The following is a 140,531-nucleotide window of genomic DNA, read 5'->3' as shown; positions in this document are numbered from 1 at the left end:
ACTGACCAAGCCGCTGATTAATGTTAAAAAACGCACATGATCAGAGAAATCCCAGTATATATAAATCGCTTACGATCTATGGCCCCACATGCACTACATATGATCAAATCTCCACCATCAATCTGCGACGGAGTCATACAAGCTCTCCTTTAGTACACCTCTCTTTAATAGTTAATACATGTCTTACTCTTGCTTGGGTTAGGTAAGATATCATAGTGTCTGTCATAGCATCCTTAATTTCTTAGCTAATTATAATTAATTATAGAAACCAGCACAAGTCAAGAGTGAGCGAAGTTTGATTTGTTTGGCCACCGTATATTTTTATCTCCCTTCCCCTCCCAAACAAAAACCCTCTTTTTTCCCTCCCAAAAATATTAACTAAGGTTTGAAATTTTTTTACCTCCAGTCTCCCCTTAAGACACGGTTCAGATCTTAATCATGAGAAGATCACTCTCATCTTGAACGTAAGTGTATATCCGTTTCTCTTCTTTTTCTCACAATTTGGAACTAAAGAGAGAGAGAGAGAGAGAGATAAACGAAGGTGAACCTGTCTAATAAAGTGTTTTCTCACTACTTTTGCCAAAATGTTGTCGGCTTTTTTTACTAGTCAACAAAAGCGATCTCAATAACTTTCTGCAAGATACATATACTTTGAAGTTGGACATTACATGAAGCGTATTTATCTTAAAGTTTCATTTATCTTACAATTTTAAGAAATTATTATAAACAGTTTTCTAGCAAGATGAGGGTACTGTATTGAAACTAATTAACTTCGTTTCGCATTTAAATTATAGTTTTCACAGATTTATTTAACTTTGAACACTCTTATTTTCACACTTACATTACGACATGTGTTTGTCACATGTGGGTTTGGAGAGTGACGTTCCCATGTTCATGTTAATATTTTTTTTTATTTAATGAAGGGAGATCAAAATAGACGAAATTCGTACCAATATTTGTCCATGCATATTGGACAAATATTTCTGCATTTCCTTTCTCTCCTCTCAATTATTTAACTCAAATATCCTTTCAAATAATAAAAAAAAAAATAGAAGTCGAGATATATACTAATTGAAAGCATTTATAACTTGGTATGGATATATAAAATGGAATTTCGTAATTTATTTGGGTGAAAAAAAATTGTTAAAGAATTTAATAAACAAAAAAGTACTAGAAGTGAGAATCGACGATATTAAAAATAAAAAAAAAAAGAGGAAAAAAGTCAAAAGCAAAAGAATAAAAAAGTGAGAATAGACAGTGATAAGGAGTTAATATTTTATTGGATGGACGATCTGCATGATTCACAATAGTGTATTAATTTGATTTGGTACGCACCAATAATATATTATATATATACATATGGACCACATTTTTCACGAGTCATACATAACCAATGATATCTATTGAAGGCTTTCTAAAAGTGTCCAACAAAATTGGGTACTGAAAAATTGTACTTCAATAACAACACCGCATTTGAAAAAGAAAATTAACAATAATAATTTTTTCCTCGGGGACCTTCATACCATTTCCGGGAAGAACACACAACCATTCTCGGGGGACGAAAAAAAAATCAACCACTTCAGGAAATAAGCAAAACAAAAGAAGAGAACCTATAGATTTGTACATTCATATATAAACATGTTGCCCAACATAGTACAAAAGCTCCACAGGAAAAAAATGATTATATAATAATTATACATTAATTGGCTAGCCATCAAATCTATGATTAAATAATCATAGTTATTAATAAAACAAATTCAAACACTTACAAATAACCCAGCAATATTTAAATATATATAAAAAAAAAGCAACAACAAAGTAACATCTCACACGCTCACTCAATAAATAAATAAAAGAAAACACAACAGAATAACACTGATTATTTAAATATTCTCGGAAGCCTTCATGACAAAGCCATAATACTTATTATTCATCATTAGAGAGGTGTGGCCATTAAATGTCCATATAAATACCGTTGCCTTGGTTCCTTTGAGCTATGATTTTGAAGCTCGTCCCTCGAAACTCATTGGCGTGTCGAAGCACCGTGATCTTGTCTCCGACTTGAAGGCCCGCGTAGTGAACAAATTTGGTCCACTCGCGGGCCTTAAGAGTGGGCTTGTTGTAAGGCCCAACGGCCCTTCGAGTGCAACGGAACTGCCAAAACATTCCGTGCCAATCCACCACTCTGAAATCCGCTTCGTTCATCCCATCCTCGAACTTCGGACTTATTAAACTCATCAAGTCTTTGGTGACATTAAGGCGCTCTAGGTCGCCTTTCTTAAGAACTTTTGAGTATTCCATTTTTTTCCTTCTTCTTTCTTCTTTTAGGAGAGAGTACGAATTCATATGAAATACTAGTGCATGTTGAGGATGTATATATATAGCACTAAAGCACCTTTGGAAAAAAAAACATTACTTATTGATTTGTCTCTTATTTTCGAGCTTGTTCACAAGGTAATCCTCACATTGCAAAGAAGAAAAGTCGTGATAAAAATTTAATATTAATTATAAGACAAAATTACTACACTTGCAAGTTGGTACTTTAGCTTTTGCATTTTGTCATATAGTGAGTGATCTCTCTTGCAACATTCGGCATTTGTCAAATACATTAAAATGACATGGAAAGAAAAAAAATATCATTGATATGAATTTAGAAAAATCACTTTAAATCTATAAGTGCAATGTATATACAAATTGTTATTAATTAAGATTTTTTTAAATTCAAACTATTAATTCATGATCAATTTTTTTTCTTCTAAAAAATGGTATATATGTAAATATTTTCACATGGCATGCCCTTATTGAACAGTCATTGTAGTCTAACCTTAAACTGTTACAGTTGATAGTTGGACCCACATCTACTTGGACCTCATTCATTTTTGCATTTTAAACATTTTGAATTCTGTTTTATTAAGTAATTAAATACCTCAAATATTTAGCTTGGGTGCCTGTAAAGTGACATATACATTCGTAGTGATGGTTCAATCCCTAAGAAACGCAATATTTATGTTCGAAGAGTAGATCTTGTAATTGTGCTTAAATGTTCAATGTATTGATGATATAATGTATGATGTAAAAATTGTATAATTAAAACAAAAATTAAATTAATGCTTTTAGTCATTTATTTATCACTATAACTAAAGAATCAATCAGAATTATATATGAAAATAATTTGTAATTTCTATTTAAATTTAATCTTTTGACTCCCTTTATTTTAAAATTAATTTCTATTTTCTAGTATTTTTTTTTTGACAGTTCGGCACCTCCCGTAATCTTAGTTTATGAGATTCCTGAGAATGTTAGATTACCGCGTTTGGTTTGACGAGGTAATGTAGCGTTTAATAATAAAAAAGAAGTTCTACTGATCTATTTTATAATTTTATATATTGTAACAGCAATAAGGAAATGTCTGCCTAGGGTTAATTTGACGAAACGTACTCACGACAATACATATCATATGCAGATGACTAATTGCCTCAAGATAATATATCTGCTAACAGTAAAAAAAAAATCATAAAAAGATGTGATATGTAAAGGGTGTCAATTTTAAATAACGTTATATTCTCTTTGTTTTCACGGTCGTTCAATTAGTAGCCAGCTTTTGAATTTTTATTATTATTTTACTGTAGTTGTTATAGATCCTGCATATACGTTGTTTTCTGAGGTATCATTGTCCGTTATCTCTAAATTGAAGTTATTTAGTCAAAATTGATTTTGGTACGTGAGTTTTCGTCATTTACAGTGTACATCGTACTATACAGTCTAGTGCAGAAATACAAAAGGATACAATATATATAATTTTTTTAAATTATTTTACTGACTACTTCATTTACTCCATGCTTATCTGAATCTAAATATCCTCGATTTTGATGAAAGATCTTTATTGTTAAAAAAATTAAAACCATTCGTTACTTGCAACCACTTATTCGAAGTTTTAATACAGACAGATTATTAGTCCAATAAAAGCGATCTATAGGTGAATTCTTTAACAGGTATACTTGGACAATATAATATAATTTAACAATTATATAAGATTCTATCAAATTTTTAGTTGCATCTGTCAAACACTTACTTTCGCCGACAAAAGAAAATCGTAATAGCTTCACAAAAAAAGGGGATGCAAATGGAACCCATTATATTGAGAAGAGTCCATATGTATATGACTAAAAAACCTATTACTTTTTTTTTTTTTTTTGATAAATAAAAAAAAAAAACCTATTACTTCTCTTCTAGAAACAAGCCAAAGAATATATACATATATATTTAATATATATAACAATAAAACAAAACATATTCATGTTGTTTTTTGAGGAAATGGCGGCATTAATACCTATTGTTTTCATTTTGATACACTTAAATACTCATTCTTTATTTTTGACGACGAAAATACTTAAAGTTACCTTTTTGTTGCACCGTAGGTACTTACACTGTTAGTATTGGATGGAAGGACACGTGTACGATTAAGATTAAAAACTGATTTATACATACATTTTTTATACTAACCATTAATTATATCATTTTATAATAATAAAAAATAAAAATAAAAATAAAAATTAAACAGAAAAGAGCTTTTTCTTAGCTTCGTCCTCACCGAAACTCTCACTCACTCCACCGCTCTGCAATATGACTACACAACAATCATGAAGCTTAAACAATTAGGAGAGATTTACTTTTCATTTGCAATTCTAGCTTCAATGAAATAATGACCAAACCATATCATGACTGCACAACAACTATAACCCTTAAACAATCAATCTATGTTCGGGGTGTTCTGAACCTCGAACTGCAATTCTCCGAATTTCTCTGCCGCGCTACGTGGACGTCGCCGTACCGACTGCTCATTTTCTCATTTACTCGCCTCTTCTCGTACTCTACGATGTTGCCGCCACTATAGCGAGCCTCGATATATATTCTTCTTCAGGCCCAACCCCATCATCCAAAATCTGAAAGACGTAGAGCCCGAACAAAGGACAACAGCGGCAGAGAGCTTCGACAGCGACGGAGAGTTTCGACGAAGGACCGAAATCCGAAAAGGCGTAGAGCCCAAACGAACTGTACCGAAGAAATCGGCGTCGAAGGTGGAGACGGCGGTGGAGAAAGGAATCTTAGCGATCAGTGTTGGCGAAGTCATCAACGCAACCGATCCTCTCGAGCAGGGCCGTGCGATTGCTTCCCTCTGCGGGTCCGACCGGACATCGATTTTCATCAAACTAAACCTAACCTCACTGATGAGATCCGTCATAGATATTGTCGATCGGTTCATTGCCACCATAACGTTTTCCGTCGCAAACACCATGCTCGAAGAGGATGAGAAGCTCAGAAGCTCTGTACAAATTCTGTCGCTCTGTTTTTCTTTTTACTTTTGATTTTTCATTTTTTTTTATTTTCTAATTCTCTTACTTAATTTCTTTTCTGATTATTATTTTTATTCTTTATTAAATTTTTTTGCATAAAATCACATCGTTGTATAGAATTGTGACACATGTAATTCCGTTAAAAAATAACGGCAAAGTAGTAACGGTGCAACGAAAAAGCAACATTAAGTATTTTCGCCGCAAAAAATAAAGAATAAGTATTTAAGTGTATAAAAATGAAAACAATAGGTATTTATGCCGCCATTTTCTCTTGTTTTTTTGGCGTTTTGCTACATCCGAGTTTGCGAAGACTAAGTTGGATTGCAACATATAATGTTAACATACTAATGTTCATAAATAACATAAGCCTTTGTTGCATATTATATGATTATAATATAAATGTTAATCAGAATGAACAGAAAAAAATACATAAGAGATAATTAAGTTTTTAATAGTTTAAAAGCTAAAATATACACACACAAAAACCCACCATGTACAATAGCTACTACTTCCTTCTAAAAATAAAAAAATAAAAAAAAAGCAACCATTATTTTTGTGTATTTTAACTAATTAATTTAACGTCGTTATTGTATTGTTTATTTTATCCCATATAAATGTAACCATAATTTCTTTTATCTCAAGGTCCACCAGAGACCGCCGTCACTGAACCATAACTAACTAGGGTTTGTTAAACTGTCATATGTCAAGACATTATTTTAATTATTTCAAAATGACTTGTTGATTAATTTGGTCGGCACAGATAGGGTCCCACAAAGACGAACATACGAATTATACTTTTACAATCCAAATCCTTGATCACTCGAGTCTTCAGTCTCCTCTGAATAAGCTCTTTATGCTATATATAATAATATATTAATGTCTAGCAGATATTAATGTTCACATTTAATATAAAAAAAGGAATGACAGCAATAATGCTAGCTAGTGTTGGTCACTGAAAAAAATTATATAAATCTGATAAAAACCCTAGCGACAATTTTATTGGCTAGTTAAGTATAGAACCCTTTTAATCTTTTAATGATGTATGCTTATTAACTTATCTATTTGGCATTTTTCTAGATGAAAAACAATATTGTCTTCATCAATTAAATAATCATGTAAACTAATTAATGTTTTTTTTAATAGATATAGATGTTTTTTTTTTATTATGGAGGTTGTGACGGGACTATAAGAGCAAGATCATGTTGTAAAACAAATTCAATTACTTATTTATTTCTGGCTTTGACCACAAAGAATTATTTTTTATGGATGATGTAACGAAATAGTGTATTTAAAGTTATGAATTTGTAAAATAGTCAATGTTTGTTTTAATTCAGTGAAATAGTCAAAATGTGCAGCAATCTGATTAAAAAAAAAATTTTGACCCCAAGATTAATTTTTTTAATGTGATAAATTACTTATAATAATCGTCAAAAATTTTAATTATGGCTGTCATAAAAATTTGGAAAACGTAATTTTGGTTACTTTGCTGAAAAGTTGAAACTTTAGTTATTTTACTAATCAATCAATTTCAAAGGGCCATTTTTTTGTTTATTTATTTATTTGGCTTTAATTTTGCTTGATATAATTAATATCTGTCTTTTTATGATTATGTCCTTGATCGACCTTTTTGGGATAACTGTATACTTGATATCGACCTACCAAAGCAGAAGAAGTACAAAAATAAATAATTTGGTCTGATACGAATATGCAATATTTTCTCATTTGACTTTTACCAAATGATCCCCATAGAAATAGAAATAGAAATAGAAGAGGACAAAAAAAAAGTATATAATACATTGTACTTTAGGTAATGCATGGAGTTAGACTATATAAAAGATTGATAATAAGAAACATCAAATGAGTATAAAAACCACGCTTCAGTTATCTTAGGATAATGTACACATTAAAAGAATTCGGTTGGTCGTAATATCTCTTATTTTACTAGGCATTTTGATAAATTGATGCTTTACTTTAAATCTCACGTAGTCGCTGTTGAGGCTTCTGAAAACTCCGGCTTCAATATCACTGCAGTTCGTTGGCATGTGCAAAAAAGAATTATTTTATTTTTATTTGGTTAAGAAAGCAATACACTATATTATCTAACTATAATATCCAATGTCATATTATCTCTAATTCTCTAACTTATAGTTTATTATTGAAGGTAGTAGAAGATTTGTTTTTTTGTTTTTCTTCCAGTCAAAGACGGCTTCTCAACCACCAATAGATTTTTTGTGGTCCTATTTGCGGTGAGTTGATTTTATTTAGTTGCTCCTAGCTATTATCATTCACCACCAGAATTAATTATGAAAAAATTATATAAAATAGCTAAATGATTATTCTTAATTATATAAAAAGACATTGATATTCTCTTCTAGAAGATGTTGACTAGTCTATGATCTTTGACTATTCATTATTGCTTTAGTTTTTTATTTTTACTTCATCATCAATTTATCATATACTAGCCAAATAATACTGTATATATAACACAACATTACAAATACAAATTTATAAGTTATATAAAAAATTTGACTTATTATATAAGTATATATCTAGAGAGCCCTTACAAATATATAATTTATTACCTCTTAAAGATAGTAAATTAATTTCCATCCGCAGTCTTGTTTTAGCATTACACGAGTTATTTAACCCGCAAGAAGATATGGGGGGTTAATTGAAAAATGGTAATCTTATTTCAAAATGTTTAAAAGCTTGTTTGATCATCACAATGAGTTTTATGATATTTCATATATGTAACTAAAATGGGATTATATTTGAGTTAATACAGGTTCATAGGCAGACATATAATGATATAATCTTTATTTTTACTTTATCATTAGTTACAAGACATAGAATATATATATATATATATATATATATATATATATATATATATATATATCTATTGAAATCTCTGTATTGTCGAAGACTTTTTCTTTTTCTTATAAAGAAACAAGAACCTAGCCCAGGACTATTTTCTATAGCAATTTCATAACAACTATAATGAAGTTACATCTTCATTCCTCCGAATCATCCATGAAAGTTGTAGTAGTCATATATTAGCAAAATCATGTCTATAAATATTGAATATAGTTGAATGCAATAATAAGTGCAGTTAATACAATCTATACTATTATAAGAACGATATCTATATACATATAATTATGGCATTTTCAAAGCTGCTAACGCAAGACGACGTGGAGAAAAATTTGTCAGTTCCGGTGGATTGGATGACCATATTGCCCTCTTTCAAAGAAGGCTCAAACGAGGTACAAGTGGGCGTTTTGGACGGATTGGGGATATTTTGGGAATTTTGCTGTGCTATTCAAATTGACGGCTTTCGTTGGTGTCCTATTTTTAAGGGCTGTGATGGTTGGCTTCAATTTGTGAATTACAGAGGGCTCAGAGCTGGTGACAAGATCAGTCTTTACTTGCAACACAACATATTTAGAGAGACTAAGTATGTTATTAGGGCTCAAAGATTCTCTGGTGATGGTTATTGGATCGACATTGGTTTATAATATATATATATATATATATATATATTGAATCCATTAATCGTTGGTAATCTAAAAAAAAAATATCTCAAAGATTATCTATGGTGTTTATATTGAAATTTTTTTACATATACCTGAACTATACTAGTTGTCTGCGCATGACTTTATTTTAAGTTCTCGTTGGCTTGTCATTTGAAAAATATGTAAGATATCGCATTTCTAATAAAGTTTGTATTTGCTTCTCTTTTTTTTTCTTTTTTTTTTAATGAGAATAATATGTGGACAATCATTATTTATTAAGCTGTTTTATGTGAAAAATCATTCATAATGACCCATATTCAAGTTTTAATTATAAATTATGCAATAATTCTATTTTAGCAGTACTATAATTGATTTATTAGATGTGGGAAAAAAATTATGGACCTCTTCCTCTCGAAAATCCACGGAAGGTAACTCGCAGAGTGTAATACAACATGTACGTCTACAAAATAAAATTAACAGTTTTATTAAAGGCTCACTAAGACAATTATAAGTTCTGGAAAAAGACCATAATGATAATGGCAATGGCATAAAAGACCGTAAGCTTGTCGATTCAGCCAAAGCAAGATGATCCCACATAAGACACATTCGAATAAGATTCTAATAATAATGTATTATTATTATTATAATAGAAACGGAATACTAGTGTCAAGGGAAACCCTAATGCGCGAGCTACAACATATTATTATTTCAAGAAGAAAAAAACAAAACAATAAAAAAGCTCCAGCAACACTCACTTTAATACTAGTTTCAACAAGAAAGAAAAAAAAATAGAAACGAGATGATCATTGAAGCTCCATGAAAATACAACCAAGGCTCCTCTGAGGTATGATTTTGAAGCTCGTCTCTCGGAAATCACGCTGTTCTTTAAAAGTTAAATTTTTATCCCTAAAACTAAAAAAATGGTAAATGTTTTATCCTAATTACTTGACATTTTTACCCCCAATAAAATATAAATTTTTCATACTACCCCTTCCGGATATATATTTTTTTTACATGCCCCTTATAAATTTATAACTTTATCCTCGAAATTTTACTAATTATTTTTCATATTTACCCATCATTAATATTTATTTTCGTACAGCTCCTTAGAGAATTTAGAAAAGAAAAAAAAAAATTCAAATTTACCCTTTAACTATAAATTCTAACTCCGTCACAGCTCGCTACGTCACTTATAAATGGGCATTATATTAACAAAATGGTACGTCAGTTTTTTTTTTTTTTTTTAAGAAGAGACACTATTGACCAAAATTACATAATATATTAACAGTGCAAAGCGCAAATAGTACTATTGATCAATATTAAATAATTTAGAATAAATCTTAAAAGGGCATGTAAGCAGTTTATGGGGCTAAAACTCATTACCTCTCCATCGAGATAACTAGCTATCACTAGATCAAACTAGCTATCACTGAGACGTTAGAGTGTTATTAGTTAGAGCTGTTGTAAATCACATTAGGGTTAGTGTTAATTGTTGACGTAAAAATTTAGCATCAAATAGTATCGTGGCTAATTATTTGTATATGTGTTATGATCGGCTGAGCTTAATCGTCCTGACTTTATACTGAATATTATCCTATATTAACCCTTTCGAATACATTTTTCAAGAGTAATGATTAGCTGCTGTCAGTTGTATTAAATTAGTTAATTTAGTACATGCACTATAATCATATTCATTCGTCCAATTCAATAATGAAGGAAATCTCTCTCTCTCTCTCTCTCTCTCTCTCTCTCTCTCTCTCTCCAGCCTTTTTACGTACGGAAATTACTATGATTCATGTTTTTATATATCATTTGCAGCACGAGTGATTTGGGACAGTCAATTAATTTCGTGTGCGTAGTGCGTACTATATTATTAAAAGAAAGGCAGTACGTTAATTTAATCAAAGTTTATTTTGTTCACGTACACAATATATTGATTTTGTTAAGATATTTTTAGGGTCTGTTGAAGACGCATTTAAATTTTAATCCTGCATATTACCTATAAAGGATAGATAAGGTTTTTGAATTTTTTTTAAAAGACATTTTAAGTTTTAACAAACTGGTGGCTTTAGTTAAATCTCGCATGGTGAGTTCTGGCCTTTGAAAAGTCAGGATTTGATATCACCATCATTAAAGTGAAACTAATTAAGGTTGCACATGCAATTGATTTGGTACGAATGTCATTTTCTACGTAAATTCTACTATATAGCTGTCAAAATACTTATTTTTTAATAGCTGCAAAAAAAATCAATTTAGAAGTCTTCGACTCTATGTTAAGTGCTCTACCCCACCTGAAAACAAGATAATTAGCTTTTTTTTTTTTTTTTTTTTTTTTCTCTTCCTTACTTTTTCTTCCTTTCTCCCACCAATGATATGTTTGGCTCGGTTATTTATATAGTGAGCAGTTGGTTACACAACTAAAACTATTGGTTTAAAATAACTAAATCTTTCATTGTTTTTTCACTATATTTGTTATTAATTTCTAACACTTATCAATTTGCTTTAGATAAATATTTCTCTTGATTGTCAAGATACCTATTATCGATCGACTTTGTTATTATTATATTGTAATGTGATTAGTTACAACAGCAGGGAATTGTGATCAATATGAATTATTGTAACCTTCACATTTAGAAATCAAAGTTTGTTATTATTATATGTTGGTTTCTGAGTTTCATTTTCCGTTAGTCAAGTTGACTTTAAAGTTTCATACCCACTCTCCACTTTCTTAATTTTTTTCAAATATTTTAAAAAGCTAGATTTTTTTTATTGTATTATATATAATTTCAATGGATTCCTTACTTGCAAACACGTACAACTTCAAGTCGTTTGAATTTCTACTGTACAAACCAATCAGAATCAACCATATATTACTAGTCAACAAAAGCGATCTCAATAAATTTCTGCAAGATACATATACTTGGAAGTTGGACATTACATGAAGCGTATTTATCTTTAAGTTTCATTTTTTTACAATTTTAAAAAAATTATTATAAACAGTTTTCTAGCAATATGAGGGTTCACTGTCTTGAAACTAACTTCGTTTCGCATTTAAATTATATTTTTCACAGATTTGTTTAACTTTGAACTCTTATTTTCACACTCTTACATTACGACATGTGTTTGAACACTCTTATTTTCACACTCTTACATTATTTTCATTTTCAAAATAAATTCGATAGTTGAAAATGAGGAATATAAAATGATGTTTAGAGGAAAGAAAAAGATTTCAATAAGAGATAGTACAAAAAAAGGGGAGAAAAAAAAAGTAGAGCGAAAAAATTAAAAAATACTTAAAAACAGTTTTTTGATTTTTTTTCTTTAAAAAATAATGCAGCTTGAAAATATTTGAATTGTATTACGATAGTTATCAAACAAATACTTAATTACGTTTTTTATTTATTTTACTATTCCAATTAGAAAAATCAAAAAACAATTTTTAAGTTAACAAACCGACCGGCTTTTAGTTTCCTCTTATTTTTGTTTTAATAAGAGGTTAGAGCTGGTAACATCACAGATAAGATAAAGATGTGATGAATGTAAAGACGATGACAAGTGGTGTAGAGTAAAGTAAAGGCCAGTCCACAAAAAGAGGGATAAAAAACCTTGAATGTTGAAAGGACTCAAAAGTTTAGAAGTTTTTGACCACACAATCCATACAACACACGTCTCTATCATATATATTTTGACCACACAATCCATACACAAAAACGTTTAAACTAAAAAAAGAAAAAAAAAAAAAAGAGAGGATAATGTACAGTTGGGGCATATATATTTTCTTCTCGGTGAGAGGTTCCATGAGGGCCATTTGCAATCGTCCTCGAAGACAACTCTCGATCAGCTTGCTATGGCACTCAAGCCTGCTTCGAGAATTTGATGGGATATTTTTTAAAGCTTCCGATTTGGATTTGGATTTGGATTTGGATTTGAATTTGAATTTGAATTTGAATTTGAGTGTGGAGGGATTAATAAAGCTTCGAGAAGAGGCGACGGGGAAGCAAAGCCACAAGACACTCCTCGAGCAGGTCATTCTCTTTCTCAGCCTCACACACAATTAATTCATTACTGATTAGTTTATTTAAAATAAGCATTTCATTTCCACTGAACTAATAAGGGTAATTTAAGTAATTTTATTAGAAAAAGAAAAAGAAAGTCGACGCCGGAGATTGGACTGGACAATCAATCATGGTATGCAAAGGCTATATCGTTTCCTTCACCTATTCATCACTCTCTTGGGTTGGGTGGGGCCCACTAACGGCCTATATTCAGGAGGCAGTATCAACTCAAGGTTGGTTATAGCTCTCCTCAATAATTTTTTTTCAATTTTGTAGATTATTGTTTAAGATAACCTGACTCTGGCGGCCTGTTTGACCATTTTGGATGCCCTTTTTTGTCTTTGGAAATCATGTTTGTTTATCTATACGACATATTTTAGAAGCACCCAATCTAATATTCGAAGAAAACGATGTACAGAAAACATGTTTACTACTTTTATTATATTCTGTGCGTGTGAAATAGAAACTCTATACCTTCACAGTTCACACTATATGATAGTTACCTGTCTCCTCTAGCAAGTTTGTAAATTTTATTAACCGTGTCGAAGAGTAATCTCTTTTTAAAAAAATTAGCAAAATAGTCGACTCAAACGTTGTGATTTGCTATATAGTCAATGTTTTGTAAATATTAAGTAAATAGCCACACAGATGACGTGACCCACTTACAATTTTTTGCCTTTCCGAAAATTGCCCTTATTTGACGTGACCCCTTATTTTTTTACTGATTGATTTTTCTTGATTCGTTTATCATATTTAAATTTCTCTATTTTCCACCGCTCATGTAATTTCAAACGCTGAGATATCAACCATCCACACCATTCTTGATTTTCTCTTATCGAATCAGGTGGTGTAATTTTTAAGTTTTGAAATTAATGTATTCTTCTCATTTTTTTTAAATTTAGTCTATTCTCGCACCGATTTACATAAAATTACGTTTGTATTTACGTATATTTACTGTCACTGTTATGTTGCAGTTAAGCTTTTTGAACGTCAATGGCTGGAAAACCATAATCCATTGTCAGGTGGTGTAAATACATAATGTAATCAACATGATTTACAAACTATTTTCGGTAGACGGCGTTATTGTGAGCGTCTTATTTCTTACGGCAGTTATTTTTGTTCTCGCCGTCGTGGTTGAGTCATATTAACCCTGTTTGCAGTAAATATGCGTTAATATTCTAATTTCATTAGATATAACAAATTCATAACTTGACATAATCAGCAGTAAATACATGGAAATATCTTCGTCACAACTTTTTAATTGACATTTTCGACAGTAAATACACGTTTTAACAAAGAAACAATAACATCTAAAATACCTAGACATCATATTCATTTTCAACAACATCACATCTAAGTCATTGACATCTACATGCACACATTTTTCATTTTATTTAGACCACAAGCTATATATAACTCGTCCACTAGTAAATACACACAAGTCATTGACATATTATGCAGTAAATATATGAACCTTTATCCTAAAGGAAGATGACTAACACAAAATCCATGTTTTTCAAAAATCGAACTAAAAAACCCAGATTTATATTTCTATCATGCGTAAATCTTTGTCTGATATTAGTAAAACCCCTTTATTCCATAAGCGCTACAAAAAAAATCATGTTTTCCTTGTTTTATTGTGTAAATCGATGAAGAAAAATTGTAAATACGAGTTACAATAAGAAGAAATCTATACATGCATACCAGATTGAGATTTAATGGCCGAAATTGCTCGTCGGGGAAGATTAATAGAGTTCGTCGGGGAAGAGTGAAGCGTTTTTGGAAAACTTTTGGGAGAATTATTATTATTATTTTTTTTTTATGACCGAGAGATATGCGGTTATGAAGGTGAACGGTTTCAAATAAATGTGATTAGTGTCCTCAATTCTCGGAAATCTCTATATCAATTTAATTTTTTTTTTTAGTAAGCAGGTTTGACGATTGGGCAGGAAAATATTTGGGTATTTCTGTAAATTTGGACGTGTATTAATGACAACTAGCTATTTACTTAGTATTTACAAAATCTTGGATATTTAGCAATTTTAAAAGTTTGAGTTGACTATTTTGTTAAATTACCCTTTTTTTTTTTTTACAGGAATAGTAGTTATTTCTACAAAGTGCGATTTATTATTTGTTGGTCCGCATAAATATAACCTACTAACACGAAAACGTCATATGAGCTATATCTTGAAAAATCTATTTGTAATGGAACATAAGTGGCCTCTAATAAAAATAAGCTGTTTATGATGAACAAAAAAAAAAAATAGAAACGAGATTATCATTGAAGCTCCATGAAAATACAACCAAGGCTCCTCTGAGGTATGATTTTGAAGCTCGTCCTTCGGAAATCATGAGCTTCTAGAAGCACGCTGATCTTGTTGTACGGCCCGACAGCCAATCCGCCACTTCGTTCTTCGTACGTTGTCTCTTTGTGGAGTACCAAGAGCGGAGGCAGCTTAAGCCCACAGTGGCCTAATGTGCCCCTGAACCTTTAAAAGTTAAATTTTTATCTCTAAAATTAAAAAAAAAATGGTAAATGTTTTACCCTAATTACTTTACATTTTTACCCCCAATAAAATATATAACTTTTTCATACTACCCCTTCTGGATATATATTTTTTTTACATGCCCCTTATAAATTTATAACTTTATCCTCGAAATTTTACATTTGTAGCTCAAAATTATTATTTTTCATATTTACATGCCCCTAGAGATAAGTGAAGAAGATGAATAATAGAAACCACTGATTCAATAGTTGACGAGTATAAGAGATAATCAACTGAAACATATCTAAAGCAATAACACCATAAAATTTGTTAATAATGATCAACATCATATAGCTAGATGATTCGTCATCCTCCAACACTTATTTAGTGGGAAACCCTAACGAGCATTTGAAGACGCACTTTTGAGATCTATGTTGGTTTTGTCTAAAATTGCTTTTTGGGGGGCGATGAAGGATGATAATAGCGATGATTTTGAAGCACTAATTAGGTGCTAATTTTTGGTATATTTTAGGTCAAAATTATATTCTTGAAACTTTATAAAAGCTCAATTAAAATAAATTACTTCATTAAGATGAGATATGAACATCTCTACTTGTGTTTACCCGAAAATGGTCGTTTTTTTTTCCTTTTCAAATGACTTGCTTGTTAGGGCTTCGAATAAATGGTGGCACTTCTTCGCCGTCTACATTTGTTTTTTATTTTTAAATAAACAAAAACCCATCACCCAGCTGCCAGAGATCGATCAGCCCTAGCGTAGTTTCGTTAAATCGGTATATATAAAAAGAAACTTCGAAATTTGTTGGGTAAAAACAGAAACGTACTAAAAGTGGAGTTTCTTAGTATGATTAGACTAAAAAAAAAAAAGACAAGTTACGATGACGAAAACACAGGTTACATTTCAGGATATAAAAGATCAGGTCTTATTATAGGTATAGTTTTAGTAGCTATAGAGCTTAACAAAAATGCCGTGGCCGGAGTTCCTCTGAGCTATGAGTAACCCAAAACATTCCCACAAGAACTTTCGAAAACTCATAATTCATACCCTTTTTTTTCCTTCCTTTGGGAGAGACAATGGCTGTCGAAATTTGGTTGTGATAATATATGTATGTGATATATCACTTGAAACAACCTATTTTCACAAGAATATAAAAGATAGCGATGCCTCGCTTTGACAAGCTTGTCAACGCGCTTCCTGATTTGAACGAGCAAAAGTCATTATAACGACAAAAATGAAAAAAAAAAAAAACACTTGCATAAAATTGGCTATACTAAACACTTAGACAGTAAAATTCTACTGATATATATAAATATATATATATATAAATATATATATATATATATATATATACACATATATATTTCGAAGCATAGATATTCCCTTACAAGATTATATAATAGCCATATTAAATTACACAGTGAAAGATATAAGCTTCAAATTTGAAAAAAATTTCTTAGCCTCGATATTTCCTCTTTAAAGTTTGAAGGTTTTGTTCTTCTTTGCCTACTGTTTTTCAACTCAGTTTTTGCTCCGGCCCGTTCACAGTAATAATACTCCGGCCACCACAACTTTAGAAGCACCCAACTATACGACAATTCATTTTTTGTTCCCGTTCACAGTAATTATATGACAATTTTAAAATCGCCCAACTATAAAATCGAAGAGAAATTAGTAGAGAAAAAAAAATGTTTAATAGTTTATTCTAACATGTGAATGTGAGATAGAAACTCTTGGGTTGTGTTTGGTTCTCATTTCAAAAAGAGTTTTTGAGATAAAAAAATTGGAAACAAAAAACGAAAGTTGGGTTTGGTTTAATTTTCCGGAAAATTTTTTTTAAAAATTTTGAAGTTGTTTTGTAAAAGAGTAAAGAAAACTGAAAACAAATCAAATGTGTTTATGGAAAAAAAAAATTTCTTCTCTTCTCTCCTCCTTCTCCTCACCCGCGCGCAAGACTTGAAAAAGTATAAAAAAATCCGGCCATCTTCTTCAATCACCACCGAGCCTCACCATCGCCGATAAATAGTTTTTATTTTTTTCATTTTTTCAAAAGGTGTACCAAATAGTTTTCATTTTTTCATTTTTTCAAAAACAAAAATGAAAACTGTACCAAACAATTTTTTCAGTTTTTTCAATTTATCAAAAACAAAAATGAAAACTGTACCAAACAGCTTTTTGAAAACAACTGCAAAATAATTTTTCAGTACAACTACAAAAATTAAGAAATAGAAAATAAAAACTTTTTGAGTTAACTACCGAACAAAACCTTGATTATATATTATTCTTTTTTTTTTGTTGCGGGTTGGGCAATTGCCTAAGGTTCATTTTTTTATTACAAAAAAAAAGAGAGAGAAATTTAGGAGAGATAAAAAGAGAGTGAGCTTGTGGGGGAGAGAGATAGCGCGACATCGAGAGTCATACAAAGAGTTTTTTTTTTCAAAAAACTATGTCACCTTTGCTTAGTCAATTCAAAGTCAATGGTCAAAGTATGACCAAAATAAATAATTAAAATAACAAAAAAAATTGGATTTTATAGATATATTTGTTTACTAATTAGCATAAAAGAAACTCTAAAAGCATCTTTAATGGTAAGCTAATGTCAAATTAGCTTATCATGTCACATAAGTCATACCAAGATACAAATTATTTAAGCTAAATCATCCACTATGGTTCCTCTTGCTTAAGTTTATCCCACTTGTCGATATAATGCCATTGGTAAAGTAGTATAAAAAATAAAATAATTGCTAAAATATATATCAAGTGGTGTATTGGATCCCATGTATTTTGCTTAAGCAAGTAGTTCTATAGAGCTAATTTATCTAGCCAATCACATTGCCAAATTGTCAAATAATGGTTAAGCAAATAGCTTAACACTTCTCTTAATTGCAAACAAGTCCTTAAAGTTGTTGAGCCAAACAACATTAAATGAATGATGCTCTAACGAGCTGTGAATTATATCATATGTAGATTGGCTAATTTCTTAATGAAAGACAATATCAAACAGTAGAAAGCACAACAAGCTGTGAATCTGTGATGTGCCTTGAAAATGATCAAAACTCTTTAATATTAAACAAGTATTGAGACGTAGTATTACAAACAGAACTGGAGAACAATTAATGATTACACGTGATAAGCTATCAAATACCTAACTTTATTTAGTCCCCTTATCTGATTGGCTTTCCAATCAGCAATTGAGCATACACACACACATATATAAAAAGGCATAAAGCATACATAAAATTATATAAAATTTGTATATTGCTTGTTTGATGATTATTTAAAGATGAAACTTTAAATAATCATTAAAAAAAGCTATAGGTCGTCATAGGTACCGTCTCCGCGTGGGGGTTATTCGGGACAAGGATTATGAAATCCGTGCCTCGAAATTCATGGGCTTGTCGAAGCAGCGAGATCTTGTCTCCGACTCGGAGCCGCGCGTGGCGCACAAACGCTCTCCACCCGAGGACCTGAAGAGTGGGCTTCTTGTACTTGCCGTCCCGGCGCGTGCAGCGGAACTCCCAGTACATTCCTTTCGAATCCACCGCTTTCAAAGTGGCTTTGTTTTGGCCTTTCTTGAAGAGCTGGCTCAGGAGAGCCATCCATTTTTCGGGAACCGTCAAGCGGTCCGATATGTCACCTTGAACAACAATCTTTGAGTATTGATCATTATTCTCCATTTTCTTTTCTCTACTTCGTCTTCTCACAATTGTTCCCTGATAAGCTTTCCAATCAGCAATTGAGCATACACACACACACATATATATATATATATATTACAACGTGATTCCAAAACCGGTAATTGAGCTCAAACTGTAGAATCTCACTGATAAATGGATACGATAAGGGCATAAAGCATGAAAGTATATATATTAAAGATGAAACTTCAAATAACCATTAAAAAAAGCTATAGGTAGGTACCGTCTCCACGGGGGGGTTATTCGGGACAATGATTTTGAATTCCGTGTCTCCGACTTCATTGGCTTGTTGAAGCAGCGTGATCTTGTCTCCGACTCGGAGCTTCTTGTTGTGCACAAACCGTCCCCACTCGAGTTTCTGAAGAGTGGGCTTCTTGTACTTGCCTGCCCGGCGCGTGCAGCGGAACTCCCAGTACGTTCCTCCTTGCGAATCCACCGCTTTGAAAGTCGCTTCCTTTTCGCCTTCCTTGAAGAGCGGGCTCAGGAGATCCATCCATTTTTCGGGAACCGTCAAGCGGCTTTTTATGTCACCTTGAACAACAATCTTTGAGTATTGATCATTATTCTCCATTTTCTTTTCTCTTCTTCTTCTTCTCACAATTTGGAGCTGAAGAGAGAAGAGTACGTAGCGATTATAGGTGTTTTAGGCTCAATTTATAGACAGCTCGTTAAGATACGGTGTTTTTGGCCCTCCGTTTTTTTGACTACTTTTGTCCAAGTCTAATAAAGAGTTTTCTGACTACTTTTGCCAGATATGTTGATTTTGGTTTAATCATAAATCATAATTTGGAACTGAAAAGAGAGAGGTGATCGTCTCTCTTTTTACCCTCCATAGCATCGGGTGACCATTGCGCGCCACGTGTTGAAAGCGCACATGATCAGAGATATCCCAGTATTGCTCTACTAATTATTGGAATCTCTTCCAGTCAAATTAGATTATTCTAACATGTGAATGTGAGATAGAAACTCTTGTTTATTCTCTTTTTTTTTTTTGTTGCGGGTTAGTTAGTTGCCTAAGGTTCATGTTTTTTTTTTTTATTACGAAAAAAAAGAGAGAGAAAGTTAGGAGAGAGAAAAAGAGAGTGAGCTTGTCGGAGAGAGTGAGAGAAAGAGTCATGTCACCTCTGCTTACTCAATTCAAAGTTAAACGGTCAAAGTTAAACGGTCAAAGTTATGACCAAAATAAATAATTAAAATAATAAAAAAAAATTGGATTTTGTAGATATATTTGGTTGACTCTACTCTACCCCACCTGAAAACAAGATACTTAGCTTTTTTTTTTTTTTCTCTTCCCTATTTTGTCTTCCTTTCTCCCACCAATAATGAAATGTTTGGCTCGGTTCTTTATATAGTCAGCAATTGGTTATACAACTAAAATTATTGGTTTAAAATTACTAAATCTTTCATTGTTTTCACTACATTTGTTATTAATTTCTAACACTTACCAATTTGCTTTAGATAAATATTTCTTGATTGTCAAGATACCTATTATCGATTTTGTTATTATTATATTGTAATGTGATTAGTTACAACAGCAGGGAATTGTGATCAAGATGAATTATTGTAACCTTCACATTTAGGTTACCACGGTCATTTAGTTACCAGTTACTCTTGGACAATATCCATTTTACTATACTTGCTTTTGGAACCGTCTTATGTTGTTTTCTGAGTTTCATTTTCCGTTAGTCAAGTTTAGTTTTGAATTCGGCATTTCTGTCCAGTACTGAAATACAAAAAGAAACAATTTGACGATTTTATCAATTTCTTAATTTTTTCAAATATTTTAAAATGCTAGATTTTTTTATTCTATTATATATAATTTCAATGGATTCCTTACTTGCAAACACGTACAACTTCAAGTCGTTTGAATTTCTACTGTACAAACTAATCAGAATCAACCATATATTACTAGTCAACAAAAGCTATTTCAATAAATTTCTGCAAGATACATATACTTGGAAGTTGGGCATTACATGAAGCGTATTGATCTTAAAGTTTCATTTATTTTACAATTTTAAAAAAATAATTATAAACAGTTTTCTACCAAGATGAGGGTTCACTGTCATGAAACTAACTTCGTTTTCACAGATTATATTACACTTTTCACAGACTTGTTTAATTTTGAACACTCTTATTTTCGCACTTACTGTTTCAAATGATCGAACACTACTCAGATTATATTTGAACAAACTTGAATCTCACGCAACCCACATGAAAACACCAATCAAACAGGAAATGTAAAACGAAAGAGAAAAGGAAACGAAGAACACCGGATTTTTTTTGAGGTTCGGCGTTAACGAGCTTACATCTCCGCGAACTCCTTCAGATCGAGTAAGTTCGATTTGCACTAATCTTCAAGCAACCAACAATCAAATCCGATTACAACTCTTCTCCGAGAGCAACGACAAAAACGTTACAAACGCTCAAGAACTTTGGCTTTTCAGAGAATCACACTCAGTTCGCCTTTTCTTTCTTTGTGATTTTTGATATGTTTTTCACTCCTAATTTTTTCTCTGCCTATTACCCAGAAGTGGCATTCCAATAATTTCTTCATAATTATATGTAGTTGCGGATAATCAACAGAAACATGTGATGCACTAACACCATAAATTTGTAAATAATCATCAGCATGATATAGCTAGAAGATTAATCATTAGCCATTTAAAAATTAAAATTTACCATATAATCAAGAGAAGTCTTAAGTAAATTGTCACAAGATTTTATTAACAAAGGAAAAAAAAAAACGTAATAAATACCCTATAACCTTCATGTCCAGTGTTTCACAAATTTTTAGTTAAAAATCTTAGAACTCGCGAATTAATGAAAATAACGTAAATCAAAGAAAAAATAGATACACGCAATAACCATCATCATCACTTTTCTTTTCCAACACATAAAACATAAAAAATAGGCAGAAATTTTTGTTGAAAATAAACGTTAATATGCGTTAATTATTATAAATAAACGTTAAGACCGCTCTCTATTACATAATGCATATACATGTACTGCCGACAAAAAAAATTACGATGTTTCTGACAAACAGATTACGTATGAGTTATCGTCCATAAGTAGAAGGGTACTAAAAAGGAGAAGATCTGCGGACTGTCCACTAACATATTATATATAATCAAAATAATTCCTGGCCCTCTATTATTTCATATATTTATTCTAATACACATAATATCCTTTGTTTTATATTCAATAAAATTAGTAATTGGCCCATAAACCGAAATTTCAATTTGTGAACGTCAATATCAAAGAGAAATTTCATTTTCTAGACTCAAAAGTTATGGAAATATCTCAATTAGACCCGCTAGTTAAAAAATATCCAAAATTGGACTTTTGTACCAATTTTGGACGAAAATACCCTTAATTCAAAAATAAACCATCTCTCCATCTTTTTCCATCTCTTTCATTCTCACTCTCATTTTCTCTCCACACCAAAGAACACCAAATCCGACGTGAGCCCCATTCCGACGCCCAACCACACCAAATCCGACGAGTTCCAACGCCCACCACACCAAATTCGACCGAATTGGAGGTTAATTTTTTTTTTATTTTTTTTAAGGTTGATTTGAATGAGATTTAGAGGTGATTTTTTTTTTTTTTTTAAAAACTGGGAATTTCCGATGAAGATCATCGGAATCCATCGGATTCCGACCGAATCCGATGGATTCCGATGGTCTTCATCGGAAATTTCCGATGGATTCCGACGAAGACCATCGGAATCCATCGGATTCGGTCGGAATCCGATGGATTCTGATGATCTTCATCGGAAATTCCCAGTTTTTAAAAAAAAAAAAAAATTCACCTCCAAAGATGGATTCCGACACGTTCCGACGAGTTCCGATGGATTCCGACACGTTCTGACGAGTTTCCGAAACCCTCAAAAACTATGGAATTTTTTTCAAAAACGATGCGAAACCCTCAAAATCGAAGCTAAACATATACCCAAATTCCGAAAAAAAATTCGAAAGTGACAAGAATTGTGATGAAGATGATTTGAAAATGAGAGAAGAATATGAGTTATTTTGAATTAAGGGTATTTTCGTCCAAAATTGGTACAAAAGTCCAATTTTAGATATTTTTTAACTAGCGGGTCTAATTGAGATATTTTCATAACTTTTGGGTCTAGAAAATGAAATTTATTCCTTCTCGCACAAGCACGCCAATTAATGTTCAAAAACGCACATGATACGAGAAATCCCAGTATTGCTCAACTAGTTCGAGCATCTAAACAACTAAAATTACTTTTACGCATCATAAAAAAAATAATATTGTTTATTTATTTTTATTCATATAAGCATTTTTCGTATCTTACTTAAAATTATTTCAATTGTGATAGCACCAAAAATTGCTAAAAGTGGATCTCACTATATTCAAGACATTAGTTTGTTTAGTATTTTATTATTTTTTTTAATATTAAAAAGGGCAGTATAGCAAAATAACCAAAATGAAACTATGAAATTTTTTTTTAACCTACGTTTCACAATTTTTAAGGAAATAGCCAACAGGTTTATGTGACAATAATTAAGGTCTGATTTGTCTTTATTTATTAACAAATTCGTCATTTTCTCTCCCTTATTTTTTCCTAAACTTTTTTTTACATAAAAACTTCAAAAAAAACATATATATCTCATATGAACTCGAAATTGAGTGATTCCAAATTCTACGAATTCGTGACGCCGAGATCTTCAAAAATAGATGTGTTTGATGAAAAATCATGTTTAATACCATAGATGTAGAAAAATCACGTTACTACCTTAAATATGGAAATAACTGAAATTTTTTAAAATTATCGACATAAATATAATTTTTCATCAAACACAATGATTCTATTTTTGAAGATCTCGACGCCACGAATTTGTATGATCTGAAATCACTCAATTTCGAGTTCGTATGAGAAAGATACGAATTTTTGAAGTTATGATGCCAAAAAAATTATTTGACAAAAAATAGGAGAGAGAAAGTGACGAATTTGTTAATAAATAAGGGCAAATCAGACCTTAATTATTGCCACATAAGCCATTTGACTATATCCCTAAAAATTGTCAAACATATGCTAGATCCAAAATCACATGTTTTAAGTGGCCTAGTTAGTTACAAATCTCTATTAAAAAATAGTTGACATTGGTGTCAGAATTGTTTATTTTGCCATAATCATTATAAGTCATAATATTAATATGCAAAAATAAAAATGACTTAAACAATAAAGCAACTTTAGTTGCTTGCATTGGAGATGCTCTTATCGGAATCTTCGAGTCAAATTAGATTATTAATTGGGGCTGAATAAGTGTTCTCGTAAATTTACTGTTCTTACCTTGAATTCCTTGCAATTTTTAACATATTATATATAATCAAATTATTACATGGCCCTCTATTATTTCATATATTTATTCTAATAGACATAATATCCTTTGTTTTATACTCAATAAAATTAGAAATTGGCCCCTCTTTATATATTTTTATCTTTTTTATTTATTTTTTACATTTGTCCCCCAGCTGAAAAATCGAAATAAAAGTCGAGAATGCTACTTTGTTGCGTGGCGTGGGACACATAAAATTTTAAAATTATGTGTCTTTATTTGTATTATTATTAATAATATTAATATTATTATGAAGACCAGGTTTGAGTTTAGTTGAATTTGGGTATATAAAAAGGAATTTCGGGTGCAGTTAAAAACAGTGTTATGGAGTTATGATAATAATTCTCTAATAATAATGATAAATAGGCCACGTTGTCCAGTTCTAGATATGATATTAATTCTCTAATAATAATGACAAATAGGCCACGTTTTGTATGACCAATGATATGATATTATTATTTCATATATAAAATAATAATGATAATTCTGGTATCATAATAATTAATTCTGAGTGGCAGTGGCAGTGGCAGTTGAGATTCTAGTTAGTGGCAGTTGCAGTTTGACATTTAAAATATTGATTTTTGTTCCTTGTTTGAGCTGTGGCGGCGGCCTATCATTTGACAAATATCAATATTTTATTTTTTCAAAAAAGCCTTTTTTAATTTCCAAAAATGCCTCTTCACACACAGACTCTCTCTCTCTCTCCATCTTCTTACTGAATTAATTTTTTGTTAATTTTACTCTCTCTCTCTCTCAGCAAACAAAAGTTACGAAATCAGTAAAAAAAAAAAAAAAAAAAAAAAAACCAGAACCCAGAAGCACACCTTCTCAGGCCTCCCGTCAATTCCTCGGCCCTAAAGATAGAGAAATTTCATTAATTGGGCTTAATAAGCCATTAAATATCAAGATTAGACCCTAATGTTTAAAAATATCTGAATATGTACTTTTGACCCAAAATCGGACACAAATACCCCTGATTCAAAAACCCATATTTTTCTCTCATTTTCAAATGATTTTCATCACAATTCTTTTTCATGTTCGAATTGGTTGCGCTAGGTGTTAGAATTTTCATCACAATTCTTTTTCATCGTACAGCATCGTATCGCATCGTACGACATCGTACAGCATCATACGACATCTTACAACATCGTGTGTGTTCAGTTTCGATTTTGAGGGTTTCACATTGTATTTCATCGTACAACATCGTATCGCATCGTACGACATCGTACAGCATCGTACGACATCTTACAGCATCGTATGTGTTCAGTTTCGATTTTGAGGGTTTCACATTGTATTTCATCGTACGGCATCGTATCGCATCGTACGACATCGTACAGCATCGTACGACATCGTACGATATCGTACATTATAATGTACGATAAAATTCATACACACGATGCTGTAAGATGTCGTATGATGCTGTACGATGTCGTACGATGCGATACGATGCTGTACGATGAAATATAATGTGAAACCCTCAAAATCGAAACTGAACACACACGATGCTGTAAGATGTCGTATGATGCTGTAAGATGTCGTATGATGCTGTACGAGCTCGACCACCGAAAATTCTAATCCTAGCGCAACCAATTCGAACATGAAAAAGAATTGTGATGAAAATCATTTGAAAATGAGAGAAAAATATGGGTTTTTTGAATCAAGGGTATTTGTGTCCGATTTTGGGTCAAAAGTCCATATTTATATATTTTTAAACATTAGGGTCTAATCTTGATATTTAATGGCTTATTAAGCCCAATTAATGAAATTTCTCTAAAGATATCTACCACTGTAATTTGTTTGGCTGCTGATCGGTCTCCTCTTACTGAATTAATTTTTTGTTAATTAATTGTATATATATAATAACAATTATTTAGCAAAATAGCCAACTCAAACCTTAGAAATTGCTAAATAGCCAAGGTTTTGTAAATATTAAGTAAATAGCCAGTTGTATTTAATTGCACGTCCAAGTTTACGAAAATGCCCAAATTGTTTCCCGCACAATCGTTATTCGTGCTTAATATGTATACATATATATATATATATATATATATAAATCAACGGAAATCGGGATTTCCGAGAATCGAGATCATTAAACACATTTATTTGAAAACCGCTCACCTTCATTGCATATCTCTCGGTCATAAAAATAAAATAAAATAAAAAAGCTCTCCTAAAATTTTTCCAAAACCGCTACTATCTTCCCCGACGAAAATCTTTTCATTTTCCCCGACGAGCATTTTCGGCTGCTGAATCTAAATCTGGTATGCATGTGTAGAGGGTCTTGCTATTTTAACTCGTATTTACTATTTTTCGTCAAAGATTTACACAAAAATAAAAGAGAAACATGGTTTTTTGGATCGGTTATTGAATAACATATTTTTTCTTGTTCTTCTTCCTCTCTGGGATAAATGGTCAGTAATTAATGTTCGTGAATTACTTATTCGTAATCCTAGTTTTTTGCCTTAAACCCTAGACATCTGCATACGAGATTTGGGGGTTCGATTTTAAATGGCTAGATGTGTAAATCTTGTTGTGTATGGCTATACCGAATATACATACAGATACGCATATATAGATTAGTATTTATTTTATTTTGAAAGAGATTTAACCAAAAAAACAAAAATATGGGTTTGTTGATTCGATTATTGAATACCCACAAATAATCTTTGAAGTTTTAGATATTAGGGTTATTTTAATTTTTGACGGTGGTTGTGTAAATCGGACCCATTTTTCAAGTTTTATCATTTTGGGAAGCAAACATTTTTGTACGTTGATTACATTATATTTACATGAGATTTACAATGTTATTTATAGCTATTTACTTGATTCTAGCAAAGAGTCTGGAAATGAGTTGTTTACAAATATTTACACAATCTTCATTTTCTTGTGTACACAGAATGATAATATGGCGAGGAAAATCGGTCAGAGCAAACGCCGATCAAAATTACGGGACACCTAAGTAGATGTAGAGACATATTAATTAATAAATTTTGTGCCCCTACGATTTATAGTTTTGTATACTCGTGATGCTGTTTTTAATGTGACATTGTATTTACAAGGTTTTTACTGCAAATTTATATATTTTTTACTATAGTATACGGTTATCTACTTCAAAATGATATAAGTTTAGTGTTATGTGCAAAGTATTTACTGAAAGTTGTATATATTAACACTCATTTACAGTTATTTACTTTATAATTACAAAAAAATTGGAAAAAAAAAAGTACCAATTTTACATAATTCAAATTGTGACTTACAAAAAGATTTAAATAGCTTATATGTCTAGTCCACGTAGTATACTGATATTTGATCAGATATTCTATACCATTAAAGACTAAATACAAGTAATCTCATAACTAAATACTAATTAAAAGGGAATTATTCTTTAGATTGACCGAATAATTCAAATTTAAAACTAAACTGTCTAAAATAAAAATATTTGAATGTCTTAACTGCTTAAAACACATAATATATCAATATTCAATCTAATTTTAAGTATCATTAAAGACTAAATGGCTTGAATCTCATAATTAAATACGTTAAATAGGGAAATATTATTTAGATTGACCGAATATTCCAAAATTAAAACTAATTTGCCTAAAATATTATCATCATTTATTGTTAAAAAAATTAAATTCAAAATCAAACATAATTTTCGACAAATAAATTCAAGTTAAAAAAAGCTGCCGATTATAATTTTAATTATTGTGATAACTATTTATACTATTATTTACAGTTGTTTACAACTGATTACACTATAATTTATAACTATTTACAGATGATTACACAAAGAATCGGATTTAAGAACAAAGAAATTAATAACGTCAGATATATATGGAAACAAAATAAGGAATAAATAACGCACGTAATTATTCAGTTGCTAAAAATAAGGATCCGAAATTAACCACCCAATTTTAATCACTATGAAATTCGGGATATTGGAAAAAAAATTCAAAATTCAAAAAATTTCGGATTCAAAAGATAAAAGGACACAAACTGGAATTGAAAAAAAAATTTGATTCGTTCACGTCATCCGAGTGGCTATTTACTTAATATTTACAAAACCTTGGCTATTTAGCAAATCCCAACGTTTGAGTTGGCTATTTTGCTAATTTACCCTATACCATTTTTAATTTCTACATATTGTTAATTTAAAATAAGCATTTCATTTCCACTGAACTAATCTGTCTCGAGCGAGCTGATGAAGCTTACTTTAATAAGGGTAATTTAACTAATTATATTTGAAAAAGAAAAAGAAAGTAGACGCCAGAGATTGGACTGGACAATCAATCATGGTATGAGATAAGAGTAGAGAGAATCGATCTAGGTTTTGTGTTAGAGAGAGAATCTTCTCTAACTGAATTTCATTCAATGAATTACTGAATACAGCTTAAATACATTATATATGCAATAACTGAATTCTGTTATTGCGTAAGTGGATAACTTCCTGGACACGTCATCCCGCTTCTCTTCTATTTACTTCTTTGTGTGACGTGGCTGCTGACTCATCAGTGACTCTAACAACCCCTCTCGAGCGAAAAGGAGATTCTTCTACATGTAGCTTGCTCTTCATTCTGAGGAATCTAGACACTGACAGACCTTTAGTCAGAACATCAACAGTCTGCTCATCAGTGGGAACATACCTGATTTCCAACTTTTTTTCTATCACCATATCCCTGACAAAGTGTATATCCAACTCTTTGTGTTTAGTTCTGGCATGTAACACAGGATTGGCTGCCATAGCTGCAGCTCCTAAGTTATCACACCACACCACAGGTATGTGACACAGTTGCACTTTGAGTTCACTCAGTAGAGACTTTATCCACAGAATTTCAGCAGAAGCATGTGCAAGAGCTCTGTACTCAGCTTTTGTACTTGATCTAGCCACAACTCCTTGCTTTCTTGAGCTCCATGAAACCAAACAACCAGCTAGGAATACACAATACGCACTGTTGGATCTTCTATCATCCGGACAACTTGCCCAATCTGCATCCGCAAAGCTTGTCAAAGTTAGCTGTGTTGAAGGCTTAAATGTGACTCCATGTGTGACTGTGCTCTTGAGATATCTGAGCACTCTTTTGCACGCAAGCCAGTGCACTTCTGTGGGAGCTTGTAAGAATTGGCTAAGCTTGTTCACTATATAGGAGATGTCAAGTCTTGTCACTGTCACATATTGCAGAGCTCCAATGACACTTCTGTACAAGAATGCGTCTTTCATTGGCTCCCCCTCAGAGCTCGCAAAAATGGCATCCAAGATAAGAGTAGAGAAAATCGATCTAGGTTTTGTGTTAGAGAGAGAATCTTCTCTAACTCATTCAATGAATTACTTAATTAGTTCGTTACAACATACAGCTTAAATACATTACATATGCAATAACAGAATTCTGTTATTGCGCAAGTGGATAACTTTCTGGACACGTCATTCCGCTTCTCTTCTATTTACTTATTCGTGTGACGTGACTGCTGACTCATCAGTGACTCTAACAGTATGCAAGGGCTATATCGTTTCCTTCACATATTCTTTATCACTCTCTTGGGTTGGGTGGGGCCCACTAACGGCCTATATTCAGGAGTTAGTATCAACTCAAGGTTGGCTATAGCTCTCCTCAATCATTTTTTTTTTACATTTTTTTATCTTCAAAATTTACAAATCAACTCAAGAAAAAGGAAAATGTCGTCAGCACTGTGATATAGCGAATAGGACAACATTATTGTTTAAGAAAAAGGAAAAAAGGACCACATGTTGACAGTGGGAAAAAAAAAATATTCAATTTTGTACATTATTGTTTAAGATAACCGGACTCTGGCGGACTCTCTTGGATTATATATATATATAATTGCATTCGTTCCAAACAAGGCCACGAGCTGAAGCTCGCCACGTCACTAATACCAACCTGGACATTTCACTGGCTCACTGGGGGTTTATTGCAGTAGTCTAATTAACCTTACACCTGTTAGATTGTTATTAATTGGAGATTGTTGTAAATTAATCACATTAGCTTCAATCAAACAGTATCGTGGTTGATTATTCGTGTATGCGTTATGATCCGGCTGAGCTCAATCAGCTATGACTTTATATTGAATATTATCGTAATTTAACCCCTTCTGAATACATTTTTCAAGAGTAATGTTTAGTTAATTAGACGATTTACATATCAGCAAAGAAATGCTAACGTTAAGACAAATTGTGTTATTTACGTCGAACGACTTTTGGATGCGACTTTGTCGCGTTTAAAGTTGCATCCATTAAGACGGAATGTGACTTTAGAACTTTTGAATGCGATTTTCGTCGCATCCACTCTTTTTGTACTAGTGCAAATATACCAAGAATTTCCATATCAGGAAATGAATCTCAATTAAACCATATCAGCATCAATTCCCACAATATCAGGAATTACGACAATCCCATCGCATTAGGACCATTAGTTATCTTTTATTTCTCTTTATTTTCATAATATTGTCATTTAATAATTCTTTTTATTCTCCAGTCTTGTTTCTCTTCTTTTGTACGTTTACTTTTGTACAATAAATATGTATATAAAATAAAATTTCGAAGATCCGGTTCTTGGTTTTACTTGCCGGTGAGACCATCGCCGTCGGAGACTTTGATGCGATTGGTGTTCCGTAACAGTATGCATTTTTCCCTTCGTTTGATATTTTTTTGTTATTATTAAGTTTATATTTTGAACAATTAAGATTTTGTATATGATCAGCTACTGAATTGAGATTAATCAAGTGGTGGAAATATTAGCTACTGCTCTCATTTCAAATTGTGTTTATATGAAAAGATAAGGTGTTACTTTGCACAAGGCTTTGGGTGGGGATCGATTTCAAAATGATTATATATGTCTGATTCTTATTTGTATTATTAAAACTAATTCTTAGTTATTTATATGCTTCGGAAATGGTGATTATGCTTGAGAAAATGTTTATATATATTTGTTGAGAAAATGTTTATATATTGAGAAAATTCATGAAGATCTGATGAGAAAGTGTAACAAATCATAGAATTTTTTTCGGAAGATGCTGTGAAAAGACGTAGGCACAGATGAACAGCATTGAAAAACTTTTTTTGAGTCTTGTTTTGCTGCAGAATTTCACTTGAAGAAAGCACTAATCAGAAATATGGATTTGTTTTCTTTTATCCTGAATCTGTGCTTGTTTTGTAAACTTAAAACAAGCCTCGTATTTTTATAGGCCATTCGAATTAAAAAGAAAAGCATGGTTTATCAATGGTTGATGTGTTCTTGATTATTCAATGTCAAACAAAGATTGAATAGAAAGTGTTGATTTTGTCTTATTAGTTAAAGCTTTTTTACCATGCTTGGTCCTAAATGAATATATAGAGACTTTTTTTTTTTTTAATGGGTACGCACAAGTGGCATAAGTTGATCATTCTCTTCTTTAAGCATGGAAAGTGGTTCAGATAAAAAAAAATGGAAAGTTACACGTGTCAATGAGAAAACTATAGCAGATCCTAAACTCAAGCGTACTTATTTAGCCAAAAAAAACAAACAAACAAAAAAAAAAAAACTCAAGCGTACTTGTCAATGGAAAGTGGTACAGAGGTACGCAATAACTCTTTCTTTTTCATAGTAACTTTCCTCTTCTTCTCTAACAGGTTGAGCTGTGTTCACATCATTTTTTATACTTACCCGATTCACAAAATTTGATAATCAATCCATTATTTATTACTATCTATATATAAGCTTTCAAGAGGAAGAGCAATCGTAACTTTCCTCTTCTTCTCTCTGTGTAATATTATTAACAGATTGAGTTATGTTCACATCACTTTTGATACTTACCCGATTCACAAAATTTGATAATCAATCCACTTTTTAATTTATTTCATATTAATAACTAGGCATTTTTTTTTTATTATTTAGGCAGTTTTTGATAAATTGATATACTTTTTTCTCCTTTTATAATTTGTTTTTAAATTAGATTTTAGTCGATTTTTTTTTTTAAAATTCCACCTTGTTATCTTATCGTTATATAAAAAGTTGCCTTTCCTATCTTAAAGCATTCTATTTAATTGCTCGTGAATATGTCTTCCTGATTCAAAAAAAGCAAAACGTTTTTCTTATTCCACTTACACGCTTAAGAAGAACAAATTTATTACGAAATTGGTAACTGTAATAAATTGTGATTGGGAGTCATTTATTATTCTTCTTCCTTTTTCCTTGAGCGAGCCGTGTATAGCATAAACTCTCAAAACAATTCAAATTCGTTTTTTTCCCAGTCATTTTGAAGAGTGTTGTGTTTGCAAAAAAGGACTAGAAGATCGAAGCTCCAATCGCTGGTTTGTTTTTAAAGTTTTGTATTTATTTAATTTATAAACAAACACCATTTAGTAGTTTGTGGACTAAAAACCGTCATCTTTATGCGTTCTAATTTTACAAAAAATAGTTATAGAAGATTTTTTTTTTTTTTTCAAAAAACAATAATAACAATAAACTTACGTCTTTTGAACGAAAATATTTGATTCTTGGTTTGTTTGTTTTACAAATAGCAAGCCATCTTTATGCAATATCAATTTGTGTGTTTATAAATCAAATTATTTTGCGGTTTTAAATATGGATCAGTGAGTGTAATTTCTGACGAATTTTTATTTTTGACATAGCTTTTTCGTTTTTTTTTTTTTTTTTTTTTGTTCTCAAATCTAGTTTTGACGATTTGCAAGTTTTTTTTTTTTTTTTGTTAAAAAACAGAATATAATTTAGGTTCATGAAAATTTTGTAACTGGTATAGTTTATCAAAAAACAATTTCATTTATTTGTTGTATTGGTTGCTAAACAATTTGTGATATATGGTTTGTGGCTTATTTGTTTACAAACAAAATTATTATTTACTTAATGAACAAAACCGTTACACAGGGTGTATTTAGCATTTAATTAGTAAAAGATTTCAAGAAGAAGAGAAATCGTAAACATATGTTTTATTACACAGGTATAACTAAAATTACTCCTAAACTACAGGAATAATAATAACAATAATATATATATATATATATATATATATATATGTATTTTAACAATTTATGTTGTTACGTTAATGAATTAAGATCCAACGCGAATGGCAATCTTCATCATCTTGATCTCCCTCATCACTGTTTTCTCATCACCGTCATGTAAGTACTTTCATTACCATGGTAACTTGTTCATTATGATTGTTTTAGTAATACAGTACTCAATTATACTATGTTAATTGATGTATTTATGAAAAATAATGTAGATGGGTACGATTCACTGGACCCTAATGGCAACATAACGTTGACGTGGGACGTTATTCTTCAAACTGCCGATATATATGATGTGAGTCTTGTACATTACATTCCTTGATTTTTTGGAAGACAAGTTATCTCTTAAGTGAAATGTTTATTTTTTTTTTATTATTTTTTTTTTTTTTGCCTGAATCCAGTTTGAAATAGTATGAAGAAGTAGGTCTTTAGCGGTATCAAAATAATCGTCTCGTCGAGCTTCATTGGTACCAGGTTCATTTGAATTGTTGGTCTAGTTTTTTTTATCACTAAGAGAAAAACAAGGCATTTATTTAATTTAATAAAAACTGTGACCATTAACTTAAGCAGATAATGTGATACGCCCGCACTGAAAATTCCTTGTATGTATTGACTGAAAGAGAAACAGAAATTGATATCGGACATTCGAGAGGTCCGTGCTCTCCAAATTGGAAACTAATTCCGTACAAAAAGTCTTTTCAGCTTTCTTTTTTGATACGACTAACCTCTTTTCTAAAGATTCCATATTAATCCCTACATCTCTACTAATTACCCTAATACCTTGAATTTGTATCCATGTCCACTAGGTATATAACCATATTTATAGTTTCACATTGTTATACAAACAACGTTTCGTAAATTTTAGATAAATAGCCACGTCCATGAACTTCACATGTATAAATTGACGTAAAAACCCCACTGTTTTATTTTCATGAAAGGGTTAATCATGAATGTCACGTCATCTTTATGGTTATTTACTTAAAATTTACGTAACGTTGGTTATATAGCAATCTCAAACGTTTTAGTTGGTTAGTTACCTAATTTTTTATTTTTTTGTTTTTGTCTCAGATAACGGTTTCGATTCACAACAACCAGCTGTTCCGGCACGTGGAGAAGCCGGGGTGGAAGGTGGGTTGGTCGTGGAAGGGCGATGAGGTAATTTGGAGCATATGGGGAGCCGAAGCGACGGAGCAAGGAAATTGCTCTCGAGTCAAAGGCCAGGAACAATTACCTCACACTTGCGAGAAAAAGCCGGTCATAGTTGACCTAATGCCCGGTGCCTTGTTCAACAAGCAAACCCCAAACTGCTGTAAAGACGGGGTTTTGTCTTCTCTCACTCAGGACCCCAAATCGCACGTCTCTTCTTTCAGAATGATCGTCGGCGGTTTCACGGCTAACGACTCAGTCATGAATATGCCGACTCATTTCGGCCTCGGGTTACGCGGCTATAGTTGCGGAAACCCGTTTTTGGCTCGTCCGACTAGGTTTAGCCAGGACGGTAGCCGTAGGCACACCCAAGCTCTCGGTATAATTATTTTTTTATTTTTTTTTAAATGGAGTTTTTGATGAGCTAATGGAAATGGAGTTTTTCAGAGACGTGGAAAGTGGTATGTGTATACTCTCAGTATCGAGCTTCGACGGTGCCGAATTGCTGTGTTTCGCTGTCGGCTTTCTACAGCAGAGACATTGTCCCGTGCCCGAAATGTAGTTGTAGATGTCAAGGAATGCCTGGACCAAAATGTGTCAGGTATGATATGAGAGCTTTCTTTGTGATTTGTGGATCTAGAATGCCTTTTTCGGGTAAATAATTGTGAGAAAACTCCGATTATTCGCAGGAGTAGCGAAACTCTTCATCGTCTGAGTGATGGGATAAAGTCGGAGCCGTTGGTACGGTGTTCGAAGCACTTGTGTCCGATTCGGGTCCATTGGCATGTGAAGCAGAGCTACAGAGAGTATTGGAGAGTCAAGATCACCGTCACTAATCTCAACTTGGCCGCCAATTATTCCGACTGGAATCTCGTGGTCTTACACCCAAACCTTTCAAATTTGACTCGAGTTTTCAGCTTCAACTACCATTCACTCAGTCCATACGGAAGATCGAGTAAGAAAATATTTCGTCTTTCGTTTTATAGAATGAAAAAAATAAAATTATGATTATTGACATGTGGGTTAATTAATTGTTTGAAAATTGGAAACTCAGATGACACAGGTATGTTTTGGGGGATAAAGCAGTACAATGAAATGTTGATGGAATCAGGAGAGAATGGGAATGTGCAAAGTGAGATGTTACTTCACAAAGATTTGGGAGTTTTCACATTCAAAGAAGGATGGGCTTTTCCAAGAAAAATCTCTTTCAATGGAGATCAATGTGTAATGCCTCCTCCGAATGAATTCCCAAGACTCCCTAAAAAATCACTGATATTATAACCCCACTTTCTCTGCTCTCACTCTTCTCATTCATGACCACAAGCAACAATTATGTTTATATAAATATTATATACTTGGAAAAATGTGAATGTCAATTTTTTTTTTTTCGTTTTGTTGTGTGGGAGTTTATTCATCATATAACAAATTGTTAAAAATGTGAATGATGTCATCAGAGTTTTATTTATGTTGTATGTGGATATTGATACAGAAAATGACACTAAAGTATCAATATTGATGCTCGTAAATTTATATCGAACGCCCAACCAATCTAACGGCACTAGATTTTTCTAAGTCGTTGCTTGGTGTTAAAGTAATAATTAAAAATTCGAGCAAAAACAAAAAAACAAAAACCCTTTTGCCATTTTATTGGGCCTCACAAAGTTGAGGCCCATCATCTTTTGTGTCGTAAATGGAAAACTAGTTTGTCGTATGAATTCGGGTAGGCCCAAGCCCGGGTTGAAGTGGAACCCACAAATTCAAGACATATATATTTAGTCCAACAATAGCGATCTCCAGAGACTTCATATTACGTATTTATCTGAAAGTTTATTATATTTTATGATTTAATTTTTGTATGACGACTTTTTATACCTAGATACGTCTCCCTGGAATAATATGTTGTGAAAGAGGGAACATTTTTTTTACTTGAACTTCAATTCATGTTTGTATTTTCTTATATTTTGTCAAACTTTTTGGTCACACTTAGTTAAGTCCGTTTATTATACTTTTCTAAGAGGAGGATTTTTTTTTTTTTTTTTATCAAATCTAAAAGGAGGATGTTGAGTGTTGACTCTGGATTCTCCATAATTGTTTTAATTTTTTATTTTACTTTATTCATCAAACCACTAGCCAAAAGAATACCGAATATGCAACACAATACAACAAAACATATATTTAATATTAGTAGACTTTTCCGTCTTAGGAGGATTACGGGCATGGCATTTTATGAAAATCAACGAGACCTTTTGGAGAAATCGCGTGAGCAAAAGATACATCTTGAAACCACTTTATTCATCAAGACCTTTTCTTACAAGGATAAAGAAACAAACATAACGCTCATCATTTCCATATAAACTTCAATGAAGTTGCATTATCATTATTCCGAATCAACCATGTTAGGTCGTTGGAAATTATAGCAAAATCATGTCTATAAATATTAAGCACGGTTCAATGCAGTAACATATACAAATGCAATAGCTATAGAATCTAAAATATCATATAAGAGCTATACATATATAATCATGGCATTTTCAAAGCTGCTAACGGAGGATGACGTGGAGAAAAACTTGTTAGTTCCGATGGATTGGATGACCATATTGCCCTCTTTCAAAGAAGGCTCAAACGAGGTGCAAGTGGGCGTTTTGGATGGGTTGGGGTTATATTGGGAATTTTGCTTCTCTATTCAAACGGATGGATTTCGTTTGTGTCCTATTTTTAAAGGCTGTGATGGTTGGCTTCAATTTGTGAACTACAGAGGGCTCAGAGTTGGTGACAAAATCACTCTTTACTTGAAAGACAACATATTTAGAGAGACTAAGTATGTTATTAGGGCTCAAAGGTTGCATGGTGATGGTTATTGGATTGACATTGGCATATAATTTATTAAGTTCTTCTTAATAATAAAAATAAAATTAATTATATGGTTGGAATAGAAAATTACGTAGTTATAATATAAGTAAATTGTTTACATACACGTTGGCTCTCGTCTGTTATATTGAGATATTTGTAATATATCATATTTCTAATGAAATTTGTGTTTACTTACTTTTCTAAGAATTTATGTCATTTAATGAGAAAAGTATACGGACAATCTTTATATTTGTTGTACTAATTATCATGTTTTTCATACCCTTGCCCTTGAGCTCAAACCATATTATTAATAATAATAAAAAAGTATTAATCGCAGAGCTTTAAAAAATTTGCACGTTTGACTATTTTACATAATTCCATAATTTTTTTTTAAAAAAGAATCACAACCTATATATTACCTTATTTATCAATGTAAAATGATCATTTCGTGTTTCATGTGAAAAATCATAACCAACCGCCTATATTCATTTTTTAAGGTCACATTTTGTTAGTGTACACTTGAGATTTTGCCTAAAAATTGATTTGTTTATCATTTTTGCACATGCGCGGACAATTTTGTCGGAAGAAAAAAATAAAGAAATTAACACCCTGATGTTTTGTGCTGCTTATAAAGATCACGAGTTACTCCTACAATAACCAATTAATTTTAAGATGAAACCCCATAATGCCTTAACATAAATATTTAGATTGTATTTGTAGGCTAATTCAAATAGTATTATCTTCTAATCTCAAATATTTTGTTGTGACATATATTAAACAAGGCAACAAATGTAATCTAAAAGGATTAAAATAGAATCATGTACTAATTTTTTACAGTATAACTAATTAATTTATTACATGAAGACAAAAATAATGGACCTGTTTCTGTTGGAAAAATCCACGAAGGTCGCATTGTCGTTTTCTTAGTAAGTGACCAAAATCAAACGTATTCAATGCTTACAAAATAATGATGCCTTTGAAGCCAAACACTTTAAGGAAGCCATGTCAGCTTATCATCAAAATGGTGGTATATATGTTTCCATAATTCAGGAAATATTAGAACTTCAACAAAATGAGCTGTATAAAAAAGTTTAATGAAACTTACAAATTTGATCTTAGTTTCTAGCGTCATTTTCAGAATCCACTAGACGACAAATTGAATTCCAAAGTTGGTTGGACAGAAATTAAAGGCCCCAATAGAAATTAGACAAGTGTATAAGAGACAATAATTAATGGACCAGTTGTTTCAATACAATGTGATGAGAAAATGACAATACAAATGAATAAGTCAATAAACTATCAACATATGTCCATAGCTCTTCATACATTTTTTAGATGAGAAAAATTAAAATGAATAAACTATCAATCTATAATTTGCCTTAACGATTGGAAGAGTTTGTCATATCAATTATTGTCATATCATTTTTTTTTTTTTTTTTTTTTTTGCTTGTGTGACTTACTGAATCTATATCCTTAATTCCTGATACCCGTTTGAGAAAAAAAAATAAAAAATCTTTATATCCAATATATATTGAATCAAGATTCATGATATTCATAACAATAGTGGGACTTCTACCATAAACAACCGATAATACTTGTAGGGGTGGATTATTCCCCCCCAATGATATTGTTGGGCCTCATTCGGCCCAGTTGTTCCTCCGAAACCAAAAATAAGCATCTGTCGGTTTGGGCCAGCAAGAAAGGGAAAGCCCACATGGGAGAGGATAAAAATCATGATCCAAAAGTAAAGAATAGTCAAACGAAAACCGGGTCAAGTCACAGAGACGTTGAGTGGTTCGTGAGAAGAGGAAGACGTGAATGACAAGAAGGCGAGCTATAGCCCCCCCTCAAAAAAAATTTTTTGCCCTTTTACCCATTTTTTATTTTATTTTTACATTTTTTTACCCTCAAAATTTATAAATCAGCCCCCTGAATTTTTTTGTTACAAATTAACCCCCCACTAATCTACATTCGTGGCTTCGTCCCTGCTTCTAGGGTCTTATTTTTCAAATTATTTTTTTTTCTATAAATAGCACAACACATCATAATGTATGCACGTTACTTTTCATATTTTTTTCGCACATTATTCTCAGCACCTACATTCTGTAATAAAAAAGTAATTTTATAAACACTTATCTTTTACTTTCGCTCGTGTCTTTAATTATTTCTTGTTTATCTTGAGTATGAGTATATATGAACGTGAGTTCGAAGTCCATAATAAAAATATTCAATCGATCTTTCGTGACTAGTTTGATCTCGTATTTTTCCGACCTCAACAATACTCTTACAAAGATTGAGATAATGACATATGAGAGGCTATGAAAAAAATAATTGAAACCTTCAATATATACAACATTTGTGTAATTGAAAACGACGATACTAACCCCACAAAGAAAAGACGTCAACTCCATAACACACCCGCGCACACACATATATACATGTTTATATATTCCCATATCTCTCTCTCTCTCTCTCTCTCTCTCTCTCTCTCTCTCTCTCTCTCTCTCTCTCATTATGGTCAGAAAGGCAAACACGTTGGTGCGTCTTTGAGACGCTTCCTAGCTTTCGAGTTTCGCTACAAATGAGGTATATATTTATCAGAGCTAGATACAGTTATATTAGAGTTATTTCAATACATGTTCTATATTTAAATAATACTTGTTTGTCCAATATCTATTGTTTAACTGTAGTATCTATGGCTTATTAGTTATAACTTAATAACAATTATTTTCCCATCTTTATGTCATGTACCGGTTTGATTTTAAAATGGTTTAAAATATGCATAGAAATAATTTTACTGATTTTTTTTAATTATATTATAAAGGATCATTTGTAACATATTATAAAATACATGTATGAAAATCAATTTAGAAATAAAATAGGTAATGATGTGCGTTTGGAACCAGATATTTTACATTTTGAGAATGAAAATTTAGTAGTAATCCATCACATTATTATAAAATTTGATGTAAATACCTCATCTTTTTATTTCAATGAGAATGCAAATCAAGAATATCACGTCATCTTTATGACTATTTAGCTAAAATTTACAAGGCATTGACTTTATAACAATGTCAAACGTTTTAATTGATTAGTTACTTTTTTTTATTATTTAGCATGAAAAATTAATAGCTTTTACATCGCATGCACTTGAAATATGTATATATCGACCGAGCAAGCTAAGAAGGGCTTGAAATGAAAATCATTAATATAAGGAATAGAATTATTTCCCATAACATATATCTTTTTGGTAATTTTCTATGAAAAAATTCAAATAAAATTCATAGTAAGAGATATATATCTCTTAGTGATTTGTAAAATTGAAGGGTTAATTAAATAATAAACAAGAAGCTGATGGCATAATTGCGAAAAACTTTAAAACTCAAGGGTATATACACAGCATTTGGCTAAAATCCAGGGATACAACTGATATTTTTCCCTAAATAGAAAGATGTGGGTCATAAATAGATATATTTCCAAGTTAGGGGGTATCAAAAGAAATACTTTATTAGAGACGCAAGCTCGCCTCGATCTCTGCAAAAGAAATCAACCGTGTTCCTTGCTCCACACAAGAAAAGGAAAAAAAAAAGACACGAAAAAAAATAATAAAAAGAAACAAAGAAAGAAAAAAAGAAGAGTAAAGTTCGTGGGAAGAGCTTGAAAATCAGAGCAACAATGGCGGAGTTAGGAGGATCATCGTCGTCGTTGTCGGAGGAAGAGTTGACTCTGACGGTGAAATGGAGCGGGAAAGAGTACATTGTCCGAGTTTGCGGCGACGACTCGGTGGCCGAGTTGAAGCGCCGAATCTGCCAACTCACTAACGTGATGCCCAAGCGACAGAAGCTTCTTTACCCTAAGATCGTCGGTTCGAAGCTCTCCGACGACTCTGTTCTTCTCGCTCAGCTTCCTCTCAAGTCCTCTCTCAAGATGACCATGATCGGGTTCGTCCGTTTGATTATCGCTCACCAACTGTTTGATTTTTGAAATAGCTATTTGTTGTTCTTTTGGATTAAGATCGAGACTTTTTCTTGTACCGTTAGGGCTCACTATGTGCTCGATAAAATGTCTGAATGAGTGTTGATCTCACTATGTGCTTCTGAAATGGTGATTATGCTTAAGATATGTTTTTGTATCTATTGAGTATGCGATGAATTATATGCTTCTGAAATGGTAATTTTGTTTTGTTATCTCGTGATTAAGCGATAAATTGCCTGAATCAGTATTAGTTATTTATATGCTTCTGAAATGGTGATTAATCAGTTTTAGTTATTTATATGCTTCTGAAATGGTGATTAATTTAGTTATCTATTGATTATGCGATGGGATTTCCTTGAATCAGTAGTAAATAATTATATGCTTCTGCAATGGTGATTATGCTTAAGAAAATGCTTTATATATATATATATATATATATATATATATATATATATATATATATTTCATTTGATTAAGCTATAAATGGTCTGCATCAGTATTAATTTTTATATGGTGATTATGCTTGAGACATGTTTAGTTATATGCTTCTATTCCTTTTGGGGCTGATTGGTGTTATTTTGCAGAACTTTGGAAGATGAGATAATAGTGGACCAAGTTGAGTCTCCGGAGATTGTAGACGATTTCGAGCTTGGGCAAGACGAAGCTGTTGACATTAAGGACAAAGAAGTCAACAAGCAGAAATTGAGAAGACGAATTGACCAATACAAGGTTTTCTTCTTTACTAGGACACATATGTGCATGTATATATACATATATATATATATATATATATATATATATAAATTCATAGATTGAGCTCTTTCTTGGATTGATAATGGATCGTAGATCGAGCTTCGGACTCCTTGCCGAGCGGGAAAGAAGCTTCTTGTTCTGGATATCGATTATACTCTGTTCGATCACCGTTCCACCGCCGAAAACCCTGTTCAACTTATGAGGCCTTGTAAGTGTGTTGATTTCTTGCACTTTATTATCATATTTTTCTAGAATATTGTCAAATAAACTATAAAAATTACGTATATAGTAAGGCAAACAAACAATATAAAATGGTTCAAAACTATTGCATTTAATTTATTGAATATGGACAAGAATGGACCTCTCTTGCGGAACTGATTTCTGAAACTTTCTCATCAGATCTTCATAATTAAGTAAACAACCCCTAAATTTCTAAAATGTTATGAAATAAACTATTAAAAATTATTTTCAAAATAAATAAATTAACATCCTAACTTCTTAGTTCTTACAAGTTATGTTTTATTGCTTATAAAAAAAAAATTATCTTCTAAAGTTTTAATAAATTGTTTTGACATATATTTAGTAGGACAACAAATAATATATAAAATTATATATAAAAAAAATTCAATTATGTCATTTAACTTATTAATATGGACAAGGATTTCTTACACTTTCTCATCAGATCTTCATGAATTTCTGACGGCTGCTTATTCGGAGTATGATATCATGATATGGTCTGCGACCGGGTTAGATTTTCACATCTCACTTGTTATATATTGCCCGAGACTCAATTACTGATGTGGATTTAATGATTTATTATTTTTTTGTTCACGCAGAATGAAGTGGGTTGAATTGAAAATGGGACAGCTCGGAGTACTTAACAATCCTAATTACAAGATCACAGCTCTTCTAGACCACATGGCAATGATCACGGTTCAATCGGATATTCGTGGGATTTTCGATTGCAAGCCACTTGGATTGATCTGGGCTAAATTTCCAGAGGTACAAATTTCTGTTGAGATATTCACTGATTCGGATATATTATATGCTTGCTTAAGAAATTGTTTTATTATCTCTTGATTAGGATATAAATGGCCTGTATCAGTATTAATTATTTATATGCTTCTGAAATGGTGATTATGCTTAAGATATGTTTTACCATCTATTGAGTAGGTGATGAATTTTCTTGAACCAGTATTCAATATTTATATGCTTCTGAAATGGTAATTTTGTTTTGTAATCTTGTGATTAAGCGATAAATTGCCTGTATCAGTATTAGTAATTATATGCTTCTGAAATGGTGATTAATTTAGTTATCTATTGATGTGGATTGATCGGGGCTCAATTTCCCGAGGCTCAAGGTTCAGTTTGAGATATTCTTCGATTAAAGTCTCTGAATCTTCAAATTCGACTGTGATTCCTTTGTTTTCCTTTCACAGTTCTACAGCGAGAAGAACTCGATCATGTTCGACGACCTGCGGAGAAATTTCGTGATGAACCCTCGAAACGGATTGACAATCAAGCCGTTCAAGAAAGCTCATTCGACCCGTGATAGCGATCAAGAACTAGTAAAGCTCACAGAATATCTGCTCGCCATTGCCGAGCTCGACGACTTGTCTTCGCTAGATCACAAGTACTGGCAATCATTTTCGGAAGATGCTGTGAAAAGACGTAGGCACAGATGAACAGCATTGAAAGACTTTTTTCGAGTCTTGTTTTGCTGCAGAATTTCACTTGAAGAAGGTACTAATCAGAAATATGGATTTGTTTTCTTTTATCCTGAATCTGTGCTTGTTTTGTAAACTTGAAACGAGCCTCGTATTTTTATAGGCCATTCGAATTAAAACGAAAAGCATGGTTTATCAATGGTTGATGTGTTCTTGATTATTCAATGTCAAACAAAGATTGAATAGAAAGTGTTGATTTTGTCTTATTAGTTAAAGCTTTTTACCATGCTTGGTCCTAAATGAAAATATAGCGACTTTTTTTTATTATTTTTTAATGGGTGATTTTGTTAAATAGTCAGTTTAAAGTAAGGGACTCTAGCTTATTAGTTTTTTAAAAAATTAGAATTGTGAATAGTCAACGTTTTAGTAATATTTGGTAATTAGTCAATCTTTAATGCAATAAGACAAAATTACCCTTATTTTTTCTCCTCATTCTTTCTCAAAAATAAATTAAATGAAAATAATTTATCTATACTTAAATACTCTCTCTCTCTCTCTCTCTCTCTCTCTCTCTCTCTCTCTTCATTACATTTTTAGTTATGACAGAGGTAAAAAACAACATCGCAGTTAATAGTCGGTAATAACTGATAATAGGTTTCTGGTAAAAACTTATTAACAGTTATTATCGACTATTAGTTAAAACAAAAACCTATTAACAGTTATTAATGATTATCAATTGCGCTTTTAATGTTTTTGACATTTGTCCATTACTAAAAAATGTGACGAGAGAGAGAGAGAGTAAACGTGAAAATAGAGAGAAATAACTGAGATCGTAATAATTAGGGATATTGAATAATAAATTAGATTTTATTACGAAAATAAATTATATTAAATAATTAATAAGGGTAAAAATAGTATAAACCATGTGCCACAGTAACTAACAATCTCCGACAAGAAGAAAGCAAGAACAATAAACATAAGAGAAACAAGGTGTAATGAGGAAGCCTCGACAAGAAGAAAAGAGTGGCAACTCGAGATTGAGATCATGAGCGCTCTAATAATTTGCCCGAGCTTCCTTCGAAGGTTCTTAATTAGCAATATCATATTTTGAGACTATATTGGAATATTTTAGATGATAGCTATGTTTTAAAAGCGAAACATGAAAATATAAAAAATAAACACAAATTTTAAAAATTCAATAAGTGTGTAGTTTCTTTAAAAAAAAATGAAGTTGTTTAATTATTAACCCGTCTGAGCAGTAGGTGTTCATGAAAACAAATGAAGTTGAATAATAATGGAAAAATTATACATGATAGACATTTCAAACTAATAATTTAGCAAAACAGCTAAAGTAGTCAAAATTATATTATCAATTTTTTTACATCAAAATTAAATTTTTTTGACAATCATTATAAGTAATTTATTACCTTTTCAAAATTCTGATTATGAACTTTTAACTATTAATTATTTTATCCTATGTTGTGAACATTCTATTGCAACTCAAAACTATTCGGATAAAAGGTCGAAACGACCATACCATAGTAGTTATATATTTAGAAACGACAACATAATCCTCATACCATTAAATAGATTAAAACGACAACATATTTATGTTAAACGACCATTACCATATTTAGCTATAAATACCCCTCATCTTCTATTTTTCTCTCCCGCCAAACTCAGCAACGATGAGAGAGCTCAAAAATCTTCAGATTCAGAAAGAAGCTTCTCGTCCTAAGCTCAAGAAGCCGCTAAAGGTACGGAATCTGGAAAATTTCAGCTCAGTTTCTTCTCTCCGATCCTTGCTCTTGATTCGCTTCCTCTGTTTCTCTTATCAGATCTCGGATCCGAAGAGCTTGATCAACGATTCTGATTCTGTCACCGAAGAAATGTCTCCGACGAAATCAATGGAATCGGCGATTCTTTCTTCGATTTCTCTGGACAGAGAGTCCGGTTCTGAGGTAAAACCTGAAACGAACTGTTTATTCGTTGAACAATGTTTGAAATCAGCGTCGATTTCTCAGTTTGAGCAGATTTGTGCGTGTTAGGTCTATTATAGGAAAATGTGTTGCAGTTGAAGAAGATCTGTGATCAGATAATGATATTATTGTTTTGAATTCTGTTCTGTTTCTCTGTAGAGCTTCAATCTGCTTGATCCTGAGCTTTCGGATTTATCAGGAATGTCACTTCAGTCCGATCTCACCTATTTCTCGGAAATCAAACCTGTTGAGAATTTCAAAACTGTTGAGACAGATAGTGGATTCGAAGGAATCGGTGATCTGAAAATCAGTTCCTCGGAAGTACAGATAGCCATCAGTGTTCTCAAGAAAGCTACAAATGAAATCTTAAACGCGAACAGTGTCGATTCTCAGTCAAAGAAGCTTCTCTGCGGATTGGTCCAGATGGCTGTAGAGATTATTCTTGAACCCGTGCTCGAAGAAAAGGACCGTATCTCCGAACTTCTCGCTGCGAAAACTCGTATCGTCGGTTGTTTGTTCTTGCTCTGCGTCTTTGCAACTTTCGCTGCGCATTTGTTGCTCAGCTTGGGATCGAGAAGCTCTTACAGTAAACCTCTTCCGACTTGAGGTTAATTTTCCTTTCAATAGAAGTTACGGCTTCACTTCGTTCCAATCTACTGTTTCGTTTGTATATAAACATATAGTAGTCTTTCATTTTTTATTTTTTTTGGCAGATCCATTATATTGTCATGTCATGTGGATTTTCCTTGATAGAATGTATGGCTAATAGATTCATATATATGATTCGGAGCGTGTACTTGCTCCTTTTTTTGTGTTGGATTAATGTTTGAGATGAAGTTTATTCACTTATCGTATTAACTGGTGTAACGAAGATTAAGGAAATATAACAAGTTTCAAATTCCATTTTTCAATCTTACTCGACATTAAAAAAAATCGATAAATAATCATTTTGCGATGCTCATTGTGGTTCAAGATACGCCAACACCGTAATAGAGTAGAATCTAAAATTTTACGTTGTTGAACCAGCAATGTGCCAACTCGGAACAGAATAGCTTCTCTATTGTTGTTTTGCAGTACGATAAAGTAATTCAGGTTTGAAAATAAACACAACTATGGAAATCAAGCGAGCTTTATAGTCCATAAAAACAATCTTAGCTGCGAGTTTCTTTCATCTTCATCCTTGTCGAATAACACAAAAGCTACAAGTCTTTAAACTCTGTGGATGATTGCAAAGTGGATGGTTGTTCTGAGGCTTCGCAACATGTTCAGTGAAAAAATTCCCGATCGAATTGAACTTCTCACACAATCGCTTCTCTGGAAACATCCCCGATCGAATTGACTGTTCAACTAAGAAGTACACGAAGAAGATGTCAAGTCGGAGAAGATATGGCTCTACTTTTCAATCGCTCTCGGATACGCCACTGGATTATATGCATTATTATCTGATGTCTTGTTTCTTAATTGATGAAAATGTACGTTTCATTTGTTACTAGTAAAATTTTTCCTTCAGTCAATTATTATTATATATACTTTTTTTTTTGTCTCTAAGATGGTGTTTGAATATAAAAGAACGTGTTTATTGCCTCACGACGGTCGCTTTACCAAAAACAATGGAATTTTTTTTATGACCCGGTGAGTTCATACTCGAAACATAACAGTATTTTTTGACAAATTCAGTAATAGATGAAATGTCAAAGAAAAAAAAAAGAAGTTTTTTGCAAAAAAGCATCCAAAATGGTAATATTCTCAAAAACTGGTGAAGTTCGAAACAAACTCATTCGAATCCCTCTCTCTAGGTTGATCAAATTCAATTTAGCCCGACTCACAAAGATCATTTAGCAAAAAAAAAAAAGAGTCTGGTTATCAAATGAGAACAATTTATAAGATGTTTCATCATTTATGATTCTTGTACCATAATACATTCACAAGTAAATAAGCCAGCAAGGCCAACTGAGAAGAAACCCAAACCTCTCATTAGTTATCTGACCAAATACGTACAATGTATTCCATTGAACACATTTTACACCAAGAAAAATTTACTCGGCATAATAATACATTTGAAGCTCCAAAAAAAATCCATTCTCGCACTAGTTAGAAATTTCTCAGGCGAGAGAAAAAGCAAATGAAGCATACACCAACATTTATGGATGATATATTATGATTTCACATATAACATACAGTACAACAATACAACAGATTATGAAAAGAAAAAAAAAGGGTAACAGGTGTTTCTGAGTTACCACCTCCGGCAAAGTTGCGTCCCTGAAAGTAGTGAAATTCCAGGTTGCGACTACCAGGTGCGCTTGCATGGGAAGATTTCAATTAAGGTAACCGAAAAACATGCGAAAATTTGAAATAAAGAGAGAAGCAACGAGCTAAGCCGAGCCGAGCCGGGCTGAGTTTGTGGTTAGATGTGGCAGAGCCACGTGAGATCTAAATACGAAGCTGACCATCTCGGCCTGAATTTGGATCCTTGTGTTTCAGAGAGAGGTTTGAGAATTGAGAATCGAGGTCTCTGCTGTTAGACCGTCTGTGGCTCGAAGCTTGTGGCTGAGATTGTTGCTGATACAAGCTTCTTAGCCTCCCGATTTCCCTCTCCAGTACTTCATGCTCCACTGGTTCAGAAATCAACCAGAGTCTTTTGAATATAAATTCTAATGTGGAAAGATCATCTCTAGTATACTAAAAGTTCAGTCTTTGGACTCAATATTTTCGAGTTTTGCAGATCGATAATTGGTCGGAAATGGCTTTCTAACATCGGGTAAGTTATTAGAGCTTAACAAGCTCTTAACAATATTCTTATATGGCATTCTAAAATTCTATATGAAGTTGTAGTTCCAAACCATACTCACACCAGCAACAAGGTTATTTTTCCAAATAGACACACACACACACACAAAAAACATGGATTCTAGTTTGTGAAATTGCACGTAAACCATACGACCCTAAGATTGAAAGAATAGGAGTCAACTTACAGTGTTTGATAAGATGCTCCTGAGCCAAGCTTTCTAAACGTTGTTTAAGGGCTTTGTTTTCCATGTTCAAAATAAGGTTTTGCTGGTTCAGAAACTCGAGCTCCGCAGATACTTCAGACCCTTCTGCCTGTAATTGACCATATTTAGAAGAAGAAGAAGAAAAAGAAGAAGAGGGAACATATACATAAAAGCTAGAATTGAAGTCCACTCTCTGCTCTCTGCATTGAATTTTCCTATAACACTTGCCTGAAGAGCTTGTACATTTCTCTCTAATTCAGCAATGTACTGAAGCTTACGTACACGCGACCGTTGTGCAAATTGCCTGCAAAAGAAGAAAAATACCACAATTAAACTTAAGAATATAAAACTTAATCTAAGAAAATGTGATTTGATTCAGTAACCACACGGCATATATATTAAACCATAAGAAAGTAATATCTTACAAGACGACTACTATTTGGTGAAACAGTATCTCTATCCAAAAAAGCTTTTTTTTTTTTTTTACCGCAGCGAAAAGAAACTGTTTTGTTGCGAACTATTCTCCAAAGATTTGTTCCAGTAAATCACATCATAGACATAGCCTTTCTATAGTAGATAAGTTGAACTAGTAAAAAATAACATAAAAAGGTTTCCATAGCACTTCTAAATAACAAAGTCATAAACACATACGGACATAAAAGCACATACTGTTTCGCTCGCTTGGTATCCGTGTCCGACGAAGATGGCCTCGAGCCCGAGTTTTTGTCGGCATTTCTGGGATCATGCGGGCCCGCCTCAGCACCTTCGTACTTCTCGTTTGCCGTGGAAGGAAACCCGTCAAGCTGTTCCTGAGGCACGCAAAAAGACCCCGAACCGTGACGAACAAGCCCGTCTTTCGCACCAGAAGAAGGAATCGCTGACGGGTTATTCAAAGAACCCTCCCACACTCTGTTGTTGTTGTTGTTTCCGTTCTTTTGCCGCGCAATGTTCATCTCTGCGAAGAACGAGCCATGCCTCGGATCGAAATCCTGACTAGGACCCCATAAAGGCGGCGCCGGGACCACGTTCTTGTACTTGTACTTGTAATTATAATCGTCTTGAGCCTGTGCGGAGCCGATTTCATTGTTCGAGAACGAGTCTGCATAAGCGAAAGAGTCGCTCGACGATCGGCGATGAGATCCTCTGCGAACGGGCGTCTCGGGCTCGTTGAGAAGGTCGTCGAGCCACGAGGGCTGTTCCTCCGCGATTAGGCTCTCCGAGGATCTTCTCTGGTGCTGATGTGTCGCCGCCGAAACGGGCTTTTGGACGGCCTTCGAGGGCGGTCCGATCGCCGCCGGAGCGAGGGCGTAATCGGCATACGGAGGCGAAACGCTCGGGAACGGACTCTTCGGAGGAAGCAGAGCGTGTTTTCCTCCCGAGTACATCAGATTCCTGACGTTCGTCGACCCTTTCGAATTCGACATGGTTTCGAAAAATCACTGTCCAACAATACGATTCAGTCAATTCCAAGACTTCAATAAAACCAAGCATTGGTCAAATCAATCCCAAGAGTTTTGAATCGACTTATGATCTATGGTCAATCTCATAAACGAGTTCTATGCATGAATATAAGACACACTCAAATCCCAAATGAACCAAAGGTTTGCAAGTATGAAAGAATTTCAATATATTGCAGGCTTTCTTTTCGAATTAGCCATGGTTTCGAAAAATCACTGTCCAACAATATGATTCAGTCAATTCCAAGACTTCGATGTAAAAAGCCAAGCATTGATCATAATCAAAGCTTTGCAAGTATACATGAATTTCAATATATATTGCATCTTTCGTTTCAAAATTGCAATGCTGTATATAGTATATACTTTCCTTTATATAGCAGCTACAGTAGATGATTCGTTGTCCAACGTATCGAGAATTATTCATTTTCTCTTCAATCGAAAGTTTGTTTGTGATTTGCATATGCATTGGAAGTGCGAAAGAGAAAAAATATATCTTAACGATTAAGCGCTATTTAATTAACGATGTATAGTAAGCTCGATGATTCAATGATTATTCTAGAAACAACATATACAATTCATGACATATCATCACATTTTTCTAAGAAACTTAGCTGAAGAAACAAAAAAGAATGAAGAATGGATATTTACAAAGAAACAACAAAAGGAAAAATAAGATTGCTATGGAAACTAAATGATACGATGTGCAATACATAGCCCAGCTTAACAACAATACGAGCTGAATTCAATAAGATTCGATAGAGAAAAGCGGAAAGAAGAGACACAAATCAAAATTAAAATTGTTTCTTTGCTTCATTTTTTTTTTTTTTTTGGTATTGTTGGTTCTTGAATCTTGAGCTCGTACCTTTGTGGAGCTAGGAATCCAGATCTTGAAATGCAATGCAAAAAAAGTTGGAATATTGAAATTCGAAAGTGAGAAAAATTCCTATTCTAGGGTTTTTTTTTTTTTTTTTTGCGCTTCTCTTCTTCGTGTTCTTCGTCTTTCTCTGACAAAACGCCTCTCTCTCTCTCTCTCCCCTTGTTTGTTAAAGTCTGCGTTGGATTGAAAACATAAAGAAATTAAAATATTGTCTTAAAAATATATTTTGTTTTTCGTTTTTGGTTTTCCGCTTTGTGAAAAATACACTTTCACCCCAAAATATCTTGGGATTTTTACACATGACCTTTTCTTTTACTATTCTTATAAAAATAGGAAAGGAATACTCTATACATGCATAAACATGTTATGTTAATAAAATTGGCTGATCTTATTTTTAAATATTCACTTTATTTTCCAATGCTCCTAAATTTTATTTTATTTATTATATCTACAATATAGCATTATTGATCTAGTTTGCATAAATCAATAGCACCAAACCTTGTAGGATTAGTTTTCATGGTGTAGACTCTAAAGATGTTCACTTTAATTCTAGTTTGGACCAATCTCAGCCAAAGGACTCTTTTCTCTTTTATTGTATCAAATTGCCCATCTGTAATACCTAGATTTTCAACTCTCATATTTAATTTATGAATGGTGTTCGAATGTACAACTAATCATATCAAAACACAATAATAATAGTTTGAAAGGAAAAAATGGTATGATAAGAAAATTGCTCGTATCAGCATTGATTAGATATTTTATTAAGAGTTGTTATAATTTGAGGTTGAGAGGTGTAATTTGGAAGCAAAGTGGACAAAATGTGGAGTAAGTTGCCAATAATAGTGATAGATCATTGGCATTAATAAAATACAAGTGGGAGAGATAGAGAGAGAAGAGGAGAGAGACAAGGGCACATAAAGTGCACAATGATATAAAAGTGTATAAACAAATTGTATACATAAGTAACCAAACAAGTGGACAAAAGAATTGAAATCCACATTTTGCCTCTCTTAATAGATGTTTGAGTTTTTTTTTCCCTCACTTGGAAAATAAATATGAGAATATGTTTTGTTTTGGAGGCTTAAAGGGACTTTAAATTAAAGAAGGAAAGAACCCAAGTTGGGTTTTAACTCGTAACAAACTTCGTTAGGTTTTAAACCAAATAAATAACTCATATGAATCGAAATTAATGTCTATCGTAATTAATCGAATTAAAAAATAAAAGAACTCTTGAAGGATATCAATGCTATGCTTCCCACATAACGTATCCAAGTTTTGGCTCTCAACATGTGTTTGTAATTGTGATCTTGGATATTTAAAACATATCAAAATAGGACCTACATGAACTCTAATATTGGTCACAATATAATATTTAGCTTACCCTATGCATATATTATCATTTATTATACGAACGTGTAAAGAGTAATGCGCTCAAATTGGAAAAAATAAATAGTTCAAACGAAGGTGTATTGAATCGTTTTGTTCTCATGATTGTCCTCCATAAATTATCTAGAGCTTCTAAGAAAAGAAAACAAAAGAAATTCATGGGTACCTTTATTATTATCCAAAAAAAAGTGTCTATTGTTAATTTTTTTTCCCTCTTGTCAATTAGGAAATTATTGCATGGAAAAATGCAAAAGTAAATTAGTCTTTTATCAGCTCCCGTGCCATGTGGATATTTTTCTTTTGTGACATTAATCAAATAACAATATTGCCATGAGTTTTTATATCCTTTTAAATATATGGTTCTCGCAAGTTGAAAATAGGCTACTATTTATGGCGACCTTGAGAGAACGCCCTCTACCAACTCTCCAACAAATTCTAATGTTGGTCAATTATATAAGAATTAGGGTCAATTATTAATTTATTTGCATATAAATGTATAGCAAAAAATAAACATATATACTAATGCTATAGTGGAAGACACACAACTGGACAGCCGAGGTATAATAATCACGCAACATTCAAACATTGCACGAGATATATAAAAGTTACGAAACAAATTATATTATATAAATATAAATTTGAGTGCATTTATTGTATATGCCAGAAATTAGCTGGAAAGTTTTGTTTTTAGGGATGATGTACCAACTTGCACCCTGGAGAACAACACATTGTTGCTAGTTGCATGAAATAATGGTTTATTTTTATCATTTATTTTTATTTCTGGTTCTATTTTTCACTTAAATTTCTAAATAAAGATTGTGATACCTAATTCATACCTTTTGTTTGATCATTATTGATATAAATTATTCGTCAATTAATTTGATTTTTGGTTTGTAATCTGAAACGCAAAAGTGAACGAATTTTCCTTTCTCGGCGGTTAAAATGAAGAACGAAAGAAAGAAATAAATAAAAACACAATAATGAATTCTAATTGCAATTGCAAATAGAGTCCAGTCAGTGTTAGCTGTCAAAGTTTACATTTAACCTTTTTTTTTGGGCATATGCATTGAGTGAGAATATCAACACAGTGGTTGAATGCCAATCGAAAACATCCACAGATTAATGATTGTGAATCTAAAAAAGCAACGCTCAAAAAAAAAAAAAAGGACAATGAAACACCAAGTAAAATCAAATCAGGAACAGGCAATTCACCAATCCTGTCAAATGAGTTTTTCTATTTATGATTTTCCTATATTCTCAAAAACAAGTTAAATATATTGGCAATACATACGTATATATATGCCAGCCCAGACAGCAAATCTCCAGCTTGTGGGGATTTTCACAAATGATCTGTGATTTTCTTTTTTATTTTTTATTTTATGTTTTTACAAATCATGATGTGTATTAGAACGACAGAGCGTAAATTGATTTTACGAGCCGAGCAGTTTCTTCCATCTAGCGTAGCCCAAGACAAGCAAGAAAAGCAGTAGAGAAGCTGCTGTGAGGACTCCGACAAAGAGCTCGAAAATACCTTCTGTTTCGTACAAAGTACACGGGATGTTCATGCCAAACATACTGGCAATCAAAGTCTCGACCGCTATGGCAAACGAGGCGATCGTCAATGTCAATTGGAGCTGAATGAGCTCGTTTCGTTGGTTGTCGAGTTGGATGTTGACATAGTCTTCCGTGTCATCGATGTACTCTCGCACCTGCAAAACCAACTCTCCGTTAATTACGACACACATTTCAGCCATGTAAACGTAACGACATGTCTCTATAGATCGCAGTTTTTCAGGTGCACGTAAATAAGTGAAAGCCTTGGTTTAGTCTAAGGTGTGGCCTATTATCGAAATCTGAGAGACATTCGGTTCACATCTCGATTATAGCATTTTTTTTTTTTGGTTTAAATATTTACTCGGGCTCGGACTGTTAACGGGGTTACATTTTACCTGTTTATGGATTACCCATCCCATTTAAACCGGTTAACGGGGAGGTAATTTCGGTAAACATTGCATCCCTACATGTTACATCCTTCTCTTGTGGGACTATCTTACACTACTTTCATCCAAATTATAAAGGCACTTTAGACAAACACGGAGGGAAAATAAAAAGTGCTCGTTTTGAAGAGCAACCCTTTGCACAAACAATTCCATACAAACAAGCTTGAAGTCCGGTATTGAATTTCAACATTCTGAGTTTGTTTGTCAACAGTGATTAATCAGTTTTGTATCAACTACGACTAACAAATATACTATAAGCCTAAGCAGGAGATCATAAAGCCTTCCAAAAAGTGCCAACTTAATTTCAAACCTATCAACATAAGTGAAATCAGCACGAAAAAAGTTATTGTAGAGCGAGGAGAATCAGAGGACTCATCTATGCCATATATTTGTTTTGACTTCAAAGTTATAGGAAACGGTAACGTGACACTTACAGATAATATCTTGTTACGGGTCCCATCAAGTTGCATAAAATACGCCTCGAGTAACATCTCTAGATCTTCAACATCATTATCATCCAAATGGTTACTCAACATACTCCCACTCCTTTTAGAACTGGCCCGAGAAAGATGAGATAAAATGGCGGGGAAGCTATTAGAACCAGAAGCTCCTAGCAAAGCTTCGGATTGCTGATTCTGAATCCACTTCCTAGTCAAGTACAAATGAGCCATATCTTCATTGTCGTCCAATAGATGTTCAATTTCATCCCTCACCTAATAATTACAAAATTGACAATTTTCATTACAAGAAATACGACATATTGGGATTTGTGAGGTTCAGTGGAGCATCAAAATACCATGTTTTTTTTTAATTCAGTAGACAACAGGCAACCGTTATCTTCATATTCTACTACCTTTTCTTTCATTACGTTTGATTCCTAGGTTCACAAAATATATTTAAATGTTTTTTTTTTTCCTTTCTCAGCATTTCCAGTAGATAACTATGGTTTTTCTCCTCTCTAACATCTAATCCTTTGCTTTTGAAACTCAAACCAAATCGCGGTCTTATACACTATAAACTTGGCCAAGCATATCAGATAGGACTTTGGACAATGAAATAATTAGTTAACTATTAGGGTCAGAATTAGTTATTTTAGTGTTGTAATTCTATAAATAGAGGCTGGGTATATGCTTAGCCTTTTAGGGAGAGTTTCAGGTATCTCGAATACCCAGGTTTATCTGGTGTCTCTATCATTTATGAAAGGAATTCGAAGGTTCTTATCACTATCATACAAGAGCATGAGCAGCTATAATTCAGGAGAAAAACAAAGTATTCGAAGAAATACAAGATTATACCTTTTGTACTCGCGCGAGCAAACGCGTAAGATTGCTTTTCAAGCTCCGCACGAGCTCGAGATTCTTAGTGCTGACGTTCCTCGCAAGCTCGTCCAGAACAGGGTAAGCCTCTCTCTCGAGATCTGCAACATTCAAGTCCAAATACGTACAGACAGTTTCTAAAGCGATCTCGAGAACCCGAAACTCGAACGGAAGCTCGCTCTGAAGACCCTCTGTGGTCAAGTCTTGCATTTCGTTCTCTTGCTCGTCTAAAGGGCTCGGTCCATTGGCCGAGCTTCTGTGAGGAAGTTGAAGCCTTAGCTGATCCACAAACGGAAGAACCTCGTGACGAGTCGGATCAAGAACCAACACTTCCTCGGCCGTTACTATCGCCTTGATGAATTCTAGGTTAACCACCATAGCCTTCTCTCTGGCTGAAAAAAAAAAATAGAGATGTAAAGAAATAAACTTTACTCATACAATTGCTACGATAAGCTGAGATTGGTATTTAATCAGTTCATACTATGACGTTCATACATATTTTACATTAGCATTTCTTCTACGATAACCTGATTTCTTATCTTGTGAACACAATTCCGAGATAATTAGAAAGCAAGAAGAAGCAAGTACCGAATATATGTAGAGAAATACACTTAACTCATACAATTAATACGATAAGCTGAGACAAGTATCCAATCAATTCATACCATGACGATCATATATACTTTAATTAGCATTTCTTCTACGATAACCAAATTTCTTATCCTATGAACTCAATTCAGGGATTATTAGAGAGCAAGAAGAAGCAAGTACCGAGGATATTAGAGGAGTGAGAGAATATAGGACCGAGAATTCGAAGGTCTCGAGCGGGAATGGAAGCTCGGCGAATGATTGTGGTCTTATCGCACTCGACGACCTCCGAATCGCCGGAGCGATCGAACCTCATCCATAGCCGAGCTCCGGCGGCCTTCTTCTTACCCTTCCCGGCGGCAGCAGCGGCTGCGGCAGCGGATACCAGGCTGTTCCCGGCCGGAGGAGACGGAGGAGGAAGAGGAGGAGAATCGGCGGATGACTTCTTGATCCGGCGGCGAGCGGTGGTTCGCCGGAAGGATAATGGATTCTTTCCCATGGCTCTCTGCGAGGATTGTGATTGGAATTAGGGTTTTCGAGTCAGATAAGCCATGGATGTGAGTGGAATTACTCGTCGTCTTCTTCTGATGATTCTGGTTCTGCCATAAACGCAAAACACTCCCCAGGTTGGGGATTCCAAATATAAAAATAAAAAGGAAATTATTAGTTGATGATATTTTACTTTTAAGTAAATAAATCAAAAAACGACAGTAAAAGGAATTGCACCAAAAACGACAATAAAGTAATTAAACAAAAACGACAAAATTAATTAAACCTAAAAACGACAACAAAAATAATCAAACCAAAACACGACCACAGTGGGAGTCGAACCCACGACCTTCTGATCCGAAGTCAGACGCGCTAATCCACTGCGCTATGCGGTCAATTTGATATTCAACCTAGAGAAAATATATAAATTAAACATTATTACATACCTTATCCAAAGAATATAGAATTAAAATGTGTGATTGTTGAGCTGATTGAGATTGTGTAATCTTGGCATAGCGTATTTTAAATACCGACTTTTTTCTTTTCATGACTTTTACCAAGATGAACGTCTACGATTCATATGGAGTGTAATCTTTGCATAGAGAATTTTAATTTGTACTTTAAAATAACTGCGTGCGATTGAAAACATTGGATGTAAACTTACGAGTTGGAAAACAAGACTTGCCATCATCCAGTGCAAGATTAGTTTGATATTATTTCAATCTGTGATCAATTTTTGTGCTTTACGAAAAATAAAAAATAAAAGAATTGTTTAGTGATCTACGTATCAACATTTTGAATTATAGAACATTGTTACTAAATATTAATATATGCATTTATATTTCCCATAATCTTGTGTATTTTCTTTAGTTATGTGGTCAAAGCATCGGGCAGAGTGGTGGGTGTGCCGAGAACTTTGCCTCCAACATCTGGGAATAATTCGAAGCCTTTCAAGGAAGTAAGTTTCCCATCTCGACTTACACGAATCGGATATTGCATCAAATTCCCGATCATCGTCGCATTCTCAGTGTCAGACTCAGCCACGTAAGCTCGCCAGTTGTTTCTGGCGAGCTTTGTGACATGTCTTATACATTTCAAAGTTTGTGGCTCGCGATAAGTTTCATCGACCCCACCAAGGTGCTCTGCCCATAGAGACATTCGGTATCCGTACACCTATCAAATAAGTCCATAAAAAAAAACTAAGAAATCAGGTAATGTCCATAAATATTAATTAGTTTATGATCAATGACATGATAGCTTGAAAAGATAAATTGTGTGAAACCTTTCCACAAGGATGAGAATTTTCTCGTGCCCAAGTGTGGTACGGTTGGTACGAACCCATGGCGATTTCGGTGTCCCTCGAACCATCCAATGATCTCTGATTAATGTTCGCGGATCCCATGATCACGTACTCGTCATCAACTATCATCCCTTTCGCGTGAACATAAATCATAAATCGACGCGACTTTTGAACCGATGCCTTCGAATTCAATACATAAATTAATCTAGTCACACACTAAAATTTACGCTTAAGTACAAAATTAATAAGATTTTTTTATATACCAAAACTCGATTATCGGTTGGTTGATTTGGAAGAGGTGAAGTTTGTGAAGATTGAGGCTCTTTTTTGCCAAGGCAAAAAAAATTGAGAAAATCTTGGGGATGGTACACTTCGGATAGGCCTTCATTTTGAATGGCATGTGCAATTACATGGTACATCATAGACATTGTTTGTCCCTGTTTATGGTCATACATCACTATATATACATATATATATATATATGTATATATATTTTGGTGTAAATTCATAAAAATTCAATAGTCAATACCTGCCAGAAGAGAATCTCTTGAACGGCGGCGCTAGTTGGGACACCCTCGGGCCACATTGGAATCACCACGTACGCCGAGAAGCGTTCATTTGCTCGTATTTTGTTTGCGATTTTTAAAGCCAATTCCATAGGCACCAAATTATCAGCACCTGAAATTAATGTCACACAAAAAAAAAAAATTAATTCAAAAAATAATAACACGAGTAAGCCCATGCTTCCTTATTCACCTGCATTTTTGTATGAAGGCCAAAAAAATGAAGATCCAACAAAATATTGGTTCTCTATGTATATGAAATGTTGCGCCGATCGAATTGCCTTGACATAAGCTGTGTGAATGCTTTTATCCACGATCAAATTCTTTCCACCCATAAGGTTCTACAGGAAGAGTATTGAAAAGAAAAAAAAAAAATCATCCTAGGCTAATAACTAAAAAAAATCAAAACTTTAGCAGTCGTATATAATCTTCTCTCGATCCAAACACGTTAAATACCTTGGCCTCGGATTCGACAATTCCCTTTGGAAATCCCTTCACCGATCCAGAATCGATTGACCGAAATATCTATTTGCAACAAAAAAAAAGGAAGAAAAAAATAAATTCATGAGTGGTGAAAAAAAAATGAAAGTTACAAAGCGTAACATGCTCTCTTCTGTTTACCTGAACGTGCCAATTTTCGGGATCATCTTCGGAGCGAACGAAAACGTTTTGATCGCCAACAGGGCCCGAAGTAGGGGTGAGGATCCACGAAATCCGATCAACCTTCAACAACGCATCATCGTTCCAATACCGGATTTTCTTGAGCCTTAAGTCACGCCACTTGGCTTTTCTCCATCGTTGCTCGAAATTCGTCAACAAGTCGTAAGCCGCGGGGCCATCAATCTTGCAGTGCAAGTCATGCCACGGTTGCCTTGGCCCACAAGCATTGCTCTACAACAATCAAGTTTTTTTTTTAGTATTAAAACGCAATTGCAATTTTAGTTATAATGATTCAAAATTAATTATAAGAGATTAATGCTTATACCGGTAATGTAGGGTTGTGGAAATCGTTCTCGAAAACGGTGTCAAGGTCGCGAAATAGCCTATGCTCGGGCGTGTCGTATCTTCCATCGCATAAATCTAAACCCCCGATGAAAGCGGTTATTTTTCGGTTGTTTCCACTGGCTTGAGAGTCGACGAGTACACACTTTTGGTGATGGGTAAAAAGCGTTCCAACGACCTGGGCTAGAGTAATTTTTTTTTTCCCACACCGGTGAAAGAATTTAGAAAATGACTTGTAATATTTAGTTTTGAAAGAAAAAGAAAAAAAAAAAATGGAATAATAATTCACACAATTGTCTCATACTTGTTGCTTGAATATGCTAAGCTTATTGCTAGCATAACGAGGGCAAAGCACACAATGGACACTAGAATGCTTAAAAAATCTCTTGGTTTCTTCATCATGGGTTTGCATAACACCTTCCTGGATAATGAACAAGAAGATTAAGAGACTTAACAGATAAATCAATCAATACGTACTTTTGTTTCATTTTACATGGATAATATAAAAAGAAAATAAAATTAATCTTACCCCCCTAATATCAATATTTTTCTACTAGTCTCATTTGTTAGCTTGGGAGCTAAGTTAGATTTTAAAAATGCAATTGAAAAATGTACTCTCATAAATACCGTCTTGAACATAAATTTGTCGTGCGAAGTCTTGTCGTCCCAAATTTGCATAACTACTCGAACCCCTTCTTGGGACTTGTACTTGAGCAATTCTCCGAGGGTGAGTTCTCCCCCGGGAGGGAGCGGCTTCGTCGGCTCTCTCACGATCTTCACTCGGTGATAAATCGACCATCCGATTATGTAGACCAAATGGTGAGCCTCCAAAATCGCGTGGCAAATATCTTCCCAACACTTGCTTTGAGGGAAAAACGTCCCGTCTCCGAGCCGAATTTGGGGCAACATTCCATCTGGGACGTGAGCGTCTTGGTATAGCGTCACGTCCCCGCCTTTTCGTAGCGGAAAATAGGTATTAGGGACGCCTAAGAAGTCCGGCCCAATCCCGACCCCATTTTTATACAAAGGGTTGTCCAAAACCGGCCTAAATTGGATGGAAAGACGCAATTCCGGGTAGGGTTTCAAAGGGTTCCCGTGATGACCGATGATCGGGAACCAATCATTGATTTTCTTTCCCGAGACGAGCTTGTCCACCGAGATCTCGACCACCCCTATGTGCTCGGCCCCGAGGATATCGTTGTCTTTTACATGAAACTCCACTTCCCTAACGGGGTGAGCGACCGGGACCCTAAAATGCTCGTCCCATAAGGGGTTTTCGCAATTCGGGATCACCCGGGTTTGAGCCACCGTGGCTCCGGCCAAGCACACCGACACGTAAGGGTCGCTAGTGATGATCGAGGATTTCCCCGACCGCGTTTTGGGCCACTTTACAAAAGGTGGCCCGGGAAAAGACGCGGGCCCGAATATGGTGAAGCATCGCCGAACACGCTCGGAAGCCAAGTCCATGTTCGGGAGCGACTTGGCTTCCAAGATCCACAAATCAAGCTCTCCATGCAAGAATGTGAAGCCTTTCGAAGCCTCGATCGATCTACGCGGAGACTTGTTGACGTCGCTTCGCATCATTTTTGGACCAATTACGTAATTAGACAAATTTGTGGTTTAAAAGTACATCTCTATGAGCATCTTAAACCGTGCACATGGATTGACCATTGACGTTTGGCTTTCCTGCTAATTTAGCACACGTAGTTGAGCTTTAGGAGATTAATATTTCAAAGGAGATAATCTATGCAAGAATGGTAAATTAATCCAAAATAATGATGTAAGGACGACGAAAAGAAAACTATATTGATATACAAAAAAAAAATTACCCGGATCGATCGGTTTCCATCAAGGATTCTTGATAAATCTCAAGACAAATCCAAGGAAAGGTTATGAAAATTATATATAACAATAATGAGGTGAGGTCTTCAAATTAATCGAAGAAGACGGATTTAATATTAATTATTAAATGATAATAAGGAGAGAGAGAAAAACGTTGAGAGAGTATTGTTAGAGAAGGGAATTAAAGTGGCGGGAAATAAGGAAATGAGTGGAAGCCATTGGTCCTTGTTATGGTTTGTGCCACATAAAACGGTTCTTCTTCTAAAAAGAAAATTTCCATATTCTCTGGTTTTGAACTTCGATCAAATGGTCTTGATGTGCTCACCAATTTACTCTAGGAGTTTTTTTCTTGCTTAATTACTGCTAAAACTTACTTTTATGCCGTTAAAATTCATGCTTGATAGGTTTTGGTTTAGTCTATGCTTGTTTTAGATTTTAAGTTGTGTGAAGTTGTGTTCTGGTTTGATTCGAGAATAAAGGTTTAAAACATGTGTTTTTATTTATTTGTATATACTCATTAATATAAAAAAAAATGAAAGATTAATGAGGAACTTATTTTGAAACATGTTTTAATCTAGATTTGTATAAGAGAATGGTTAGCCATGATTTTAAATATAAAGAACAGATCTGAGAATAATTTTATATGATTGTTTATATGTTATTTAAAAGTAGATCAGGAGCGAGTAAAAAAATTATTTGGGGGTGGAGTTGCTAGTTATGGATTAAGAAAAAGAGAAATAATAAATTGGAAAGAAAATTGAAAGAAATTCAAAAGATAGTGCAGTATAGGTTTGAAACATTGACTAAAATAAAATTAAATTGACGTATTTCAAGTGGTTTAGTTAATTATTTTTTATTTTTAATATTCGTTTGATGTTTATATTTACGAGTTGAAGGTCACAAAAATCATGACCTTACATTCACGGCTAGACTTAATAATCTAAACTGTAGTAGTTGCCGCTAGCTTGAGTTAAAGAGTTGGGAGTTTGTTTGGGTAATTAAGGTGATGAAATATTATGGTAATAACCTAAACGATATATTAAGATTAAATATATAGAGAATTAAGAGAAAATAATAAAAAATGTGTGAAAAAATGAAAGTAATAAAATATTACACCTCGTTGAACCGAATATGGGGTCGTTAATTTTACCCAGATGATATTAATAATTACAAAAATAAAAAATAAAAAAATGTATAACTTGTCTTTCTAATTGTAACTGTACTCTCTCACGTGAAATGCACGTGTGTGTATATATATGAGACGATCATCATCATCAATGCTCAATCAACGACATCATGATTAACCCATTATTGGGTGTGGACCCCACAACCCGAACCCGAGCCCGAGCCCACGTGATTCTGTCTCTCTCCTCTTCCACGTGGGACCCACAACAACAGGTTGTAGTAAATGCGGTTTCTTGACCCTCCAATCTTTGGCAGCTTAGATTTTTTTTCGTGTGGGTTCCACCGTTGTTACGGTGGGTCAGCACACACACAGAGACAGGACTCTCTGAACCAAAACTGAACTCTCTCTCTCTCTCCTTCCCCTCGATACACGGGCTTTATTTACTTTATTATTATAATCTTTGCAAATGAAATTCCCGATCCGACGGTCACGCTGACACCGACATTTCCGATCGAGCGATTGCATCATCTGGACCGTCCGATTCGTTCCTCGGACGGCTCTGATTGGATTTTTCCCGAATCGCCGTTTTTCCCATGACGTGTTTTACGGAAGATCAACATTTTGGGATGCCCTAGTCAGTGTACTCACTATGCACTTGACTATTATAATAGTATTATATAAAAAATATTATAATTTTATTATTTCAAGTATTACAATTACTACAAGAATCCTCACTAATATGATTTCCTATTTTTTTTTCTTCTCAAAACCCTAATAGAGAGGCGTGCATTTAGGTGCTGATTGATATGAAGTCAAACCTTTTTATGTTCTTAAATTGAAAAAATTAGTAGAGAATTAATAAACTCACTACCCTGTTATTCTCATTCCCAATGAACAAATAAATAAACAATCAATAGCTATAATTAGTAAATATACTAGTTTTAATTTTAACAGTTATTTGTCGTAGTAGCTTGAGAGTTGAGACCGATGTATTACATCTTTTTGAAATAATGGTCATTAGGAATGTAATTAAATTTTGTATGCTGTTTATTTTATTTATCTATTTTTTAGAAGGCAACTGTTGTTGATTTAAAAGTACATACATGAATGAAGTTCAAATATATTATACGCCTAAAAGCTTTCTTATTCTTTTTTAAACTTTTTTTTTTCTGTTATTACTACTTATTAGACAAGACACTCTTTTCTTTTATAGTCAGGTGTTTTGACTTGATTAGGTCAAGTATATATCGGGATTATAATTGAAAGAGTCAAATAAATAAAATACTTAAAAATAAAAGTGGTTAATTTTTTTGAAATAAACATTGCGCAGTGGTTCTAGGATACAAAAATTCTCTCAAGTCTTAATAACAAGCTTCTTTAAGTTTGACCAGTATATCAACTATTTATATCTAGTTGGCTCTACTAACGATAAGACATGACTTGGTATCATATAGCCATGACTGAGATCTACTTTCAAAGTGGTACTGTTGGTGTGAAGCTTTGGAAATTACAATATACAACTGGTTTTTTTTTTTTTTTATAAATATTTGAAAATATATAGATGTATGTGCAGATATAACGTACACAATAATAGTACATATAACAGCAAAAACATGAAAATGAGCACACTAGTTTTAAGTAAGTATATATATATATACGTATATGTTATAAAAAAAAAAGTATATATATACATTATATTATATAAAAAAAGTATATATATATACATTATATATATATATATATATATATTTCTACAAGGCTGAGCCAGAATTTACAGTCTCGGGTAAGTTTGATTAAAATAAGTTATTCTAAATTTTAGCTGTAAGAAAAAATTATTCAGTTGAAGAATATATGAAAAGAAATCATATAGTTTTGAGCTAAATATATATACATATGTATGTTTATAAATGAGATAAAGTTTGAGTAAAAATTTGAATTTTCAGAACTTCAGAGCTCCACATCTATATGCAACACACACACACACACACACACACACACATATATATATATATATATATATATATATATATATATATATATATATAAGTAATCATGTAAGCACATATAAATAACTTTAATAGCTTCATGCATTTGCACATATAAATATATGAATAATTTTATTTAAATATATATTACGTAAAACTAGTACGTAATAATAGCAAAAACATAATCATGTATAATCAGCACACTAACATTATGTATATAATTATATAAAAGTACATATTAATGAAACTTAACGTTAATAACTTTATGGATGCATATATACACGTACATATGTATATTATATACATATCACCGCAAAGGACGATATAGTAATGATATTTTGAAAGGTCGTGAATGATACCGTGGATATGTATGTTTGATAAAAAGGAGTTGTTGGACCATATACATGGATGACTTAATGAATTGGTCCAAATCAGGAAAAACTTAATTTGATGGGTCGATTCTGTCTATCGAAGTTGGTCATCTTAACGCATACCTACTTTCATCGCATGTACTTGTCTCTCTTTGGTCGGGATTTTATATAAATTTTCTTTTCTTTTTGTTTCATTTGTGTTTGATCTCTCCGTAATTTAAGACATTAGTTATGAATCTATCTTGTGTTTGTCAGATATACGTGATCAACTTGAACGCCGGTAATTTAGGAAATATTTGGCATATATAGATACATGGTCCCTGATCGTATATAAACAAACATCTGTGCATCCCAAATGATTATTGAGTATTTTTATTAATTTTAATTGAATACTTCAAAAAAAATATTCAGGCAATTGTGAGTGAAACTAAATGTTGATTAATTAAATTTCGAAAATACGTCGTTAGAAATTGAGCAGGTAATCTTTGTGTGGTGGAGGAATAAAAAAGACATCCTTTTTATCTGCCGAGTTTATGGTTGAATATCGGGCCCTTATAAATCGCCTTTGCTTTTTTCAAATCCACAAACTCTACTGATTATAAATATGCCCCATATAATTAAAATTTGTAAGCCACGCCAAACAACTGTTTAAACTAATGTTGACATTAACACAAAAAACGTCAAAGTGGTTCTTCGCCAAGTTAGTTGTGAGATATGAGCTCAACACCGTCAAGGTTCGGAAGATGGTGGAATATTCGTAGTTTCACAACAAACAGAAATTTTTTCCACATATCTTAAAAAAATATGACATTAATTAATTGTAATTTGAATACCGTTAGGTGGTCGGATTTCTTAATGGTACGCTTTGTTGAGCTTATGCGTCTCAATGTATTTCAAAGGCACTACTTCCTGATCTCTCCATTCTTTAGCGAGGCCTCTTTATACGTGTGTGTGTGTATATATATATATATATTAAAAAAATTACCTTGATATGATTACACGCATACGTATAAAAGTTTAAATTACAATAAAAGTAGGAGTATCTGGGCTTGGGCTAGTGGAAAATATTTATTTAACTTTTATCCTTGCAATTACGGTAAGAAAAGTGCACAGCTCTTTCTTACGTTATATTAAGATATATGAATACATATATATATATATATATATATATATATATATATTTATCAGAGCTTGATCAGTAAATGAAAAGGAAAATAAATTAAATAATATATGTTTAGTCGTTGTCAACATAAATGGACACGAAATATTGACTACATGGAAATGTCGCGATAGATAAATTGGAATATGGGAGATTTTGAAAGGTATATATAACTGAACGAAAGATTAAAAAAAGAAAAAGAAACAAGAAAAATATGAATTGCAGATATTCACTGGTCCGGTATATAAAAAGTCAACTTTAATTGTTATTATTATTAGAATACAGAGAATTGTTAAAAAGGCACATATAGTCGATTTGACTTGAGCTATCCTTTCACTTAAGTTATATTATTTATATATTGATTTATGCATTGCATAATTTAGCTAATTTAATGTCACATGCAACTACCGGAATCCTTATGGTAAAAATAATATAATATATAGGTTTTTAAAATGATATAAAAATATGGAACCACTCTGCTTATCTATTAAATGACTAAAATATCGTCACAGTCAAAATGACGTATTTTTTTAGCTAAATATAAAAATATTATGACAGCTGAAAAGTAGGTTGATTACTTGAGTGTCTCTCATAAATTAATTAATAAACAAACTATATGGTATTATATAAATTTAAAAAGTTGTCAAGTACGTAGACATAAACTATAGGAAAATACGTTGATAATAAAAATAATGGGAAAAATCACCCTGGACGTGCGGGTTTATGATACGGTACAGAAGGCAGTTCTAAAGTAAGAATAGAGAAAGTCTAAAAATAATAAGGTAATGATGAAAGAATCGCATTTATAACAAAGACACAGACCTTTCTGTGTGTTTCTAATCTGTAACACCCAAGCTATTTAATTCGCAAGTAAATAAATATAATTAAATATAGTCGACGAGTCACCAGTTATGACTTTCTTTGTCTTGTTATGCGTTTTGACCGTTTGGCAAACACAACTTATGGTAGCAGGTAACGGGTCGGTTGGATCACCGGAAACAACAGGTCAAACTACTTGCTCCACTAAAAATTGTAAAAAAATGATGAAGCTTTTGTTTTTTTAAGTCCATATTGACATAAAAAAAAAACCTTGCTGTAAATAAAAACTTATGGAGATCTTCATTACAGTTTGAACAATGATACGATGCAGCCAATTATTTTTGTAATATATAATCCGAGAAATCGTATTAGGAATAGCGTACAAAATATTGATGTATCCTCTTATACATTTAGGAAAAACAATAAAATTATTTAATAAAAAATACAAATTTGAAAAGAAGCTCTTGTGGTTCCTAACATAGATTAATTGATAATTTGAAGTAGCTTAGATCGACTAATTTTTCTTGATGGGTAAACTGGGAACGTAACCATGTTGAAACGGGTTTTTTTATTTCTAACCCACGTTTGGTAAATTTTGCAATTTAGCTATTTACCGAAATTTACCGGTAAAAAATACCATATTTACCCTTATGCTTAATTGCATAAAACAATAGCCCAGTTTTGCCCGAATTGATATTAACAAAAATTTACACTGAGACGGTGACTAAATAGGAAAGTCAACTAAACATTTTAATAATGTGCATTAATAAAAAAACGCAAAAAGAAAGAATTACCGAAAATAACGTGAAAAAATTATGTGGTTACTTCTGCCTATCGTTAGTCAAAACGTGGGCTACAGTTTTTCCATTATTCAAGCCAAGGTTAAATTCGTAACTAACGTCTTACATAATTCTGGCACGTCATCAATTTGGACTAGAGTTGAAAATTGTGCGAAACGTGAGCTAGATTACAATTGCTACGTTTGAAGTGATTTAGATCGACTAATTTTTCTTGATAATTTCACATCACCTCAAAGTGAAGGTCGTGGGTTCAATACCCATTCGCAACAAAAATGCCTTAAAATAATGCTCTAGAGTTAAATAGTTTTTTTTTTAACTTAAACTGAAATAACCAATGTTTTAATAATATTTACTAATTACTTAATTTCTGATGCAATAATATAAAATTATCATTTTTTCCTCTTTATTTTGAAAAATAGATTAAATAAAAATAATTTATCTATATCTAAATACTCACTATCTCCCTCTATCTCTAATTATATTAAAATTTGATCAGTTTTATCCTTAATAAGTTTTCAACCCATAAAATATATATAAACGAATTGACAAGAGCCCTGCAGGCAAGTTCTAAGTGCAGATGAAAACGAATGAAATTTAAAACAAAGACATCAATTAAAGTTTAAAATAAACAAAAGATTCAACTCACAAATGTGAAAAGATAAATTGTAATAAATATTTTAAAAACGATATTCTTAACATTAAAATTTATTAAGACAGCCTCTAGTAAAGTTCAATGCATATATATATGAACTAACCCATAGATGAGTTTGACTAACATTTAATCACATATCTAATGCATATAAAAATTGCGGAATAGTTTTATGGATAAATAACTATTTTCACTTAAAATAAAAAAAAAAACAAAACATATTTGAATAATTATGCGTAATAATAGCTTTTTTTTTATTATTATAAAGGACACCCAACTTTTTCTTTCTTTTCAGAAACCAGAAAAGAGAAAACCTCTAAACAAGTTCTCTCTCTCTCTCTCTCTCTCTCTCTCTCTCTCTCTCTCTCTCTATAAAATGAAGAGAAGAGCATAGGTGCAACACAGTATAGTAGGGTTTCAGTTATTTGTGAGAAAACAATAGTCAATGTTGAGAGGAATGTTGGCTGGCTCGAGGCGGCTTTGCAATACATTTTATTCCATCCATAATCTTTTATTTATTCATCTTCTTCTTCTTCTTCTTCTTTCTTCTTCTTCTCTATTTCAAATGAAAGAAAGAAAAAGAAAAATAAACTCAGCAAGAGAGGCTTCGGACCAGGCTTCATTCCTCTCACAATAATTGATTATCACCATATTATTATATGTAATCACAACATTTATAATTATTATTACTATTTTTATGCATATTATGTGGGCTTTTTGAAGATGAGGATGAGAGGTATGTTGTCTGGCTCGAGGTCATATATAGAAGTGTGCTTCAATTTTGATCATCTATATATGTGTATATATATATATTATATATATATATATGTATATGTATGTGGTTTCAATTAGAAGTTACCCTAAATGATTCTCGGACCAGGCTTCATTCCTCTCAACCAATATTTTCTCTGAATTCCTTTTCGCTTCCAAGGTAAGTTTTTTCAATTCCCTCAGTGATAATTGTTTGATCGAGATTTTCTTTGGAAATAAAATATTTAGCTATTACAAATCTAATCATAATAATTGGTTGGTCATCTATGCTGATCATTTCAGGTTCACAAACGGTGTGACTTCTTCTTCTTTAGATCTCGCAAATATATATTTATATTATATATATATATGGTAATTTGGGTAGTGGTGGGTTGAGTATAATTGTCATGAACTTTCCATATCGAATGAATTTTCGTCATTATCTGGTTCTTCCATTGGCTTCTTCTCTCATACCCTTTTCTATACAAGCACGGTCCGTGATTGAAAAAGTGACCCAAAGAAATTACCATATATAATAATAATGCTGTCATAATTAATTACTGCTTTGACAATGTTCTCAACATTTTTTTTGCTGTTGCGTAATAGTATCTAGCAATATCTATGTATATATATATCGTTTGGACAAGAAAGAAAATCATCATTGTTCCATTTAGCCTATCGATGTTACGTTCTCTGCCTGAGAACTCAATCTATATATAGAAAGTTCTTCTAGCTGAAACCCTATTCTAGATTCAGACTGTATTTTAGCTTCTCATTTTTTTTTTCAAGTTCAATATATATCTTGCTCTTAAATTATGCTTTTGTTAAATAATATCAAAATTTTAGTACACATAATTAAAAATAATAAACTAAGGATTATTGTAAAGAAGGAATATGTATGAGTTAAATTTACAAGTTTCGTTAATCTATGTCGGATATATAATAATAATTGAGTGATGATATATATGTGGCTAGGGTTTTTTTTTGTTTTAAATAAATACTGGAGTTGAAATGAAACCTAACCGTAGAAGTTATTATGGTTTTGTTTTATAGCGTGTACTACTGAGAGTTGAAGATGCCATGCAGGCATTAATTGATACTGAGACAATATTGCAAATTAGTACACTATACATAGAAATTGATTGAATTGAATGAGTGAATTGACACAACCATGAAAAGATATTGATGCATAAATAAATAGATATATATATCAGATAAACTACTCAACAATTTACGAGAAAATAAAATATTAAAAAACCCTAGAATTTCTTTTCTATCTGAGGCAAAAAGACAATGATATCAGTGTATATATAGTCATAGATACACATATCATATCTATTTATTAGGTTTTCCATAGCTGTTGAATTCTCAGTTGCTATCCTTGGAAAATTTTTGCAGCTCTTATAACCATGATCTTTCATGTAGGAGTTATACTAGTACAGATTTTGCTATTGGTTTTGAAAAGGAAACATCACAAAAGTATGGAGAGAGAGAGAGAGAGTAAATAACGACGACCATCTGACAATTTCTAGGGAAATGAAACACATTGAGAGAGAGAGAGAGAGAGAGAGAGAGAGAGAGAGAGGAGTCTTGACTCTTGATTCATGCCAAACTAATTAATGGTTTTCTGTTGGCAGCTTTGTATTTTGTGTATGTCTATTTAATGGAACGCTTTAATTACTATATATCTATCCCATTGTACCCTCATATGCATCACTGTATACGTTTCGCAAAATGAACATATAATATATGCATATACTAGGGTTTCATTTTTCTTTTTTGAATATTAGCTATTTTTTAGATAATGGTAAATAACCAGTCAATCTCATGAATATATGGTGTTATTCAACTATAGATTTACAGCTTTAGTACTTTCTCACCCTTTCCCAAAATTGATTTCACCAAAAACTTTAAAACTTTTGAATTTCAAATTGTATGACGTCTATAATTAAATAAATAAATAATGGTAATAATAAAAAAGCACAAAACGAAATTAAAAAAATATAATATGATTGCTAATATGTTATTCCTGAGTCCTGACAAAACAATAATGGGTTTTCATGATCATGATGGATTATTGGAATTTCAGTACTATAAATCCTAACCTAAACTTTCAAACAAAATATCATTACTCAATCCTCTGGATATGTATAATGAGATAGATCAATTTACTGATTACGTGAGTAAAAAGTAGAGACGTGTAATTTGCTTTCAATCGCATTTGTCTTATCAGTTGTTGTGACGTTGTTTGAAATGGTTAGACGTTTGCCATGAAATATTTTCATCATAAATATTTATAAAATAATTATTAACTATCGTCTGTCCAAAAGTACTACTTAATGTACGTAATTCTCTTTCAATAATCTTAATGTCCTTTCATTACTTTCTTCTTCCCATTACCAGTCTTTGGCCAACGTTTACGACTCTTTCACGAAAATGTGTTTAAATTCATAAGATAGTGAATACATCAATGTTTTTGGATTCTTAACCTGATCCTATTATATATCCCACTTTGAGATTTTGAATACAGTTGTTGAATTTTCCTCAAAAGTACGTTGCATTTTTATTGTGTTTTCTTAATTAATCTACACAGGTTATTTTTCAAAACAAAAGTAATCTACACAGGGATCTCTTAGCTTTTTTATTGCTCCAAACGAATGACTCTTTAACTTATAATTCGGAGAGAGAGAGAGAGAGAGAGAGAGAGTTGAATGTTCAACTTAATTTTCCATGGCTTCGTCGTTGGTGTGAAAGCAGAAGAACACACACACACACATATATATATATATATATATACATTGATATTACAGTTCCGAGGAAACCATCCAATCGAATCAAAACTGCCTATGGATGAGAGAGACTCATTCACTCAACGATCAAGAGAGGCCGATAGCTCTGCCAGTGTGTCGATCGATGTCAAATGATAGATTGTTATTGAGGTTGAAGATCATCTTCAGTGAATACTCGGGTTCAGTCGTTTACCCAAGTCAAACGACTTGGTTTTGATCTAATAAGTCTTTTCGTTGTTAATACTTAAACGTTGTCGTTTGGTTTATTAAATGCAGTTAGTTAAAGTTAGTTATTATTGTTCTATTGTAAAAATGCATTTGTATTCGATCAAGTCTTTAATGAGAATACACACAGAGAATTCAATTTGAATTCTCAGATTCATCTTTCTCTGTCACTCTCTCTTTTCCTTTTGTTACCTTCGTCTTCTCTGATCGTCCGATCGTAACATGGTATCAGAGCTCATCCGTGAAATTCATGAAGATCGAGCTTGATTCATCTCCTCTCAGAATCCATGGCGTACGACTCGTACTCGAAGGTCAAAAGGAGCCGTTCTACCGTCACGGAACACGTGACCAAGCTAGCAGAAATAATCCTGATTGTTCTCGGATCGATCAATGCTTTTGACAGGTTGGGAATCGAAGACAGAAGCTCGGCGCCATTCAGCATTGAGGTCCATGATCCTATGCCACAACAAACGAACATGTAATCCTCTCCTTTAGTTCTTCAGTATTACAATGTCTACAATTGTTATAATTGTCGACAATTAGCACAACTGTAGACGTGTGATGTCTACTATTCTAACATATATATTTGCAGCGGTGATTGTGGAATGTTCATGATCAAGACTGTTGAGTTCGTGACACATGGCTTGGACTTGGCTGCGTTAAATCCTGCGCAGATGCAAGTATATAGGCAGAAGCTGACAATAGATTTCTATCATCACGGGGCAGTGAAACTTGCCACCAAATAAGACTCTGACGACGAATTCCCAACATCATTGGTTTAGATGACTTCTAATATCTTCTAATATTTATATTTGAATTCTTAAACTTATAATATTTATATTTGAATCCCTGAAACTGCTTAATATTTATATTTGTGTATGACTTTTTGTATAACTTGAATACTTGAAACTGTTTAATATGTATATTGAGACTATGTTTTATATTTGTGTATGGTTGTGTATGAATTGAATGCCTAAAACAGTCTCATAATTTTGTTCATTGATGTCTATAATTATGGTGATTGTAGACATTAATTATCTACAATTGTGATGATTGTAGACATTAACCGTCTACAATTGTGGTGATTGTAGACATACATATCGAAATTTTACACATACATATAAAAATTGTAGACATTAATATAGGAATTGTAGAAATAAATATAGTGACGAACCTAGAATGTCAAAGACCTACAAACAACAAAGACACGGCGGGTATTGGCACCAACACACCCAGAATGTCAAAGACCTACACCCCATTCAACAAGAACACGAAAAAAGTGATGAACGACGAAAAAGATGATATCTTTTGAGATGGATGATGATGACGAGGATGAAAATACTCTCCGAAACCAAGAAACTCATTAACCCGATTCCACCGACGACGACGAAGGAAAACCCATAAAAAAGAGAGAAGACAAAACGCCGACGAAGATGACGGAAATAAGCTCACTTTTTGACGACCACGACGTGGCCGAAGGCTGAGCTTATCTTTAAACAGAGAAAATGGAGAAGAGAGAGAGAGTTGTGCACGCAGAGAAAACATGGAGGAGAGAGAGAGAGAGAGAGAGAGAGAGAGAGATGTGCACAATTTCCAAGGACGTACGAGAATGTGTTTTTTAGCAGGATTTATTTTGGGGCTTGAATGCAAAAAATTAAATATTTAAAGGGAAAACCGGGTATCAAAATATTCTCTCCTGAAACCACTACTAAAAGTGGCCAAAATTATATTTGTCAACATTTCGGTCCAAATCATTGAAACAACTACTAGATGTGACAATTTCCCCAATTACAAAAATTTATGTCAATTGTTGACATATATGTCAACAATAGATGTTGACTGTGTTGACATATATGTCAACAAACAGAGAATTCAAAACTTAAATATGTCAACAATAGATGTCAATTGTCGATATTATGTCGAGGATAAAATTGTATTTGTACTAGTGACTTATTGATATTTTTGTTCAAATTTTGTTTTGTTTTTTTTTTTTTTTTGTGGAAAATTAAAAAAGAACTTATCAAATGATGGTAGTTGATGTAATTTCTCAACGTTTTTTCCACTTCCACCTTTTTTTTGTGTCCCAAAATTTTTAATAGAGATCTCTATTTTTTTGCCAAACTTTTTTAATATTATTTTGATGATAAAATTATTTTATTATATTATTTTAATATTGTATCAAATAGAACAAATTATAAATCAACCTTTCGATTATACATCTTGTATTTTATTTAATATTGAAATTATAGATTTTCAAAACTTTCCATACTATACTAATAATTGTATAGATATTCCTAGCCAATCTACACCATCTAAAATTTCTATTTCTTTACAAATCTCATTAATCAATGCCCTTATTGTGTGTTAAATGTGAGGTATTCTTATGAGAAAAAGATGAAAAAAATTGCATAAAAGCTTATCAGGGCAATTAATGTCATTTTTTTTTTCATATTATATTGTAATGTTGATTGTCGTTTATGATCACACCAGCTTGCATTTCATTTCAAATCAGACTGAAGTTATAGCTCTCAATGGAATAATTTTCTGGAACTAGAAAAAATCCTCAAAAAGAAACCATCTAACGCAGCAAATATTGCACAAACCATCTAAACATGAACAATAAAAAATAAAACGGTGTTTATGATCTAAACACTGAATCGATTTATCGTCGAACAACATGATAGTCTACTTTACTGGTTCACTCTTTTAACTCACTTTGGCTGATTCACAGACCATCGAAAGCTTCGCAAGAAGGTCACATAACGAAAGATACGAATCAACTCCGTCGCAGATTCTAATGTAAGCGAATCCGGTTTCCTAGTTTCGCCCCTGTATGTGCGTTTGTTCGCGTGTGTATACATATGTGTGTTTGTGTATTTTTTTTGTTTTCTCTTTTTCTCATTAAAATAGATTTTGATAATTGTTTAACTTAATACAAATTTATTTAAAAATTACTTATTACATGAGTTGACACGTGGATTTCCATTAAACATAACCATCAATGAAACTAAAAACTAATATTAAGCATTTTTTTCGTCGAAAAAAATAATTAAATATATTTCATATAAAGTTTTGAATATTTTTATCGTTATTAACTCTTTTAATATTGTCATTGATATCTCTACGTATGGGTGAACAAGGTAACAATTTTGACACGTTCAAGACATATTTTTTTAACATAAATGTAAAATTTGTTAAAAAGTTTTCGAAAGAGTGAAAATAAAAATTTCAAAGTACAGATGGGACCCACCACACCCCAACTCAAGATGAAATATCATCTCCACAATGCCACGTCAGCTCATCCGTTTTATCCCTCTTGTGAATTATCCCAGTTTTTTCTCTGCTCCCAATTTATTTTCCCCTAAAACAAAGAAGAAGAAAAAAGGGAAAAGCGAACCCTAATTACTAAAAAATTCTCTGTTCTCACTTCTCAGGCTTCAAAGCAGGAATCATCGAATCGATCCTTCAATTTCACATCGATGTCTTCGATGATATCTGTATGATGGTCAAAGCGTCAACGCCTTCGCGTGGTTCCTATCGCCACCGAGCTTTTATGGGTTTCAGTGATGCCCAACCTTCGCTGAGGCCGAGTTTCTAGGGCTTCGAACGGAAATAGAACACGAGAGAGGCGATCGGCTTCAGTTCCCTCTGTCACCGGAAAATTACGTTGAAACAAGGGCCACCGTGGCAAGAGTCTCCATCGCCGCCGCGGAGAAGCGATTGGGAGCTCGGAAATCGAAGAAGAAGAATGAAGAAGTGGTTGTGATTTAGGAGGGCGAGAAAGAAGAGAAAGAGGAAGAGAAAGAAACCATGGGAGACAAGAGAGGTGGTTTGAGCGTTTGCAAGTTGATTAGGTGAGAGTTTGCAAGTTGTCCACATGAAAGCAAATCGTCCCACATCGTTCGGATACAACTCTCTGGTCATAAAGATCTACATAAAGATTCTGATAGTCCCTCAATCAAATAACAAGATGTAAATTATTTTGACCTCTGTTGTTTTATCTATTTTATCCGTTTACTTTATTCTCAAATAATAAGATGTAAATTAATTAAAATCTATGTTAAGTCTTGAGCATTTAGGTTTATGTCCATTCTGCGAAAGCATTTCAGATATATCATGTTTATGTCCATTCAGTAAAAGCATTTGAAACCATTTTTTAACATCCATTGCTCAGGTAACAAAAAACAAAAATTCTAAACTCAGCATGAGAAAAGTATTATCCAAAGAAAAAGAAAAGAGTTTGGCTTCATGGCCAATGAATCCATTCAGTACGTAACTCTAAGAATAAAAACCACATGAAAATTGTTGATATATAAAACTGGTACGAGGTCAGATCCAAAATTACCGCTTTCCGCCACCGCCTCCGAGCTTGGGACCTTTAGCGCCCTTGGGAAGATTGCCCTTTGTCTGACTCTTCTGCGATTTCGTCATCTCTGCTTTCTTTGCCTTCTTCTCATCCTTGCTCTTCTTGTTCCTCTCCTTGATTTCCCTTCAAAATTATTTAAACCACCCAAAAAGAACAGTCAGCCGAGACTAGAAATGCTATAAAGGCACTAAAAAATAAGCGAAACAAAAATTTATGATCATGTTAACATTTTTTATACGCACACAGGACTAGCTAAAACATTTTTTAACAGAATACGGTCTCGCGGTAAACAGGTATTTCTGGGATTGAGCAAATTCGGGTTTATCGTATAAAGGTGATACCTGAGAGCAGCCTCGCGAGCTGCGTCACGGACTTCTGGTTTCTCGGCTCTTCTCTTCTGAATGACTTCGAGAGTGACACCAACAATGGATCTTGAGTACGGCTTCTTCGTCGAGCGACGCTTCTTCCTCACAGACTCCGCAGCAATGTCCTATTTACATCAAACACGCAATTTCAACTACATTTACTACTAGATTGATTGAGATAAACAGATACATCAAAATAAAAGCAACCAAACAATTGATGCGAATCATTATGCAAAAAACTTATGAAATACTTATAATTTAATACAAGGAATGGAAAAAAAGCATTACAAGTGATTTACCTTCTTGTGTTGCTTGCGGTACATGGCAGTCCACGTAAGCTTGGACGGCTTCAATCGATTGTGGAAATACCTCTTGCATTTCGAGTTCACGAACAGGAAGACCTAAACACAGACCCAAAATATCGAATCAACACCTAAGCTCAAATCGACGGAATAAAACCTAAAATCAAATCAAATCTAACCTGAGAATCAGAACGAATAAAGCGGATTCCTCTCCCGGGATAGATCTTGGCTCCGCTGAAACGGCATAGCTCCGTCCTGAAAATCGCGGCGATTTCATAAGATCGTGAAAAACATTTAATAAGGAAAAAAAAAGAACGCAACTTACTTGAGAACCATCCTGGCTGAGCTGAGGATTTCGCTCTGGACTGCGGCAACTTATTTGATATTGATTAGACTTTGTGAAACCCTAACATTTAAGTTCGATTTACGGGCCTCTTGGGCTTTTTTTTGGGCTTCGAGCGGCAACTTATTTGATATTGATTAGACTTTGTGAAACCCTAACATTTAAGTTCGATTTACGGGCCTCTTGGGCTTTTTTTGGGCTTCGAGATCAAGTAGTAAAATTTCCGAGTAATACAATCTTAAATTATACTGAAAAAACGCAAAACATTAGATAATTAAAAGACAAATTACAAGAATACCCCTTAAATTCAGAGGTCGGTAACGAATTGGTTACTTAACTCGAAAAAATCACAAAAAATTACCTGAACTCGAAAAAATTCATCACAAAAAACAGTCATGCATATTTGAAAAAATTACATGTTTCAATTTCATAAATTAACGGTTTATTTAATTATTTAAACAATATTATTAATTTTCCCTTTAAATAATAATCATGCGAGAGTCATATCCTCAAAATATAAGTTTTAACGAAATATTTTTGATGGAAGGGGCAATACTTTAGCAGAACGGGAGTTCAAGTGATTTTTTACAATTTTTTCGAGTTCGACGGGGCAGTTCGTTACCAACCCCTGAATTCAAGGGGTATTTTTATAATTATCCATAATTAAATAAACAAAGGGGGCAAAAAGGTCATTTGGGTTGTTGATGATATAGATTACTTTGGCGCGTAAGAGTTGATGGGAAAATGTTCCGAGTGGGCTCCAACGACTATTGTGTATTTGTGTAGTTGTTTTTATTGTTCGTGGGAACGTACTTAAGAACCATGGCTGAGGATTACGCGGTCACGCCGCTCTACGGGTTTTATGCTCCTTGTGAAACCATAACACAATTCAAAGCATAAGTTGGCTTTAGGGCTTGTAGGCCTCGATATCGGGCTTTTTTTTATGGGCTTCTAGTCCATTATATACACGGTTTATTGTTTATTGTCGTTTCTGACTATCCAAGATGAAACGTTTGTCGTTTTTTCATATATTGAACCTTCAAAATTAATGTTTTTTTTTCTTCTTCCATCTTGTGTCCCCGAGTTTTTAGTAAAAATGCCTTTATTAAACCCATACTTTTTTTTATATAAAACGTGGATAGTACCACGGCAAATAACATTAAACCCTTACTTAGATGGCGGAAGAATACCATGGTTACAACAAGGTTAATTGATCACAAAAGACATTCCACATAGCACAATGTGGGACAATACTCATCCAATGCACATCGGAACTTACATTAAGAGGAAAACGAGCCATATTATGAGCCACTTCATTACAAGAGCGCGGGATAAAAAGAACATCAAAGACCGAGAAAATTTTAGCTTTTACCTTAATATCATGGATGACGATACCGAGTTCCGTAGGCGGGTAGACGAGCACGCAAAAGCACGAACAACCTCGAGATAATCGGATTGAAGTACGACATGGTGAAGCCCGATATTCTCGGCTATCATCATACCCCGGAAGATGGTGGTGGCTTCCACAATAGAATGAGAAGAGCCTGCATGGTTTGCCTAAATAGCTGCGGAAATCACCATGTCGTCGTGGTCCCGAATGATGCAGCTGGTATCGAAGCGGAGAGCTCTCGTATCCAATGCCGCATCGACGAAGATCGCCGAATTCCGAGACTCGGAGGCGGCCACGCGGAGATCGAACTACCGTTGCTCGGTAGGGTGGGCTTCAAGTTAGCCTTCCTATAAGCTTCAAGGTAGTCCTTGGACCAACTCACGAGCTCTTCCGGAGACCAACATTTTTTGCCGGAGACAACATTGTTCCTATAATTCAAAATCGTTTGTTTGTTCATTACATCTACGTTTAAAAAGAAGTTCTACACTAAGACGACTTTTTTCTAAAAAACATTTGAGCTTTAGGCTATGTAGCTAATTCATGCAATTGAATGCAGTTGTCAAGTAAATGGACAAGTTAAGGTAAAATTACTCAAAATTTAAAAAAAAAAAAAAAATTGTACCTTGATAGAGTAACATTATTGTAAAGCTATCATGAGGAAGTTTTCCATTTAGAGTCTTTACCTTGAATAGGCAAGAGTTTGCAAGTTGTCAACATGAAAGAAAATTGTCCCACATCGTTCGCATGCAACTATATGGTCATGAATCTCTACATAAATATTCTGATAGCCCCTCAAATCACTCGTATCGACATAGATTCTGAAAAACCTAAATTCAGATTCAAAATATTCATTTACTTTTCGAAGCTCAAATCAACGCAATAAAACCCTAAATCAAATGAAATCTAGACACCTAACCCGATAATCGGAACGAATGAACTTACTTGAGAACCATGCTGGCTGATTTTGCTCTGGTCTATGCGGCAACTTGTTTGATATTCCTTTGTCTTTGTGGAACCCTAAATTCAAATATAAGTTCGATTTACGGGCCATGATTTTGGGCTTTTTTTATTTTTTTTGGTCTTCGAGATCAAGGATAGTAGTACCACTTTTTTTTTCGCTCTGGTCTCTGCGGCAACTTTTTTTTTTTGATATTCCTTGTCTCTGTTAAACCCTAACTAACATTCAGAGATATAAGGCCTCGATTTTGGGCTTTTTATTTTGGGCTTCTGATCCATTTGTTTGTTTTAGTGAAAATATAAAAACAAATAGGCCGATCTAATTGCCTCGCTACCACTTTTTTTTCTTAAAATAAAAAAATGGCTTGATGATATTTCCTAGTAATACAATCTTAAATTATACTGGAAAGACACAAAACAATAAATAATTAAAAGATAAATTACAAGAATACCTCTTTAATTTAGAGGTCGTTAATGAATTACCCTCTCAACTCGAAAAAATCACAATAATGAACTGAACTCGAAAAATTCATCACAAAAAACAGTCATGCATTTTCGAAAAAAATTACATGTTTCAATTTCATAAATTAATGGTTTATTTAATTATTTAAACAATATTATTAATTTTCCCTTCAAATAATAATCATGTGAGAGTCATATACTCAAAATATAAGTTTTAACGAAATATTTTTGATGGAAGGGGCAATACTTTAACAGAACGATAGTTCAAGTGAATTTTTGCAATTTTTTCGAGTTCAACGGAGTAGTTCGTTACCGACCCGTGAATTCACGGGGTATTTTTTTGTAACTATCCATAATTAAATAAACAAAGGGGGCAAAAAGGTCATTTGGGTTGTCGATGATATAGATTACTTTGGAAGGTAAGAATTGATGGGAAAATGTTCCGAGTGGGCTCCAACGGCTATTGTGTATTTGTGTGGCTGTTTTTATTGTTCGTGGGAACGTAAAAACGCATTATTAATAAATTAAATCATAATATAGCTTCTTGGTATTAAGCCTTGAGAAGTTGTCAATTGTCCATGTGAATCGGGCTGACGGCAGATCATCCACTGGCCGAGCATACGATTTGAAGCCTGAACAAAAAGACACTATATTATTGGCCTGACCATGTCTAGACCCAACAAAACGGTTTCTTAGAGGAGAAACATACATATACATGCATGTTATTCATGATCGTCCCCGTGATTCTACTCCTCGTTTTACACTGCCTCTCCGGCAATGGAGTCCTCTCTTTCCTCGTCCCTTCGCCGGAGAAAGAATCCCTCCACTGCGCCGGGGCTCGCCGTGGGGGGTCGGGATTTTGCTCATCTTTCTCTTCTTCATGATCTCTTACCAATCCTCTTTCCATGACCGTTGGTTTCCATTGCTTAGATAAATGGTGATAATTATGACCTATTTAGCTAATAATGTTTTTTTTAGGGAGGGCTTTATAAGTAGCCAATTAAATAAGATCAGATATTTACAAATATGAGGTTGGACAAATATAAATATCTATTTCTAGAACCACACAAACACACCTCGGAAATAATTAAATGTGGGCATTGCGCCCGTCGGGATTCGATCCCGCGTCCTCCCCTTGGGAGGAGAGTGGTGTTACCACTTGGCCCAAGCAAGCTTGGGTAGCTAATAATATGTTTATAAGAATGCTTTTGGTGATTATGACATATTTTGTGTTTTGGGACAATATGTGTTATTAATGTTATTATCATGTCACGTATATGTACAAGGTGTCTTTGAGACAATTAGAAGCAATATAATACATTGAGCTTATTACGTACATGTTTTTTTTCCTCTTCTTATTAATTTGCGTATTGATGGATGTAGATGGATCATTTATGAAAAATAAAATTATGACGATAATGCATATTGCATGATAATATAAAGAAGCCCTTTACAACATTAAAAAACCTAGCGATTAATTATTCTCCTGGTTTTCTTAACCAGATATCCGAGAATATGATCAATCTCCCAGAATTTCATGAATCGACGATGACTTTATTTTTTGTAAAGGATTTTGTACATATATTAAAGTTAATATATAGCTAATCTGTTTCCACTTGTTTGGAAACTTTTACCCATTTGTAATTTTGTAGTTCACTTCCGGCTTTTGCTTTGCATAAATTAACATAGATAACGCGATTTGCGATATATGTAGAATCATTACATTAAATAATTATTCTCTTAGTTTGTCTACTCAAAAAAGAAAAAAAATAAAATAAAATAAGCATTCCTTTCGAAAACAAGAAATCAAGCTCCTAGCATGTAATGCAATCAAAATATTCATCCTCGCCGTCACAAATAAACATTAAAAAAAAAAAATCTAAATCCAAAACTCAAAATATCGTAACCTTTTCAAAGACTGAGTTTAGGAAAATAAAAAAATCCTGAAAATAAAAAATAAAAAATAAATAATCAATGAGAATATGGATGCGAGAATCAGAACGACATGATTACCTTGGGCAAGTAAGATTTTTTAACAGAACCAGAGAAAATTCAATTCACTTGGTCTCACAGTCTTCTGCTTTGTTCGTTCGTTCTTAGGGAAAGAAAGACAAACTCGTTTGAAATGACCGAAAACTCCCTTTACCATACAAGTACCGGCTAATCTTGTCACATTTTCCGAAATGACCCTATATGTCTTTCTATTGCCTTGAGTGTCACAAGTCTACTCTTAGTAATGCACGACATGTCTTCTTAAGCTTGCCACTTAGACATACAAATACATGTTTAGATAAAGAATCTGTTGGGATTTCAGCTAATGATTCTCATCATGTCGTAAGGGTAGTGAACTCACAACATTACAGCCCTTTCGAACCCGCAGAGATTCCACGAGGGCAAGAGTAGTTGCTTTACATTTCGGGCCATGCGAGTAAAAATACATTTTCTTTTAAAAAAAAAAATCCGGCTCCACGACTTCACTGGAGTGGAAATTACCTCCAATGCCTTCTTTTCAAACTTGATGTGTCAAATACCTCATTTATTCTACTCTTTTTTTTTACAAAAATTTAGCGATTTAACCCACGTAAACATAAGCGTTTGTGTTTTAGCCAACGTTTTGTAAATTTTTCGTGAATAGCCAAAAACTTTGTAAGCCTACAAATGCTTCAATAAAAGCTTGGCCGATCAAGGAATTTATCACATGCTTTGTTGTTAAAACAATCTTACACACATTCTTTCGTGTTAACCATCACAATCTTCTTTGCTAAATTTTAAACTTATGACACAAGGAACACATTGGCGATTTTCACCTCTGCATAAAGGGAAATTTCATTTTCTAGACCTAAAAGTAATGAAAATATCTCAATTAGACCCACTACTTAAAAAATATCACAAATTAAACTTTTGTACCAATTTTGGACGAAAATACCCTTGCAAGACCATATAACACTACTAATAACAAAAAGTTCATTCACTACTTATTGAAAATCTTTCATTCTCTCTCATTTTCTCATCATTTCGCGTATCCAATTGGTTGAATTCCTTCAAAATGGGTAAGTATACTTCTTCATTAATCTTTTTAGCTTTAGTGATATAGTTTGTGTAGAATAAATAAAGTTGGTAGATGTAGGTTAAACTTTCCGGAATTTGACGTTATTTCCGATGAAATCCGACCGTTTCGGATGAAATTCATGTACAAATTCCGATGAAATTCAAGCAGAAAATCCGACAGTTTCCGGCCCATTCGGACCTACTCTGACCCATTCCGACCTATTCCGACCCTTTCCGACCAAATCTGACCCTTTCCGACCTCTCCGACCTTTTCCGACCGAATCCGATGATATTCATCGGAAATTTCCAGTTTTTCCAAAAAAAAAAAAAAAAAAAACTATTTTTACCTCTAAGTTCCATTCAAATCAATCTAAAATAACTAATAACCACTAAAATCGTGTATCATATCATTCCTACACTAATCAAACCATGAAAAAAAAAACATAAAAAACTAACTTTTTTTGTCATTTTGGGTTATGGCACTTTAAGAGCTTGAGACCTTGAAGTGGTGTGGTGGAGGTCGGATTTGTGGTGGTTTCGGTTGGATTTGGTGTGGTGAGCGTCAGATTTGAGGTGGTGGAGGTCGGATTTGTGTCGGATTGGTGTGGTGGGCGACGTAAATGAGATTTGGGAGAGCAAGAGAGAAAGTGAGAGAGTGAGAGTGAAAGAGATGAGAGAGTGTGTATATTTGAATTGAGGGTATTTTCGTAAAAAAATGATACAAAAGTTCAATTTTGAATATTTTTAAGTAGTGGATTTAATTGAGATATTTTAATTACTTTTGGGTCTAGAAAATGAAATTTCACTATAAGTCTTATTTTTTAACGTATGAAAAACGTTTATAGTAAGCATCGAAAAAATTAGAATTGTTACAACCCTGAAATTTGAAAAATGAATAATTTATATAAAAAAAAAATTAACGAAAATTTATTGATGATTCACAAGTAAAAAAATATGAAGCTATACAAAACAAGCACCTATTAACAAGAATTAATGAAAATGTACTTAAGTCTTACAAGTAAAAATTTGAAATCATACAAAATCAATATCAATTAGCGATAATTAACAAAAATTTATAAATGATTTATAAATATAAAAAACTATCTGCCATATTTTTTTTTTAAGAATTCGTGAATTAATCAAACGTTTCATTACACGATGCATGTGACTGAATTTGATTATGTATTTTAATCAATTTTTATTTTATTTCCTACATTATATTCAATAATGAATTGCCTTTTAAATATTTCAAATTTCAATCTCTAGCGTAAAATATGAATTTCTTAATTAAATAAGTTGACTTTGTAATTAGGCTTACTCAAACGTTGGTTAGTGTTTTGTTTCACTAATTTAAACTACACAATAGTATATGACTAGATCACAAAATTTACCGACCGTTGACTAGATCTTAAAAACCATGTTTCAAATTGGTTACGTTGCTACATTGCCTTTTTTTTAATTACCAATATGAAATAGATAAATTTTATAAAGATTAAAATAGTTAATTATAGTTAATGAACTAACTGTCCTTTAATAATTAATATTGATATATAAATAATATAGGAATTAATGATATTTTTCCCCTTGAATTATAGCACATGTAATAAAATGCTCCTCGTGATATAAAATCTCATTTTTTTCCCTTAATATCATGATTTGTATCATGACACTTCATCAGTGTATTTGAGCCAAATCAGTTGATTAACTATGTACGTTTTTGTCACGTGACTCATTAGATGAATGAAATTATCAAAATACCCTTGTATATTATTTAGTAATAATATCATTTAGTATTTGTTTTATCAGTGTATTTGAGCCCAATTCGTTGATTAGATGTATACGCTTTTGTCATGTGACTCATTAGATGAAAGAAATGATCAAAATACCCTTTATACTATTTAGCAATAGCATTTGTATTTGTTTTATTTAGAACTTCTCTCTCTATACATACACACACATACACACACACACACACACATATATATATATATATATATATATATATATATATACACTCACACAATATACAACACACAAACACATGCATATACAGATCTGATCTGTAGTTCTGATTAAAAAAATAGATCTGATCTGTAGTTCTGATTAAAAAAAGATACAGATCTGTAATACTAACAAAAAAAAAAAAAAAAAAGAAACAAACACATATACATAAACATATACATATATACACAGGCACTAATTAGAAGGAATCTTTTTTTCCCTCCAATATTTCGTTATTTTATGATTCCAATTGTGTGTGTACAAACAAACATCTAAGCGAAATTTCATTATTAAAGATATTATTAAATATGTAGTATATATTTATTAATTGTGGACCTTCAATACGAAATGGTGAATAAATATTCTAATATAACTGCATTCATGAGATAAGATGAAATCTGATCAAGACTGATTTAATATTAATTTTTCACGTTCTAGCCTAGAAAAAAAATATTAATTTTTCATAAACAAACGTAAAGTACAGCATCAGGGAAGTCACCGATCAAACCTACAAAAAAATAAAATAATAACACGATGATTGCACTCCATCCTAACTAACGCGACGTATTTTCTAGTATTTTGCTGCAATTATTATAAGGCCTGCAGAGATACATATACCTTAGTATGACATATATTATTGGACTCATTTTTAATCATCATTAAAATACATATATGAAAATGGAAGTAACAGCAATAGGAAATAAAGATTATTTCAATAAAGCTTGATAGATCATACATATCATACTATTTTTGTTAAGCAGATAACTTTACCATTTGAAGGGTTGGTCTCTCTTGTGATTCAACATCATCCTCATCATCCAAATCCATCTTCAACGAAACATAGTCCACATTCTCTCCATAAACTTTGACCATGACCAAGTAAAGTGACACCCCAAAAGAAAACACCACAATCAAGAGAACCCCGAACTGAAGATTCACGAGCGAGTTCGCGCGATGAAGAGCCTCTTGGCCGGAACACGTCACGACTGTGTTCCCGTCCACGTCGATCTCCATGAAGCACCCCTTCGGGACGAGCCCCGGGGTCCACAACATGACTCCGATCACAAAAAACCAAACTCCGATGAATGCAAGGCCAAGAGACTTCACAAAGCTCACGACGAAACTTTTCGGGAGAAGCATCGCGATTAGGGTTGCGATCAACGTCGCGAAAGTCAAGAGCACGAGGACGGAGTGGTATTGACCCTCGGGCCCCGCGTGGGCCCGGATGGAGTGGTGGTAAAAAAGGTTGAGCTGTTGACCGAGGGCCATCGCAAAGAGGAGATTGCTCATGGCGTGTTTTGCCCTAACCCTAGGCCCGTGGACTCGGTCTAGGGCTATGGAGAGCGACGAGTAGGCCAAGAAAGATGCGATGATCAAGGAGTGCTCGAAGTTGTGGAGATGGACGGTGGGGATTGATCCGTCGGGGTCGAATGGACGTTGACCCAACCCGATGACGAATTCTAAAGCTATGTAGGCAGTGGTGCTAATCGTGAGGAAGAGGAGCTCTAAGTGCCTACACTTTGGGACTGGGAACCATGGAAGTGACGTGTACGAATTCGGGTCGAGGATGTAGAGCTTGATGTGGTTGAAGAGATGCCATATTCCGATGATGAAGAACAACAATCCCGGCCCTGCATGTCCCACCAAACTCCCCATATTGAATTTTATTGTGATACTTCTTTTGGTTGAGAGAGAGAGAGAGAGAGAGCTTTTGTTTTGGTAATAGCACTAGCCGGGCTAAATACATATATTCAACTACTTGGATTGGCTGGCAAATCCCAATAAATAAATGAAAGTGATCAGGCTCCCTCAAATTTCATATTTTATTTATTTTGTTAATTTTTTTTCATTTTATATTGAATAATTTGTAGCTCCGTGCTTGTAAGTGGGTCGACTTACATTTTAAGGTCCATAGCTATTGTGCAAGACTTTAGTGAGCATTACGTACAATATTGAATACTAATTCGGTTAATGATATGTACATTTGATTGAAGTGAAGTTTCAATGGAAGCGTACAAATTGGAAAGCATTTTTTTTAGTTAAGTTTATTTAAATTTAACATTTAGTTGCTTAAAGTTAAAGATGAAATGGTCTCACCGGTTAACTTGAAGAGATGTTGTAGTGTGGAATCAAGATGAACATAAATGGCGGACAAGGACACCATTGAAAACTTTGAGCGTCTAGAGCCGACCCTGACTATAGGCGAGCAAGACTGGTGTCTAGGGCCTTCGATTGGGCTGGGCCCCAACATTTTTATATTTAAAAAAAAATTATTTTATATTTAAATTTTTATTATCATCGAAAAGCCTCAAAATATGAATTCGCCTACCTAATGAATTCGGGTGAGTTTGGGCCGGCTCTGCAAGTGTTCCTTGGTTGACTCCAAAAGGGACAATGACGCCACTTTGAGCACCAGTCTAAAAATAAGAAGCGTTCAAAAAACTCAAACACATCCGAGGTGAATGATAAAAAAAAATAAGAAAAAACAATGATAAAAGAGGAACAATAAGACGAAGTGTTAGTCATTAAATTTCACACAGAAGTTTTATTTACTACACTCTGCTCATAACCTAATTCTTTGGGAATCAAAACTGAAGTTGAATTATTAAAAAAAATTTACAAGTGAAAACGATTTAAGGCTATGGCTATTTTACAAGATTTTAAATATGAGATTATTATTTTATGTTATTACGGACACTAATGAAAATCAATACTCAAATTAAAATGAGAAGAATTGTGAAGTGATTTAGGGAAAATGCCAAAGGAATAGGAGAAATTTAGTTAAATTCTTAACTAGCTAATGTGATCAATATTCCGTAGAAATAACAACATACAATTATTGTTTGTTTTGTGAAAATTTCAAGAACTTGTTAAAGGACTTGCGTGTATTGTACATCTTTAATCATTGTGAAAGATCCGGAAAAGTGCCATCTCATTTAATTGGTGTTTGTCATAAATTATTACTTTTTTTTTTTAATATATGTACAATTAATAGTTTTACAGTCTATCTCTTTGTGTACCTACTCTGTGGACGGTTATCGTTTCTGACATTTTCTGTCGTTTAAGAAAGGTTGTCGTTTCTGACATTTTGTGTCGTTTAAGAAAGGTTGTCGTTTCTGACATTTTGTATCGTTTAAGTGTCTCATTTACTTTTCTTTTTAAATAACGTTTAAGCATCTCTTCAAGAAGCTTTGTGTACCTACTCTATGGACAGTTATCGTTTCTGGCATTTTGTGTCGTTTAAGAAAGGTTTTTGTTTCTGGCATTTTGTGTCGCTTAAGAAAGGTTGTCGTTTCTGGCATTTTGTGTCGTTTAAGTCTCTTTTACTTTTCTTTTAAAATAGCGTTTAAGCATCTCTTCAAGAAGAGCTTTTTTTTCGCATCAATACCTATGACCAAATAGGAAATTCAAGTCCTCTGTAATCAGATTGAAGTATGTAAAAGAGTAGATACTACTGGTTTTTCCCATCTCAAGCTTGGTTTTTCCTCTGTAATAATAACAATCAGATTGTTGTTATTATTATCTTACTTAAAGTTTGGTTGAGTATATTGTAAGTAAAGACATCATTAATATCAGAGCAGGGATGAACCAGCTCAACTAGTTTATATTTGTGCTTGCCACTATGCAAATTCTCTACATGCCCTCACTGTGGCTTTGGGAAGAGCCAAGGTATGTATATATAATATATATTATGAACCATTTTTCTCTAAAATTATAATGAATTGTAAAGTAAAATATCACATATATGATATATCCAAGTGGATTCTGGCTTTTGGCCAATTTTTCAAGAGCTATATTTGAACTTAATCGACTCGTATGGCCAAATTAGACCTCTGTTGTTTTATCTATTTCTCAAATAATAAGACGTAAATTAATTAAAATTTATGTCAATTCTTGAGCATTTATGTTTATGTCCATTCTGCGAAAGCATTTCAGATATATCATGTTTATGTCCATTCTGCAAAAATCCATTGCTCAGGTAACAGAAAACAAAAATTCTAAACTATAGATTCAAAAAAAAAAAAAGGTAACACAAAACAAAAATTCTAAACTCAGCATGAGACAAGTATTATCCAAAGAAAAAGAAAAGAGTTTGGCTACATGGCCAATGAATCCATTGAGTACGTTACTCTAAGAATAAAAACCACATGAAATTGTTGATATATAAAACTGGTGCGAGGTCAGATCCAAAATTACCGCTTTCCGCCACCGCCTCCGAGCTTGGGACCTTTAGCGCCCTTGGGAAGATTGCCCTTTGTCTGACTCTTCTGCGATTTCGTCATCTCTGCTTTCTTCGCCTTCTTCTCATCCTTGCTCTTCTTGTTCCTCTCCTTAATTTCCCTTCAAAATTATTTAAACCACCCAAAAAGAATGGTCAGAGCCCTCCAAGTGTTTCTAAAGACGAGACTAGAAATGCTATGAAGATTTCTGATCATGTTAACAATCACTATTTTCGATACGCACACAGAACTAGCTAAAACATCTTTGATCAGAATTGTGACGATACGGTCTCGCGGTAAACAAGCATTTCTGGGATTGAGCAAATTCGGGTTTATCGTATAAAGGTCATACCTGAGAGCAGCCTCGCGAGCTGCGTCGCGGACTTCTGGTTTCTCGGCTCTTCTCTTCTGAATGACTTCGAGAGTGACACCAACAATGGATCTTGAGTACGGCTTCTTCGTCGAGCGACGCTTCTTCCTCACAGACTCCGCAGCAATGTCCTATTTACATCAAACACGCAATTTCAACTACATTTACTACTAGATTGATTGAGATAAACAGAATGCGAATCATTATGCAAAAAACTTATGAAATACTTATAATTTAATATAACAAATGGAAAAAAAAGCATTACAAGTGATTTACCTTCTTGTGTTGCTTGCGGTACATGGCAGTCCACGTAAGCTTGGACGGCTTCAATCGATTGTGGAAATACCTCTTGCATTTCGAGTTCACGAACAGGAAGACCTAAACACAGACCCAAAATATCGAATCAACGCAACAAAACCTAAAGCTCAAATCGACGGAATAAAACCTAAAATCAAATGAAATCTAACCTGAGAATCGGAACGAATAAAGCGGATTCCTCTCCCGGGATAGATCTTGGCTCCGCTGAAACGGCATAGCTCCGTCCTGAAAATCGCGGCGATTTCAGAAGATCGTGAAAAACATTTAATGATGAAAAAAAAAAGAACGCAACTTACTTGAGAACCATCCTGGCTGAGCTGAGGATTTCGCTCTGGTCTCTGCCGCAATTTTTTTTTTTTTTTTTTTTTTTTTTTTTTGATATTCCTTGTCTTTGTTAAACCCTAGCTAACATTCAGAGATATAAGGCCTCGATTTTGGGCTTTTTATTTTGGGCTTCTGATCCATTTGTTTGTTTTAGTGAAAATATAAAAACAAATAGGCCGATCTAATTGCCTCGCTACCACTTTTTTTTCTTAAAAAAAAAATGGCTTGATGATATTCCCCAGTAATACAATCTTAAATTATACTGGAAAAACACAAAACAATAAATAATTAAAAGATAAATTACAAGAATACCCCTTTAATTTAGAGGTCGGTAATGAATTACCCTCTTAACTCGAAAAAATCACAAAAATGACCTGAACTCGAAAAAATTCATCACAAAAAACAGTCATGCATATTCGAAAAAATTACATGTTTCAATTTCATAAATTATAGGTTTATTTAATTATTTAAACAATATTATTAATTTTTCCTTCAAATAATAATCATGTGAGAGTCATATACTCAAAATATAAGTTTTAACGAAATATTTTTTATGGAAGGGGCAATACTTTAACAGAACGGAATTCAAGTGATTTTTTGCAATTTTTTCGAGTTCAACGGGGCAGTTCGTTACCGACCCATGAATTCAATGGGTATTTTTTGTAATTATCCATAATTAAATAAACAAAGGAGGCAAAAAAGGTCATTTGGGTTGTTGATATTATAGATTACTTTGGCAGGTAAGAGTTGATGGGAAAATGTTCCGAGTGGGCTCCAACGGCTATTGTGTATTTGCGTGGCTGTTTTTATTGTTCGTGGGAACGTACTTGAGAACCATGGCTGAGGATTACGCTCCGGTCACGCCGCTCTGCGGGAATTGGGGGTTTTATGTTCTTTGTGAAACCCTAACAAAATTCAAAGTATAAGTTGGCTTTAGGGCTTGTAGGCCTCGGTATTGGACTTTTTTATGGGCTTCTAGTCCAATATAAACACGGTTAATTGTTTAATGTCGTTTCTAACTATCCAAGATGAAACGTTTGTCATTTTTTCATACCTTTAACCTTCAAAATTAATGTTTTCTTTTCTTCTTCCACCTTGTGTCCCCGAGTTTTTAGTAAAAATAGCTTTATTAAACCCATACTTTTTTTATAAAACGTGGATGGTACCATGGCAAATAACATTAAACCCTTACTTAGATGACGGAAGAATACAGTGGTTACAACAATGTTAATTGATCACTAAAGACATTCCGCATAGCACAAGGTGAGACAATCTCCATCCAATGCACATCGGAACTCACATTAAGAGCAAAACGAGCCATATTATGAGCCACTTCATTACAAGAGCACATGATAAAAACAACATCAAAGACCGAGAAAATTTTAGCTTTTACCTTAATATCATGGATGACGATACCGAGTTTCGTAGACGGGGTAGGCGAGCATGCAAAAGCATGAACAACCTCGAGACAATCGGATTGAAGTACGACATGGTGAAGCCCGATATTCTCGGCCATCATCATACCCCGGAAGATGGCGGTAGCTTCCACAATAGGAGGACAAGAGCCTGCATGGTTTGCCTAAATAGCTGAGGAAATCACCATGTCGTCGTGGTCCCGAATGATGCAGCTGGTACCGAAGCGGAGAGCTCTCGTATCCAACGCCGAATCGATGAAGATCGCCGAATTCCGGGACTCGGAGGCGGCCATACGGAGATTGAACTACCGTTGCTCGACAGGGCGTGCTTCAAGTTAGCCTTCCTATAAGCTTCAAGGTAGTCCTTGGACCAACTCACGAGCTCTTCCGGAGACCAACATTTTTTGCCGGAGACAACATTGTTCCTATAATTCCAAATTGTTTGTTTGTTCATTACATCTACGTTTAAAAAGAAGTTCTACACTAAGACAAGATTTTGGTTTAAACATTTGAGCTTTAGGCTATGTAGCTAATTCATGCAAATGTAGTTGTCAAGTAAATGGACAAGTTAAGCTAAAATTACTCAACAAAATAAAAATTGTACCTTGATAGAGTAACATTATTGTAAAGCTATAATGAGAAAGTTTTCCATTTAGAGTCTTTACTTTGATTAGGCGAGAGTTTGCAAGTTGTCAACATGAAAGAAAATTGTCCCACATCGTTCGCATGCAACTATATGGTCATGAAACTCTACATAAATATTCTGATAGCCCCTCAAATCACTCGTATCGACTCAGATTCTGAAAAACCTAAATTTAGATTCGAAATATTCATTTCCTTTTCGAAGCTCAAATCAACGCAATGAAACCCTAAGATCGTGAAAAACATTTAATGAGGAAAAAAAAACGCAACTTACTTGAGAACCATGGTGGCCGAGATGAGGATTTCGCTCTGGTCTATGCGGCAACTTGATATTCTGTCTTTGTGAAACCCTATAAGTGGGATTTAGGGGCCTTGGGCTTTTTTTTTTGGCAACGATGTTAGTTGTACCACTTTTTTTTTTTTTTTTTTTTTTTTTTTTTTTTTTATAAAGAAAACTTTATGGTTTGATGATATTTTTAAAATTTCGTAGTAATACAATCTTAAATTATACTGGAAAAACACAAAACAATAAATAATTAAAAGATAAATTACAAGAATACCCCTTAAATTCAGAGGTCGGTAACGAATTGTCCTTTTAACTCGAAAAAATCACAAAAAATGACCTGAACTCGAAAAAATCCATCACAAAAAACAGTCATGCATATTCGAAAAAATTACATGTTTCAATTTCATAAATTAATGATTTATTTAATTATTTAAACAATATTATTAATTTTCCCTTCAAATAATAATCATGTGAGAGTCATATGCTCAAAATATAAGTTTTAACGAAACATTTTTTATGGAAGGGGCAATACTTTAATAGAACATGAGTTCAAGTGATTTTTTGCAATTTTTTTAGTTCAACGGGGTAGTTTGTTACAGACCTCCGATTTCAAGAGGTATTTTTTGTAATTATCCATAATTAAATAAACAAAGGGGGCAAAAAGGTCATTTGGGTTGTTGATGATATAGATTACTTTGGCAGGTAAGAGTTGATGGGAAAATGTTCCGAGTGGGCTCCAACGGCTATTGTGTATTTGTGTGGCTGTTTTTATTATTCGTAGGAACGTAAAAATGCATTATTAAATTTAAAACGATCTTATTTGACAAAATATCTCTACTTCTTTCTGTTCAATAAAATCTCGCATTTTTTTAAAAAGACTTAAGGAAGCATCTACAAATTGGAATATTATTAAAAGAATATGATTTCTATATATCAAACTTTGCGAAAGGCCAGAAGTACACTTATCCAAGGTCATCTATACTCAGAATACCAAATTTAAACACGACATATTCTACAAGAACATAAAAAGCAGAGAAGATAGGCAATTGCTACCAGGTAAATATACAGTTACGTCAATTAAGGATATATACCTTTTCTAACAGAATATTTGCTATGAAGTTGATTAACAATGCTCAAGCTGAACTACGCATATCTACTCCAACCATATGGCAAAGATCCTGAATCAGCAACATCCAAATACCAAATGGTTTTCCCATTGTTTCCTTTGGGGAAAATTAGTACATTTGATTTAAAGCACATATTTGCATGATTACCCAAAGATATAACCCGGTATTGCACTTACACAACATCTATAAACAACAAAAAGATTCAATTCAATTACCATTTATAGCCTCCAACATAAAATAAATCAGAATATAGCTCTTGGTTATTAAGCCTTGAGAAGTTGTCAATTGTCCATGTGAATATAATACTGGCCTGACCAAGTAGATATAATTCATAAATAAAGCACGTAGTACAAATGCGTATTGTGTTGCGAGAGAATATGTTTTGCTTTACAATCGACAATTCACGTGACTTGAGCAATTATATTAATATTTGTCACCAAATTGGAATGATTGTGCGAAATGAATAGATTATTTATCAAACAAAGAATAGGAAATTTCTTGTACGCTTGCTTTCATGAAGAAAGTGGTGGTTCGCACAACAAACTGATCACTTTTTAATCGAATTAAAAGACAAATTTATTAAACTAGACATAGTTAGAGAAACAATGGATCTCTTCAAGAGCTTTTCTGCTCACCTATCTGATGTCACACAAAAAAGCTTTTTATGTGTGATAGAAAAAAACATCTTTTCAATATTGAGAAAGCGAAAGAAGAAAATAAAACAATTGAAGCAACTGGTTATTGATGATGACAACGAACAGAGACTCGTTCATTGAAGAAAATAAAACAGTTCAAGGAACTGGTTATTATGTCGTTTATTTATTCATTTTGTATTTTCTTGTCGTTTTTGTTTTAAATACGTCGTTTATTTATTCATTTGTTGCTCTTGTCGCATCTTATATGTCGTTTAGTTATTCGATTGTATTTTCTTGTCGTTTTTATTATAAATATGTCGTTTATTTATTCATTTGTTGCTCTTGTCGTATCTTATATGTCGTTTATTTATTCGATTGGATTTATTGTTGTCGCTTCTTTTATAAATATGTCGTTTATTTATTCATTTGTCGTTTTTATCGTTTCTTTTTATAAATATGTCGTTTATATATGAACCAATGGAGACAAGACGCTTCTCGTAGATCTCTGACTTTCGCAGATATGTTTTAAACAAGGACGGTTATTAAAGTACGTTGTTTTAAATACGTTTAAGCATCTCTTGAAGAAGAGCTTTTATGTGCATTAATACCTATGATCGGATAAGAAATTCAAGTCCTCTATAATCAGATTATTGAAGTATAAAAAAAAAAAGAGTTGATACTGCTGACGTTTTCTCAGCTCAAGCAAATAAGCAAGTTATATTATACACACTTTATAATTTACGTGTGATGTCGAACCCGGTCTCATTTACGTGTATTGTACATCTTTAATAATTGTGAAAGACCCGAAAAAGCGCCATCTCATTTAATCAGTGTTTGTCATAAATTATTACTTTTTTTTTTAATATATACGTACAATGAAGTTTTACAGTCTATCTCTTTATGCACCTACTCTATGGACGGTTATCGTTTCTGACATTTTGTGTCGTTTATGAAAGGTTGTCGTTTCTGACATTTTGTGCCGATTAATAAAGGTTATCGTTTCTGACATTTTGTGCCGATTAATAAAGGTTATCGTTTCTGACATTTTGTGTCGTTTAAATGTCTCTTTTACTTTTTTAAATAACGTTTAAGCATCTCTTCAAGAAGGTTTTTTTTTTTTTTTTTTTTTTTTTTTTGCATTAATACGTATGACCAAATAGGAAATTCAAGTCCTCTGTAGACTGTAATCAGATTGAAGAATAAAAAAGAGTAGATACTACTGGTTTTTCCCATCTCAAGTTTGGTTTTTCCTCTTTAATAATAATAATCAGATTGTTGTTATTATTATCTTACTTAAAGTTTGGTTGAGTATATCGTAAGGAAAGACATCATTAACATTAGAGGAAGGGATGAACCAGCTCAACTTCTCTACATGCCCTCACTGTGGCTTTGGGAAGAGCCAAGGTACGTATATATAATATATATTATGAACTATTTTTCCCTAAAATTATAATGAATATACGCCCGTCGGTAAAGTAAAATATCACATATATGATTTATCCAAGCGGATTCTGGCTTTCGGCCAATTTTTCAAGAGCTATATTTGAACTTAATCGACTCGTATGGCCAAATTAGACCTTTTCAGACACTTTTGGCCCATTTGAAGTTTTTGTGTCGTTTCTACTGTTTGTCGTTTTTTTTTTTATATATGTACTATTTAAGCCTCTTTTTCGCTAGATGCAATCAAACTTTATATTTTAAGACCCAATTTCAAAATTCACTATGAATTCGATTTGGAACCTTAAATCTGGCACTTTTTTAGATTGAATCAACTGGTTTTGGTGAGCATTGAATTATTAGGCATAACATTAGGAAAAAAAAAAACCGATGACTCCCGAAAAAGACCTCTAATATAACTCTAGAGCCTCCTCCTCTGAGAGGGATGGTTCTATTCCTATCAAATGTAAAAATAAATGCAAATATTTAATGTATAAGAAAGGTAGAAATATAATTGATGATCTCCGGTAGAATGTACAATGTAAAATCTTCAAAAAGAAAACGTGCAATAATATATAGAGCATTAAACTAACATTTCTAACCGTCGTGAAAAGTTTGAAGTATAGAAGAGTAAAACATAATACTACTGTTTTTCCACTACTATATACATCTCAAAAGCTTATTTATGTGTGTGTGTATATATATATACATACACACACACACACACATAAAACCAAGACGCAATACATACATTCTTACACACAAGCTTATATGTGCTGAATAAATGTCAATCTCTTAGAAATTGCTTTGATCTAGATATTGAACTGAAGGAATTGCAATAAAAAAGCAAAGACACCCCTTTATTATTGTTTGGTTATATACACGTAAAGAGGAGTGAAAGCAGAAGAGAACACACACACACACACACAACCTCACGATGAAATAATAGTAATATAGGAATTAATAGAGATATTATTTCAGTAAAGCTTGATAGATCATACATATCATACCATTATTCTTAAGCAGATAACTTTACCATTTGAAGGGTTGGTCTCTCTTGTGATTCAACATCACGTTGTTGTTGACCATCATAATCCTCATCATCCAAATCCATCTTCAACGAAACATAGTCCACCTTCTCTCCATAAACTTTGACCATGACCAAGTAGAGAGACACCCCAAAAGAAACCACCACAATCAAGAGAACCCCGAACTGAAGATTCACGAGCGAGTTCGCGCGATGAAGAGCCTCTTGGCCGGAACACGTCACGACTGTGTTCCCGTCCCCGTCGATCTCCATGAAGCACCCCTTCGGAACAAGCCCCGGGGTCCACAACATGACTCCGATCACAAAAAACCAAACTCCGATGAATGCAAGGCCAAGAGACTTCACAAAGCTCACGACGAAACTTTTCGGGAGAAGCATCGCGATTAGGGTTGAGATCAACGTCGCGAAAGTCAAGAGCACGAGGACGGAGTGGTATTGACCCTCGGGCCCCGCGTGGGCCCCAATGGAGTGGTGGTAAAAAAGGTTGAGCTGTTGAGCGAGGGCCATCGCAAAGAGGAGATTGCTCATGGCGTGTTTTGCCCTAACCCTAGGCCCGCGGACTCGGTCTAGGGCTATGGAGAGCGACGAGTAGGCCAAGAAAGATGCGATCATCAAGGAGTGCTCGAAATTGTGGAGATGGACGGTGGGGATTGATCCGTCGGGGTCGAATGGGCGTTGACCCAACCCGATGACAAATTCTAGGGCTATGTAGGCGATGGCGCTGATCGTGATGTAGAGGAGCTCTAAGTGCCTACACTTTGGGATTGGGAACCATGGGAGTGACGTGTACGAATTCGGGTCGAGGATGTAGAGCTTGATGTGGTTGAAGAGATGCCATATTCCGACGATGAAGAACACCAATCCCGGCCCTACATGGCCCACCAAACTCCCCATAATATTGAATTTTCTTGTGATCCTTCTTTTGGTTCTCTTTGTTATTAGAAAAAACTTAGCTACTTGGATTGGTTGGTGGATAAATAAAAAGTACGTACGTCGTGGAAATTCTTAAAGGCCATCACTATTGTGCAAGACTTTGTAGGTCGTTAAGTACAATATTGAATATCAATTCGGTTATTGGGTACTTTCGATCGAAGTGAAGTTTCAATTAACTGAAGGCGAAATATTGGATTTTTTTTTTTATATATAGTTGAAAACGGTTTAAGGATACTTAAGATGATTCAAGGCTAATTGAACATTATTGGCTATTTCTACAAGTTGAGATGACCATTCAAAGTTGTAACAGACACTAACGAAAATTAATACAAGAACAAAATGGGAAGAATTGTGTAGTGATTTAGGAAAAATGCCGTAGGAATTGGAGAAATTTAGCGAAATGCTTTTATAACTAATGTGATAATATTTCCACGAAATAACGTTAGACGATATTGCTTGTTTTTGTCAAATTTCAAGAACTAGTGTGATGATAATAGTTAAAGAGCTGGAGAAAAAGTACCATCTTTTTATCTGTGTTTGCCATAAATTATTATTACTTTCTTTTATGTAGACTTAATAGCTTTACATTATAGTATATCTCTTCCTGAAGCGAAGTACTTCCTCGTTTTCGTAATTAAAGATCGCCGCAGACGATCGCATGATTTGGAGTAATTCGTCGTTGAACAATGAAGGTTGTCGTTTCTGACATTATGTGTCGTTTAAGCGTCTCTTCAAGAGCTTTTCTGTGCACCTATCTGATATCTATTATCAAAATGGGAAATTCAAGTCCTCATCAGTAATCAGATGGAACTATAAAGGAAAGAGTTAATACTGGTGTTTTCCCAGGTGAAGCAAATAAGCAAGTTATATATATATATATATATATACACAATACATAATATCTCAGACAAATAAGCTTTTATGTGTGATAGAAAAACGTCTTTTCTTTCAACACCGAGAAAGTTCAACACCGAGAAAGCGAAAGAAGAAAATAAAACAGTTTAAGGAACTGGTTATTGATGATGACAACGAACAGAGACTCGTTCATTGAAGAAAATAAAACAGTTAAAGGAACCGGTTATTATGTCGTTGGTTTATTCATTTGTATTTTCTTGTCGTTTTTTTTTATAAATATGTCGTTTATTTATTCATTTGTTGCTGTTGTCGTATCTTTTTTATAAATATGTCGTTTATTTATTCAATTGTATTTATTGTTGTCGCTTCTTTCATAAATATGTCGTTTATTTATTCATTTGTTGTTTTTGTCGTTTCTTTGTATAAATATGTCGTTTATATATGAACCTATCTATACAAGACGCTTCTCGTAGATCTGTTGAAGTACCTCATTTTAAATACGTTTAAGCATCTCTCGAGGAAGTTCTTTTCTGTGCATTAATACCTATGATCGGATAAGAAATTCAAGCCCTCTGCAATGAGATTGAAGTATAAAAAAGAGTTGATACTGTTGGCGTTTTCCCAGTTCAAGCAATTAAGCGAGTAATATATACACTCTTTATAATTTATTACAGAAACAAAAGCAAAAGAAGAGCATAAAAAGATTCTCTTGAACTGGTTTATTGATGATGGGAACAAAACAAAGAGAGAGAGAGAGAGAGATATGAGGAAGGATCAGGAGAGGCCGATGACTCTTCCGGTGGCGGTGTCGAGGTCGATATCGTAAAAGCAAGGGCGGGTGGGAAGGCCGGGCATGGTGCTCATAGTGCCGACGAGAGGGTAAATGAAACCGGCTCCGATGCTCGCTCTCACGTCCCGAATCGGAAGAACGAACCCGCTCGGAGCTCCTTTCTCCGCCGCATTGTGCGAAAACGAGTACTGAGTCTTTGCCATGCAGATCGGCAGACCCGAAAACCCTTGCTTCCCATACATCTCTATCTGTTTCTCCGCCTGTTTTTTTTTTTTTTTTTTTTTTCCCCCACACAAAATTTATCATCAATAAGCTATACAATTTCCCATACATCTCTATAGCCTTGAAATTTTCACGAACCAAAAAAACAGGACTAGTAAAACGCTAAAGAGTTTTTATTCTGTCTTTCATTTAGTGACTCGTCAGGGTGATCGTCGTTAACGTAACAACGTTTGTAACAACCATAAAATCATCTTCTGAGTTCAGTTCTACAACTTTTTGCTCAAATAAAAAAGATAGTTCCAAGTCTAATTTCGTTGTATCTGCATTGAAAAGTGTGTTAACGGGCCGGGGTTTACCTGTTCCGAGTACTCAACTCCAGCGGCGCCGTAAGACCTTGCAATGGCCTCAATCTTCTCTTTGATACCCATATCCAACGAATACAAAAACTTCAACGGCTGCGTAACATCCTCGCAGGCTCTTTGGACAGCAATCCCCAAGTTAACCTGAAAAAAAAAAAAAAAATCACGTTGTTCCGGGATCATTATAATCCATTGCAGTTAAGATATACACAAATCGTCGTGCAAGGCTAGTTTTAGAGTTAATTAGTTTGTCTGAGGACCATTTTGTTCGAAAGACTAGTTTTCAAGGACCAAAACGCAACGAGCATGGTAAGCGAGAACAGATAACTAACCGCGCCTTTTCCACCGTGAGCATGGTGAGAGCAAACGACGGCATCGTAGGCTCCGGCGGCGAGGGCGGCGTTCCTGACGGCGTCGAGCTCCGCGTCGGAATCCGTCGAGAATTTGTTGATGGCCACGACGACGTTGACGTTGTAAGACTTGGTGTTGGCGATGTGGCGAGCGAGGTTGACGCAACCGGCCTCGACCAACCCCACGTTCTCCGCCACGTAAGCCTTGTCCAGAGGCTTTCCGGCGACCACGTCGGGCCCGCCTCCGTGCATCTTCAGAGCCCTTATCGTCGCGACGATCACCGCGCACTGCGGCGTCAGACCGCTGCACCGGCACTTGATGTTCATGAACTTCTCGGCCCCGATGTCGGCCCCGAACCCGGCCTCGGTGACCACGAACCCGCCGGGCCCCACGAGCTTGAGCGCGATCTTGTCGGCCACGACGGAGGAGTTCCCGTGGGCGATGTTGGCGAACGGGCCCGCGTGGACGAGCACGGGGGTCCCCTCGAGGGTCTGCATCAGGGTCGGGTTGATCGCGTCCTTCATGAGCACCGCGAGAGCTCCGCCGACCCCGAGGTCGTCGGCGGTGACGGGGTCGCCGGAGCGGCTGTTTCCGACGACCATCCTCCCGAGCCGCTCCCTCATGTCGGCGAGCGAGGTGGTGAGGGCCAGCACCGCCATGATCTCGCTGGCGACGGCGATGTCGAACCCGGTCTCTCTCACCATCCCTTTCTCCTCGGGGCCTTGTCCGATGGAGATCTTCCGGAGGAACCGGTCGTTGACGTCCATGACCCTCCGCCACGTGACGGAGTCGGGGTCGATGTCGAGCCTCGCGAAGCGCTTGACCTCTTCGGGGGTGAGGTCTCGGGGCCGGGTTTTGGCGATGCCGAGCTTGGAGAGGCGTCGGAGCATGATCGGGGCGAAGGTTCGGTTTCCTTCCTTGTTGAGCGGGCAGAGGCGGTTGAGGAGGGCTTTGTCGGACTGAGACGACTCGTGGAAGATTCGGGCGTCGATGGCGGCGGCCAAGAGGTTGTTGGCGGCGGCGATGGCGTGGATGTCTCCGGTCATGTGAAGATTGAACTCCTCCATCGGAATCACCTGGCTGTACCCTCCGCCCGCCGCCCCGCCTTTGATCCCGAAAGTCGGTCCTTGCGACGGTTGACGAACACACGTCACCACCTGAGTTTGATTGGATTATTAGAGATCAAATATGTGTCGTTTATATCTAGATATAAACGACTAAGTACGACCAGTTGTATTTTCCATATCTATCAAATTCGTGTCGAGAGCTTAATTAACCACGCGAAAAGCAAAGGGAAATTGACAACAATAATACCAATTGTTTGTTGTTTACCAAAATATTATCGCATCTAGTACCAAATCGGTCACGAATTTAGTTGATTTCGTGACACATTGGTCACGAACTGTTTGTCACTTACCAAAAATCAACCAAAATCCAAATATAACACATCTAATATCAATTGTTTGTCACTTACCAAAAATCAACCAAAACAAAAATATTAAGAAATCTAGTACCAAATCGGTCACGAATTGAGTTGATTTTGTTACACATTGGTCACGAACTGGTTGCAGTTCTTGACCGATTTCGTACTAAATATGTCAATATTTGAGTCGTGATTGATTTTTGGTAAGCGACGAGCAAACGATATTATTGCTGTCAATTTCGCAAAAGCTAAATCGAATCCAGTGCCGACAAATTCTTAATCAGGAGAGAGAAGCAACGGAGAGTGAAGCGATAAGTGTAGGGGAAAAGAAGGAAGGACCTTTTTATCGAGAAAAGCACCCAAAGCTTGGCAAAGTCCGACGGTGGTGGTGGATTTGCCTTCTCCGAGAGGCGTCGGAGTAATCCCTCCCACCACCACATAATATCCGTCTTTGCTGTCTTTCAGCTCGTCATACACTGATAGCAAAACCTATACGTACATACATACACAAACCCTAAATATTAGTAATTTACACGCAGAGCCAAACAATCAATCACAGACAGAGAGAGAGAGAGAGGCTTTTACTATCACGAAATCAGACGAACGAGAGGGAAAAGAGAGTGAGAGAATAAATTACCTTGGCTTTGTATTTTCCGTATAGATCGTAGTGATTAGGGCTGAGATTCAGATCTCCGGCGATCTCGGAAATGTGAAAGGGCTGAACGGAGTTGGCAATGTCTATGTCGGCGGGCACAGGGGAAACCACTTCGAGCTTCCTCAGAGTCTTGGAAGAACTCATTTCTCTAGAATCTCAAACTCTGATCTCAGTTTGGGTTTCTGGTTCGAGCTTGATCCACAGAGAGCTGGGATTTCGATTTCGTTTTCTTCTTCTTATCCGAGAGGGGACAACAAGCTCACTAATCAAAGCGATTCTGATTTACTTTGTTAATTTTAGACGAGAGAGAGATTACGAGCCATCGAGTAATTTACGTAAATGTCCCTGCTTTTGTAATAGTGTAGCCTCCAATATTGCCTGTAGACTTTGATATATATATAATTACGGAATTATTTAAAGAAAAATGCCAAGGGAAATAGGGATAAACAAAAGAGGAGAAAAGTGAAAAACAAGAAGAACAAAACAAATAGTAAGCGGAAACGTAATGCATGAATTTGTCTTTTCAAGACAAAAACAAAAATGGGTGCATCAAGAGGTACTCTTTACACGAATAAACGTTCACTAAATTCAATTAAGATAAGAAGAAGAGGGAGAAAAAAAAAATTATTCACAATTTGTATGCCGCGAGAAACTTCACATCACATGTAGCAATTAAACAAATTAATATTCAATATTTTATGTTAATTTCGTATGATTAAAGGTACCCTCGGGAATCGGGACCTCATGTGCGTTAATAAATAATTGAATCTTCGAAGCCGATCATCTCTTCAAGGTCGAATTTTTTTGTATAAATGTCAGGTATTTATACAATCGATGCTTAACAAATTTGTTTTTCCCAATCGAATTTCAATGTAAAATTTTGTATAAATGTCAGGTATTTATAAGAGACAAACATAGACATAGAAAACTACCATAAGTAAGGGCAATTAATGTCATTTAAAAAAAAAAATTAGTGATAACTTGCACTTGTTACACCGCAACTTGAAACTTCACATCAAAGGGTTGTCTTTAAAAGGATTGATATTCAAATAAATTCAATTAAAATAAGAAACAAGTTACAGCTTCAATAGAGTACAGAATTCAGTTAAATTCCCTCAAATCAAAAGTACTCTTTAAAACTAATTAATATCCAATAACATCATTTATATTAAGAAATAATTACATCTTGCATAACAAAGAATTAGAAAATTACAAGTCTGATATTGAGCATTGGACAAATAAGCAATACAAAAAGGGAAAAAAAAAATTAAATTTCTTGTATCATAAGAACAACATGTTCTTTATTCCTAGTTAATATATTGCATCATAAAATTGATCATCATCATCCATGGACGGAATCCTCGTCACCCTAGGGGACGAAGATGATTGATCAGCCACGAAAGGCAATTCGGAGAACGATGACATCATCCGAATAAAGCTCGATGATCTCGCATGGTTGAAGCTTAAGGACCTAATGATCTTACTATTATTGGAGAAGATATCTGAAGAGCTTCTTAGAATGACATAAACCAAGGCTTGAACCATAAAGAACACAACCACTTTGAGCAAAATGTCTCCCAACAAGCTGGTCTCCAAAGCCATTTTTTAGAGCGTTTCTGAAGATGTATGTGATGTGAGTGCAGATATATGACTACGTACGTACGTGAATGAATGCATATTCAAGTCTTGAAGAAGCTTTTACAGAGATTGAATGGAGAGGAAAGTGGAAGGAAAAAGCATGAACTTTAGTCTTTGATAAGCTTTGTGTGACCTTTTATTGAAGCCGCCTCTTTGAGGACAAGTTATAGTTTGACTACACGCAATACCATATAAAATTGAGGAAATTATTGTATACATAATTATCGTTTGTAATTGTCCATGAATAAACTAGTGAATCGAAGAGGTCCAATAGTTGTGCTTTGAATAGTTAATCTCGTGATTTGTATTATTCAAAGAGGACTGCTATTTATCACGGGCCCGAATTTAGACGATCCACACCCTGTGTGACAAGTGAAGCAATTTTAAGTAGTTTTTGGTGTTTATTACTTTTGTTGGGGTGTGATCGTGAGTCGCGTCAAAAATTATTTCCCTTATTCAAAAGATAATTGAGTTGTTAATTAACAGTAGATAGGTAGGCCTCAATCTTAACGTGCATATATTTTTTTATTAGGGTTATGTATTATTGTCATAATTTGACTTATTCTTATCTCTCTCGTAAGTTGAGTTGTAACTATATATAATTGAATAAATGTTTTTTATTCAAATAATTATCTAATTTTTTTTTTATTTTTTTCATATTTTTTATTACTTGAAACAAAATTCTAAATAAGTTCTTGACAAAGTTGTCACAAAAATGAGATTTTATGAGAAGTTTATGTAATATTGTGACGGATTTGATATTACGCATAGAAAACTATTTTTTTTGGCGAGTTTGATTAAAAATTAACATATAAGATAGTAATATTCATGTTCAATTATCTTAGTCATATTTATGTGATATGATCAGCTGCGTTTGCATATTTCTTGACAATAATACTTGGAAAGAAAAAAAAAATTAAAATATTGATGTCTTGACTCTTTCTATAGAATTGTAATTACTTGGGGAAAAAGTATCTATACAAGTAACAAATGTATGTATGTTCTTTAAGAAAGAAATAAATAAAAAAGAGAGAGGAAATTATCTTGCGGATAAAAGCAAGCAACTTCCACTGTCCTATACGCTTTAATCTTATCATTATTATTGTTGCTTCTTTTTATAGTTGAATTCACTAAAATCTCGTGGGACTTGGAAAAAGCAAATATAATTAATTATACGCAAAATCAACTAATGGAAACTTGAAAAAAAAAACAAAAAACAAATATAAAAGGGTATAGTAGTGATATGAGGATTATAGAAATCCTTGCCAATATGATTAATTTACAACAAAATTCTGATTCGTTGTCAGTCAAAGAAAAGAAAAAACAAGTAATAGAAGGGTATAGAGTGACCATGATTTGAATCCTATATTAATTTTGCTCTTGACTGAAACATTACACTTGATATTGATATGATTTTGTTGTGCACAAGATGATCAACTCACAATTTATAATGTCTAATCACATATCATAACATTGAACTATACATATTTCGACTAGTGCTATAACAACAAATAGAGTATAGCCAAGCGGTCTTCATATAATATCATTAAATAAGTTGGCGATCTTCTTCGGAGAAGGGTTGATCAGTGGCTTGAGGAAAATCGGAGATGGAAGCAAAGATTCGAGCGATGCTTGAAGATCTCATCGCTTCGAAGCTCGTCGATTTTTTGTTGGAGAACAAATTTGATGAGCTTGAAAGAATGAGATAAACAAGAGCTTGGACCATCACAAACACAATCACCTTCAACAACACTTCTCCTACTAAACTCTCCTCTTCAACCATATTATCACTCATTATAGTATATTGGAGTTTTTCTGAATATTTTGTTAGAGGAATATAGTTTGCTATATGATTTTTTTATTCATCAAGCAATGTTATTGTGTTCTATATTTATAGATGTGTATAGAGGACAACATATAGAAAAAAAGAACAAGTTAGGATAGGAAAGAAACTAGTAGACACATGCAGTCCATGAAGATACCACTTTTTTTTTTTTTTTTTTTTTTTTTTTTAGATATAATCATATGATAAATAGGACAAGATTGTGTGTAACATATAGATATGAGTCAAGTGGGGCTAATCCTTTAATGGTAGTTGGAAAATAACTCCAAACTTGGAAGTGGTAGTTAAAAAGGAACACGACCTTATTATGTCTCATGCCATTATATAAAATATAGTCTTACCTTTCCTTTATAAGTTAAAATGATCCGTTTAACAGATATTTCAATTTCTACGCTCTACAAATTATGTTGTTGAAATATAAATATAATTGAGTCTGATGGTTTTCTTACCTAAATTGAACATATGTTACTATAGAAGTATAAGGTCACACACCTCCATAAATTTACCGACGCACTAAGTAAAAAGTACGAGAGCCAAATTTTCAGTAGTTTTAGACCATATATTATTTTTCATAATGAATAACTGTCAATTATCTAAAATAAATCCAAGTAATTAAGCTAATCGTATCATCGTGCTTAATAATTTCTAGGGCATACGTAATTTATGTAACGAAAAGGTAATATTAATGTGTGTGTATTCACGAGGAAAAAACGACTATATGTGACTCATTCGTGCAAATTAAGAAGATTTATAGAAGTTTGCGCGTTGGGCAAACATGCCATTGAATATTGAAGCTAAATTTATGTTTATACACTTCACGCCACAAAGTTTGTAATGTATAAGAAGAAGAAAAATATTAAAAGAAATACCAAGTCACTGAAGCAACAACATAATCTGTTTCATGCTTTTAGGCCTCTTTATGTTCAGGAAATCAGCAAGAAGATCCCTCTCGTGTTCTTAAAAGCGTAATTGAATTATATCATACAATTTGTAACATAATAAGCTTAGTGTAAAACAAGTGTCTTACGCTTATCCAATTCAATATATTATAGATTAGTGGGAAAACCGATAAAATAAGTTGCAATTGGGCTTCAGCGATTGTGCTTCATTGGACACATACACTAAGACCTATAATTCTCAAATCTCAACCCACGCACATAGCCATGGATGCATGCCGTTATTTTGTACTTTATTTCAAAAATAGCGTGTTTAAAACTATTCTTACAAAAATAATAATTTTTTAGGTTGCGTATAGTTATTTTTCTTGAGTTTTCCTGATGTTTACCATTTTTTTTAAAGTTGTATGTTGTATTTTGTTTATTTACTATTTACAATTTCGTTTATAAGAAAAAATATTTATCATGTAAAAATAATATTTTAAAAAAATTAAAATAGCCGCTTTATAAAAATGTAACACTTAACAAATGTTATTTTTGTAATTTCCTTGTATGCATTGTGATTGTATATGCATAGGGCATTGGACGTATGAGCAATACATGATCTCCATGACTTTTTGATGGATTTCTGTGAAATTTCAAGTAATTTTACTATGTTCTTCGATAATATTTGATATCCATAAAACATACAAAGAAAAAAAACGTCTTTTAATTCATCATATGGATTATGAATGTTATTATTCGAAGCCTTGAGCATTTATCTTGATTGGTTAAACTTCAAGCATATAATTATGGTTACTGTTATGACGTCATTTATTCGTACGGAAAAAACGACAATCCAAAATGTCAAGATCAAATGATCCTCCCGTCAAATGACATGAAATCGAAAGATCTTTCACCAAAATGAATTGAGTGTCTTAAGAATTGAGACTATCAAACAACGAATTGAATAAAATTCTTTTCATATTTCTCTTACGAATTTTACAGAGTAACTTTTACTTATAAATAGAATGGAACGTTGTTTGACGTCCAACCTTTTCCTTATAAATTTTACGAATTTTTTTTAGATAAAAAAGAATTCGCTTTATAACGGGCTGATTGACTATGGCATTTCGAAATTTTGAAAAAACGTTGGCGTGTGGGAACTGTCACCTTCTTCATCATCAAAATCGAAATAAAATAATTTAATAAATAATATGCAGATTTGTCAAAAAAATAAAAATAAATAAATAATATGCAGAGACAAGTATTAAATACGATGACACAAATCAATAAACAAATTAATTAATTAATGATCACTCACGTCTATTTATAACCAAACATATACCCACACGAGTCCAATTATACACACACATACATACATATAATATGTAAAGCTTTGTCTGTTTCCTAAATTATTTTAATAGCTCCGAGACATTGCCAGAGAAAAGACGCCCGTATTATCGCATACATGTGTACAACTGAGCGTGCGACTCGTATTCATGTGTAATAGGAATTCAACAAAAAAAAAAAATATAAATTAAGACCCAAAGGACAATCTTGACTCTTTTAATATATATTGGCATTATAATTATTCTCAAATCGATCTAGGACGACGCATAATCCAGAACTACGGGAGCTTCATTTGCGGACTGACTCTTCTCGAACTCAACCCATCCAAGTACGTACAGTTGTTTTTTTTTTTTTTTTAGGTTGAGAAAAATAAAGATTGAATCTTTGAGTAAAGCAAGTTGTGGGTAGTGGAAATCAGGATCAGAATCACATCTGGGCTTGAAAATCCCATCTGGGTTTTTTTTTATTGTTTATATTTTTTTGCTCGTTCTTCATTGAGTTGGTTTGTAGAGAGGTTTATTATAAAGTCTAAGTTGTTCTTTGGTGAGTGAGTTTATTCGTCACTGCCCTTTCATACTTCTTTTTTTGTCTCTGTTAATCGATTGTTGTTTGATTCTTTAACGTTAGGAAGTGTGTTTATTCAATTCTTGTATGTTGGTGTCTTCTAGTGATATAGAATCTTTGGTGGTTTGAATCTTTAGAAGAGTCAATAGTGACTGTGGTTATTTTTCCAAGCCAAACTCTTAAGCAATTTATTACAAGAAAAATTAATAAATAACCAAAATGATTCGGTGTGCTTGGCTTTATTAGCATAAAGAAGATTCGAGTGTCAGAAACTGGCTGAGGAGCTGAAATTGGTTCAAAGAAGTGTTTTAAAGCGTAAACAATTCATTTTGAATTTGGCTTAAACTTTGAACTTTGAAGAGAAACTTTTCTATTTTTTATATATATCGTACATCGTGTTTTCGAATATTTAACAAAGTTTGAAGCTTTATTCCTCTTTCGTGATGATGACCACACTTTAATCTCTCTCTCTTTTTTTTTCCGTTAGTTTTTTTGGAGACCATACTTTAATCTTTGAGCAGACAGAATAAAGGGGACTGTGAAATCTATACCCATTGAAAAAAGAAATAAAGTTGTTACTTTTCTTCACACTGTGCCTTAAACTATTCTGTGTCACTCTCACATACGACACAGTCACTGAAGAAGATGAATCAAATTTAGCCCTTGATTTGGAAGTTTTAGTTTTTTCCCGGAAAATGTACTGCCCGGAAATAACGGAGTCCCGTGTGGCGTTCGTGGACGGCAACGCTGCGCCTTCGAATTTCGAGCTGCGAAGCTCTCCTTTCATCAAGAAAACCAGCACCAACAATTTCGGCGGGAGTCTTGGGACGGTGACATCATCGAATAACAATGACGTTCACGAGTTGCTCGAGTGCCCGGTTTGCATGAACCTCATGTACCCTCCGATTCACCAGGTACAAGTGTGTTTTCGAATCTCAGGTTCTCCTTTTCGAGGAGTTTAGTGAGGAGGTGATTAAAATGGCTTTTTGTATTGCCTTTACTCGGATTTCAGTTTGTTTTTTTTTCCGTGTGATCTAGTTTGCATTTTTCTTTTCCTTTCCCATCCATTTCCTATTCTTTTTATCCTATCGAGTTAAAAAAAACTTTTGCTTGGTTTTTTGCTTGAAACTTGGATAAGATAAAAGTAATAATAGGTAGATAAGTCAGGAGTTAATATAGGAATACTTAAGTTAACTTAGCCTGTATGTAAATGGGATTAGGAGAGAAAATTTAGTGAAATATGTATGAGAGATTCCTTTACAGATTCTTTTCGTTTAAGGACCTTTGCAGATTCTTGAATTTCGCCTGTTTTGCCACTCGCCCTTTGGCGTTTTTTTTTACCCACTTCAATTGTAACCAGCTTTTGACATGTCGGCGGTTTTTTTTTTTTTCCCGTCTTGAATTTTCCACGTAAATCTGTGTGTTCTTGTTTTCGTATTTAATTGCTCCAACATCATCAATTTCTAACCATATTGTGTACTGTCCAAAATGCTATCCGGTTATTCACGCAAATCTACGCGCTCGACTCTCTATTTTATTGCTTCACCGTCATCGATTTCCAACCATTTTTTTTCTAGTATCCGAAATGGTCACAGGTTTTTCACGCAAATCTACTTGTTGTATTCGTATATTATTACTCTACCGTCATCGATTTCCAACCCATTTTTTTTTCTAGTATCCAAATGTTCTCGGGTTTTTTCACGTAAATCTACGTCTTTCTTGATCTTTGTATTCTATTGCCCGACCGTCGTGATCAATATCCAAATGTTTTTTTGGGGCGCAGTGTCCGAGCGGTCACACGGTGTGTTCGAGCTGCAAGGCTCGGGTGCAAAACTGCTGTCCGACGTGCCGTCAAGAGCTCGGGAACATCCGGTGCCTGGCTCTCGAGAAAGTGGCGGAGTCGCTGGAGATGAGGTGTCGCTACGAGGCGCTGGGTTGCCACGACATATTCCCGTACTACGCGAAGCTCAAGCACGAGAAGAGCTGCAAAAACCGGCCCTTCAACTGCCCTTACGCCGGAGCCGAGTGCAGCGTCACCGGAGACGTCCCGTCCCTCGTGGCCCACCTCAAGGACCACCACCGCGTCGACATGCACGACGGCTCCACCTTCAACCACCGCTACGTCAAGTCCAACCCCCACGACATCGAAAACGCCACCTGGATGTTGACCGTGAGTTTTAATCAAGCTTTTAATCTTACAGTTTTGGTTTGCCATTTAGCCAACCTTTAGTAAGTTTCTGATAAATAGCCCTGACTAAATATTTACACGCGTAAATTGACTGAAATATTGTACCAAATATTGACTATTTACCTAAAAGGCTAAAACTTACAAAATATTAGTTATTTACCTAAAATTTACAAAACGTTGGCTAATTTGCTAATTATTATTGTGGGTCGAGAGATTGTCTACACATTTTTAGGGGACGGTGAATTTGTTGCTTTTTGAGTCCCCATTGGAAGCCTCTCTCTGAATTTGTCGTCTTTTTGTTTGGTCCGGTGGCTATCTAGCCATATGAAATATTAGAAATTTTGAAATAGCCAACGTTTTGTTAATTTTTGGTAAATAGTCACGTAAATCTATTTACTTTATCAAAATAATAAAAGTCACAGAGTAAATTTATAATAAATATGTGTAAATAATGTTGGTTACATCATATTTTTTGCTATTTACAATACATTTTTGCTATTTACGAAAAAATTACTAAAATGTTGGCTAAAACGCAAACGCTTATGTTTATGTGGCTTATATCGCTAAATTTCTGTTATTTTTTTGTGTGTGTTGGGGGGGATTGAAAGGTGTTCAACTGCTTTGGTCGGCAGTTTTGCCTTCACTTTGAGGCGTACGAGATGGGGAGAGGGGCGGCGGTGTACATGGCGTTTGTGCGGTTCATGGGAGACGAGGAGGAGGCCAAGCAGTTCAGCTACAGCCTCGAGGTCGGCGGCAGCGGCAGGAAGCTGACGTGGCAGGGGGTCCCGCGAAGCATCCGAGACAGCCACCGCAAGGTCAGGGACAGCCAGGACGGCCTCATCATCCACCGCTCCCTCGCCCTCTTCTTCTCCGCTGGAAACCGCCACGAGCTCAAGCTCAAACTCGCCGGCCGCATTTGGAAGGAGAATTGACTTCCCAACCTTTTCATTTTTTATTTATTTTTATTTTAGTCTAGTGTAAATTGTTTGGGTATGTATGTATGTATGTGTGTAATGCTTGCTTGAGATTCTGTTCACTTCGTCTTTCATTGGTTAATAAATCATGTTCAAAGAAAAATCAATGACATTACGAATATTAAGATCATCAAGCTGAACTGATTATTTACTTAATATTTATATATATAAAAGTAATTATTTATCCAAGATTTACGAAATATTGATTAGTTAGCAATATCAAACTATAAATGTGATTATTTATTTAATAGATTATTTTTTAAAATGAGTTTATGAAACAAATTAATCCGAAAGTTATTTTTAGTTTACCATTTAACACTCAAAATTTAAACAGTTAGTACGACTAATAAAGTAAAATAAAAAGTTAGATTTCTTATATGACAGTCAAAGTCAAGGAAGTTAAGTTCGTTCCTCCACTCTTAAGCCCTAAACCCTAAAGAAATCAAAAGAGAGAAGAAACAGAAAATGATCAGAGGTGGAAGACAGTGCGTGTTAAAGCTCAAGCCTTTAATTTCTTCCACAATCTATTCACTCTCTCGATCTCCATTCCCATCGCAATCCCAAACCCCCAATTCTCTCCCAAACAAACCCTTCTATTTCTCTTCGAAACCCACCACCACAAAAGCAAACCCCTGTTTCAGCCGCGAAGGAAACTACGCCGCAGAAGAAGAAGAAGAAGAGGAAAAATCTCCTCCTCCGACCACCGCCTCCGCCGCAAAAGCCCCTCCTTCCCGTCATGTCTGCCCGGGGTGTGGGGTCCACATGCAAGACTCGGACCCCAAAAGCCCCGGCTTTTTCCTCCAACCCTCGCCGGACGGTAAAAAGCCCACCAGGCTCGGTAAAGCCCGCCTCTGGTGGGGCCCACTGGAGCCCGAATTCTCCGACTCCCTCAAGCGAGGCATCCTCGTCGAGACAGAGCCGGAGCCGGAGACTCACCGGAGTTCTCCTCCTCCGCCGGATTCGGATCCCCGGCCGGTGGTGTGCGCTCGGTGCCACTCGCTGCGGCACTACGGGAGAGTGAAGGACTCGGCGGCGGAGAACCTCCTGCCGGAGTTCGACTTCGACCACACGGTGGGCCGGAAGATCTCGGCCTCCGGCGGAGCGAGGTCGGTGGTCTTGGCGGTGGTGGACTCGTCGGACTTCGACGGGTCGTTCCCGAGGCGGGCGGCTAGGGCGGTCTCGGAGGCGGCCGGGTCGGGGAACTCGAAGGCGTGGAAGGAAGGGAAGCCCGGGAACGTCCCGCGGCTCGTCCTCGTGGCCACCAAGATCGACCTCCTCCCGCGCTCCGTGGGTCCCACGGCGCTGGACCAGTGGGTCCGCAATCGGGCCCACGAGGGCCGCGAAAGCGGCCTCAGGCTCGCGGCGGTCCACCTCGTGAGCTCGGTGCGGGGCTGGGGGGTCCAGAACCTGATCGAGGCAGTGGCGGCGATGGCGGGCCCGCGGGGGCGGGTCTGGGCCGTCGGGGCGCAGAACGCCGGGAAGAGCACGCTGATCAACGCTATGGCGAGACACGGAGGATCGGGGCCGGATGATGAGACGACGACGAAGAAGAAGAAGAAGGCTTCGTTTCTGACGGAGGCGCCGGTGCCGGGAACGACTTTGGGGATCGTTCGGGTCGAGGGGGTTTTGGCGGGAAAGGCGAAGCTGTTCGACACCCCGGGGTTACTTCATCCGCACCAGATCACGACCCGCCTCACACGGGACGAGCTCGCCCTCGTCCACGTCACCAAGGAGCTCAGGCCTAGGACTTACCGGATCAAGGTTTTTTTTTCGTTCTTCTCTCTTAGCTTTGGTTTCGTTTGCGATGGCTTACAGCTTTTTACGTGTTAGGATTAGAGCCCTTGATCCGACATTACCAGAAAACAACTTATAAAGCCGAGGACAAGACATGTATAGTGTAGTCCCAAGGGGGAAATAGAGATCGTGTGAATATAAATATAATTAAGGTCGAACGCAATAAAAGTGTAAAATTTCCGTCCGTGTAAGGTCTTTGATAGCGTACGCAATAAATTAGGTTCAACGACTTAACATAAGGACAAAGTTCATCGGATCAATATTAGTTTACAAAAGAGACTACTTGCTTATGAGACTGGTTCGTAGATTAAGGGTTTGATTGCAAATTTATGATTATGGTTTCGGTCTTGTTTGTAGGACCAATGTTAGTTCATAACTTGACAATTCAAAAAGTTCTCGGCTTTACAAAGTCGTAGCTTGACAATTTAAAAAGTTCTCAGCTTTATGACCCTCACAACTTGAGAGTTATGTAGATTGAGGCCCAGGATTGACAGTTTTGTACAAAGTTCATGGCTTGATTGACAGATTAAAATCAATTTTTAGTCAACAGAACTAACTTGCCTCTAAGAGAAATTTGTAGATTGAGGCCCAGGATTTACAGGCTGGTTTTTAAGATTGATTCATTGATTGATTGTTTGCAACTTTATTATGGATTCATTTATAGCTTGAAATGATCGTTTGTAGGATCATTAAGTTTATTTTATTGGTTAGAGCAAAAGTTTTTAACTTGACAATTTTAATAGGATGATTTTCTAATTTTTCCAAAATTTAGAGGGTGAATTAATCAAATTCCATTTTTTCTCATTCTACTCATAATATCCATTTACTCGAAATCGATCTGCTTCCATTTCTACTTTTTCGTAAATGGGATCGGGCTATTTCCAGCTGTTCGAGGGACTTCCCACGCACTTGTTTGTATTTCGAATAGTTTTCAAGATTCTTTGTTTTCAATTTAAGTCTACAAAAGAGGCTGACTTGTGACTTGCTGGGGACTAATTTGTAGATTGTGGATGATCATCGAAATCAGATTCATCGTTTTCTCAACTCTTTTTTCTGGGATTTATCAACTCTTTTTAATAGGCGGGTCATTCGATTCACATTGCGGGTCTAATGAGGCTGGACATAGAAGAATCCTCGGCGGGGTCGATCTACGTCACGGTCTGGGCTTCTCCTTATCTTCCGCTGCACATGGGAAAAACCGAAAACGCCCTCGAAATGTACGACCAACACTTTGGCCGTCAATTACAGGTGCGATCCGCTTCTCCGTCGTCTCTTAAACGTTTAAAACGTGTTTCAAACGAGTCTGCTTTGATTTGATTGGTCAGCCTCCGATCGGACCCGAACGGGTGAAAGAGCTCGGGGAGTGGGTGAAAAAGGAGTTTCGGGTGAGCGGTAACAGCTGGGACGCGAGCTCGGTGGACATCGCGGCCGCTGGGCTGGGCTGGTTTGCGATCGGGCTCAGAGGCGAAGCGGTGTTGAGCGCGTGGACTTACGATGGAATCGAAGTCGTGCTTCGCAAAGCTCTCATCCCCGGCCGCGCTCGTAACTTCGAGGTCGCCGGATTCTCGGTCTCGAAGATCGTCTCGAGGGCCGACCAGGCTTCGAACAAGTCGTCGAACGGAGGAGAAAAGAGGAGGCCAAGAGAGACTGCCCCCGAAAAAACCGATACGGAGTCGGTTACTTTTTGAGAGAGAGAGAGAGACCGAGAAGATCGAACCCACGATCCAGTCGCTGTAGATATTGTCAAAGTTTTGAGTTTTAGTTTTTGGTTTTTGTTGTAGATTTTGGAGGCATGACAATAGTAACATGCTTTCATAGCATTTATTTATTTGTTTACCGTTAATAATTTTTAACTTTGGGAGTGGAACACAAATTGCTTCATTTCATTGTTTTAAATTTAATCAAATATACTGAATCCCAGATCTTACGTTGTTCCCTTTTCTGCAGGGTGTTTGTATTAAAATTATATATTATCATATACATATGTACATATATTTTGTTCTTGTTGTTTATAAACTTTATATCGCCTCTCTTCTTGTTGACAAATTGTAAGTTTGACAAGTCAAATTTTTGGTTTAGTAAAAGAAAGAGATGTCAAACAGAACATTGCAATCGGTACGATACGAGTCACATTCAAACCTAATTAATGCCATCAATTTATACACTACGAGTACGACTCGTGATTTAGTTAGTGGGGTTGTAACTTGTATGTATAAGTATAACTATAATGTGTCTCCTATATTGCCATTTTTTTCCTCTTTAATTTAAGTTTGTTATTTAATTGATCTCTTCACAAGTTCATGCTTCTCCGAACTCAGTGTGTTGTAACATGCATTTATTGGTGGTCTTAAACCCTTTGAAAAAAGATTATGAAAAAAAAAATAAAAAGAAGAAGCGGTCTTAATAAGCACATAGCGGTTTTAGTTAATAACTAATACCATATTCTGAGTTGCAGAGTAATACCCAAATGACATGAAATCCACAGAAAATTCTTTTATTTCAATTAATCAAACTATGTAATTAAAATAATTAATAAGAGAATTATTCTCTCAGCAGAGCAAAATGCATGCAGGCCCATAGTTTTTCAACTCCTATAATTGCAGAGTGCTTTTAAAAATTAAAACACCTTTATTGTATCGTCAAGGTCAACGCTACTAAAACAGATATTTATTATTATAAATCTATGGAACCATATATATCAATTCCATCCACAAGAGGCAGAAATTAACTGGTTGTGTGTGTCACGTTTTCACTTTATCACGATCCGGTTTAAACAGTCTCCAAATTGAATCGGAGCATCGTAATAAAAATTGAACTTGGACAAGAGCGTTTAAAGAAATAAACTAAATCAGATTAATTAGACTTTTCTTTTAGATAACATAAAATTTAAAAACAAAGTTAAAAAAAAATTAACCATGATTTTAATTTTGAAAACCGTGCCAAATCGTTTTAGATCGATCTAAAAATCAGACGAAGCACGTAATTTAAAAATCTGGTGGTCAGCTGTGGTTTACGAATTTTCTTCATCTCTCTACTTACATGGAATAGTAATAACTTGCTTTGTTTTTATTTTATTATCATTTTTTTTTCGTTAGCATTTATTTTTATTATCATTATCATTTCTTCCTCCACCTTTTTTTTACTCAAAATAATCATTCTTTCGGGTTATTAAAAAGAAAAAATCTTCCTTACGGAAGCTCTCTCCAAACAAAAAACACATAAAAACAAAGAGTTTTATATGTTATAATATAAGTATTTTTAACTTTATATTTTTTTTATGGGGAAGCTCTTATAATAAATAAACAATTATCCTTCCACACAAATGAGTATATTTTAAGATAAGATATCCAATGAAACGTTCTCAAACGTCTATATTTTCACTACTATTTCTAAGCCAACACGTAACCACCGTGAAAAAACTGCCACGTCACATGTAACTCATCGTAATTTTTTTTCCATTTTAGTGAAAAAGTTCCATGTACTCCGGTCTTATTCTTCTTCTTTCAGAACCTAGAAGCTGTCCAATTATCACTACAAATATAATTATTATATACACAAACGTTACGTGTATGTATACACATATATAAATCATATATATATATATATATATATATATATATATATATATTGTTTTTTATGTGACAGAAGAGTTTGAACTTTGAATACAACAACATCATGGACGAGTCGAACTCGGAGACGACGAGCCCATTGCTGGGTCGGAAAACGAGTGAGAACGGTGGGAGATTTCACCGTCAACTGAGTCGGAGATACTCGGTCAACTCGCTCCGTACCGAGTTCATCGCAAGGCTTCCCGACAAAGCCCGAGCCGGTCTCGACGTCGACGTCGAACAAGGCCCGTACGACATCGATTTCTCCAAAGCCAAAACCTTGACACCAGGTCTGTCTTTCTTTGTCGTTTTGTGTAAAGAAACAATCTTTCCGATACAAGTTCCGATCTTTCTTGATGGGACTTTATTACTTTTTGAGTTTGACCCTGTTGGTTGATTTCTCTGCATCATCATCTTATAAATTTTTAATACACAGGAGAGAGAGAGTACTACGAGACCCAAGTTGCGACGCTGAAATCTTTCGACGAAGTGGATTCAATCGTCAATTCCGAGAAACTCGATGAGGAAGACGTGGAAGAACGAGCTCAACAAGAGTTGGCGATGAAGATTTCAAACTACGCCAACGTCATTCTCTTGGCTCTCAAGGTTCGTTCTTCAATCATAATATATACAATTACAATAATGCTTTGTGTTTGTGTATTTGTGTTGATCTAAAGAAGATGAATCAATAATGTTGATCAGATATACGCGACGATAAAGAGCGGTTCGATTGCAGTCGCTGCTTCGACGCTGGACTCGCTGCTCGATCTGATGGCGGGAGGGATTCTGTGGTTTACACACTTGTCTATGAAGAACGTTAATATTTACCGATACCCGATCGGAAAACTCAGGGTCCAACCCGTCGGCATTATCGTTTTCGCTGCCATTATGGCCACTCTAGGTACTCTTATCTCCCAAGGCCATTTTTGCAACTGGGGATTTTACCAAGGAAAATGACAATCCAAAAGAAAATACGAGGGAAAATTAAAATTCTGTAAAAAAATCAAAATCCCTCCTCACGTGTGTGAATTTTCTTCAATTTTCATTTTCCATGTTTCTTAATCAATTTCCAGAATCAAAGTCCCTCAAACTTTATTTGCCAGAATTCTTGATCAATTTCCAGTTTCCAAACACAGTATAAACCCCCACTCTTTACAGGTTTTTGAGGGCTAATTAGAAGAAGAAAAAAAAAAAAAAAAAAACCAGGGTTTCAGGTGTTGTTTCAGGCTGTGGAAGAGCTCATGAAAGACAAGCCATCCGAGAAGATGACCTTCGAACAGCTCGTCTGGCTCTACTCCATCATGTTGACCGCCTCGGCTTCAAAGCTCGTTCTCTGGATTTACTGCAAAAGCTCCAGGAACAAGATCGTCCGCGCTTACGCCGAGGTCGTTCCTTTCTTCCGATCTCATTTCTCCTCGATTATCGTTGTTGTAATTTGTTGATCCAGGCTTATGTTTTTCGGTTACTCAGGATCACTATTTCGACGTGGTGACGAACTTGGTGGGTTTAGTCGCTGCAGTGCTGGCCGATAGATTCTCGTGGTGGATCGATCCGGTCGGAGCTATCATCCTCGCGATATACACCATCGTAAATTGGTCCAGGACTGTCATGGAAAATGCAGGTACTTTGTCTGTTATACTAGTTCCTCTTATTGATTGATGGCAATAAAACAGTACAATACGAAAAATCAATAACACGCTAATATACATGGAAAACCCAAGACGGTAAAAAAAAACCTCCGAAAAATGAGAGATACGCAAACAAAAGCAGTATATTGTTCGGGTCACCAAAACTGTCAAGAGTTTTACTTGTAAATAACCACAGCATTATTCATCAAATAACATAAATTTATCACGAAAAAAATGCAGTTTCGCTGGTGGGACAGTCGGCCCCACCGGAAGTGTTGACGAAGCTGACTTACCTCGTCATAAGACACCCCCGAGTCAAACGAGTCGACACAGTCCGCGCTTACACGTTCGGCGTTCTTTACTTTGTCGAGGTTTGGTCTTGTTGCGCTTCAACAAAAGCTATAGATAAATACATAAAAGGGCAAGAGAATCAAAATTATTATATGATTGTCTTTTTCGATTTTTTAAAAACAGGTGGATATTGAGCTCCCGGAGGACTTGCCGCTGAAAGAGGCGCACATGATCGGAGAGAGCCTTCAGAACAAGCTCGAGAAGCTTCCGGAAGTGGAACGGGCGTTCGTTCATCTCGACTTCGAATGTGAACACAAGCCCGAGCACAATGTGGTTTCCCAGTTACCGAATTCGCAGCCTTGATTTGAACTGAACTGAGCTGAACTCTGCTCTCTTCCTCTCTCTTTTTTTGTTCTTTTCTTTTTTCTTTCAATTTTGCATCTCTTTCTTACGTTTAAAATGATCAAATGATGAGTTGATTTTTCTCTCTGGATTGCTGGCTTGTTATGCAAGGAAAATACATATCTAGAGCCTGTAAAGTCAATATATTTTAGAAACCATGCTTACATTGCATACATATACTCAAGTGCTACAAAGCACACAAAAGTGGAAGCTTTTGCCAATCTATACAAGTCCCTTTTTGGAGAATATTAAGGTTTAAGAATCAGGCAAAATTTGACTGTTGTACATCTTGTTGAGCAACTTGCGAGCGTCGGGGCGTCTCAGAAGCCCTTTGTTGTTGGGCAAACCCGTCCCTAAGCAGATCGGACATACCAGCTTTCCACGACCTGGACTCCAAACAGACGAGCTCAGATCCGAGAATTTTGATCACACAATCAAACAAGGTTCGGAAAAGGGCGTACCGTAACAATTTGGACACTCGGTGAACTCGTAAACGTCTTTGGCTCGCTTTCTGTTTAGAGCTTTCCATTTTCCCGTGCCGCCACACATGTCACCTAAACCGAAACCAAGAATGAACATGAACAAAAAAGTAGACCCATGATCACGTATCTGATTAAGAATCAGGTAAGCCAATAGGATAATATCTACATTGATTATGCTGGTTTTTTTTTTTTTTTTTGACATGCGAAAGCCAACTAAAACGTTTATTACGGGAAAAGATAACAAAATAAACAGAAAACCGATGAGATGATTGTGGATAAAACTCGGGGTCAATGAGAGGAGTTAAACCAAAAAGTCAACTGAAAGCAAGAATGAACACTTACAAGTCATACAATCACTGATAGTATGCCAAGTATCGTGGAGTTTCATCTCAAAATCAATTAAAAATGAGAATAGTAATTCATGAATTTATACAACTTGCTACTAAGCCCCGCTATCTTTTCAACAAAAACTGTAACAGCATTGCAAGAAGAAAAAAAACGAAACTCGCCAACGAAGGTGAATAACAAAATATCTTACCAGCTAGCTCATATTCTCAAAGGTTGTTTTACAAGATTGGGTTATGCAACGCTACGCTTCACTAAATCAGTGTTCGTTTGAGATTCGAGGGGTCTGATATCATGCTAAGTATCGTAAAGTTTCATCACAAAATCAATTGGCAACGAGAAAGAACAACCTTATACAGCTTACTAATCCCGTCTATCTTTCGACATGGAATCGGTAAAAAGATTGCGAAAAGAAAGAAAAAAAACGATATCTTACAAAGCACGGCGCCACTGCCTCCACAGTTTAGACAGCCTGATGATCTGTCCCGTGTATCTGCCGCCGAGGTTTCCGGGGTCGATCCGCCGTACTCTTTTATCAAAGCCACCGTTGAGCAGAGACACGTGAGACACACGCGTCGATTCATTGACAGTTTAGTTTCCTGATACATGTCACACACACACACACACAGACCAGTTATATACATATAGTAGAGCCTTGTTTCTCTACATTAAACCAGACCTGTGAGTAATAAAGGTTTTACCTTTGGGGCTTTTGACGACTCATCCAAATTGCCTTTCTCGTTTTCATCCAAGCTAGCTCTCACGCTCAACGACACTGCCTTGGAATTTACTGTCAAAGTTGTCACACAATCAAGAGTTGAGTGGTTTATTATCTCCTTTCTTCTAACGAAAACGAATTGAACTGAATTTTCATCACAGTTGGGTATCAAAACCGAGCTCCACTAAAATGGAAGTACTCATAAATAGTAATTCGTGACAATCTTGTGCGAGACTTGGGAAAAAGATTCAATCTTTACTCGCTATACTTTTGTTGATGCACTAGCAAACTGTAATTTCACAGTCTTACTATAAATCCAACAAAGAAAGACGAACTACCCAGAATCTTAGTGTGTGTGTGTGTGTGAGAAGAGAGAGAAAGAGAAGACTAACTGTGACTAGAAGATGGTTTGGAAAGTCGTGTGGGGATAGCTGAGAGATGAGAAGAAGATGCCATATCTCCTTCTGTATATCTCTCTCTGTCTGTAAATCAAATTATAGTTTAGTTTGTATAAGCAAAGATATAATGTATGTTTGGAAAGTTGAAGAGTGTATGTCTGTCGTTGCTATCTTCTCTGCCATTGGTTTCCTTGGATTTGCCTTCCATTTTGTATATTTTGGCTCACGAGCCCTTGAATTTGGGGTACTTTCACATTTTGACTCTCCACACTTCTTTTCATTACAAATTAACCTTTGAACTTCATTTCAGCGGCCAGCTAGCCATTTTTCTTGAGTTCAAAGCTATAAAATTGGTTGCATTTTTTTTTTTTTTTTTGAGGTGGTGTGGAATAATAACCACTAGGCTAAATTATGTTCCACTAAAAATTGTAAAGAAGATCAAAATCTCAAGATAGGAACGAAGGTCACTAAATAACAATAACAAAAAACTGTCATATTATAAATACCTGTATACATTTCACCACTGCATATATATGATTATTGAGCATGTCTCTACCCTTAAATCAAGCTTTATTAACATTACGTTCACCTTGCAAATCCAAGTCTTGTGCGTCTACATCAAACGTTTCTCTTTACTCACATGAAAACACACACTGATTTCTTTTAAACAATAGAAACGCATTCAAATATGAAATTAAAAAAGAAATGGGAAATTCAAAAATTAAAATCAAACTTTCCTACACTTACAAATCTTCTATCCTAAAAACGGAAATAAAATAGATATATTGATATAGTTACATCTTCAACTTATGTGGTTGACGAGTCTTCTTCTTAAATCCAAACTTAACACGTCCTCTTCTATGAATATTACCGCCACCGCCGCCGCGCCTTCCCGGATTCTTCCGGCCACCGCCGACATGCTTAGTCATCGCTTCCACGAGGGCTCGAAAATGCCCTGCTTCCCCGGCCCCACCACCACCGCCGCGCCTAACTCGATCAACACCACTTCTCGTCGCTCTCGATCCTCTTCTCGTCGCATCGTCATTATTGGTTCGAGTATCGTCGCGAAACATCTCATGAAGCGGCTTTGAGCTACCACTCCGGCGAAGATAGTTAGGGCTACGATCATGATCACGATCGTCGTGGTGGTACTTGTGGTGGTGGTGGTGGTGGTGATGGTGGTGAAAGATTAGGCCGAGCTTGTTCTTGATCCTCCGAAGCGTCGAAACACGTGTCACTCTCTCCGAACAATCCTCTACTCTTCTTCTAGGGTAGTTTGTGTTAGTAGCCCCGCTTTTCGCGGTTCCATAAGAAGAATTACTACTTCCACTACAAGTACTACAAGCACTAGTTTGTACCTCATCACCATCATCATAATAATCATCATCGTGATCATAACGATCATCGATACTCTCGGAACCTTCTGAAGGACTAATCCCCGAATCCTCTTCGTCTTCATTATCCGAGCTATAAGCGCTTCTACTTTGATCCGTTGAGTAGCTTGGTTGAGGGACTATTCGATTGCGACAAGGAGCGAGAGTGAGGTTATTATTAGGTCTCGATTTTCTGTTGCGAATTCCAACGTGATGATCGACCCTAGATTTTCGATGGACTTTGTCTTTCGAATCAACTGGCGGCGAAGGAAATCTCGATCCGTGGACATGATCATAACTCGGGGATTCCATTTTGGGTTCTTTCGGTTTGGTCTTGACGTTGTGGTTCGGATAAGAAAGCCTAGAGCCACTCGCTTCTTGCAAATGAATAGCCAAAATGTGGGAGTCCAATTCTCCGATGGCTTTCGAGACTTGTTTCGAAAAGTTTCCATGTTGATCATCATCACAATCGTCATAAGCACCCGAGTTTGTATCGTCGACAATATCGTCCTCGAATCCAAGTGATGTTGGCGTAGAAAACCCCGTTGACGATGAAGCAAAATCTGCGTTGACCATTTGTTGATCACTAGTGTTATTATTGTGTCTTGGTTTTGATGGTACTATTTGCTTCGACTTTGTAGTGATCTTTGGTTTATCATAATGATCAGCTTTCATCTGCACATAAAAGTAGCGGGAAAAAACCAAAATTTTATTAACAAGCATTTGATTAATTTGTTTTCACTAAATACTATCTGTAAAAAACAATTGATCTTAAAAAGACTATATATACCTCAATAATAGAAAGTTTGTGCATAGCATTATCCAAAAGTCTCTTAAGGAGTTGTAGTGCTCTCTCGTCCAGTGACTTGAAAACCTACATCATCGATATGTATTACTATTTACAGAATTTATTACAAAAAAACAATCATATATACATTGGTGAGAAAATTAGAAACAAATTATTGTAATATAATACAGGGTTGGTAGCGCTTACATTTTCCCGGGTTACAAGACTTTGAAGAAGACCATATAATTGTCTCAAAGCGTAAAGATCGGATTTTAATTCATCTACTTCCATTCTTCGTGATTTTCGATGTTTAAGAAAGATTAAAAAAAAAACCAACTTCTTTTTCGTCGTGTGAGGAAAAAGGACTAAAAGAAAAAACTGCCCTCTTGTCAAATGATTGGAGGTGGTTATTTGCTCTGGGGCTCTTTTAAAAAATAACTGTCACTGAATTAAAAAAAATACCCAAAAGAGAAATAACTCTCCTAATCGTAATCATATCAACCATGATCAACTATAGGACATGCAACGCATTCACTTTCGTACCAAAGTTCATTTGTCAATTTTGATTTTTTTTTTCCTAAGCAACGGTTGGTTGCACTTTAGCTTATTAATCTTTTTTATTTTTTTTTTTTTTTTTTTTTTTTTACCTTAAGTCCTTTACTTTTGATTTGTTCTAGTCCATACTCCGTAGCCCCTCAAGTTTCGGTTCATACTTTTAACGAAAGATCATGTATTTTACATAACAATTAGCTTTTACCGCGTACTTGACCTTTTTTCAACTATATCCTTAAATATTGTGTTAAAAAAATACAAGCACAACTCTCGTAAACCTAATATTTTTAGGGTCAAGCGGCTAAATGGCCAAATAGAACTTAAGGATTTGCAAAATAGCCAAAGTTTATCAAGTATAAGCAAAATAGCCAAGCTGCGATTATTAATCCAGGCAGGATTAAATTTAATCCAGACAAGATATCGGGATTAAATTTAATCCAGGCTGGATTAATTTAGTCCAGGGATTTTATTCAGCCTTAAAATTTAATCATCGACCTTCTCCGATCTTCTTCTTCTCAGACCTCCTTCCAGTTACCGCAATCGCACAGATCTTACCTCCCGTCGGACTCTCCGTCACGGCGGCGAAGGCGAGGAGATCGACGGAGATTCGCGACTCTCCGTCACGCTACGGCGACGAGGCGGGCTTCCTCGCTGGAAAGGTTCGTCGCCGGAGCTCCTGCCCTCCCTCGCCGGCGAGATAGTCGCCGCCGCCCGCCACATGGCCGACCACCGCCCGCGGCCGGGCCCCGCGGTGCTGCGCATGGAAGTCGAGATGGTCCTCCCGGTCGACAGAATCCCCGGCGGCGAGGTGATCGAGGGTCTGCAGAGAGTTATGGCTATTTTGGCTAACCTAATGAAACTATGGCTATTTTGCAAAAGCCATAGTTTGAATTGGCTAGTTCATGCCATTTTTCCATATTTTTATTATATTTTTTAGTAGTACTCACTATGAATATGAAGTAATTCTGAGATGGCTAGAAGACACCTTGAAAGTTTTTAGAGAGGCTAAACTTGACCAAAATCAAAAGAGCAGTGTAAAGTAATCTTAATTAATCTCCACAACTTTCACTTTCTTTGACATCTTAATTAATCTCCCTAACGAACTGATAGTGAAGTTAAAAAGACGTCATTATTATAGTAATATAGCATCAGACCTGAAAATGGACAAAATACATATTAATATGTATAGATCGTTAAACATAGATTTGTGTCAGCGTTAACAGCTATGAAGGAAGTGATTAAATTCAGACAGAAAAAAAAATAATAATAAACATGTATTGCCGCAGTCAGCTAAAAACCCTACCAATTTTTTTTTTCCTTCATTCTTGCTTTTTCTCGTAAACGCCGCTGCGGCTAGAATTAGGCCATTTTTACAACTAATGTAAAACCCAAAAATTTATGGGGCAAAACACAAGTTACAGAAACTAGTAACAGCTTTAAGAAACGGTTCGGCCATAGCACAGGCAAGCAAGGTAGAGATTCTTGGACCGTTTTTCCTGCAAAAACATTTACCCGATTATGAGAACTCTCGTTACCCTCTTGAAGAAAAAAAAAAATAAAAAAATAAAAAATAAAAAAAAAAACCTCGAACACACAGAGTCTGAGTTTTCTTGGTTACCTTAATGTGTGTGCTCGGGAACTGAGAAGTGTGGAGAGTTTCCTGAATTTCGTCCCCGGGCTTGCGCTCGGGAATGCTGAGGATGAGGGCAGATTGGTCCCTAGTTGAGGCTATCGACGTAATACGATACCCACTGTCCAGACGCCTGTGAATGCCCTCGCTTGGGTACAGGAAATCAAGCTCCACAACCTGTATATGTATGTATGTATGTATGTATGTATGTATTAGAAAGTGCGTATAAGAACGAAGATGAGAATAGTGAGATGATAATGACATGACCTGATCAATGAAGCCGGCGTTGCGAGACACGACAACGACCCATCCGTTAGCAGCGGTGGCCATCGAGGTCACGTGGAAACCCTCTTTCCATTTCTTGTTGATCCACTTGAAAGGAAACGAGTCGCTCACTTTGTACGACTGTTGAGAATATTGGGTGCCTGTTGTAATACACATCAATTTTTTGGAATTTACATGCTAAGAAGTTGTGGAAGATATTAGTTCCAAAATCAGTACCCTAAGTACTTCAAGAAATTTGGAAATGAAAAATGGAACAATAACTAAAACCCCAGTGATATTAAGAAATTTTTGCTCAAGTAAACCCCAAAAGCAATTTTCATGTCAAGCAAGTGGGTCGTTATCGAAGTGGAAATATGGAGAGAAAACAATTTGAGAAAAAAAAAAAAAAAAAAAAATCGTTGCAATCAACAATACATCGCAAACATGTACTCGAGCAATATAAGGATCCTGGAAAGTTGAAAGAACGAACCTTCTGACATCACTACAAGGGAGGTTCCGTTGTTGGCACCGGCAATGGAACTGATAGAAAAGTTCTTCTCCCACTGTTTCATGATCCAACTCTGCATTGGGAATAGAACCAAATTCAGCCGTGATAAGACTACTCTTAGGACCACGTGGTTAAAAAGTGCAAAGAAGGAAAATAATTACCTTGAGTAGGAAAAGCGGCGAGAGTTCGTGAACCTGGTTTGTAAAGCCAGTCCCAGCGTCCATAATAAGTGCCCACAGATTCGAGCAAGACGATACGCAGCTTATAAGCAATCCGTCTGCAACACCTTTATCCACATGTTGTTTCAACCTCGCATCAGCCACGTTGTAATGGTACCTAGTACACAACAACACGCACAATCTGATTAATATGTGATTGAAGATGCTTATTAATGTGACAGAAAACATATAGAGCAATTACGGTGTCAGATAAAACTCATTTAGAGCCAAGAGATCAATTAAAAATGAATCCAAACAGTTAAAGTTATGCAAGAATAAATCAAACCATACTATGATGTATGTACCTTTGCTTCATCGGCAATCTGGCATTGTAAACCGAAATCCACTGTGTTGCGGGAACTTCGAGACGAACCTTCTTCTTTGGTTGCCCATCATCTTCTTCCTCAACATTCAGTCTACCCCGCTTTTGTCCTACTTGGCTAACAATCTGGCAATGTGACATTTTACAAGTATAACCAGCAAAGACATATATATTTATATATATTATACAAGCAACATGCCTGAAAGTGAAGATTCATTCGTGTTTTCTATTTATATGCATACCTTTTGAGCACCGTCTATCTTTAGCGGTCTGCCAGCCGGATTTGGTCCTACCAAACTCTCAAACAGAGCTATTAGCTTTGAGTAGTTGGGCTCTTCGATTTCCGAGCTCCCAATCGCTTCTCTGCGGCGGCGATGGAGACTCTTGCCACGGCGGCCCATGTTTTAAAATAATTTTCCGGCGACGGAGGGAACCGAAGCCGATCGCCTCTTCTCGTGTTCTATTTCCGTTCGAAGCCCTAGAAACTCGGCCTCGGTGAAGCTTGGACAACGCTGAAACCCATAAAAGCTCGGCGGCGATAAGAACCACGCGAAGGCCTTGACGCTTTGACCATTAAAGAATCCTAGACGGTCATCACACATATATCATCGAAGACATCGACGTGAAATTGAAGGATCGATTCGATGATTCCTGCTTTGAAGCCTGAGAACAGAGAATTTTTTTTAGTAATTAGGGTCTTTGCTTTTCCCTTTTTTTTCTTTATTTTAGGGGAAAATAAAATGGGAGCAGAGAAAAAACTGGATTTCACAAGTGGGATACAACGGATGAGCTGACGTGGCATTTTGGAGATGATATTTCATCCTGAGTTGGGGTGTGGAGGGTCCCATCTGTACTTAGAAATTTTTATTTTCACTTTCTCGAAAACTTGAAACAAATTTTACATTTATGTTAAAAAAAAATGTCCACTTGGTTTCCTTGGATTTGCCTTCCATTTTGTATATTTGGCTCACGTGCCCTTGAATTTGGGGTACTTTCACATTTTGACTCTCCACACTTCTTTTCATTACAAATTAACCTTTGAACTTCGTTTCAGCGGCCAGCTAGCAATTTTTCTTGGGTTCAAAGCTAAAATTGGTTGCAAAATTTAGGTGTGGAATAATAACCACTAGGCTAAATTATGTACCACTAAAAATTGTAAAGAAGATCAAAATCTCAAAATAGGAACGAAGGTCACTTAATAACAATAACAAAAAAACTGTCATATTATAAATACCAGTATATATTTCACCACTGCATATATATGATTATTGACTATTGAGCATGTCTCTAACCTTAAATCAAGCTTTATTAACATTACGTTCACCTTGCAAATCCAAGTCTTGTACGTCTACATCAAACCTTTGTCTTTACTCACATGAAAACAAATTGATAAATAACACTATATATACACACTGATTTCTTTTAAATAATAGAAATGCATTCAATTATGAAATTAAAAAAGAAATGGGAAATTAAAATTAAAATCAAACTTTCCTACACTCACAAATCTTCTATCCTAAAAAATGAAATAAAATAGATATATTGATATAGTTACATCTTCAACTTATGTGGTTGATGAGTCTTCTTAAATCCAAACTTAACACGTCCTCTTCTATGATTACCGCCACCGCCGCGCCTTCCCGGATCCTTCCGGCCACCACCGCGCCTTCCCGGATTCTTTTCGATGTTTAAGGGCGTGTTTGGCACAGCTTTTTTAAGCCTGTTTTTGCTGTTAGCAAAAACCAAACTGCAATCTTTTGATTTGGTAAAACAGTTTTTAGAAAAAAAATTCAAAAACGATTTTAAAAATTGTACATGAGTCACAAAAGCTACGAATCTTAGCTTTTAGAAAAAGCGTTTTTGTATTTGATATAAAATTACTTTAATATCCTCACATGAGTATCCATAGCACTGTTAAATATTTATTTTAAGTCTATTTTAGTCTTTTTACTATAATATTTTTATTTTACCAAACGTAAAATCAGCTTTTGTTACCAGCAACAACTGTTTTATAAACAGCTTACCAAACACCTGTCAGTTTAAAAAAAAACAGTTTTTTTCCAAAAACTGAATTTAAAAGCGTTTTTTTTTTAAACAAAGCTATGCCAAACGATGGCTAAGAAAGATTAAAAAAAAAACCAACTTCTTTTTCGTCGTGTGAGGAAAAAGGACTAAAAGAAAAAACTGCCCTCTTGTCAAATGATTGGAGGTGGTTATTTGCTCTGGGGCTCTTTCAAAAATAACTGTCACCGAATTACCAAAATAGAATTAACAAAATATCCAAAGAGAAATAACTCTCCCAATCGTTATATCAACCATGATCAAATATAGGACAAGCAACGCATTCACTTTCGTACCAAAGTTCATTTGTCAATTTTGATTTTTTTTTTTTTTCTAAGCAACGGTTGGTTGCACTTTAGCTTCTAAATCATTTTTTTTTTTTTACTGAAGTCCTTTACTTTTGATTTGTTTTAGTCCATACTCCATAGCCCCTCAGGTTTCGGTTCATAATTTTAACGACAAATCATGTATTTTATATAGCAAACAATTAGCTTTTACTGCGTACTTGACCTTTTTTTTTAACTATGTCATTAAATATTGTGTTAAAAAAATACAAGCACAACTCTTGTAAACTAATACTTTTATTATATTTTTTAGTATAAATATGAAGTAATTATGAGGCGGCTAGAATACATATCGAAAGCTTTTAGAGGCTAAACTTGCCCAAAATCAAAAGAGCAGTGTAAAACTATTCTTAATTAATCTTCACCACTTTCAATTTTTTTGACATCATTATTAATCTCCCTAACGAACTAATAGTGAAGTTAAAAGTTAAAACGACATCATTATTATAGTAATATAGCATCAGACCTGAAGATGGGCAAAATACATATAATATGTATAGATCGTTAAACATAGATTTGTGTCAGCGTTAACAACTATGAAGGAAAGTGATTAAATTCAGACAGTTCAAAAAAATTAAACATGTATTGCCGCAGTCAGCTAAAAACCCTAGCAATTTTTTTTTTCTTTCATTCTTTCTTTTTCTCGTAAATGCCGCTGCGGCTAGAATTAGGCCATTTTTACAACTAATGTAAAACCCAAAAATTTATGGGGCAAAACACAAGTTACAGAAACTAGTAACAGCTTTAAGAAACGGTTCGGCCGTAGCACAGGCAAGCAAGGTAGAGATTCTTGGACCATTTTTCCTGCAAAAACATTTACCCGATTATGAGAACTCTCGTTACCCTCTTGAAATAAAAAAATAAAAAAAACCTCGAACACACAGAGACTGAGTTTTCTTGGTCACCTTAACGTGTGTGCTTGGGAACTGAGAAGTGCGGAGAGTTTCCTGAGTTTCGTCCCCAGGCTTGCGCTTGGGAATGCTGAGGATGAGAGCAGATTGGTCCCAAGTTGAGGCTATTGACGTAATACGATACCCACTGTCCCAACGCCTGTGAATGCCCTCGCTTGGGTACAGGAAATCGAGCTCCACAACCTGTATGTATGTATGTATGTATGTATGTATGTATGTATGTATATGTATTAGAACGTGCGTATAAGAACGAAGATGAGAATAGTGAGATGATAATGACCTGATCGCTGAAGCCAGCGTTGCGAGACATGACAACGCCCCATCGGTTAGCGGCGGTGGCCATCGAGGTCACGTGGAAACCCTCTTTCCATTTCTTGTTGATCCACTTGAAAGGAAACGAGTCGCTCACTTTGTACGACTGTTGAGAATATTGGGTGCCTGTTGTAATACACACATCAAATATTTTGGAATTTACATGCTAAGAAGTTCTGGTAAATATTAGTCCCAAAATCAGTACCCTAAGTACTTCAAGAAATTTGGAAAGGAAAAAATGGAACAATAACTAAAACCCCAGTGATATTAAGAAATTGTTGCTCAAGTAAATCCCAAAAGCAATTTCCATGTCAGGCAAGTGGGTCGTTATCGAAGTTGAAATATGGAGAGAAAACAATACTTTTTTGTGAAAAAAAAAAAAAAAAAAAAAAAAAAAAAAAAAATTGTTGCAATCGACAATACATCACAAACATGTACCCGAGCAATATAAGGATCCTGGAAAGTTGAAAGCTCCACAGAAGTTCTCTAACTAGCACAATAAGCATATACTACAGTTAATAAGTAATAACTATCACAAAAGAACGAACCTTTTGACATCACTACAAGGGAGGTTCCGTTGTTGGCACCGGCAATGGAACTGATATAAAAGTTCTTCTCCCACTGTTCCATGATCCAACTCTGCATTGGGAATAGAACCAAATTCAGCCGTGATAGACTGGTCTTAGGACCACGTGGTTAAAAAGTGCAAAGGAAAATAATTACCTTGTGTAAGAAAAACGGCGAGAGTTCGTGAACCTGGTTTGTAAAACCAGTCCCAGCGTCCATAATAAGTGCCCACAGATTCGAGCAAGACGATACGCAGCTTATAAGCAATCCGTCTGCAACACCTTTATCCACATGTTGTTTCAACCTCGCATCAGCCACGTTGTAATGGTACCTAGTACACAACAATAACCACAATCTGATTAATATGTGATTCAAGATGCTTATTAATGTGACAGAAAACATATAGAGCAATTACGGTGTCAGATAAAACTCATTTAGAGCCAAGATATCAATTAAAAATGAATCCAAACAGTTAAAGTTATGCAAGAATAAATCAAACCATACTATGATGTATGTACCTTTGCTTCATCGGCAATCTGGCATTGTAAACCGAAATCCACTGTGTTGCGGGAACTCCGAGACGAACCTTCTTCTTTGGTTGCCCATCATCTTCTTCCTCAACATTCAGTCTACCCCGCTTTTGTCCTACTTGGCTAATAATCTGGCATTGTTTACAAGTATAACCACCAAACACATGTATATTATACAAGCAACATGCCTAAAAATGAAGATTCATTCGTGTTTTCTATTTATATGCATACCTTTTGAGCACCGTCTATCTTTAGCGGTCTGCCAGCCGGATTTGGTCCTATCAAACTCTCAAACAGAGATATTAGCTTTGAGTAGTTGGGCTCTTCGTCAAATTTCATGTTCACCACGTGCTCGAGAAATTGCTTGAGAGGTGCCGGGCAGAAACAACACAGCATTTCAGGAGAAGTAATCATCTTTTTCTTGCAAACTTGGAATGATTTATTGTCGCCCTGGCAAGAGAGCAGAACAAAGCTCAAGAAAGATGCTCACAATGAGGCAATGGAAAACCAACTATAATCGGAAGCAACATTGAATACCTGATAACCTTGCCATGGTAATCTGCCCCGGAGAAGGAAAACGAGTGTATACGCAAGGGACTCGAGATCGTCTCTTCTGCTGGCAGTTCTTCCCAAATGAGCATGCACGCTAGCATATCGAACCGTCCCTCTGTGAATTGTGAACGGATAACAATTAGCACATAGTTAAATAGCCGTAGAATGTATATAACGCCCATGATTCTGATAAGACCCTGAATCTTTCATAGCTAATAAAATAGGAAAATACAAGATATTGTAAGTGTTGAGGCTTGTTCTCTCCCCTGGGAAACATCCCAATTTTTTACCCAATAATTTCCTAAATTTCCCATTCACTCTCTTCTTACTTATACCAAGTAACTGCTTAACCAACTATTAGTTTCTAACTACGACACTACCCTTGAGGTCGTAGCAGATTCATAGTTACCTAAACAAGTCCGGACGCTGATCATATTCAACATGTTGTCCATTCGAACTGTCCCTCCATTTTGTTGCTGAAAAAAAAAACATGGAACGACAGAGATCATTGCTAAACGAAGTAAGAGATATAATTGATAACAGAAGCGTAAGAGGGCGAATTTACTCACCCAGTCCAAGATCAACAAGAAATAACTTCTTTTCTTGTGCTGTAGATGGCTGACCGAGTAAAAAGTTCTCTGGCTTGACGTCTCCGTGTACATAACTAATAATACAAGACATCCATGAGTCACAATTTCAAACTTAACAAACCCTAAAATTGCTGTGAATATATAGCAATTTGCATCACAGAAAAGATACCCTTTTGCGTGCATCTTCTCCAGAATCGATAGTGACTCAACAGCAATACAGGCGACCATTTCTGAAGACATTCTGTATATACATGCAAAAATTTCAGTTCAAATACTTACAATGAGTTAATCAGGCAAAGATGTAATGAAAAATAAACTTGATTGCTGTTATCAGGACTATAAAGAAACAGATCTCCCTTTGTGTCATACATAACTAATCTCAATGTGTTGGATATTACTTTCAAACCACTTGCAGGGGTAAAATTACCCATTTGTCAAAAGAAATCAACTACAGTTCATGCAAAAACATATCTCCAAGCTTAATGATTTGATTTAGATTTACTTACGCTTGACCTGATGTGTTCCATACATCCCACAAGCTGGGTCCTAGCATGTCCATAACCTAATTATATATTCATAACCAAAAAAAGTTAATCCATAAATAAAAATGAAAATAAAAAAATTGTACAAACGAAATTTTAAATTGACTATAAGTTTATCATACCATCACATAATATTCTCCTTGTCTACCTTTGTAGTGCACTTTAGGAACTCCATGACTACCACCAAGTGCGCTGTCGAATATAATTTTTTTAAAAATAAATAAATAAAACCCGATCAAGTTATTAAAGAAAAGATACTGTTTAAATGACATCGCAACTGAATCACATCATTCGAGCAGAAGAGAGGATAATTTTTTATTATACGTACTTGTAGACTTGCCACTCGTATGGAGGGCCATAGTTACAGCCTTTGCTATTCCTGTGCTCAAACTTCAAAGCAACCTGATAATAGGATAAACTAATTAAGAATGCGCTAACGCCATTTTAACAAGTGTAATATCAATCAATTTTTTTTGTTATAAAATATTTTAGTGGATCAACATCATCAAACTAGAAAGCTTATGACTCACCTCCAAAGCGTTCGCACCTGTTCCGCGTTCATTACCTCCCGACATTCGTCGACCAACAAACACCTGTCCAAACCCTCCTTTACCCAACTTTCTCTCCACCTTGTATACAGGTGAACTTCCCATTTGAACCTTCAAAAAATTACAAACAAAAATTAATAATTCGTAAATCCAAAGACACGATAAGGAACACAACATACATAGAATAGATCAAACAAAAGCTCAACCATGCTTCAAATAATAGCATATCATGTTTATGAAAAGCTCGACTTCGTAAATATTCTACACAAACGGAAGAACTAGCATATCCCAATATATACAGCTCAACAAAAACACAGATACTCTCAGTCTAATTATCACAAATGACGATACCAAATAAACAAGCTTTCAAAACGATAAAACTGCAGAAAAATCAATTGTTAAACTTAACCTATACATTGATGAGAAAAAAATGCCAACCTATGACAAACCAGAGTATTCCGATCAGCTATTCTAACTCGAATTTTGAATCTTTACTTAACTGTACCCGCTTAATAGAGCATTAATCGCACAACATATTACCGCAAAACACAAATAAGATACGTATATCTACAATTTCAGAATAGACATTTGTGTTACACGGAAACCAAAACCATACACAAATCAAACCAATGCCAAAAGAAAATACCTTTTCAGGAAAAGGAACGGTATTGCCTTCATCTTCCTGCCCAGCAGCCCTGTTCGCGCTCAAACCACCACTCTCGTCTCCCATGATTTCTTTCTCTTCTTTTTTCTCTTCCTATTTCTCTTTCTCTTCTTTCTCGCCCTCCAAAATCACAACCACTTCTTCGTTGTTCTTCTTCTATTTCCGAGCTCCCAATCGCTTCTCTGCGGCGGCGATGGAGACTCTTGCCACGACGGCCCTTGATTTAATGTAATTTTCCGGCGACGGAGGGAACCGAAGCCGATCGCCTCTCTCGTGTTCTATTTCCGTTCGAAGACCTAGAAACTCGGCCTCGGCGAAGCTTGAACATCGCTGAAACCCATAAAAGCTCGGCGGCGATAGGAACCACGCGAAGGCCTTGACGCTTTGACCATTAAAGAATCCCAGACGGCCATCATACAGATATCATCGAAGACATCGACGTGAAATTGAAGGATCGATTCGATGATTCCTGCTTTGAAGCCTGAGAACAGAGAATTTTTTAGTAATTAGGGTTTGCTTTTCCCTTTTTTTTCTTTATTTTAGGGGAAAATAAAATGGGAGCAGAGAAAAAACTGGATTTCACAAGAGGGATACAACGGATGAGCTGACGTGGCATTTTGGAGATGATATTTCATCTTGAGTTGGGGGTGTGGTGGGTCCCATCTGTACTTTGAAATTTTTATTTTCACTCTTTCGAAAACTTGAAACAAATTTTACATTTATGTTAAAAAAATAAAATGTCTTGAAATACTTATCAGGAGCGTGTCAAAATTGTTACATTATTTACCCATACCTCGAGATACCAATGACAGTATTTTTTTTTTTATCAAACCAATGACAGTATTAAAAGAGTTAATGGCCATAAAAATCCTCAAAATTTTATATATACATTTAATTACTTTGTTTTTCGGCGAGTAAAATACGTGATATTAGTTTTTAGTTTTACCGTTGTTATTTTGACTTTTATGTTTAACGGAAGTCCACGTGTCATAATTATGTGATTAGTGATTTTTAAATAATTTTTTTTATTAAATTAAACAATTAAAAATACACATAGACAAATACACAAACGCACATATGTATAGTATATACACACACAAACAAACAAACATATATATACAAAATTCTCCACTTGCGACGGAAGCACCGCATAAATCCCCCCACTCCGCTGATCCTCGTTATCATGGTGGAAGAGAATTGTTTGAGGAGTTGTGTTATCAAACTATTCATTCAATTCAACCCAACTCTCCTATCCCGTTTTGCCAGTTCGATCACAATCGACATCAACAAGGCGAAGAAGAACAAGAAAAGTAAGAAGAGAGATAAACCTGTCGAAGAATCTGAGGGCGAGCTAGTGATGGAAGAGGACAGCGGCAATGCCGCAGAGGAGCTGAAAAGGAGAGTCGGGATGTTAAGGGGAAGAATATTCAAGGCAAAGAAAGAGCCGATGATGGAAAAGCTGTTCGAGAAGCTTTCACAACTTTCGACGGCGACGGACAGGCCGTCGAATCGCAATGGAGAAATTCGGCGGAACAAAGAGATCGTCGGAGCTCAGACAGCCCATCAAGTCTCGGTGGTGATTTTCGAGGCGATGGAGGCAATCTCGAAGAGGAGAGCTCACCTAAACTTTTGAGTATTTTTGTCGCTATTTACTTTTATTAAAAATAAAAAGTTATAGTAATGTGAAGTAACTAATTATCAACAACAAAAGTTTACTCAAAATATGCCGTAAAAACTTTATATATTTATGTTTGGTACAAAATATATATATTCTCACGTGTACTCGTCTCTATGTCAACATAATTTTTGTATATTCCTTTCAAAATTTTGATATTATTTATTTTGCATGTTATCTTGTTTTTTTGCTTGCTAGAGATTGAAAGAGATACTGACAACAATAGTTATAAGTTGCTAATTCTACAAATCTCACCTAGTTTTAATAATTTCACGAATCTCGTCTTTCTTTAAAATTTAGATCATTCTAGTAGAGGTAAATAAAATAATTTATAATCAAAATAAGTGGAATGTTTGAAGTAAAATCAGTCATCAACCATATGGGTATGTTAGTTAGAGGGTTATGATTCCCGTTATACATGTGACTTAGTAAGATGTAACATAATTGTCTTGTCAATTCTAAATTTTGGAAACTTTTAGTTAATTTATAAATCTTTATATCATTGCATTACAGAACTTGTATAGTTGTAAATTTTTACACTACAAACTTACTTCGTACCTGTTTCTTTTTAAGATTAACTTATGCGAATTCATTTTATTTATGATAATAATGATTTATGTGTGAATTTTACAAAGTTGAGAAGTAATAAAAAAATTAATCGCATATTTACTTTTTAAAACACCGTATATGTTTTAAATTAATTTATACTAATTATTTATTTTACAAATACAAATAATCGAATCTTTTTATCTATAATTTACAAACAAACGTGTCTGCTTATTTAATAGTGGTATTTGCATCTTATGTCACAAATTGGCAATCCAATTGCAAATAAGTCACACGCAAAAAATTTAGAAAGTTTTAGCAGAAAATGAAGTAATTTTTAATGAGGTATTGTAAAAATTCAGAAGACATGGAGTAACTAATAAAAAGAATAAATGATGAGAGAGAATGATGAGAGAGAGTAATTTGAAATTTGCACATGTGACACGAATGTAAATACGTGACATAAATGCAATTTTGACAATTTTGTGACACAAATGCAAAAATCCGACGAATTTGTGACATTGAAGCAAATTTCCTTGTTTAATTCTAACCAATTATGTTGTCACGGCCCACTTAACTGGAGCCCATTATCTAAAATGATCTAATGAAAACTTAAAAATAAATAATCGGACAATAATAACAATAAGTCGTGCAAATGTTCAATTTTATTTTATATGTAACACGAAACTAAGTGAGGGGTTCATTTCAGTCGAAATACACAAATATTTATTTACATAATACATAAATACAAAACACATTAATGAGTTTTTGAATCCTTGGGTGCGACGGAGGGAAAGGAAGGCAAGCGAAGCACAGCTTCCTCTGTTTCAATCGGGTCCGACCTCAATATCTACAAATCATAAAAATAACAAAAATAAATTAATTAATTGCAATAAATTATTATTACTATCATAAAAAAATATATTTAAAACTAAAATTACCGGGTCTTGGAGAACTGGCTTTGTGTCATCTTTCGCGGGCCTGAAATTGGGCTTCGTGGGCTTTTCTTGTGTTTGAGAGTTGTTGTTACTATTGGACTTCATAGCTACAAATAAAAGGCCCAAAACTACATAGTGAAGTTGGATATCAAATAAACAAAGGGAATAAACAAAACCAAGATATTTGCGTACTTACCTATACAAAAATGCCAACTGCTAAAAGCCCAAGCCTATCAAATTCCTCAATTTAATGACGTTTTGTTGAGAGCCTATCAGAATCATCTTTATGTAGAGTTTCATGACCAGAGTGTTGTATGCGAACGATGTGGGACAATTTGCTTTCATGTGGACAGCTTGCAAACTATCACCTAATCAAGTAAAGACTCTAAATGGAAAACTTCCTCATTATAGCTTTACAATAATGTTTACTCTATCAAGGTACAAAATAAACTACCGAAAAATTCAATGAAAAAAACTACCCAAAAAAATTAAAAAAAATTAATTGATGTTTAATGCTACTTATTTCTGCAACGATAGTTGTCGCAATGATTGTCACCGAGGAACTTCTTACAAACAAAATTTGCACCTTTAAGTGTGCCATTGAAGTTGTCATCCATATTTAATTAAGTATCTGTAATGATATGTTTCGTTGCAAATTCATCTATTTGTTGTAAATTTTAGGTAAATAATCACTTTCAGATTCTCGTACCCCGAGTTCAAGATACGAGTCAAGCGTACGTGTTCACACCGACTAAAAGCAAAAGTGTTAAAACTATTTTGCAAATGCTTATATGAGTGGATTAATAGACATAAGTTGTGCCTTATTGAGAACACAATACTAGAGTTAGTTAAATTAAATTTCAAAGTTTACAAAACAATGTAAGTAACAAAAAAAAAAATTAAATATTGTATTTTTTTACTTGATTCAATTTAATATATTATCAAATAACAATGATACATATGAACAAAAATTGTGACATGTTTTACTTTTAGCATCTATGAAGAGTTGAGTTCATAATTCTAGTAAAGACATATTCCATTAAAAAAACAAAAAAATAATCTCGAGTAATTTTAGCTCAACTCGTCGATTCACTTGTCACCTACATTTAATTGCATGAATTAGCTACACAGCCTAAAGCTCAAAGAAAACTTCTTTTTAAACAGAGATGTGATGAACAAACAAACGATGTGGGACTTTTCGACAACTTAAAAACTCAACTAATCAAACTATTGTCTCCAAATGAAATCGGTCTAACTTGAATCTAGTATGATAGCTTAATCGATAACAATGTCTATCAAATAATTGCGAAGTACACTGTTCTTGTTTTCTTGTTAATTTCACTGAGAACAATATACAAAGACTGAAAGATTCAGGACCTCATGACAATATTCCAGCAGTACATACCAAAGGCATTCAAAGCTGCGAGAAAAAAAATGAATTTGGGAACCATTTTTTCAACTTTAAGGACATCTCTTTTGTCGTTATTTATCAATACGGACAACACCTTTCACAACTTGGACTGAGTGATAATAATGCAGAGGCGTACATCTTATGAAAGGTCAAATTTTTTTTTAATTTTTGCAATCAACTTCATGAACTTTGGTTTTAACATTTTTAATCCTCTAGAATTTTAACAACAAAAATTACACGTTTCGAACATACAAGTAATTTTCAAAGCATATTTCAGCAAAGTACTTAATTAATTCGGTTATATATTTCATTAAAATAACAGTAGTTACTATTTATTTATTTATTGCAGTATACTTTATGAAATAGTTAGTAGTACTATCACTAAAATATGTCAGCCTGAAACATAAAATGATTGAAACTAGGGTTTTAGAAACCCATTTTCTTCTCAGCCGCCGCCCACTCCCCCCAGGCAACGGCCGTCGCCCTCGTTTAACGGCGGCAAGGCTAAGTCTTTGGGGGAGGCATGTCTAATCTCCAGCCGATTTGTTACCTCTTTTCTTTTCTTTTGTTTTTCTGCTT

At 34.7% G+C, this 140,531-nt stretch overlaps 18 protein-coding genes, 1 long non-coding RNA gene, 1 other non-coding gene and 1 pseudogene across 23 annotated transcripts; 7 read left to right on the top strand and 14 right to left on the bottom strand.

Moving 5' to 3' along the window:
- Nucleotides 1-12,614: 12,614 nt before the first annotated feature.
- Nucleotides 12,615-14,796, top strand: LOC149386949 (uncharacterized). Its single transcript, XR_016300840.1, has 3 exons — nt 12,615-12,894; nt 13,013-13,157; nt 13,899-14,796. It is a non-coding gene; the product is annotated as an uncharacterized LOC149386949 (long non-coding RNA).
- A 14,147-nt stretch (nt 14,797-28,943) lies between these two features.
- Nucleotides 28,944-29,705, bottom strand: LOC149386948 (secreted RxLR effector protein 161 pseudogene; annotated as a pseudogene).
- Nucleotides 29,706-33,562: 3,857 nt separating this feature from the next.
- LOC149386947 (COBRA-like protein 6) lies at nt 33,563-35,933 on the top strand. Its single transcript, XM_089624751.1, has 6 exons — nt 33,563-33,617; nt 33,722-33,801; nt 34,575-35,031; nt 35,100-35,248; nt 35,322-35,607; nt 35,707-35,933. Exons 1-6 carry the CDS (start codon nt 33,563-33,565, stop codon nt 35,931-35,933), a joined length of 1,254 nt encoding a protein of 417 aa, XP_089480877.1.
- A 5,047-nt stretch (nt 35,934-40,980) lies between these two features.
- Nucleotides 40,981-44,163, top strand: LOC149386946 (ubiquitin family protein). The gene is made up of 6 exons (XM_089623757.1): nt 40,981-41,443; nt 42,062-42,206; nt 42,324-42,438; nt 42,913-42,976; nt 43,067-43,232; nt 43,670-44,163. The coding sequence occupies exons 1-6, from the start codon at nt 41,178-41,180 to the stop codon at nt 43,913-43,915; spliced, it is 1,002 nt and encodes a 333-aa protein (XP_089479883.1). The 5' UTR covers nt 40,981-41,177; the 3' UTR covers nt 43,916-44,163.
- Nucleotides 44,164-45,585: 1,422 nt separating this feature from the next.
- On the top strand, nt 45,586-46,584 carry LOC149386945 (uncharacterized). Its single transcript, XM_089624747.1, has 3 exons — nt 45,586-45,654; nt 45,736-45,858; nt 46,036-46,584. Exons 1-3 carry the CDS (start codon nt 45,586-45,588, stop codon nt 46,480-46,482), a joined length of 639 nt encoding a protein of 212 aa, XP_089480873.1. The 3' UTR covers nt 46,483-46,584.
- A 1,243-nt stretch (nt 46,585-47,827) lies between these two features.
- Nucleotides 47,828-51,409, bottom strand: LOC149386944 (uncharacterized protein At4g06598-like). The gene is made up of 5 exons (XM_089624340.1): nt 51,189-51,409; nt 49,539-50,308; nt 49,094-49,173; nt 48,852-48,974; nt 47,828-48,491 (listed from the first exon to the last, which is right to left on the bottom strand). Exons 2-5 carry the CDS (start codon nt 50,291-50,293, stop codon nt 48,310-48,312), a joined length of 1,140 nt encoding a protein of 379 aa, XP_089480466.1. The 5' UTR covers nt 50,294-50,308; nt 51,189-51,409; the 3' UTR covers nt 47,828-48,309.
- A 2,387-nt stretch (nt 51,410-53,796) lies between these two features.
- MGT6 (magnesium transporter 6) lies at nt 53,797-57,144 on the bottom strand. Its single transcript, XM_089624358.1, has 4 exons — nt 56,677-57,144; nt 55,885-56,297; nt 55,024-55,302; nt 53,797-54,298 (listed from the first exon to the last, which is right to left on the bottom strand). The coding sequence occupies exons 1-4, from the start codon at nt 56,990-56,992 to the stop codon at nt 54,020-54,022; spliced, it is 1,287 nt and encodes a 428-aa protein (XP_089480484.1). The 5' UTR covers nt 56,993-57,144; the 3' UTR covers nt 53,797-54,019.
- A 159-nt stretch (nt 57,145-57,303) lies between these two features.
- TRNAR-UCG (transfer RNA arginine (anticodon UCG)) lies at nt 57,304-57,377 on the bottom strand. The gene has a single exon. It is a non-coding gene; the product is annotated as a tRNA-Arg (tRNA).
- Nucleotides 57,378-57,852: 475 nt separating this feature from the next.
- LOC149386941 (phospholipase D delta-like) lies at nt 57,853-61,431 on the bottom strand. The gene is made up of 10 exons (XM_089624744.1): nt 60,475-61,431; nt 60,152-60,268; nt 59,831-60,025; nt 59,467-59,736; nt 59,302-59,370; nt 59,039-59,186; nt 58,812-58,960; nt 58,546-58,719; nt 58,265-58,462; nt 57,853-58,155 (listed from the first exon to the last, which is right to left on the bottom strand). Exons 1-10 carry the CDS (start codon nt 61,429-61,431, stop codon nt 57,853-57,855), a joined length of 2,580 nt encoding a protein of 859 aa, XP_089480870.1.
- A 15,106-nt stretch (nt 61,432-76,537) lies between these two features.
- Nucleotides 76,538-77,856, bottom strand: LOC149386940 (large ribosomal subunit protein eL24-like). Its single transcript, XM_089623698.1, has 5 exons — nt 77,721-77,856; nt 77,575-77,650; nt 77,393-77,494; nt 77,070-77,218; nt 76,538-76,851 (listed from the first exon to the last, which is right to left on the bottom strand). The coding sequence occupies exons 1-5, from the start codon at nt 77,729-77,731 to the stop codon at nt 76,704-76,706; spliced, it is 486 nt and encodes a 161-aa protein (XP_089479824.1). The 5' UTR covers nt 77,732-77,856; the 3' UTR covers nt 76,538-76,703.
- An 8,353-nt stretch (nt 77,857-86,209) lies between these two features.
- On the bottom strand, nt 86,210-87,298 carry LOC149386939 (uncharacterized). The gene has a single exon (XM_089624280.1). It carries the CDS (start codon nt 87,250-87,252, stop codon nt 86,350-86,352), a length of 903 nt encoding a protein of 300 aa, XP_089480406.1. The 5' UTR covers nt 87,253-87,298; the 3' UTR covers nt 86,210-86,349.
- Nucleotides 87,299-89,624: 2,326 nt separating this feature from the next.
- Nucleotides 89,625-93,227, bottom strand: LOC149386938 (large ribosomal subunit protein eL24-like). Of its 3 annotated transcripts, none has more exons than XM_089623985.1 (5): nt 93,160-93,227; nt 90,654-90,729; nt 90,463-90,564; nt 90,169-90,317; nt 89,625-89,937 (listed from the first exon to the last, which is right to left on the bottom strand). In XM_089623985.1, exons 1-5 carry the CDS (start codon nt 93,168-93,170, stop codon nt 89,790-89,792), a joined length of 486 nt encoding a protein of 161 aa, XP_089480111.1. In that variant the 5' UTR covers nt 93,171-93,227; the 3' UTR covers nt 89,625-89,789. The 3 variants fall into 3 exon arrangements, with proteins under 3 accessions (XP_089480111.1, XP_089480112.1, XP_089480110.1); XM_089623986.1 differs by lacking the exon at nt 93,160-93,227 and adding an exon at nt 91,656-91,667; XM_089623984.1 differs by lacking the exon at nt 93,160-93,227 and adding an exon at nt 90,801-90,894.
- A 4,161-nt stretch (nt 93,228-97,388) lies between these two features.
- LOC149386937 (uncharacterized) lies at nt 97,389-98,312 on the bottom strand. Its single transcript, XM_089624736.1, has one exon. The coding sequence runs from the start codon at nt 98,310-98,312 to the stop codon at nt 97,389-97,391; it is 924 nt and encodes a 307-aa protein (XP_089480862.1).
- Nucleotides 98,313-99,753: 1,441 nt separating this feature from the next.
- On the bottom strand, nt 99,754-103,296 carry THFS (10-formyltetrahydrofolate synthetase). The gene is made up of 5 exons (XM_089624445.1): nt 102,989-103,296; nt 102,691-102,840; nt 100,910-102,085; nt 100,575-100,721; nt 99,754-100,256 (listed from the first exon to the last, which is right to left on the bottom strand). The coding sequence occupies exons 1-5, from the start codon at nt 103,148-103,150 to the stop codon at nt 99,981-99,983; spliced, it is 1,911 nt and encodes a 636-aa protein (XP_089480571.1). The 5' UTR covers nt 103,151-103,296; the 3' UTR covers nt 99,754-99,980.
- Nucleotides 103,297-108,781: 5,485 nt separating this feature from the next.
- Nucleotides 108,782-112,588, top strand: LOC149386935 (E3 ubiquitin-protein ligase SINAT2-like). Of its 2 annotated transcripts, none has more exons than XM_089624447.1 (4): nt 108,782-109,043; nt 109,913-110,193; nt 111,063-111,449; nt 112,076-112,588. In XM_089624447.1, the coding sequence occupies exons 2-4, from the start codon at nt 109,975-109,977 to the stop codon at nt 112,397-112,399; spliced, it is 930 nt and encodes a 309-aa protein (XP_089480573.1). In that variant the 5' UTR covers nt 108,782-109,043; nt 109,913-109,974; the 3' UTR covers nt 112,400-112,588. The 2 variants fall into 2 exon arrangements, with proteins under 2 accessions (XP_089480573.1, XP_089480572.1); XM_089624446.1 differs by having other exon boundaries at nt 108,927-109,043; nt 109,767-110,193.
- Nucleotides 112,589-112,833: 245 nt separating this feature from the next.
- Nucleotides 112,834-116,108, top strand: LOC149386934 (P-loop containing nucleoside triphosphate hydrolases superfamily protein). The gene is made up of 3 exons (XM_089621606.1): nt 112,834-114,202; nt 115,316-115,483; nt 115,561-116,108. The coding sequence occupies exons 1-3, from the start codon at nt 112,907-112,909 to the stop codon at nt 115,921-115,923; spliced, it is 1,827 nt and encodes a 608-aa protein (XP_089477732.1). The 5' UTR covers nt 112,834-112,906; the 3' UTR covers nt 115,924-116,108.
- A 1,730-nt stretch (nt 116,109-117,838) lies between these two features.
- Nucleotides 117,839-120,255, top strand: LOC149386933 (metal tolerance protein 4-like). The gene is made up of 7 exons (XM_089623302.1): nt 117,839-118,133; nt 118,280-118,449; nt 118,546-118,744; nt 119,050-119,228; nt 119,314-119,464; nt 119,712-119,842; nt 119,946-120,255. The coding sequence occupies exons 1-7, from the start codon at nt 117,911-117,913 to the stop codon at nt 120,123-120,125; spliced, it is 1,233 nt and encodes a 410-aa protein (XP_089479428.1). The 5' UTR covers nt 117,839-117,910; the 3' UTR covers nt 120,126-120,255.
- On the bottom strand, nt 120,235-122,277 carry EDA3 (DnaJ/Hsp40 cysteine-rich domain superfamily protein). The gene is made up of 5 exons (XM_089623303.1): nt 122,102-122,277; nt 121,693-121,781; nt 121,428-121,590; nt 120,626-120,718; nt 120,235-120,550 (listed from the first exon to the last, which is right to left on the bottom strand). Exons 1-5 carry the CDS (start codon nt 122,163-122,165, stop codon nt 120,420-120,422), a joined length of 540 nt encoding a protein of 179 aa, XP_089479429.1. The 5' UTR covers nt 122,166-122,277; the 3' UTR covers nt 120,235-120,419.
- A 3,703-nt stretch (nt 122,278-125,980) lies between these two features.
- Nucleotides 125,981-128,470, bottom strand: LOC149386931 (kinase-like protein). The gene is made up of 7 exons (XM_089624506.1): nt 128,004-128,470; nt 127,745-127,887; nt 127,383-127,557; nt 127,204-127,294; nt 126,717-126,874; nt 126,438-126,626; nt 125,981-126,315 (listed from the first exon to the last, which is right to left on the bottom strand). Exons 1-7 carry the CDS (start codon nt 128,160-128,162, stop codon nt 126,256-126,258), a joined length of 975 nt encoding a protein of 324 aa, XP_089480632.1. The 5' UTR covers nt 128,163-128,470; the 3' UTR covers nt 125,981-126,255.
- A 2,169-nt stretch (nt 128,471-130,639) lies between these two features.
- Nucleotides 130,640-135,954, bottom strand: LOC149386930 (casein kinase 1-like protein HD16). The gene is made up of 16 exons (XM_089623301.1): nt 135,365-135,954; nt 134,701-134,829; nt 134,499-134,572; nt 134,293-134,362; nt 134,135-134,190; nt 133,798-133,869; nt 133,608-133,702; nt 133,448-133,514; nt 133,024-133,153; nt 132,718-132,936; nt 132,475-132,617; nt 132,113-132,287; nt 131,938-132,028; nt 131,358-131,515; nt 131,072-131,260; nt 130,640-130,970 (listed from the first exon to the last, which is right to left on the bottom strand). Exons 1-16 carry the CDS (start codon nt 135,446-135,448, stop codon nt 130,911-130,913), a joined length of 1,812 nt encoding a protein of 603 aa, XP_089479427.1. The 5' UTR covers nt 135,449-135,954; the 3' UTR covers nt 130,640-130,910.
- A 2,256-nt stretch (nt 135,955-138,210) lies between these two features.
- Nucleotides 138,211-138,795, bottom strand: LOC149386929 (uncharacterized). Its single transcript, XM_089624420.1, has 3 exons — nt 138,738-138,795; nt 138,545-138,648; nt 138,211-138,453 (listed from the first exon to the last, which is right to left on the bottom strand). Exons 2-3 carry the CDS (start codon nt 138,644-138,646, stop codon nt 138,361-138,363), a joined length of 195 nt encoding a protein of 64 aa, XP_089480546.1. The 5' UTR covers nt 138,647-138,648; nt 138,738-138,795; the 3' UTR covers nt 138,211-138,360.
- Between the last annotated feature and the right edge of the window lie 1,736 nt (nt 138,796-140,531).

This window comes from Urtica dioica, chromosome 8, assembly GCF_054948205.1.
Source record: "Urtica dioica subsp. dioica isolate 48M chromosome 8, U.dioica_male_clone48M_v1_H2, whole genome shotgun sequence".
Lineage (NCBI taxonomy): Eukaryota > Viridiplantae > Streptophyta > Magnoliopsida > Rosales > Urticaceae > Urtica > Urtica dioica.
Note: the sequence above shows the minus strand (reverse complement) of the source record. Positions and strands in the feature narration are given on the sequence as shown.

Coding starts and splice junctions, on each gene's coding strand:
- LOC149386934 (XM_089621606.1), top strand. CDS start 112,907: ATGATCAGAGGTGGAAGACAGTGCGTGTTAAAGCTCAAGCCTTTAATT. Junction 114,203..115,315: donor CTAGGACTTACCGGATCAAG/GTTTTTTTTTCG, acceptor TCTTTTTAATAG/GCGGGTCATTCGATTCACAT. Junction 115,484..115,560: donor ACTTTGGCCGTCAATTACAG/GTGCGATCCGCT, acceptor TTGATTGGTCAG/CCTCCGATCGGACCCGAACG.
- LOC149386940 (XM_089623698.1), bottom strand. Junction 77,495..77,574: donor TTATTCGTTCTGATTCTCAG/GTTAGATTTGAT, acceptor GTCTGTGTTTAG/GTCTTCCTGTTCGTGAACTC. Junction 77,219..77,392: donor ACCGCAAGCAACACAAGAAG/GTAAATCACTTG, acceptor TGATGTAAATAG/GACATTGCTGCGGAGTCTGT.
- LOC149386938 (XM_089623985.1), bottom strand. Junction 90,318..90,462: donor ACCGCAAGCAACACAAGAAG/GTAAATCACTTG, acceptor TGATGTAAATAG/GACATTGCTGCGGAGTCTGT. Junction 89,938..90,168: donor GCTCGCGAGGCTGCTCTCAG/GTATGACCTTTA, acceptor ATAATTTTGAAG/GGAAATTAAGGAGAGGAACA.
- LOC149386933 (XM_089623302.1), top strand. CDS start 117,911: ATGGACGAGTCGAACTCGGAGACGACGAGCCCATTGCTGGGTCGGAAA. Junction 118,745..119,049: donor TGCCATTATGGCCACTCTAG/GTACTCTTATCT, acceptor AAAAAAAACCAG/GGTTTCAGGTGTTGTTTCAG. Junction 119,229..119,313: donor TCGTCCGCGCTTACGCCGAG/GTCGTTCCTTTC, acceptor TCGGTTACTCAG/GATCACTATTTCGACGTGGT.
- MGT6 (XM_089624358.1), bottom strand. CDS start 56,992: ATGGGAAAGAATCCATTATCCTTCCGGCGAACCACCGCTCGCCGCCGG. Junction 56,298..56,676: donor TCACTCCTCTAATATCCTCG/GTACTTGCTTCT, acceptor TTTTTTTTTCAG/CCAGAGAGAAGGCTATGGTG. Junction 55,303..55,884: donor TGCTCGCGCGAGTACAAAAG/GTATAATCTTGT, acceptor TGTAATTATTAG/GTGAGGGATGAAATTGAACA.
- LOC149386930 (XM_089623301.1), bottom strand. CDS start 135,448: ATGGGAGACGAGAGTGGTGGTTTGAGCGCGAACAGGGCTGCTGGGCAG. Junction 132,937..133,023: donor TACCATGGCAAGGTTATCAG/GTATTCAATGTT, acceptor CTCTCTTGCCAG/GGCGACAATAAATCATTCCA. Junction 132,618..132,717: donor AGATAGACGGTGCTCAAAAG/GTATGCATATAA, acceptor AAACAATGCCAG/ATTATTAGCCAAGTAGGACA.
- EDA3 (XM_089623303.1), bottom strand. CDS start 122,165: ATGGCATCTTCTTCTCATCTCTCAGCTATCCCCACACGACTTTCCAAA. Junction 121,591..121,692: donor AGTCGTCAAAAGCCCCAAAG/GTAAAACCTTTA, acceptor GACATGTATCAG/GAAACTAAACTGTCAATGAA. Junction 120,551..120,625: donor CGAGTGTCCAAATTGTTACG/GTACGCCCTTTT, acceptor TTTGGAGTCCAG/GTCGTGGAAAGCTGGTATGT.
- LOC149386945 (XM_089624747.1), top strand. CDS start 45,586: ATGAGAGAGCTCAAAAATCTTCAGATTCAGAAAGAAGCTTCTCGTCCT. Junction 45,655..45,735: donor AGCTCAAGAAGCCGCTAAAG/GTACGGAATCTG, acceptor TTCTCTTATCAG/ATCTCGGATCCGAAGAGCTT. Junction 45,859..46,035: donor ACAGAGAGTCCGGTTCTGAG/GTAAAACCTGAA, acceptor GTTTCTCTGTAG/AGCTTCAATCTGCTTGATCC.
- LOC149386937 (XM_089624736.1), bottom strand. CDS start 98,312: ATGGGGAGTTTGGTGGGCCATGTAGGGCCGGGATTGGTGTTCTTCATC.
- LOC149386946 (XM_089623757.1), top strand. CDS start 41,178: ATGGCGGAGTTAGGAGGATCATCGTCGTCGTTGTCGGAGGAAGAGTTG. Junction 41,444..42,061: donor CTCAAGATGACCATGATCGG/GTTCGTCCGTTT, acceptor GTTATTTTGCAG/AACTTTGGAAGATGAGATAA. Junction 42,207..42,323: donor GACGAATTGACCAATACAAG/GTTTTCTTCTTT, acceptor AATGGATCGTAG/ATCGAGCTTCGGACTCCTTG.
- LOC149386939 (XM_089624280.1), bottom strand. CDS start 87,252: ATGGGGAGTTTGGTGGGACATGCAGGGCCGGGATTGTTGTTCTTCATC.
- LOC149386947 (XM_089624751.1), top strand. CDS start 33,563: ATGGCAATCTTCATCATCTTGATCTCCCTCATCACTGTTTTCTCATCA. Junction 33,618..33,721: donor TGTTTTCTCATCACCGTCAT/GTAAGTACTTTC, acceptor AAAATAATGTAG/ATGGGTACGATTCACTGGAC. Junction 33,802..34,574: donor AAACTGCCGATATATATGAT/GTGAGTCTTGTA, acceptor TTTTTGTCTCAG/ATAACGGTTTCGATTCACAA.
- LOC149386929 (XM_089624420.1), bottom strand. CDS start 138,646: ATGAAGTCCAATAGTAACAACAACTCTCAAACACAAGAAAAGCCCACG. Junction 138,454..138,544: donor AGCCAGTTCTCCAAGACCCG/GTAATTTTAGTT, acceptor TATGATTTGTAG/ATATTGAGGTCGGACCCGAT.
- THFS (XM_089624445.1), bottom strand. CDS start 103,150: ATGAGTTCTTCCAAGACTCTGAGGAAGCTCGAAGTGGTTTCCCCTGTG. Junction 102,841..102,988: donor ACGGAAAATACAAAGCCAAG/GTAATTTATTCT, acceptor ATGTACGTATAG/GTTTTGCTATCAGTGTATGA. Junction 100,722..100,909: donor CTCACGGTGGAAAAGGCGCG/GTTAGTTATCTG, acceptor TTTTTTTTTCAG/GTTAACTTGGGGATTGCTGT.
- LOC149386941 (XM_089624744.1), bottom strand. CDS start 61,431: ATGATGCGAAGCGACGTCAACAAGTCTCCGCGTAGATCGATCGAGGCT. Junction 59,187..59,301: donor TTGTCGAATCCGAGGCCAAG/GTATTTAACGTG, acceptor CTCTTCCTGTAG/AACCTTATGGGTGGAAAGAA. Junction 58,156..58,264: donor ATTCTCATCCTTGTGGAAAG/GTTTCACACAAT, acceptor CTTATTTGATAG/GTGTACGGATACCGAATGTC.
- LOC149386944 (XM_089624340.1), bottom strand. CDS start 50,293: ATGTCGAATTCGAAAGGGTCGACGAACGTCAGGAATCTGATGTACTCG. Junction 48,975..49,093: donor TGTACAAGCTCTTCAGGCAA/GTGTTATAGGAA, acceptor AATTACAGGCAG/AAGGGTCTGAAGTATCTGCG. Junction 48,492..48,851: donor GGAGCATCTTATCAAACACT/GTAAGTTGACTC, acceptor TTTCTGAACCAG/TGGAGCATGAAGTACTGGAG.
- LOC149386931 (XM_089624506.1), bottom strand. CDS start 128,162: ATGGGCCGCCGTGGCAAGAGTCTCCATCGCCGCCGCAGAGAAGCGATT. Junction 127,558..127,744: donor AGATTGCCGATGAAGCAAAG/GTACATACATCA, acceptor GTTGTGTACTAG/GTACCATTACAACGTGGCTG. Junction 126,627..126,716: donor ACGCCGGCTTCATTGATCAG/GTCATGTCATTA, acceptor ATACATATACAG/GTTGTGGAGCTTGATTTCCT.
- LOC149386935 (XM_089624447.1), top strand. CDS start 109,975: ATGTACTGCCCGGAAATAACGGAGTCCCGTGTGGCGTTCGTGGACGGC. Junction 110,194..111,062: donor TGTACCCTCCGATTCACCAG/GTACAAGTGTGT, acceptor TTTGGGGCGCAG/TGTCCGAGCGGTCACACGGT. Junction 111,450..112,075: donor ACGCCACCTGGATGTTGACC/GTGAGTTTTAAT, acceptor GGGGATTGAAAG/GTGTTCAACTGCTTTGGTCG.